Source organism: Leguminivora glycinivorella, chromosome 13, assembly GCF_023078275.1.
Source record: "Leguminivora glycinivorella isolate SPB_JAAS2020 chromosome 13, LegGlyc_1.1, whole genome shotgun sequence".
Taxonomy (NCBI): domain Eukaryota; kingdom Metazoa; phylum Arthropoda; class Insecta; order Lepidoptera; family Tortricidae; genus Leguminivora; species Leguminivora glycinivorella.
The window spans coordinates 18,908,936-19,018,262 of NC_062983.1; the positions used below are offsets into that span (position 1 = coordinate 18,908,936).

The 109,327-nt window shown below is 39.0% G+C and overlaps 5 protein-coding genes across 5 annotated transcripts; 4 read left to right on the forward strand and 1 right to left on the reverse strand.

Moving 5' to 3' along the window:
- The first annotated feature begins 3,036 nt into the window (after window positions 1–3,036).
- On the forward strand, window positions 3,037–36,247 carry LOC125232948 (sodium/potassium-transporting ATPase subunit alpha-like). The gene is given in 18 exon segments (XM_048138799.1): window positions 3,037–3,102; window positions 12,945–13,025; window positions 13,261–13,392; window positions 13,735–13,905; window positions 14,405–14,626; window positions 17,058–17,276; window positions 17,545–17,725; window positions 18,698–18,955; window positions 19,134–19,483; window positions 20,560–20,709; window positions 20,711–20,812; window positions 21,980–22,191; window positions 23,744–23,927; window positions 24,672–24,887; window positions 29,000–29,094; window positions 32,532–32,706; window positions 33,895–34,127; window positions 34,543–36,247. Coding segments are annotated over 18 exon segments (3,147 nt in total). The 5' UTR covers window positions 3,037–3,057; the 3' UTR covers window positions 34,664–36,247.
- A 7,751-nt stretch (window positions 36,248–43,998) lies between these two features.
- LOC125232905 (synaptotagmin-16) lies at window positions 43,999–69,849 on the forward strand. Its single transcript, XM_048138739.1, has 11 exons — window positions 43,999–44,496; window positions 44,569–44,751; window positions 45,560–45,651; window positions 57,747–57,947; window positions 60,524–60,679; window positions 64,842–64,950; window positions 65,254–65,417; window positions 65,787–65,996; window positions 66,206–66,370; window positions 66,619–66,783; window positions 67,347–69,849. The coding sequence occupies exons 1-11, from the start codon at window positions 44,460–44,462 to the stop codon at window positions 67,377–67,379; spliced, it is 1,515 nt and encodes a 504-aa protein (XP_047994696.1). The 5' UTR covers window positions 43,999–44,459; the 3' UTR covers window positions 67,380–69,849.
- A 3,637-nt stretch (window positions 69,850–73,486) lies between these two features.
- On the forward strand, window positions 73,487–74,698 carry LOC125232318. The gene is made up of 3 exons (XM_048137944.1): window positions 73,487–73,662; window positions 74,098–74,226; window positions 74,560–74,698. The coding sequence occupies exons 1-3, from the start codon at window positions 73,487–73,489 to the stop codon at window positions 74,570–74,572; spliced, it is 318 nt and encodes a 105-aa protein (XP_047993901.1). The 3' UTR covers window positions 74,573–74,698.
- LOC125232319 (pickpocket protein 28-like) lies at window positions 74,572–83,163 on the forward strand. The gene is made up of 7 exons (XM_048137946.1): window positions 74,572–74,831; window positions 75,312–75,444; window positions 76,026–76,162; window positions 79,607–79,797; window positions 80,699–80,819; window positions 82,209–82,318; window positions 82,724–83,163. Exons 1-7 carry the CDS (start codon window positions 74,572–74,574, stop codon window positions 82,882–82,884), a joined length of 1,113 nt encoding a protein of 370 aa, XP_047993903.1. The 3' UTR covers window positions 82,885–83,163.
- Window positions 83,164–85,084: 1,921 nt separating this feature from the next.
- Window positions 85,085–93,679, reverse strand: LOC125232951 (transcription factor kayak). The gene is given in 6 exon segments (XM_048138804.1): window positions 85,085–86,189; window positions 89,777–89,865; window positions 89,868–89,896; window positions 90,365–90,911; window positions 91,215–91,389; window positions 93,432–93,679. Coding segments are annotated over 6 exon segments (1,161 nt in total). The 5' UTR covers window positions 93,495–93,679; the 3' UTR covers window positions 85,085–85,931.
- Between the last annotated feature and the right edge of the window lie 15,648 nt (window positions 93,680–109,327).

Consider the following 109,327-nt stretch of genomic DNA (forward strand, 5'->3'; position numbering starts at 1 on the left):
TTCTCAGTTAATGCGATTGATGAATGACATTTATGAAACTTACCTAGGTTTGTAAAAGGAAGTAATTACGAAAAACTTCTTTAACAATCAGTTTCATATAACTTTTTAATTGCTGTCCGAATTCATAAACCGCATCTGCAGAACTTACATTCAAAAGCTTCAATACTCCAGCCACAGAACTTTTCTAGCAGTAGTTCATAATTTTCATAAATCGCAATGGCTGAACACAATAAGTAGGTTTATATTCTATCATTTGAATCATATATTATGAGGAACTTTTTTTTAAAATAACATTATCTTTTTATGAGGAAACCTTCTTTCGATTTGCATTATTCTAGTTATGTAAGTAACTAAAACGTACTTACCTATTGACCTAGGAAATCATCTTGAAAAGTTAAGAGCTTGTATAATTCATTAAAATCTATATTTACTGTTTTAACTATGTGTAAGTATTAGATAGAAACAGTCGTGACAGCAGAAAGATAAGACTTATTCAAGTAACATATTCCTGTAACACCAAACCCACTGGCGGCCTTACCTTACCGAGGATGTAGGTGGCAGGTTGGCCGTAGGTACGCCAGCACTAAGAGCTCCGAAGGTTTATTAGAAAATTGCCTCGTCATTATGTCATTTAAATCGCATAGACTGCCGACGCTCCATTGGAGTATTTCCTTTATCCTCTGACGGAGGCACGCACCAATTAGATGAGACACGGCTCCATAGCTTTACTGAATTTACTGCATAAAGATTTTTATTCTTATCGTGTCAAGGGATAATAACTAAATTAGATAATATTTTGCCAATATCTTCCCACCTCCAACCCTCGATGGCAAAGGATTTTTAAAAATTTGGTAATTTACGGAAGCTCCTAATAGCTGAAGCTACTCGGACATCTTTAACTCTTTAAGCGGCTATAGATTGCCACATTTCGTTTTTTACCTTTTTATGAGTGTAGGATTCGGAGAGTTCCGTTTTAACTTCTGGTTTGTCAAATATTTAGATGCTGTAATTAATTGGATGTAATAATTGGATGTAACATAGAATTATGTAATTAAAATCGCATAGACTGCGGACGCTACATACGAGTATTTCTTCTGTTCTTCGACAGAGGCACTTTATGGATCTAACGGAATTTACTGGATAAAGGATTTTGAAAAAAAAAATTGATGAATTGCGGACTTTGGAAGTCTGTCAGAGCAGAATGCTGTTCATAATTATCATTTTACAGAAAAACTCGAAATAAGAAATTGTCTCCTTGAAAAAAAAAGCTGCTAATACATATTAGGAGAACACGACTTCTATTGCGATTTACAGGATTATCTGGATAATGGCTTTTAAAAAATTTGACAATTCTGGGCTATGCTTTAATTTTGGAATCGCCTCACTTCACCTATAGCTAATTAATTAGATAATCTTGAAAACTGCGATAGTCTTATAAAAAGAGCTTCTATTGATTTAACTTTTACCATTTTATAGCTTGTGGTTTTTCATAAAAAATATTTAATCATAACTATCGATTATCGGAGTGTAGGATTCGGAAAGTTTGTTAACTTTGGATTTTCTAACCAATTCAAGTAAATTTTATATACTCATGGATTCTGAATATCACTATAGCATTTTTTAACCTAGGGGTTGATAGTGCTACGTCATTTAGTAATTGAACACGAGTTCGGTCCTTTTCCCCTGTCATGTTTAATGGAAACAAATTGTTTATTTTTGTTTGTTAGATCCATCGGATGCTTCTGGGCGTATCGTATTTTTTCCATCTTAAAGAAAAAGTAGTTTTACACTTTTTATAGTTTTTTTTTACATAGAATTGCTTTACCCATCGTGAGTGTATAGATAGAGGAAATGCACTGTTGCCGAGGCCTGAGAAGTAATTAGGAATGTTATTTTTAAGAGATTACCAGTATCTTAAATAGGACGCGCAACAAAGAAGTAATAAAGGGGTTCGGTTTTTCACTTAATACCTACTAAGTACTAGCTACTTCACTTAAACCCTCAAATTTGTAGAGTAACACTACATAATATTAGCATAACACCCAGCTCACTCTTTTGTATACTTTTTGATATGGGAGCATTACAATTTATGAGGACCCGTGGCAGGCAGTTTGATAAGTCTGACCTAGCCCTTCATGATATTTCACCTCAGATTAGAAACGGCACAAGAGACACGTGACGTTGTGTGTATAGTATAGTTGTCAGGCAGTAAAAACCTTGCAAATCGATTTCATGGTTTCCTAAATGCGTTCCACATTTGCTATGCGATAAAATTATGAGTACAGCGTTGCCAGATCTAGTGGAAAATCTACAAATCTCAAAATTCGGGATGGCCTAGATAATGTAATTTAAAGATGATATTTTTATGATGTGTTATTAAAATCTATTTCTGCATAAGATTAGACTGCTATCAAATAAAAAAGTAAGTCACTAAAATATTGTACTAAATTAAAATCAGAAATGTTTTGCAGTGAAAGTACTCTTTCGAAATTTTAAATGTCCACAGAAATAGTATGACTATTTTAGATTTTCTTAAGAACATTATCCCTCAATATTTCGAGGGCTCTTTAACGTTCCAGTGTCTATTATCCTGTATATTATATTGTCAATAGAGAGATATATCAGCATGTCGAGCACACACAATAACGCGCAAATTTCTAAAATGTAACCTTCAAAAACATCTTAATGTGTTCCAAAGTATGCGTCTTCCGTCGTGAATTAAACGATAGATCTTTTCCTTTGGTAAGGTGTGTTCACGCGAGATTGTATGTTTCATCGAGAATAGGTCACATAAGTCTTAGATTTCGTAAAAATACACAATTTTTCTGCTTTGCCTAAAGGTTGACTGGTAGAGAATGCTTTATGGAATTAAGTTGTACTTTAAGGTTTTCTTTTGTGCAGTAAAGGTTAAATAAATAAATAAAATACCTTGAATTGAATCGGTTAAAGTTTTTCCAAATGTTCTGGCAACACTGTACGACTATTTTGTAGTGTGCAACAAGTCTCTCAGCAAGCGTACAAGCTAATGATCGTTCCCATAAAACCGTTCTGAACACCATGAGCTCGGAAGTGCGCGAGAGACAGTTCGTTATGTTAGTGGCGGTGAGTCCAAAAGTAAACTAATATGGCAATTAAAAGTACGTTATCGGTTGCTTTAAAAAGGTTACAGTGTGGCAAATGATTTTTATACTGCAACATGAAGTCAAGGTTTTTTCAGTAAGTTAACGTAAATAATGAAGACGAATACGTAGTTGAAAAGGTGAGTGTAGTGCATCTTAGAGCCTGTTCGAAAAGAGACGAGTCGTTCAATGTATTGGATTCTATACATTTCACAATTCTCTAGAACTAGTATGAACTCTATTCGCGTTGAAGTGATACCTAATATACCTATGTCTAACGTGGTCATAATTTGACGTATACTGTCTGGTATTTTGACGTAAATTATCTTATTCAATAACTGCGACTGGTATAGGATTGTAAATATAATTTGGTATTTCGTTAGAGCCGTTTTTAATATCACCACGAACTTGGAAGACCGCGAGAGTAATAACTAATAAAACTATAAAATTCACGTTTCAGAGCATTTAAAAATATTGGACTAAATTATAGACTGTGTGAGACATGATATGGAACTAAAACAAGTTAATGATGAGATGACGAGTGACAGAGATGTATGGAAGAGAAAGACATGCTGCGCCGACCCCAAGTGACTGGGATAAGGGCAGGAGAATGATGATGGACTAAATTATAACTAGATTTACAATATACCGCGTAAACTTTTTATCACGAGTTACTGATATGAGTAAGAAGATTTACAATTGAATTGAGCTCAAATGCTGAAGTAAAATGCCACTAGATTATGTAGTAGTGATACTAGTGATACCTGTGCATTTCTTTATTATTTGACATTTGTTTTAATAGATTTTTGTAGTAACTTACCATATCGAAACTCTTCTCGTATATTAAGTACCTAAATATTATTCTGCATATAGTACTTTGATATGATATTAATAACAAAGTGAAAAGTAAGAATAAACGTATAATTTAGGCATTATTATAACTTCGTTGACAAAATTTAAAAACCCTAAGTACATTGTTTGAAAACCGAAAATTGGGAATAAGTAGGAGTGTTATTTCCGGGTGACATTTCTGTAAGATTTGGTTTCGTTTTAGTTTTATTTACTCCGGTCACGGAACTTAATCCTTGAGAAAACGATAATCTATTCGAGGTCAACGTTTACAACGGCCGCCAAATACTTATATTTACAACTATTCACGCAAGTGTTTTCAGAATTTTCAGATCCATTTACATTTGAGGGAATGAGTAGTTTTTAAATATTTTGTATTCTGCCCCTTAAGTCATATACTTAAATCTATAAGAATTCAAAAGTTGTTAGAGTTGGCGGCAATTTTGATACCATGATGATGGCCTGTGCTAATGTTCTTTTAAATGTCTAAATTCTATAAAATTGTGTCGTTTATTCAAAACTATCACAGCTATTGCCAACTAGGTTCGTCAATTTTTTTTTCATCGCAGACGTTAGAAGGTTTGTGTAGATTTAGGAACTATTAGGGACGTGCCACACACCATTGAAAGACGTTAAGTACTTACCACTTGTAAAAGAGTAGACAAAACAATTAAATTTACTTAACCAATTACGCATACAAATATTAGTTAATACCTATAAACCGGTCAGTAATCTTTTAGCATAAAAGCAGTGCAAACTACATTTTTAAGGTACGCGAGGGCAATGTATTGATAAAATTATCATGCTTTTTTTAGTAAAAATAAATAAGGTTATCATGTTTACTCGTACATGTATTATATTATATGTCAATTCATTTTAAGTCATATAATAAATTTCGTCACAAAAACGTGTATTTATGCTTTGGCTTTTAATATGAGACTTGTGCCGAATATAATTTAAATTGTAATATCTGTGTTAGGTCTGGGAAAGTATTAACATTCGTCATATTATTCGTAATGCCACTTTACATGTCATGATCATAGCATTACAAAAAAATTGTCTAATAAATAATACATTTAAATTTCCTTTATTTATTTTGCTTCTTAGGTTAAGCTTTTTAGGGTTCCGTAGTCAACTAGGAACCCTTATAGTTTCGCCATGTCTGTCTGTCCGTCCGTCCGTCCGTCCGTCCGCGGATAATCTCAGTAACCGTTAGCACTAGAAAGCTGAAATTTGGTACCAATATGTAGATGAATCACGCCGACAAAGTGCAAAAATAAAAAATGGAAAAAAATGTTTTATTAGGGTACCCCCCTTACATGTAAAGTGGGAGATGAATTTTTTTTTCATTCCAACCCTAACGTGTGATATATTGTTGGATAGGTATTTAAAAATGAATAAGGGTTTGCTAAGATAGTTTTTTGATAATATTTATATTTTCGGAAATAATCGCTCCTAAAGGAAAAAAAAGTGCGTCCCCCCCCTCTAACTTTTGAACCATATGTTTAAAAAATATGAAAAAAATCACAAAAGTAGAACTTTATAAAAACTTTCTAGGAAAATTGTTTTGAACTTGATAGGTTCAGTAGTTCGTGAGAAAAATATGGAAAACTACGGAACCCTACACTGAGCGTGGCCCGACACGCTCTTGGCCGGTTTTTATAATATGAATATAAAAGTAAAATACAAAAACACATACAAAACAATATAAAAAACATATAAACACATTATAAAGAACCTAACCTAGGGTGCCGCCAGCAGCGGGGCAGGGCCCAAGCTGCCGGTGGTTAGGGCTGCAGAGAGAGGAACCGTCGGACTATCCGCGCCGTGTCCAAGATCACATTTAAATTATTATTACGGCTATACATTATATTTGTCATTTTTTTATTTCTCTTTATTTCTTTCAAATCTTAATCATTTTTTTATTATTATTATGAATGGGTTTACTCTTGACCACAGACTAGCCAAAGGCAAAGACGTGGCCTACGATGGAGTGAGCTCGCTCAGAAGATACTTGTTGATAGTTCAATATATTGTATAAATTAATAAAATATATTGGTATTATTGTAACTTAAAATAAATATATCTGTAGAACAGTAGGCCTAGCACATGATTGCCGCGAGATAGATGACACGTCTTTGTCTAATTGTATTAATGACATAAGGACGGGTAGTCTATCTCGCGGCGACATACTCTCGCGGCAATCATGTGCTAACACTACTGGCATTACACAGTTCTGATTCGTCAACATTGTCGCCATTTTCCTATCTTTCTCCAGATTCCTAAGTGTTTTTTATTGCTGGCACTGGTGGAAGTTACAATGACAAACTTTTCAAAAAGACTGGACGAAGCAATCCTGAGCCAGTTTATTATTTGTTTTGAGAGAGCAATAATACATAATGAAGATGTACGGCTCAATGCGTCTGTTTAGATTGTTCGACATTTCTCAATTGATACTAGAGACTTCAAAAAAATTCCTAACAAATGTGACTGGTAATGACATAATTTATTGTTGCAAGTGTGAACACGGGGTACCGCCGTTCTTTATGGCTTGTTTCTGTATTTTTTGTGTAAACTTTCGACTTCCAAAAAAGAAAGGCTGTTTCATATTCAAACTGTATTTTGTTGATGTTGCTTGACGCTAAAACGTTATATTTGAAGTTTATTGCTAAAACAATTGCTGATCCATCGTCAACACCGTGAAAAGGCGCAAGTTATTTCTCTTCATTTCCGGGTGGATAAGTAACGACGGTGCCTGGTGTAAATTGCCTTGCCTTTCTGAGCCCGTCGTGTACGGCAAGTTGGCACTGCCTGGCGACAATTTTCACTTCGGTTGAACCTGATCTTACAAAATAAACCTTATTGCAAAGTCGTCCATATATGACAGTTAAAAGCGTTACTGTTACATTTCATGAGTCGAGTGTATAAAGTTTTGCCGTGAATGTACGAAACACACGACACGACCCCCTGGGCCCGAACTGGGTTTTCCCAAGGTGCTGATTAGTATGCAAGGAAAAGGTACAATAAGGTCAGAAGGGTGAATATATACGAGGGGCTTAAACTGGAAAAAACTCACTGTTTTTTTAATCTACGTAATAACTTTTCCGATATGCTACGTTTATGTTTCGCAGTAATAAGGTTTTGTTTTAATACGCACGGAAATATCACACTTGTGATCTTTTATAGGGTATACAATAAATAATCGCGGATAGACGCTGTAAATTAAGGTTTTTTTTAGTGTATTATTACTACAAAATGTAGACCAAAGAACTTCCAGAGAATTCCGCGTTGCAAACCGTACTCCAAAAATAGCTTTAGATAATGTTGCATCGTCGCCACGTAACTGATCACTAAACACATTCTAATTCATAGACAACGATATTAATAGTTCTCTAACGACGCTTTCATAAAAGACATGTGTGTAAAGGAATGTAAAGCGACATAAGTCCTTTTACAGCTAAAGGGCAGTTTTGGCATGTGATGGGCCGGCGCTTCGGGACGCTCATTAAATCAAGTTAAAAATAATTGTCTCATTCATACGTCACTACTACGATAGTAACCACAAATTTTCGGTATGGAGCAGTTTCGTGACCGTGGCAATGAATGGCAAACACGCGGATCGATGAAACACAGTTATGTGGCATTTTCACTAATAAATTTCTGGCGAAGGTTGACTATAAATAAAAGTGAATCTAAAGGGCTGCTTGTGCTTTCTAGGATTGGCTAAATTAACTCTCAGTTAACTGTTTATATAGGACAATTTAAGTCCGTTTTCACATTATCCGATCCGATATCGTATGTCGAAAGGATTTCTATGGAACAAATCCAAGATGGCGCCTGTAATGTATGGGATATCGGTCCTACATCCGATATCGGATCGGATAATATGAAAACGCACTAACCCTGTATAAACTTTTGACTTCGGCTCTGTTAACTTTGGACAAGTGACCCTTAATAGTTATAGTATCAAAGACCAAGTAAATTAAAAATCCAGTCTTCTTCCTCCTACCCTTATCCCACGTTATGTGGGGTCGGTACAACACGTCTTCCTCTTCCATTCTCCTCTATCTTTCGTCATCTCAACACTCACATCTTTCTTAGTGAGTAATAAAAAAATGTAGTAAATTGGCGAACTTGTTTTTTATCACGCAGAAATGTCTGCGAGCGATATTACATATTTTTAAATTAAAGGAAAAATGGAAAAATTCACACCTCCGGCAGGACTCGAACCTGCGACCTCTGGCTTCAGGTTCGAGTCCTGCCGGAGGTGTGAAATTTTCCATTTTTCCTTTAATTTAAAAATATGAAATTGGCGAACGTTAATATAACGGATATAACCTGATATTGTCGGTAAATTATATTTACCAAAACAAGAGTCAAAGTTGGTTTTTCATCATAAAAAGCCCTTTATGCTCATTGAACAATTAGACCCTTTCGACATGAAATGGCACAAATTGTTATGAATGCTATAGTAGCTTTGTACCTTTTCAAGGTTACCCAACCCTGCTGGCGTGTAAAGTTAAACCCGGGGGTAATGACAGGCCATTTGGTTTTTGGGAAATTTCCCCGTGGAGAAGGAAATGACAAGGGAATTGTACGGGGTCAAAGTAAACTGCTAGTATGTTTTAAGGAAGTGTTATAAAAAAGCTAAGCTATGTTTGTGCTGCCTTAAACTTTATAACAAAGTAAGGAAGCGAAGTGTCTACTGCCATATCAGATGATAGAAATTTGTCATTAAAGATAACATATTCACACTTTATCATTTCAAATCAAATGCATAGTAGCTAGCTCTGAATGTGGGAATCCACTCTTGTTCTCTCAAAAGTATTGATAGCTAGTGGGGTTGTGGACTTGATTGAATAACGTAGTATGATGAAAACACGTAATAAAAGCACTTATTTTAATTATTGATATTGGTAAACAAACATAAGCTTATTTATAGTTTCGTGACAGAAGGCAAACTGACTAGTGGATCAATCATATTTCAAAACATGAGAACAGTTTTCGAAAGTGACATAATTTTAAACTACTTACTATAAGAAGGGCGCGCACCAGTCAGTCGCCAACAAGTATTAATTTATTATTGTGTAAAGTAAATAAAATAAATCCTCTCCAAGGACATAAATATGATTGAATTTTCGTTTGAACCGGCACGGCACGCGAGCTTCCATGTCGAAAGCCTGTCATTCTTTTAGGTGCCTTTAATACCGCCTTGAAGATAAAATAGAAGTTTTATTTCAAAAGAATGAAACACCTATTGCAATAACTGAATTTGAAAGTTTTGCCATTGTAGACAATTTCGCAATTCCTACCTAGATTTAGGTATATATCGGGTTGTGAAGGGGTTAAAAAGAGTTATACAAAAGAATCTTTTTGAATAGGTTTCTGCTTGCAGAACTCAGCATCCATTCAGCCAGACCGGTTTCAGCCTAGGGGGCACGTTGAATATAATCCTTTAACCCGTTTATGCTACGACTATGTACGATTTACCACCATATCCCATTGTGTTAAGAGTAAAATTGCTTGAAGTCGCCAGTAGAGGTCGCCTCATTTAGCAGTTTCACACTAGGGCAGCCTAGCGATAACTACTATGAAAATGAAAATGAAATATTTATTTTTCAAGTAGGCATATTACAATGCGCATATGAACGTCAAATAAAGCTACGCCGGCTCTAACCCTACGCCTCAGCCTCGAGAAGATTTCAGTCCCCCCTCAGTTGGGTGGGGGGTATCCACTATGGGACCGGCAAGAAACTCGGCGGGCAACTTCTTTTCAAAACATTACATCTTATAATTAACATGCATTAAATAACAAGATACAATTTAACATGCAAAAGTATTCATCAAAGAATATGAACAGACTAGGTACTCTATGGAAATTAATTTCAATAAATTATATTATTGCTTAATAATACGTCGTTCTTCTTCAGAGAAAACATATCAAATTGTCACAGAAGAAAAAGATAATATGAATCTCAATATCATTAAATATGTAATTTACCTACACAACATAAAATATAAAATATTTGATGTGCTTTCTTATCTGAACTGTGTCCTCTATACATAATACAATTATTTTAATTGCTATTCGTTTTTTGTAGTTTCTGGTTCGGGCCATGCATGTTTGTCTGTCAAATAGTCCTCGACTCTGTAATAAGCCTTTAACATCAATGTTTTTTTTAAGTAGTTCTTAAGAGCTGGGAGGGGTAATCTCAAAGCAGTGTCAGGTAACTTATTATAAAAATGAATGCATTGCCCAACAAATGACTTCTGTACTTTACGGACACGAAACTTCTTTATGGCAAGCTTATTTTTGTTTCTAGTGTTATAATTATGGATATCAGAATTCTTAGTGAAACAGTCTAAATTCTTAACAACATAAATTATACTATCATAAATGTATTGGGAAGCTACAGTTAAGATATTAATTTCTTTGAAGAGTTCTCTTACTGATTCACGTGTTCCTAAGTTGTAAATAGAACGAATGGCTCTCTTTTGTAATACAAAGATAGTCTGTATGTCAGCTGCTTTGCCCCAAACCAGAATACCGTATGACATTACACTGTGAAAATAACTATGATACACTAGGCGAGCTGTCTCAACATTAGTCAGTTGCCTGATTCTCCTAACGGCGTATGCGGCTGAACTTAATTTGCTTGCTAGTTTCTTTATATGAGGACTCCATTGTAGATTTTTGTCCAATGTTAAACCAAGGAACAGTGTTGTATCTACCATCTCTAAGCATTCATCATTCAAAAGTATTTTTGTATCGATTGGTTTAACATTCGGCAGAGAAAATCGAATACATTTGGTTTTCTTAGAATTAAGAAGTAAATTGTTGACAGTAAACCACTGCAGTACATCAGCTAACGTGCTATTAATTACATTGTAATCCGTAGATTTTCGGTCAACATTAAAAAGCAGTGATGTATCATCAGCAAAAAGTACTATTTCACAAAAGTTTTTTACTATATATGGCAAATCATTTATATAAACCAAAAACAGGAATGGACCTAAAATTGAGCCTTGTGGCACTCCTAATTGGACTACAGTCCCGCTAGAGCGAGTTTTGTTAACAACTACTGTTTGTGTTCTATTGCTAAGGTAAGAAGACATAAAGTTTAGGGCATTTATAGACAAACCATAGTGTTCTAATTTCAAAATGAGCCATATGGGCCATTGGCGTGGTAATCTACTGTTAAACTGCCCTGCTACCTAAAACCTTGTTACTTTACACGCACATGAGAAAATAATTATGGAACCAAGTGTAGCAAGAACAATCTTTTAAAAGCGATTAACACAATAGTATGCCAGTTCTTGGTGCTTAGTCAATCGTAGCAAACGATCCTCTATTACACTGACATTAGAATAAAAGAGATATAGGTATATTATCATCTCACAACACACACAAAGGCACAAAGTCAACATCTTGGCTGGGCCCTCCTGGTTCTGAACCACTGTCATATCATATCAATGATGAACAGCTCCTACTTCGGTAAGGTTTTGCCTTTTTCAGACCCTTATATTTCCAGCATGAATATTCTTTACAACTTCCGGTTTCGCATACCTATCATTTTCAATAGAGTATTCTATCCGTTCAAAGATTGGCCGATAAATACTTGCTGAATCCAGTGACTGGCACGAAAATCTGTTTACCTACTTAGAGGCATGCGATGACCATGATATGCCAGCGAAAGCGCTAGCAACTTGCCTTCGATTAAAGCAGCATTGGAAAATACCCTTCAATGAGTGTCCTTAGAGACCCTTTGTCAGATTGAAACATTTCCAGAATCAGAAAAGATGTTGTTTGTTTCGCGAGAGAAGTTCGATTTTCCATTAGATATTTCGGTTTAACCTTTGTAGAGATTATAAATGCGGTCGCCGGGGCCCGGGGTGGCAACCTTGTGTTATCTATTTATGTGGAGGGCGGAGCGGGGTTGGAGGAAGGCCGCAGTGCGCAGGCGCGCCGTTATGTAACCGGTGCGGGCCCCCGCCGCGCCGCCGTCGCCTCGGCGTCGTCTCGAGTCGAGGACGTGCATCGCGCCCCCTACCATACCCTACTCTACCGCCGTATGAATATTTCATCGCACCCGAGGGTGTCCGAGCGGCCATAAGATGCTAATTAAATCACGATTATGTCCCCTTTAAACCTTAAGCCATCTCTCGCGGCTCTTGTTCTAGCTATTTTCATAGCAACCTTCGCGATAATCCAGGGCGCGCTTTAATGAACGCTATGCAAACGTCCATCAATTATCGACGGTGACGTGCCGTGTTTACGGCAACGGGACCGCATTTAGCTTCGATCCCATCTACTTTAACTGCTCTACGTACGTATACAGAGCACTCCATGGCTCCGTCTAATCGTCATGCCAGTTCCCGGTGGTTGGCATAATGATCTCTATTAACATCCCCTTTCGTTCGGCCAACAACTGTTCCGTATTCACTAAGTCTCAGCGATGTAGGTACGCGATGAATATGGGTATGAGTGTTGAATCGGTCATGCATCGAGGTGCGCGCCGGCCTTTCAACCGCTCTCAGGTTCGCATACAACTAGTTCAGATCAATTGAGCGGTCCCCGTACGTTCGGCAAGGTTACCGCGCTCCCTGCGCGTGCTATTCGCTTTATTGATTGCTTTCCAGCCGCGTTGTTAGGCTAGGCTATATGTACTGCGGTCAGTATTTGTACAACTTCAAGGCTTGACCCCATAGTTGCCGAGCATTCATTAGTTACTTTAGTTTTTGTACACATTTTTAATCCTATTACGAAGGAACTGGAACACAAGTAATACTCATTAGCTCGTTCCGATTTCTTGTTTTTTTGTTCTTAAGCATCGATATCGCATGACTCTTCCTTATCAAATGTTTTGAACTGTTCTGGAGTCATCCGAGATCGTAGCTTCACTCATCAGTCACCCATGTGCATGGCCCATAGGGCCCAGCCTGTAGAATGTGTCTAGCCCCTAGTTGTGTTTGCAGCATGGCCGTACCGACTCGTACCGCGTCGCCACCATCGGCCTCATTAAGGACGATAATAGAACTGCCGATGGACAGTACAAGGTTTTTATTTACATTTCATCTTTCATTTTGCTTTATCCTGACGAAGATTGACGGCAAAAGCTCTCAGTCCTCGTTGCTGCATGCGTTTTGATTCACTTTATGATGCATTTTGCTTCATTCCTCCATTACGAATAAGTGCTTGCTTTGAGATTAGATTCGAGCTATCAATTCGTCGAATAATAAACTTGTTGTGCAGGATGAAAGCACGTGTAAACTGTTTGGTGGTGTGTTTCAGACTCGCCGGAAGCCCCCCGCGAAGAAGCGGAAACCAGGAGATTTAGATGACCTGAAACAGGAGTTGGATATTGATTTTCACAAAGTCACTCCCGAGGAACTATACCAAAGATTTCAAACACATCCAGAAAATGTAAGATCACATACCAAAACAAATTATATTTAAATGTCCCTTTTTCTGAAAGTAGCACAGGGTCCTTAAACCCGAAAATTCCTGGGGATTGATATACATACATATTTATACATTTACTTCGGGCTTGTCCTAATCTCATTAATTCCTCTGGCTTCTTCCGTATTGTGTATTGGTTTACAATGACATCGGCTTATGCTCGATACAAGATTAATATTTAATCCTAAGCCATTAAAAATGTTTGTTTTCTTTAACAAGTAATTCTCATATTGTCTAAAAATATTTTTGTTAATTACAATATGATCATAACTCTTGTGTATTAATATATTTTATGTATTTTTCTAGGGCCTTAGTCACGCAAAAGCGAAAGAGAACCTTGAAAGGGATGGTCCAAACGCACTTACGCCACCTAAACAGACGCCCGAATGGGTGAAATTTTGTAAAAATCTGTTCGGTGGTTTTGCGTTATTACTGTGGATTGGTGCTATTCTATGCTTTATAGCCTATGGAATTCAGGTCAGTATAATTTAAACATCAATTATCATTTTAACTGTTGACCACATCAGTTAAAACCAATGTAAACACGATGGAAGGTTAGGCGATAAACACATATCACCTCAAACGCAGCTTGTAAACTATGTCGCGACTTCTTTTCAATGCATCGCACACTTTTGAATTTGTTAATAAGATAAAGTGCGTAGACTTGGTGCAGTATGTTTTTCACCTAGCCTTTGTTACTTTGATGTCTTAAACTCTTAGTAGACAATATTAGGATTTCACATAAATTTCGACGCTTCTAAGAGTAATCTTCCTACAATTAAGAATTGCAAAAATTGTCTGTGTACTTGTAGTTAATGCAGTTATTATCAATTTATCACAGTTAACGCAAAGGGTAAAATTTTAGAGTAATTTTGAGAACGGAACAAACCTTTAATTGTCTTTCTGTGTAATATGCACTGATGATGTTAGTGTTCATTCACATTACCCGACTTTACCAAGTAGTTTTGCGTTCCAGGCGAGTACCGTAGAAGAACCGGCGGACGACAATTTGTACCTGGGCATCGTGTTGGCGGCAGTAGTAATCGTGACTGGCATTTTCTCCTACTACCAAGAGAGCAAGTCGTCCAAGATCATGGAGTCTTTCAAGAACATGGTTCCGCAGTTCGCTACCGTCATCCGTGAGGGCGAGAAGTTGACGCTGCGAGCTGAGGACCTGGTGCTTGGAGACATTGTTGAGGTTAGTACACCTACTAAGAAGGGCTAAGATTTTTAGTTAAATGGTGTCGTAATTTGCCATTTTCACCTGTGAGGTGAGGACTTGAGGAGTTGACGCTGCGATCTGAGGACCTGGTACTTGGAGACATTGTTCAGGTACGTCTACCAAGAAGGACCAAAATTATGACGTCCAAAAAGGTGCCGTAGTGGGCTGCCGTCATCCGTGAGGGCGGGAAGTTGACGCTGCGAGCTGAGGACTTGGTGCTTGGAGACATTGTTGAGGTTAGTACGTCTACCAAGAAGGTCAAAGATTATGAAGTCGTTCAAGAACATGTTTAATCCGTGAGGGCGAGAAACTGACGATGCGAGCTGAGGACTTGGTGCTTGGAGACATTGTTGAGGTATGTATCTAAATCTCCCACGAAGGCAGTTCAAGATAATGCAGTCATTTCAGAACTTGGTAGAACAGTTCATCACCGTCATCTGCAAAGCTCTTAGCTTCTTACACAGACCAACCCCTATAGACATCTATTACAAGACGACTCGCGGTGGCCAGCCTTCCTAGTATTTGCACTGATATAAGCGCGGGCGCTCGCTGTGCCCGATCAGTATCGACCAAGTAACAGACCCGAAAGCAGCGCGTGTTTTTCGCACAAAAAAATTGGAAAAGGGTATTTTGATGCCTTAAAGATGTCCACCTGTAGTGTGAAATGGTGTGGAAAGGTAACAAGAAGCTCAAATTTAAAAACAGACGGCATTACATTCCACAAATAAGTCATATTTATAATTTATTCAGAGCCGGCATAGGTCAACTTACATTGGCCACTTACGCGTCAGTAGAGGGACAGTCATACTTCTGTCCCTTTTCATCTGGCGCGACTGCCCGCCGTCCTTGAAACGGCCAATCACAGCGCGCTTAACACATTCCCCGCCCGCTCCTCGCACCCCAAACACTGGTGACTCGTATCGCGAACCAAATATACAAGACTGCCACTCTATAGGAGGTTCTCTGTGGCTTCTTAAAACTGATGAGTGATGACATTGTTCAGTTTCATAATTTACATGATATAATCACACCTCGGACACTGGCGATCAAATATATTGAAAGAGGCGCATTCCTAGCACACAGTCTTAGCTCGTGTAGGTTGAACGCGTACTATGCTTGTATGAGTGAAATATGACAGGTCGACTTTGTGTTTTTGACCGGCGGTAACTGTGAGGTAACCGAGAGGGGGTGGGCGGCACTTACAGCGGGGAGCGGGAGTGGCCATACTGTACGATAGTACTCTTTATTATACTAGGGTAGGCTCAAAATGGCCGGACTAGTATTGCCGGCTGGCATTTCGGCTCCGTTGACATGTATTTGCGGCCGCGGCTTTTTTTTTATGCCGCCCGTGAGGCTAATAAGGGTTTCTTTGAAGTATGAACCCTGATACATGATTGATCTATAAAATATAGGTGAAGATCATAGGACTTTGTTATTTTATTTACCGTACTAGCGTACAATATAGCTTTGAAGAAATCAAGAGCGGCGCATTTACATATTTTGTGACATTTAATTAATTTTATTCAATATAGCGAAAATAAAAAAATGATTAAAAAAAATTAATAGGATTAAAATGATCAAAAACAGTTCCATTGTCTGAATTATATCAGGCACATGTCCCATTTGTGGTTTGTGGTTGTGGTAATTTAATCCGCTGCCGATTTCATCACTGAGCGAAATTACTGATACAAGGAAATAAATATTTTATTGTTTTTAATGATGATTGAGCTTTAGCAAAGCTTGTAAATTTAATAAAATTCAATAATGTTTCGCCTAAAGATACATGTTGCATGTAGCACGTCCGTATAAAACTAGGTTACTCACAGGCTTATAATATTCATAATAAAGTGAAAATATACTGTGAATTACTGAGAACACGGAGTGTTTACACTCGACTATTTTTACCGTTGATCGATCGAGGTCACGACATAAAGCTATTGCGAGGTGTAAAAGGGTTGAATGCGCGATGGTTCCGGTTGTTTTAAGTGCCCTAAAAAGCCCACTTCACCCTACACGATATGCAATGCAAGGGTTCGAATTTTCTATTTTAGTCCGGTATTATAAAGTTAACATATTATAATTTTATTTACCTAAAAATGTAACCACCCCACCCGGTACTAGTTGGGTTGATAATTACATATTGTTTAATATAATTTATAATAGACCAGCTGTAACTATTTTCATATAAATAGACATCTTAAATGAAAACATGCTATTTTTGTAATATCTTTGTTTTCACAGACGGATATGGAAACTCATTTTATATTCAATATTCATAAAATATAAAATATTCATGTTTCCTGACTCAAATTATATTATAATATCGAATCGAATATTTGTTAATTTTGTACCATACAGTTTGATGACTATTGTATGACATTTATTTTACTATCTGTAACAATTCCAGGTTAAATTCGGCGACCGTATCCCTGCTGACATCCGTATCATCGAGGCGCGCGGCTTCAAAGTGGACAACTCCAGCTTGACCGGCGAGTCCGAGCCCCAGTCCCGCGGCGCCGATTTCACCAACGAGAACCCCCTGGAAACCAAGAACTTGGCCTTCTTCTCCACCAACGCTGTTGAGGGCACCGCTAAGGGAATCGTCATCTGCTGCGGAGATAACACCGTAAGTTGGAACTTGTTACATTTTTCCTTAAATCCCACTTCTGAACTTGATAAGAATCAAAGCGTCAGTTTCCTGGCGTTGAGTTCACCAACGAGAAACACCTGGAAACCAAGAACTTGGCCTTCTTCTCCACCAACGCTGTTGAGGGCACCGCTAAGGGAATCGACATCTAGCGTTAATGCATATGGCCATTCCGATGTTATAGTCATTATTTGCCGTGTCAGATATCTTGTAATATTTCTTCTATCAAGTAATTTTGTTTCATCAGGTGATGGGCCGTATCGCCGGCCTGGCATCTGGCTTGGACACCGGAGAGACGCCCATCGCCAAGGAGATCCACCACTTCATCCACCTCATCACAGGCGTGGCCGTCTTCCTCGGAGTCACCTTCTTCGTCATCGCCTTTATCCTCGGCTACCACTGGCTGGACGCCGTCATCTTCCTTATTGGTAAGGATGGCTTATTCTTGGTAACACTTCAAGTGTTTGACCACCAAAAATGACAACAGACGCGCGCGACTGCTGCCAATATTCAACTTTCGTGCTTGCAAAGTTCAAGAAGCCTTGCGAAGGTAATTTGAAAATTGAAATATATTGGCTCGATCCAAAAGCAGCAACGAAAGAAGCACTTAGACAGCAGCAGTTTGAATACTGAGTACAAGTTTTATTATTGACTAGCTTTCGCTCGCGTTAAATTCGAATGCTGCATACAAACTTCCATCACCCATTCTAGGGAATTGGGGAGTTAGAAAGAGACAAAAAGTAGCCTATGTCACTCTCCATCCCTTCAACTATCTCCACTTAAAAAATCACGTCAATACTTCGCTCCGTTTTGCCGTGAAAGACGGACAAACAAACAGACACCCACACTTTCCCATTTATAATATTGACGACCGGTCTGGCTCAGTCGGTAGTGACCCTGCCTGCTGAGCCGCGATCCTGGGTTCGAATCCCGGTAAGGGCATTTATTTGTGTGATGAACACAGATATTTGTTCCTGAGTCATGGATGTTTTCTATGTATATAAGTATGTATTTATGTATTTATGTATATCGTCGCTTAGCACCCATAGTACAAGCTTTGCTTAGTTTGGGGCTAAGTTGATCTGTGTAAGGTGTCCCCAATATTTATTTTATTATTATTTATTTAATATTAGTATGGATTAGTGTTAGTATTTCCAATCAGAACATTAAATAAGGAAAAATTGTGTCTTGTAAGAAAGCAAAAACCTATTGTCTTGTAAGAAAGCGATTAAAACATTCTTTTTACCTTTTTTCCCAACGTTTCGGCCAGGTTGGGAAAAAAGGTAAAAATTGGATCTTTTACTCACTTAAGTAGGTTACCATTACTGGCGTATTGTTATGAAATAAGGTCTATATTATCCATCAAGATCCTCTTACTGATAAAACATCCATTTGTACAGGTATCATCGTCGCCAACGTACCTGAAGGCCTGCTCGCCACCGTAACCGTCTGCCTGACCCTCACTGCCAAGCGCATGGCGTCCAAGAACTGCCTCGTCAAGAATCTGGAGGCTGTCGAGACCCTCGGCTCCACATCCACCATCTGCTCCGACAAGACCGGCACGCTGACGCAGAACAGGATGACTGTCGCTCACATGTGGTTCGACAACCAGATCATCGAGGCTGACACCACTGAGGACCAGTCTGGAGTACAGTATGGTAAGCTCATTTTGATACTTGTCTCACTGCCTCACTCCTCCTATCACAAACAGTTGATAGTTTGAGATAAGCCATAACGACACGAGTCATCAACAGACAAGAAATCTCTAGAAAATCCATATATCGATCCCCACGATAATTAAAATATTTGATTTTAACCACCTCTTCTCGTCCACAGACCGCACAAGCCCCGGCTTCAAGGCGCTGGCCAAGATTGCAACCCTCTGCAACCGCGCCGAGTTCAAGGGCGGCCAGGACGGAGTCCCCATCCTCAAGAAGGAAGTCGCCGGCGACGCCTCCGAGGCTGCCCTCCTCAAGTGCATGGAGCTGGCCCTCGGAGACGTTCTCTCGATCAGGAAGCGTAACAAGAAAGCCTGCGAGATTCCCTTCAACTCCACCAACAAGTACCAGGTGTCCATCCACGAGAGCGATGACCCCAGCGACCCGCGCCATCTGCTCGTGATGAAGGGAGCCCCGGAGAGGATTTTGGAACGATGCAGCACTATCTTCATTGGTGGAAAGGAAAAGGTAAACTAAACATTTCTATTGTCCTTTATATTAGACTATCTAGTTGCATATTATTAAATTAAAACGGGACTTAATCGCGTAAAACTTACGTTTATATTTAACCCGCCGTTTCGGACGTGACATTACATCCGTGGTCACAGGTAGACTACCCGTAATAAAGCCCCGTTTTAATTTAATAATATGGGTGATGACCGTGTTAGTTTAAATCAATATATCTAGTTGCAATTAAAAGGCTCAGATACCTCTCATTTTAATAAAAATCCTTTTTGACAAATCAAAATTACGTTTGTATTTGGACATTGTGACATCTAGGTCTATTGCATGTTATTTTTTCTATAAATGAAACATCTATCTTAATCTTCATCCCTCAAATAAATTGACCCGAAAGTGTATGTTAAAAAAAATTTTGCACTTCAATTTAGCATAACAAGTTTATATCTCCTGGTTCAAATTAGATTTCTTTATGTCCCAGGCGGGCGGGTAATACCTCCAACGGCCCAAGGCCTAAAGTAATTAACGAACTTAGTTACAAAGGATTTCATAAGCATAAGCCTACCCTCATTTCCTTTGTCACCGAAAAAGTTATTTAGTTACGGCTTACGCAATGCGGTTCATTTGAGAATAACTTGGAATAAAAGTTTGAGGTCTGCGGATAGTTTTTATTCAAATCTGTTTTTGTGAAGTACGGTTGGAAGACGTGATGCGGGTTTTTAGAGGCGAATTTTGGGATTTATTCGTTTTTGTTACCGCTCGCTATAGCTTATTTGGCAGGAGAATGTTGTTTCCGTATATTTAAGTGATGAATATGATAGCGGTATTTCATATTCAAGCATGTTTTTTTTCATTCTTGTACTATGAAAGACCATAAAGATTTAATTATTCCAATTATAAATAACTTAATTGAAATAAAATAAAAAATCTATTATCGTAATATACATAGTTTACATGGTTATAATTACATAAATTCTTGCATCCTAGGTGGAGCTTTTTGGGACCCATTTGAATAATAAGAATAGGAGAATTTATCACTGACGTTATCGCAATAAACGATATTAACCTCCCAATTTTTGTTGTAGGTCCTCGACGAAGAGATGAAGGAGGCGTTCAACAACGCGTACCTCGAGCTCGGCGGCCTCGGCGAGCGCGTGCTCGGCTTCTGCGACCTGCAGCTGCCCTCCGACAAGTACCCCATCGGCTACAAGTTCAACACGGACGACGTCAACTTCCCCTGTCGACAACCTGCGCTTCGTCGGCCTCATGAGCATGATCGACCCCCCCAGAGCGGCTGTACCTGACGCTGTGGCTAAGTGCCGCTCCGCTGGTATCAAGGTAACTGCACCAGTCACACCACTGTCGCGTTATGAGCGTGATCGACCCTCCCCAAGAGCGGCTGTGTACCCGATACTGTGGCTAAGTGCCGCTCTGCTGGTATGAAGGTATCTACACTAGTCTACAAGTTCAGACAAGTTATTCGGTGACAACTTGCGCCTCATGATCACGAGGAATCGAATCGATTGTCTAAAGTTACTTCTTTACCGGCTTTAGTACAGTACAGTCAAGTGTAAAAATATGGGTGCGTACAACTTATCAAAAATATGTCCCATAGCACTTTATGTCGGCGGAATAAGGTCTCGGTACATATTTTTGAGCGGATAAAATCGATACGTATTTTTGCACTTAACTGTACCATAATTATAATGGTATTGATACTTTGAAGTTTCGGAAAATCCTAGTACCCGATTTGTAAATAATTGTGTATTCAGCTATCCACTAAAGTCTCAACATACAACACACGAAAGTAAATCGACAAGTACAAACCAATAAATCTGTATATTTGAAGAACAAAATTGAATCCGCGAATCGGGACATTTGTGTTGACTTTGAGTACAGCAATCATTAGAGGAGATGGAATGAAAACAGATTGCAATTTCCTCCCGTCGGTAAATCAATCTACTCAGGATATTGCGTTTACTGGCATTTCGATCGAAATTCTTGTACATAACGGGGAAAGGTCAAAGGTATCTGGCATTACGAAAAGGTCAGGCTCATTTTAAATTAAGTCATTAAAGTTAGACAAGAGGTTTTAATGACTTACTTCGAAGACTTAATCAAGTATTAGATATTGTGACTGACACCTAACTCCATAGTCCAATTAGATTATGGTTAGGTTAGTATTAATTTGTAGAGCTCTGTTTACGTTTCTCTTGTTTGTAATAAATAACTAATTAATACAATTTTATCATAAAATATTACTACTTCTAATTTACGCATTCACTGTTTGAGACATGATTTTGTATGACGTTGAACGTGTCAACATGAAGCCGTCCGGAATGCACATGAATAATTTTAACCGTCTTACATAGATGACAACGGAGCAGATTTATTTTGCAACTACTATTATAACACAAATGTAACTTTTTATACGCCGTTTTTTATATATAAATCCAACTCTTCTTCTATTCAAACCCATACACTACATAATCCCTACTATTCCAGGTCATCATGGTTACCGGCGACCACCCGATCACTGCCAAGGCCATCGCCAAGTCCGTCGGCATCATCTCCGAAGGCAACGAGACCGTTGAAGACATCGCCGCTCGCCTGAACATCCCTGTGTCTGAAGTTAACCCGCGCGAAGCCAAGGCTGCCGTCGTCCACGGTACAGAGCTGAGGGAACTGAACTCTGATCAGTTGGATGAGATCCTGAAGTAAGTACGACTTGATTTTACTCCAGGGTTAAGTGACAAGTTAGTAAGTGTCTCCAAATTCAACGAAACTGTTGAAGACATCGCCGCTCGCCTGAACATCCCTGTGTCTGAAGTTAACTGAATTCAAGGAACTGAATTCTGATCAGCTGGATGAGATTCTGAGTGAGAACGACTTTATTCTGCTCTGAGTTAGAAGTTAAGTGTGGTTGGTGCGTGTTTCCAAAGGCAACGAAACTGTTGAAGATATTGCTGCTCCTCTGAACATCCCTGTGTCTGAAGTCAGCTAAGGTAGCAGCAGTCTCCGGAATACAGTGGGATCCTCAATTGAGTACAAATATTGTTATACTTGTACAACTGGGATGATTGTTCTTGTGTACATATCTAAAATCAACGAGACTGTTGAAGACAGCTGTAGATCTTGTCAACCCATTATGGTCAAGACTTAAAAAAAAAAAAGACTTATGGACATCAATTTTAAAGGCAACGGGAAATTATCATATTTCTTATTAGAGCGGCATAAGGTCTAATTGACAGGTACATTTGTTATTTGTAAATTGTCCATGATATAAAATTATAGGTGTCGCTAGTTTTAATAAAGATCTTTTAGGTAATCTAAAAATAAATATAACTGATAATATAGGCACCACATTGTAATACTCTCAAAATAGACACACATAACATCGAGTTACGGAAAACCAGCCCATGGCCTATTTAGCCAATATAACGATCCTGATGTTTTATGATCATGAAAATTACTGTATATTACCACACATGGCTGATATACATTTATCTTTGGTCGATAACAATTCTTTATACATACTTTTTTGTCTTTACTATGAGAGTTATGTTATGTTATGTGTCAACTTTTATGTAGAGGCTGCAAGTACTGTGTCTTTATTCACTGTTGAGCATAGGCCTCTCTTCTAGTACAGTGGTGGGCAAAATACGGCCCGCGGGCTATGTCCGGCCTGCGAAACGATTGTTGCCCGGCCCGCCACCGGTTCTTCAAAATAGCGTGTAATTTTTGGTGTGAATCCGGTCCGCCTCTAAAAGTTTCATCATATTTTGGCCCCCAATGAAAAAATGTTTGCCCACCGCTAGTACGTCATTTTGTCCCGGTCCTAAGCTACATAGTTCGTTTTGTATAGGTCCTGAGCTAGTCCCATCCAGTTGTGACTAGTGATTTAATTTTGCCATTCTCGGGAACTTCGATAATTTACCCGATTTGTTTATGGAATATTTCTCGGGAAGTAATTTTCCCCATACCTAAATTATTCTGGCCATACAAGCGGCGGTTATAAATTACGACCGGTTTCCGCCATTTTTTATCAGTTGTGAATGTGTTAATCGTTGCTACTTATCCATACTAATATTATAAATGGGAGTGTGTGTGTCCGTCTTTCACGACAAAACGGAGCGACGAATTGACGTGATTTTTTTAAGTGGAGATAGTTGAAGGGATGGAGAGTGACATAAGCTACTTTTTGTCTCTTTCTAATGCGAGCGAAGCCGCGGGCTAAAGCCAGTTCTGAATAAATTTAATTTTCCTCAGGTACCACACCGAGATCGTGTTCGCCCGTACGTCCCCGCAACAGAAGCTGATCATCGTGGAAGGTTGCCAGCGCCTCGGCGCCATTGTGGCTGTGACTGGCGACGGTGTCAACGACTCTCCCGCTCTGAAGAAGGCCGACATCGGTGTCGCTATGGGTATCGCTGGCTCAGACGTGTCCAAACAGGTATGTACATTAAAGTATAACACACCAGACCTTATGGATAGTTTTGTGTGCTTAGCCAAGATACCAATCGCATATGGTCCGTAGCGAACAAATCGCCAATTGACTTTGGGACTAATGTGTATGGAAGAATGTTCAGAGAAAATAACGTCGGAGCAAACAACCTGTCATAATGATTACGCGCCATGTACATACATATTGCTAGTTCAAAAACATATTTACAAACCAATATGCCAAAAATATATTTCCACGTCTCTAAACCAATGACGATAAGGTGCCCAATTCTCGAAGCTACAAGTTACAAATGGTTGTCAATGTCTAATATGACAAGTTGGAAAGAGACTTCCGCTTGTAACTTTCAGTTTTGAGAAATGGGCCCAAGCTCGTGCATACATTTGTATGTCGGTTTCTAAAGATGTTTGTGAACTCGACTGTATTACGAAACATCCTCACTTACAGAGCTGATACATAATCTTTGGTTCTGATAATGAACAACATTAAATATGCAACCATGACTATGACAAATTTTTACTTTTACTGACAACCCTAAATACCTAATTTAAATTTGTCAGATAAAAATGCAATCTCTTCTGCGTAACTTCACCAGCAAGTAATTATTTACTATCTATATCAGTTTGTCTTTGATTGCAATATTTGCAATTATCTTTTACACAGTTTAAGTATTCTCAGGTAAAAAAAAATAGCTCTAGTTCACTTGTCAAAACTAACCTCTCCGCAACCTTCCAGGCGGCCGACATGATCCTGCTCGACGACAACTTCGCGTCCATCGTGACGGGCGTGGAGGAGGGCCGGCTCATCTTCGATAACCTGAAGAAGTCCATCGCCTACACACTCACCTCCAACATCCCGGAGATCTCCCCCTTCCTCGCCTTCATCCTGTGCGACATCCCGCTGCCGCTCGGCACTGTCACTATCCTTTGCATCGATCTTGGAACCGACATGGTGAGTCCAACTTTTATCTGGTATTCTTGGGATGTGCATTAAAAGAGCTCCAATTCAAAACTTATAGGCATTCTTTGGAAGTTACTTGAGATTATGTAGGTAGTTCAATAAGTTACTACTTCGATATGTCGTAAAGCGATATATACCTAAGTAAGCTTTGAGGTAAACCTAGAAAACGACAATTTGATTTTATAGGGTGCAAGCAAGTGCACACATACTATGCCTGTATTCCCAAAGAATGAGCAAACTTTAAACTGCTCAAGTTTTAGTACCACTCTTAGCAGACAAGTAAATAAATAAAAATGACATAACAAAATGAGTCATACCAAAGTTGACAGAGATTGTGAAGCAACGCCGGTACTAGTGTTATATTAAACGTCAAAGTTCTATATTTATGATTTGCTTAGGCAGGGCTATCAAAATCACTGTGAAATTATGGCATGACTATCAACGATCTTATCTACTTAAAGCTCTTTTAGTGCACACGTATATTTTAATTGTATACAGCTCTAGTAAATACCGAGTATATTAAACATTGAGGTATAATTACAGCTGTAAGATTGTGTACGATAAGATGTTAACTAAACAGTCTGCAACATCTGTCTTCTTTTTTATTTTGACAATTAGACCTTGTTTGTTTTCAAAATGGATTATTAGTCTAAATTAAATTAAACTATATAATTAAGCAATGATTGGCATTATAATATGCAGGAGTTGCAGACTGACAATATTTTCCTTAATATTCTAGAGACGGCTGACCATCTTTGTAGTTGTATATTTACCTAGTTGTTGACATGTAGGTGCCAGCGATTGCGCTCGCATACGAGGAGGCGGAGGCCGACATTATGAAACGTCCGCCTAGGAACCCATTTTGCGACAAACTTGTCAATGAGAGGTCTTTATGATTGTCCATTACTGTTGCCATATAACCTGCCGGTATCCAGCTAATAACAATAACATCGCTATTGTATCGATATCGTGAAGAGTGGGTGTTCTGTCGGTGTTAAAACAGCTTGTCTATGTAATAAGGACTCTATGTTAACTTCATTCATTGTGGATCAATTATAGTGAATAAGTGTTAGCCTGGAATCGTTCTACTAACGTGGAGCCCGCTTGAGAGCTGTCAGCGGGACGCCTGCTAGGATATAACTCATGTGTTTTGCCTATTTTAATACCTAACAGTGTTGGTGTTGCCCCGACGATGGTCCTGATAGTTAAAACAGACACAACACACCCTTCTCAGTCACTCATCTCACTCCATCTCCATTTGAACCCTGGAAACATTGTGATTTAATACCATCCCCATCCATTGAAATTTTGTGTTTTACATAATGGGTTTAAACAGAGTCACATTTGTGTTATAAATATCATTTCTACAATAGTTTTTAAGCATTCAAGCTGTTGCAACCATACGCTAGGTTAGATAACGCAGTTTGCGCGGAACTCGCGATAGATGGCGGCACTGACGTTTGGCTATTGATCGCGGTCGGGCCGAGAGTCCTTGCCTGTATCACAATACAGTACTTGAGCTCTGCTGTCAGTGCAGTTTCAGTAAATGGAAACTAAGAACTTAGGCCAATTAATGTTAACGATCTACTTTTACTAGTACCGTTTGCTCTACTCAGGATTTTCTATGAGTTGTTTTGATGGCCCTTTGTTTTGTTACAATGACAATGCTTACTAATTATTGAATCTTATTGAATCTTCAGAACAAAAGCTCTGAATACAATTGTCGAGTTATGAAAGCACTTGACATGTACATTCTTGTATTTCTAGTTGAAGAAAGTTTTGTCCTGTCAGTTGCCGTTTTCTGATCTCGTTTTTAGAAGATTGCCTAAATAAGAAGCCGTTTTATGAGGTCTTGCAAACGTTATGATCTGATTGCTAAACTTAAAGCTACTTTTCGTTATCAAAAGTTAAACAGCTGATTTGCCGAAGGTGTCGACAGCATGGGCGCATTAACAAATTTGACTTTTGATCTCGAACAGAGAGAGTTCAGTGTATCTAAAATGCTTGCGTTTTACGTGATGTGATAGACTGTTCTTCATTTTTTATCATTGTGATAAAAGACGTTGGAGGTGTATCTGTATTCATTTCATGCTAAACGCAACTATTTTGCCAAGGCGAAGTCAAAATCATCTGTGTAACTGCGTTTGACGCTAAAGCTGGCAGTTCTCGCCATTATATATTTGTTTTATATAAATATTTTATGGTTGACACTACCGTCGTTAGCTTTAAGACAATTTGCTCAGAGTTTTTCATAACTGAGGCTGATACGCTACAGCGATCAAATGATAGCGTTTGTAGTGAATAGCGTCTGGTTGCAAGCAGCTTGCTAAGTGTTGGATGTTGTACACGTGACGATATGCACACGCTTCGCGCGGCGGCCGTCTGGCGTGGTCCTGTGCTCACATGGCTAGTGTTTGTAGGTGCCCGCCATTTCCCTGGCCTACGAGGAGGCCGAATCTGACATTATGAAGCGACAGCCGCGTAATCCTTTCACAGATAAACTAGTTAACGAGAGGTAAAACCCACGCGAGTGCCCACACTCGTTCAAAGATTCTATCTATCCGCTAATTTGCTTGCTACCACGTGTAAGTTAGTCTTCAATATTGAGGTGTGGTTGTTGCCTGTGTGTGGATGCCCTAACACCGTGTATCTCCGTGGATATTGAAGGCGACGAACGCACAGCTCCTAACTTATGCCTTGCGTTGTCTTTGTATTTTACTATCTTAACAACCTTCCTTAGCTTGATGTCCATGGAAGAATGTGTTTTATCCGCGTTACACCTCACGGTCACTTCATAAACACATTGTTTCATTTTGTTTTTGTGATTTTTAACACTTTTTTAATGTACGGTGTTGTGAGCAGGTAAGTTTCGGTGTTTCCCTGTCTGTACCTGTCATCTCTGTCATGCATGGAACATTTGATAAGTGTCCTATAGTACTACTGTTGTCTGTATGGTATTTTGACGTTTTCTCATTTCTTACCGCTCATACTTCACCCGACACAAGTTTTCACGAAGACCTCGCTATCATTCGATACTCACGTTGAGCCGAGCGCTTCATCACACATTCGAGACTTGTTTCATCAAGGCTAATATATATACACTGACACTGATATATATAAGTAATATATTATAATTATAATTACTCTACAACTTAGGGCTTGTTTGTAACTTCTCTCACTAGTGTAGTGTTTCAGATTTTTAAATTTTGTCTTTCAAGGTTGAAAGCTATCGTATGTAATTTATGAACACGCCAGTCTTTTAACTAGCTATAATATCGTAATATTAAGCAGATATATTTAGATATATTTTTCATTAATAATATTTCTAATCGACGTAGTTTAGTATAAGCGGCGTAGAGAGGTGTATGTAGGTATATTTATTATGTATAAGCGTCATATTTATATACAGATAAAATACCCACAAAACGGAGCATATGAAAGACTCGCCTGCAACACGTTTTGGCACTCCCATTTTAATAAAGGATTAAGTTCGTCCGCTAATTTCGCTTGTGTATTATTTTATTAAAATAAGATTAGTAGGGCTAAACAGGGCACCTAGTATGCAACTGAGTGGCGTGGCCTAATACTTTACTAACGTAAGAGCGCTGATACGTGCTGAATGCGAGTTTTATAATTATGGGTGGATTTCAAAATGTGTACACAGTTAAGGCCTCAATTGAGCTTTCCTCTACATGTTAAATTGATTCCTTTGTGTATGGAAACTAGTCATACATAACTAATACGCAATGTAATCAATTATATACAGTAAAATCCAATGTTGACAATCTTGAATAAGTTTTAAAGATGCGATGAAAACTTTTACAGATGTAGTGCACAATAGTTTTCCTTCGTATTTTCATGGAACCGTTCGTATTTGTCATGTTATTTCAGTTTGTATTGAGACTGCTGAAACAGCATGACACGTTCCTCCGATTCCTTGTAAATACGATGAAAAACATTTTGCACTACATTGTGTAGTCCATTTTTAATACTCATCTGAGGTCAACAACAATAGAAGCTTAGCGTGCACTTTTGATAGCCAACCAGCTCCACCTGGGGTGTAGTGAATGTTGGTATGTCCTGACTGCTTGGTGTTTACGAAGGTGCCAGCTATCTCTCTGGCGTACGAGGCGCCCGAGTCAGATATCATGAAGCGGCAGCCGCGGGACCCTTACCGCGACAACCTCGTCAACAGAAGGTTGGCCTGACTGCACCGGCCTGACGCCTATACTACTCTTATGGGTGTTCACACGAGCTGGTTTCATTATTGAGTGGCGTTCTCAGATCGAAAATACCATGTTCGATGTTGTTTAGACTTAACTGACTTACAAAACATGTTATACAGACGTTTTTAGTTATGGATTTATTTCTGTAACTAGTCTAAAAGTATTTTTAGACTAACGTGGTTTAACCGAAGGTCATAACCGTCATAAGATTAGATGAATATTATTGCTTGCCTACCATATTTAATCTAGCTTGATGCCTAAATCATAATTGTACGCTGAAAAGTACGCAGTAGTTCGTATCGGTAACTCGTTCCAAGCGCTTTTGCCGTCGGCTAAAAGACACATTGGTATCTTTACTCTGAGGACTACACAATGACTCGTCCGTCGCACGGCGCCACACAAAACAGGCAACTGAATTAATAGATGACCGAAAGGATTCGCCATGTTGTCGGTGCCTGCATTTGTTTCAACTGGCAACATAGCGTATCCTGTAAAGACTATTACGGATTGATCATAAAACCTAGAGACTGTGCCTATAAGCTACGGTCCCGCCTACCAGTAAGCCGGTCGTACGCTTATTTGGTACTTGTAAGAAAAGTGAGGTCGAAAAATAGTTCGATCCGTCATAATGACCACGTTTTAGCTGTTTTATGACGGCGCGAATTCTTGTTCGACTCATCTCGTCTAATCGTTCAGTTGTCGGCCGCAGCCACGAACGACAATAATGCGGCCACCCGTGTCTCAACAGTACCATTCGAGCTGGATGTGGAAGAGTGATTATAACTACCCCCGACCCTGTATACAGAACTATGTATTCAGAACTCCCAGTAAAAGATGTCTACTTGTATACAATACCTAATAAATATACGAAACCAGTACATAATACCTACATACTGTAACTCGTTTGCTTCTTAAAGCTCTTCATATATTTTCTGACATGTATGAACTAGAGGATTCTAAATAGATTAGAATTTTACACCTATCTCTCTATAATCTTCACTCTTCCATATTTCAAAGTACGCAATAAAAAATGTTGGGCGACACTTGGTCGGCGACGATGCACGATTAGATCTACTTAGATCGTGTAGTGTTCGTTCTAGACGCTAGCAACTTGTGTGATACATGTTGTCATGTCCCGTAGATAACTTAGAAGACTCCATTAAACATTATAAACGTTTGCGTTCAAGGAATGTCGTAGGCGAAAGGGTACATTTATAGATATAGTAATAATTTTATCACTTTACGTATTATTATACTTTACGTATTGTTATATTAGTATTGGTTTATTTATATTCAGTAGAAGAGCACGTTAGTCGCAAATAAACGCTCCAAGCGCTTTCTACGCCACACACACACCACACTTGGTAGGGAACCTTCGCTGATTATATCGCTTATAATGACTTCAACTGCCTGTCTAACTCACTCGCTGCAGCTTACTTACTACCCAATTACAGAAATATAAAAAATAACCTCCGACGTATGTTTTCTTAAACGCTATCCCCCCTATTCATAAACGTTCACTAAAGTCATCAAGCCGATAAAGTTCGTTTATCCCTTTCTATCACACCAACGTCGGAAAGGGACAAACGAACTTTATCGGCTTGATAACTTTAGTGGCCGTTTATGATTAAGGGGATATGTATACAAATATACTAGAACGGTGTCCAAATTATTTGATTAAAATTGTGCATTAGGTTAAAATTTCTGAAATTGGGTATTTTCTCTTTCCTAATTTTATTTTAATTTCTAAATTATTTTTAACATCGTAGTATCGACTAATAGAATGTTGTGCAGTGGACGCATGGATGTTGTTTTATCTCTATCGTACATTTAGTTTACTAACTTGCGGACATCGACAATGCTTACTGTAACTGTACTCTACAGTCTAATATGCTCTAAATCTTAGCATAGTTTAATTAAGAACCTGATATAAATTAACTCATATCATTAAAAAATGTAAAAAAAAATATCCATTCATGTTAATTAATTGAGATGAAAAACATTTTCGATGTACCAAATGAAATGATGATTTCCTATTATTAAAGCAAAAATCATTTCTATACATTAATGATTGCGTCAATTTTAGACTAGTACTTCCAACTTAATGAACAATACAAAGAGGATATGATTTTTGTTTTAGTATAAATCTGCTAACTATAATATATAATCCTAGCCATTTATAAAAGTTTAGAGCATACTCTATATTCTTAAAGTACCTACATAAAAGCTTACTAGCTAGTTGCATACGTGCCGATTGTCCAATAACTTCAAACGAATGCACACATAGAAGGCACTTTACGACACACGATACGAATCAATCCAAATTTTGTGCACATTAGTAAAAAACCTCAACTGGTCTTTACTCCTACCAAGGACGATATATACGGGACTGACAATCTCATACAAAAAAAACCGGCCAAGAGCGTGTCGGGCCACGCTCAGTGTAGGGTTCCGTAGTTTTCCGTATTTTTCTCAAAAACTACTGAACCTATCAAGTTCAAAACAATTTTCCTAGAAAGTCTTTATAAAGTTCTACTTTTGTGATTTTTTTCATATTTTTTAAACAAATGGTTCAAAAGTTAGAGGGGGGGGGACGCATTTTTTTTCCTTTAGGAGCGATTATTTCCGAAAATATGAATATTATCAAAAAACGATCTTAGTAAACCCTTATTCATTTTTAAATACCTATCCAACAATATATCACACGTTGGGGTTTGGAATAAAAAAAAATATCAGCCCCCACTTTACATGTAGGGGGGTACCCTAATAAAACATTTTTTTCCATTTTTTATTTTTGCACTTTGTTGGCGTGATTGATATACATATTGGTACCAAATTTCAGCTTTCTAGTGCTTACGGTTACTGAGATTATCCGCGAACGGACGGACGGACAGACAGACATGGCGAAATTATAAGGGTTCCTAGTTGACTACGGAACCCTAAAAATTACCTCTGAAATAGCTCAGAACTCATGTATAAAACTAGATGGCGCTGTTTCACAGCCTGGAAGTGGCAAAAATGACATTTTCGACAATATTTTTCGTCTTTTTAATTTATTTTAAGAACAAACGACATACTTCATTTTGATATAATGATATTACTGCAATATACATTAAAAAAATATATATATTGTAGGCCTCATCAGTGTAGTTATGATAGTATTTAATAGATGGCGCTTACAAATGGAGGTACGTTGCTTAATATGAAGATTGTCAATCCCTTATACATCATCCTTGCCCCTGAATTTCTATTGCTTATTAAAATAAATATTCAAGAAATTAACTGAAATATTTTTGCTCATTTCAATTGGCTAAGAATTTAAAACATTGTAAACGTGTGTCGATAAAAATCAAGCTTGCGAGACGTTCACTCCCCTCCCGTTTCTGACGTTCCCCTCGGGTGTTGGCAGATTGATCTCCATGGCCTACGGGCAAATCGGGATGATCCAAGCGGCGGCCGGCTTCTTCGTGTACTTCGTGATCATGGCTGAGAACGGATTCCTGCCGCTCAAGCTCTTCGGCATCCGCAAGATGTGGGACTCCAAGGCTATCAACGATTTGACTGACTCTTATGGACAAGAATGGGTAAGTTAGAACATGGTAAATATAGTTTTATAATAATAAATTGTTGCAAAGCAGCTAGATTCTTCTCGTCCATTTATTTATTAGAAACGATATTATTTTATACAAATACGAGTAAATTACCATTAGACTGTTGAAAATGCGGTACTTTTAGCTCAGTAAAGAAATGTTAACACATAACTCGTCAAAGAAAGTAAACTTTATACGTACGTTTGAGTAAAACGACAGATACTTACTTTATTATAAACAACGAATGTTTGTTTTTAAAAACCGGGACTTAATCGCGTATAACTACATATTAAACTGACCTCCAACGTTTCAAGGACGACGTTGTCCCCGTGGTCTCGGAGAAGACTGGCTTGAAATGACATCAACACCTTCTGACAGCCGCGCGAGTTTTTCGAACTACCCGCACTTGGTTTTGATTATCAACTTGAACTGTTTGCGCACTAGGGATGTTACTCTGTCGACATACAACACTGACGATATTCGATTTAACGACTGTCGATATTATTTTCGGCTTACACTTATTAATGACAGGATTCCAACGTTGGAGGTCAGTTTAATATGTAGTTATACGCGATTAAGTCCCGGTTTTTAAAAATAATTATGTGTAATAATCGTGAAAGTTTAAATCAGTGTTTAACGAATGTTTGTGTCTGACGTTTACGTACCACGTCAAGGTCTGCCCAAATATGGCAAATACGCCGGTTACGCTTACGTATTGCATCTCACTTGTAAATGATTTCATAATACACATGGTATGGCGCACCAGAGAGTGGAACAGTTGAACATCGTGAACCAATAATGCTCACTCCAAAGCACACAGTCGCTGTAGCGTAAATTGGGGAGGAGAGAATGAAACATGCAATGCTTTTATCACCGCACCTCCCGCCAAAGAAACAAAGTTCATCCTCACTTTCTCGACACGTGGCAAACCAAGAACAAACGGGCCTCTCGCTCGTTTTTGCCCAGAACGTGCAAGTTGTGGAATGAGGTGTTTCCCTTGCGCTATGATATGAGGTTCCTCAAGAAGCATTTAGGGTTCTCAAAGGTCGGCAACGCATAAGTGGCTCCCCTGATGTTGCATATGTCCATGGGCGGCGATGACTGCTTCCCATCAGGCGGCTCGCCTGCTCGTTTGCTGCCTATTTCACAAAAAAACAAACTGACCTGTTGTTTGTTCTGCAGACGTACCGCGACCGCAAAGCCCTCGAGTTCACCTGCCACACCGCGTTCTTCGTGTCCATCGTGGTGGTGCAGTGGGCCGACCTGATCATCTGCAAGACGCGCCGCAACTCCATCGTGCACCAGGGCATGCGCAACTGGGCGCTCAACTTCGGCATCATCTTCGAGACCGCGCTGGCCGCCTTCCTGTCTTACACGCCCGGCATGGACAAGGGCCTCCGGATGTACCCACTCAAGTGAGTATATACATCCTACCGACTGTGCCAGTTAGACTTGACCCTTGCGTAAATGCATTTACGTCTCTCACTTCCAAGCGGGGTAAGCTCATTGGGGAGTAGTATGTAGCTCCCTCTGCTAAGTAGCCAAAGGGGGCAGGAGACCCGCTTACGTCACCCACTGCCGTTTACGAATGCCGATGCTAATAAGACTCAGTTTGCAAGTCCCCAAATAGCGTGTGTTTAGATACAGCAGTAACTAAGAATCCTGCCCCTTAGTTGTGCTTACAGTGTAACCACGATACACTCAAAGCTGGAAACCTGGAGCCGTCCTTGTCTAACTCACAACTTGTCTGTTCTTACATATAACAAAACCGACTGCGCCAGCTAAGGTCGCTATGTGATGTGAACTAAGAGTGTGTGTGTATGTGTACAGGTTCGTGTGGTGGCTGCCGGCCATCCCGTTCATGCTGTCGATCTTCATCTACGACGAGATCCGGCGCTTCTACCTGCGCCGCAACCCGGGCGGCTGGCTGGAGCAGGAGACGTACTACTAGACGCGTGCCGTCTCGCTCCCGCAGCTGTCGCCGTCTCGCTCCCGCGCCGCGCCCGCGCCGCCGGCAGGACGGACCCCGCCTCCTTATTTATTGTTTCCATGAACTATGTATGTATATATGCACGGTGAACGGTGGTTTGATATTTGTGATGAAAAATATTATACACGATTATTATTATTTTTGATGATTATGAATCGAGTTATTTTTATATTGAAAATTGTTTGACTATGTAATTTGACGATTGAATCTCGAGGACGCGGCTCCGGAAGCGTACTCGGGCCGCCTCGCGACGGCGCCGGCCCGGACCTCGAACACACTAATCGCGTAAGATAGACTTAATGAATTATACTAATGAATTGTTTTTCACATACTTATGTAATAAGTAATAAATGATCGTCTAGCAGTAGTTCATCGTTCGTGAATCATATGGGCGTCGGCATGCCGCCGTGTTCGGCGGCCAACGAAAGCATTTGTTGTAAAATTACAGTTAAGAGCCATTATTATTATAATTTAAGTATAGATTAAGTTGGATTTTTCGAGTGGAAACGTTTAGTTCGCTCAGCGATCGGGTGCATGGTGTGTGCGAGGTCGATGTGGAGTGCCTGAGGATTAGTGTACACTGTACTACCGCTTACTGTTAGGTAGGTAGTTGAAATTTTGAAGCCGTATTTTGAATCGTAACGTAGTTATGAGCATACACCTCCGCCTGCGGGCCGCGCCGGGCCACTGCCGACTCTCGCTCCGTCGCGGCTCCACGCTACAACACCACGCTTTCTTTTGTAACGACATATTCAGATTATTAGTGAATTTCGTCAAATTTATTAAAAATAGGCTGCTCATGGTAATTATGTAAGATTTTATTTCTTAATTAAAGGATAATAACAAAACGTAGGGATGCGTAATTAGAAATTTTTAAAATTATACAGTTATGATAGAGTGAGATTGTTTTAGTGGCCACTCGGGGCTCCGGCCGCGGCCGGAGCGGGCGGCGGCCGCGAGCCGGGCGCGGGCGAGCCTGCGCGGCGAACATGCTCGCCGTGCGAGCCTGCGCGGCGAACATGCTCGCCGTGCGAGCCCGCGCGGCGAACATGCTCGCCGAGCGAGCCCGCGCGGCGAACATGCTCGCCGAGCGAGCCCGCGCGGCGAACATGCTCGTCGAGCGCGCGAGCCCGTAACGCGCCTCTGGCGAACCAGCCGGAGACCCTAGTGGGACGATTCATTTCAATTTTTCGTAACGAATACATATAACATTATAATAATGGTTACAAAAGTAAAATATAACATTATAGCGACTAATAAATCTAAATTATATGAAATGTTTATAGATTTAAACGAAGTTTGTTTCTTTAGAGTGACCTGTGCTTGTTTGAGAAGACGATGTACATCTCGTGACAATAGTGGTTGATCATGATGATATTACTGTAATGATTTGATCTTTGTGAGCCGTTTATTTGACGTACACCGTAGAACTTTGTTTTGCGTTCGACAGTTATTTACACCGATTCATTTTTTAGTATTACTCTGTTGGCTAGGAGCGCTGTAAAAATGTAAGTGTTATTAATAAAAAACATTTTCAAAATATTATTCGGTTGTTTCATTCCATGGAGTACGGTCCTGAGGCGCTTTCACATCCGGCCGCTCGGAATAGTCGCCAAAGCCTTTACATATGCTTCGCCAAATGTTTTGCCAATGTAGTGAAAACGAATCGAAATGCTTCGAATAATGCTAAATAGGATAACGGAAACTGCGAACAAATCAATACATCTTGCATCTCTGACCACAATAAGACTAGACGAATAGAAAATTAAGTTAGTAGCCAGGATAGGGATTTGTATTCTCTTTGCTAGTTGCTAAAATGTCACAAGCAGTAGAACGTCCACAAGCTTGTTCAATAAGTGGCTAAATTGGAAGATTTCTACAATAAATACGTTACTCTTTATAATTGTTTTATTTCAATCCTCGATTAATATTGACTAAGAAAATTTATCTCTTCTCTTTATGAAAATCTGAAGTGGTAAGTGATTCAAACTAGTCAATAAGAAGTCACAGACAGTACACCTTCATTGTCCCTAAACACAAAACAAAGTTTTGGAGGTTTCAAATTCGCAGCAACAAACATATGGAATGATCTGCCGCCATTGAGGAGGTACACCACTGACACATTTTATTTTATCCCGCCAGGCGGCGCCCGTGCAAGTGTCTAAGCATGTCACTGGCAATCATATGTGTGAGAGAAAAAAACATATCATCATCTCACTCTCACGTGTGAAATTCTTTATTTGTGCAATGGACTAATAGGGTGGCGTCATCTGTCATAACCTTCGAGTGTGCCTCCTCATTCTATGTCGTTACCGGAATCCACGAGAGCAGATTTACTTAAATTACAGAGAAATCACTCCCTGAACTAACTAAATAAGTAATATGTACATAAAATACTTGTATGTAAATGTAACTACTATACCTCCACGCGCACAATAAACAGTGAAGATACAGCTAGGGTTCTGTTCATCCCGTTTGCTATTGGACACCATGACCCCATACATTTCACGACTTATCTTTCCGAACAGGCTCCGTAGCCGAATGGCATGTCTGCGAATCGAAACGCCGCAGAAATGTAGTCTGGCTCTGTCGCGCCAATACGCAAGAGCGATAGAGATAGATAGCTACGAAAGAGATATTTTTGTGAGCGTTTGTGCATTCGGCTACGTACACAGACATCTCCTCTTTGAAAGACAGTGACATATTATGACCATAGACTAAGGGATATGACATATTTCTCTTAAGTGGTTGACAAACTTTAAACAAAATAATCATGTATTATTTTATTAAATATGCCAGACCTCCTCAGGAGATAAACAGGTGATCCAGGAATGAGCTAGGCTAGCCAATAGCTGTCAGTGAATGTAAGTGTCGTCTCGTAATTTTCAATAAAAAATATCGTTGATAATTTTACATAGTAAGATAGTAATACAGCGGCTGAGAGACCAAGCCCGCAACCAGGTGCCGTAGCCGAATGGCATTTCTGCGACGCGAAACGAAAACGAAACTCCGCGAAAGGTAGTCTGGCTCTGCCGCGCCAATACGCACGAGCGATAGAGATAGATATCTACGAGCGTTTGTGCCATTCGGCATATTGTACCCATTATACAATACCTAGGGCACTAAAAGCCGCGTATCGACTGCGCGCGGCAAACCATCGAACATTGGCTCGCGCAGCGGCCGCGCAATATGGGGACGGGTCCGCCGCGCGCGGCAGCTTGAACATTGGCGCGCTCGAACGTGCCGCGCGGCGAACCAGTTCGTGTCGGTTTTTGGTGGCGCGGCAAAGGAGCGTCAGTGTGTTGTGTTGTGCGTGCGCAATTGGGACGGACCTAAATGAATGTTTGTTCACGGATCGCCTGCCGCGCGCCGCTGCCGCGCTATATGAAAATGTTGCTTTATAACACTTCGCGCGGCAGGGCCAGTCGAAGGTGGGCCCGAAGGTCATTAAGGCCGACCGTTAGCATAAGGTAGGGCTGCAGGCTGCCCTAGATAAAGGCCGAACCCATATACGGAACGAGAATTCGCATTTGTTTTTCATTACACTGCGGTATTTGGTTATTGGGCAGAATTCTATGTAACATCAACAGCGCAATGTAACTAAAATGTGACTGCGCGTTTTCTAAATGGGTCCTAAGGGTGGGGTGCTGGGGAGCATCTGAGTGATGCTCAGTAAAATCTAAAAATGTTGACTCTAGCTTTCGAACGTTCAATATTTATAGCAGTGTGCACCCAAGAGGGTATTGGGAAAAGCTAGTTATGATAAATGCGTGGCGTGAATGAAATTTTAAAAGTACCTATTTTAAGTACTTTTATTAAAACTAGTGGTGCTCCCACACTGGCTGTTATATAACATTTATAACAGCCCAGTGTGGGAGCACCATTAAGTATGCCTCCAGATACACGGTGTTACATGAGGGAACCGAAACATTTTGACTACTAATTTCGGAGGGCAAAACGAAGGTAAAATTTTATATGAAGTCAAGCAAATTACGCAAAAAAAACTGCATCATCGCCATCAAAATAGCGTTTTGTTCTGAGAAATAATAAGTAATTGTTATTTTTTTAATGCTTATAACTCTGAAAGTAGGCGAAATCCAGAAAAATTTATATGGCATTTTACTATTCTAATATGACGTTGGAATAAGCTGTTAAAATTATTCGGTTTCCTCATGTTACACCTATATGTTAGTACAAACAAAGACGACAGTACAGTGTAAATGTGAAGAAAATAAATATCCCAAAATAACGCATTTTATGTGGATTGTGGAGCACAATGCACAATGCGCTCTTCAGTTGGATTTCCACTATTTCCAGGGTGCGTAGCCGAATGGCACAAACGCTCACGAAACGCTCACGAAACGAAACGCTAATAGATATCTATCCCTATCGCTCTTGCGTATTGGCGCGACAGAGCCGGACTACGTTTCGTTTTCGTTTGGCGTCGGAGAAATGCCATTCGGCTACGGGGCCTGTACAGATACAGTCGGTATATTCCAGTATTCTACAAAAGTCAAAATTTCGTGGTATGTAGAGGCAGGGGATCGATTTTTGAATTTCGAACGCACGAATTCGCCGTTCGAAAGTCTGTGCAAAACGACGTAATGCTAATTTTGAAAAAGGGCGGCTAGTAATTTTAAAACGAGTAGTAATGACCACTCGTTTTCGATTCCGTTAGTAAAATTTAAATCGCTAGTAGTGGAGATATTATTGAACGAATTTCACGAAATCGAATGGCCGAGATTCAAAAATCGGTCCCCTGGTGCTTGAAATAAGATAAGTTTAAAAAGATAAAAAAAGCTAATTTTAGTACTATAAATTTCATAAATCCCTCGGAAAAAAGCTTTTTCCATAACTCTCGTTACGCCTGTGTGTAATTAATTGCACACCTACTGAGCAAGTGTGATGAAAAGCTATTTATGATACCAACTGTACTAAGGACGGAGTTCCATGGAACTGGCACTATTCCAAAGCCCTCAATTTCGGATAAATGTTACATTGAAATAGTATGAGACTGCTTAATTTATACCCTGATTAATGCGAACATTCATTTTATTTATACGGTCAGTTTAAAGCTAGAATACTGGGTGCCTAGCCAACGTCACAGTCGCTTGGTGTCAGGCCCGGCCCCGTAGTCGAATGGCATTTCTGTGACGCGAAACGCCGCAGAAATGTAGTCTGGCCCTGTCGATCTGTGAGATCGATAGCTACGAAAGAGATATTATAGTGAGCGTTTGTGCATTCGGGTACGCCACAGATGTCATCTATACCATAGATCAAGCAAACGTATCTACTTAGCGTGTCAAATGAACTCAGTGAAATCCACTGAGTTGTCCGTCTTTACTCAAGCAGCTTGCAGCTTTCGGGCGTCAACAACGTTAAGTCAACCAAAACATAAAAATACGTTACGTGATATTCAATTGCAACAACACCATGAACAATCAAGAACTGAGACATATTTAAAATTACAGGCAGAATCAACTTCACTTACAAAATTTGACACCCAGGACCGCGGCGCATACAAATATACGAATTTGTTTCTTCTATCTAAATTAAGTTCTGTGGGGTACGCACACTGAGAGTGCACGCTCATATAACGCGTGCGGCGTGCATCTCAAACAATTGAAGCTCATACAAGTGTCCTGAGTCGACGCTGCATAGGGTGTACGCACGCCCGCCCGCCCCTCTGCACGCTCGCCGAACGCTCCGCGCCGAGCGTCCACTCAGGCCTTACGGCCCAGCCACGACATTGGTCTAAGCGCGACAGCGGCGAGCGGCAGCCATACGTGCGAATGAAAAGTCCCATCGCTGTGTCTCGCTCCAATGTATGGCCGCCGCTCACCGCTGCCGCGCTTAGACCAATGTCGTGGCTGAGCCGTTACACTTACGCTTAGTAAGCGTATCGTAGCTATAGCTTTCCCTATCGCTCTTTCGCAGTGGCGCGACAGAGCCAGACTGCGTTTCGTTCGCCACGTAGCGTCAACTATTGTCACTTCGGCTAGGCCGGGTGGTGTGATACATTGTTGAATTGTTGCTTAAAGCAATGTGAAGAAGCTGAGAAATACGTTGCTTGTAATTTATTTTAATTATTACATACATATAGGTAGGTACCTACGACGCCAAGTGTTGCAATCTTGACTCATGATTTAGTTAGTAAAGTGGCTAGTAAGTAAGTTATTATTTATTAAGTCATGTAGGTATGTTAGTTACTGGCTTAGCAGTCAAATTTATTGACTTTTCTTCTGTGAGTCGATCTGTGACTGTGAAATTGGGCAAACCAATAAATGACCTCAAACCTTCAAGTAAAAAGCGTACACCCATCTTCAACCCTTCTGATGTTTCGGGTGTCCAATGGGCGGCGGCGACCGTTTAACGTCAGTCCGTTTTCACATTATCCGATCCGATATCGGATGTCGGAAGGATTTCAATGGAAAAAATCCAAGATGGCGCCTGTAATGTATGGGATATCGGTCCTACATCCTATATCGGATCGGATAATGTGAAAACGCACTCAGGCGACCTGTCTGCTCGTTTGCCTCCTGTCCTATTCTATCGAATAAAAAATAGCTCATATACCTACATAAATTGGAGTGTGTGGCCTTGCTGAGTATGTACACTCTGAGTAAAAAGAGTAGGTATCTAGAAATAAAAAAGTGGCAACACGGTAGTCATCCCTTTCAAATCAATATGTGTGAGAAAACGGGACGACACTACGATGTTGCCACTTTTTAGGGTTCCGTAGTCAACTAGGAACCCTTATAGTTTCGCCATGTCTGTCTGTCCGTCCGTCCGTCCGTCCGTCCGTCCGTCCGTCCGCGGATAATCTCAGTAACCGTAAGCACTAGAAAGCTGAAATTTGGTACCAATATGTATATCAATTACGCCAACAAAGTGAAAAAATAAAAAATGGAAAAAGATGTTTTATTAGGGTACGCCCCCTACATGTAAAGTGGGGGCTGATATTTTTTTTCATTTCAACCCCAACTTGTGATATATTGTTGGATAGGTATTTAAAAATGAATAAGGGTTTACTAAGATCGTTTTTTGATAATATTAATATTTTCCGAAATAATCGCTCCTAAAGGAAAAAAAAGTGCGTCCCCCCCCCTCTAACTTTTGAACCATATGTTTAAAAAATATGAAAAAAATCGCAAAAGTAGAACTTTATAAAGACTTTCTAGGAAAATTGTTTTGAACTTGATAGGTTCAGTACTTTTTGAGAAAAATACGGAAAACTACGGAACCCTACACTGAGCGTGGCCCGACACGCTCTTGGCCGGTTTTTTAAATTCTACTCTTTTTGGTCAGACTGTAGGTATTGTAGGAAGGTATTACATTAATAAAATTAGGTACGCCTAATTATGCACTGTAGTAGAGATGTGCCGAATATTCGGTATTCGGCAAGTTTTTCAATGTTCGTATTCGGCCGAATAATTCGGTTGCATTTCCGAATATTTACCGAATAAACAAAGTAAATAACTAATGAAGATCTTAAGTATTCCATTGAATAATAAGCTCCTATTTGAATAGCTTTCTAAGGAACTATGCGTCAAAATACTAGGTAGGTACAATTGTTTTGTAAAAAAGTTAAAAAACCGTAGTTTAAGAGTTAAAAAGAATTCAGAGTTGTTTTAACTAAGTTTTAGTTATCCATTAAATCATAAGAACATAGTCACAGTATAAACCAGTAATAACTCTTCTTACAAACTTCACGCCGCGCGGTGTGTCCCCCTCCCTCCCCTCGCATGCAGCGAAAACATGCGAAACTGGTAATTATTGGGCTGGACAGTCGGGGCCGCGTTTGCGCGCTGTTTTGATGTGTGTGTGAAAATGACGTCAGTGCCGAGGTCATTTCGTTACTGTAGTGTTTATGGATGTATGGGGAACAGTTCTAAAAATCCGGATATAACATTCTTCACAATTCCTAGACTTCCAGAAAAGTAAGTGGTTTTTATACTTATATTTTTGCAGCGTTAGGTAAAAGTGAGATATAGTGATACATTAAAATCAATAAGGATTTACCTGTAACGACATTAATTACTTTGCAACCAAATACTTGTTTTTTATTTAGGTAGATGATGCGATCTATCTTATCTCGAAAGTTTGGTACCTACTTAAATATTGTGGAACCATCTATTCATCCATCTATACTATTTCGTCAGTATTTAAGAAAAAAACACGTACCTACTTGAATGGTACGTAGTAGAAAGTGCGTTTTTGTTTTAAATAATATCTAAGTATAACATATAAATTACCACATACGTGATGTGAAAAAGCCGTCCCCGTGAATACCTCATTTTGCTCGGGATCGTTACACAATCTAGTATTGCGCTTATGAGACTAATATATGAATAATATTTTTTTGTGTATTCAATATTGACTGGTGTGGTATTGTTATACTAATACTTACAGTTACCTAATAGTACCTATTAGATAACAACAACTTACTTTGTACGAAGTTGATTGATTAACTTTATAGTAATTTTGTTCAACCCTGCGTGACCTTGCGCAGCAGAGACCGCCCGCATGTACCTGCCGGAGATTAACTACTGAATATTCCTTATACTGTGACATAGTTGTAGTAACATATGTAACCATTATCAATCATTTAGGTAATAGTTTTAATGAACATCCGCTTTAAAAATATGTCGTAACCGAATATTCGGCCGAATGTTCGGTTCGGTAAGAGCTGAACCGAATGTTCGGCCGAATATTCGTATTCGGCAAAGTCCATATTCGGCCCATCTCTACACTGTAGTGTAGTTCGCCTAATACAATTAGAGGTAAGTAATACGCGTAGGTACGATAATGGACTCCCTAATGCTCTAAACTTGATTAGATTGCGTCAACCGTAAGCTTATTACTGTAATATTATTTGTACGGACATGAATTCGACAAGCAATTTGAATCATGTATATTGGAAATAGTAATATTGTGTAAAAGTCTAAGCACCCTGTCATTATCATGATATCACTGTAGAAGGTTAGGAAAGGTTAAGACCACCATAAAAAGGAAAATATTAATGTCTGACTGAAATACAGAAATGAGACTATTATTTGCTGAAATCAAAATCGAAGATGAAATTTTACGATATTTGTGACCTAAACCCCTAAGCCCATCTGATAAATATTGTCAACTAGCTCTATATCTTTATTATTGTTTGAATTTATTTTTACAGGATCTTCTATCTTCAGAAATAATAATAAAATAAAAAAAATCCATTTGAAGGAAATCACTTCTCAATATGCATTTTATTTTTATCCACACAGATAACGATTCGTTTATTCCATCCTGTATAATGCGATTGATTGAACGTATTCGGGATGTATACGTACTTATAGCTCTATCCTGAGGGTCGCGGCACGTGCCACTCCGGCCTTGAACGTCCTTTGTTATATCTAAGTACCTATAGCTGTCCCCTAAACATTTGCATTGCTTCCCAAAAACATCTAACTCACCAGTCTAATAAAATCTCTAAAAGCACGTTAGGATTAAAGAATCTCAGTATCAATTTATACCAGTTTGAGGTCACAAGCGAGAACAAAGCTGAGCAGACTAATGTAGTACAGTTGGCGAATAGCCGCGATCCTGCCCTATAGCGCGCAGTCCCGTCCACACGCCCCCGCCGAGCCTCTGCCGCACCGCGCATGCGCGCCTCTGACAGCCAGACCGTGCCAACACGTCCTGATTATTTCCCTGCCTTTTGTCCAACTCGCGTCTCAAACTAAACATGCGACTCAGAACCACATGAGTCACGATGGTGGCCAGCATCGGTGCTATCAACCCGACGAATGGTATGCGTGCTTTGATGTAGTATTATTGAATTGTTTAATGAAGTGTGGTGCAAGTGTTGTTGTCTGTCGTAGTGGAAGCGACGGCGTACATAAGCGCGGTCGCGGCGTTCGCGGCCGTCGTGCTGGTGGTGCTGCTGTTCCTGGGGCGCCGCTGGTGCCACGGCGCCGTCTTCGCGCGCAAGGGCTGCCACGGCGTGCTGGCTGTGAGCGCGGGGCCCGCCTGCCCTGCCCGCCTCACCCGAGACAATGCTCACGGTAAATCTAGAAAACACCGTAAACATAGTTTATCGATCTTGTTATGAATATTTGATTGAGTTTGGGCCCGCGAAGCCGTCATAGCATTAATTTATTTTTTAGTGTAGTGGAGTCAAGGGCGCAGAACGCTAGGTTCCATGTTCCACGCTAAGTAAGGACAGCACAGCAGTAATGTCCGTTATCTGCTATCTTTAGCACTTAATCTTTACTGTAGGGTGCGTTTATAGCGAGGTTAGTATATTTTTACTCGGAGGTTCTATTGTCTTTGTGTACACGCACACTACAGATGTAGTGCGAAAAGGTTTTCCTTCGTATTTTTCCGGAATCGTTCATATTTGTCATGCTAGTTCAGACACTGTCAGTACGTTTTGTACTGACGCTGATTGAAATAGCAAGACACGTTCCGTAAACTGAATTGAGATAGGTACCTACTGTACCTAGTACAGATGTAACTAGGTACAGTAGGTACTTGCCGACTTATAACGTTATTGTTTATAATGCTAAAACCTGCACTTCTGCTCTATGTCCATAACTGATATCTATTAATTAATTGTCAAATACTTACCAACCTAGTAAAAGTAACATCAAGCATTTTTTGTTCTAGAAACATTATTTTCCAAATTTCTTCAAAAAGTACCAAATAGTTATCTAATAAAATTGTTTCCAAAACTTGCTACAAAGGCACCCGAACCGCTAAAATCTTAGTCTTAGTTTATAACTATAGTTATTATAATTATATAGCTAAGTAGACATAGTAACGTAGTATTGCGTATATATTCACGTTGTCCGTACGTCTGTGTTGTTATAGATACTTTGTCGAATCCGATCCGTTATCCCGACCGAATATTCGCGTTCGACGCGTCGGACGACGACGAGGAGCAACGCTTGCGCATTCAGCAGGTGAGATATCAAGGCCAAGGCCAGGGGTGAAGAAAGGCTCGAGCTGTGGAGGTCATGGAAAATTGTCTATTGTAACTTTAAAACGGGACGTAACTGTTTATAAATCAATATCCATACTAATGGGAAAGTGTGTGTCTGTTTGTTTGTCCGTCTTTCACGGCAAAACGGAGCGATGAATTGACGTTATTTTTTAAGTGAAGATAATTGAAGGAATGGAGAGTGACATAGGCTACTTTTTGTCTCTTTCTAACGCGAGCGAAGCCGCAGGTAAAAGCTAGTATTATAAATGCGGGAAAGTGTGTGTGTCTATTTGTTTGTCCGTCTTTCACGACAAAACGGAGCGACGAGTTGATGTGATTTTTTAAGTGGTGATAGTTGAAGGGATGGAGAGTGACATAGGCTACTTTTTGTCTCTGTCTGAAGCAAGCAAAGCCGCGGAAAATAGCTATTAATTATATAATACATACATACAACATACAATCACGCCTGTATCCCATAAAGGGGTAGGCAGAGCACATGAAACCACTAAAGCTTCAGGGCCACTCTTGGCAAATAAGGGTCACTAAAGAAAACGAAACTGTGGCATTGCAGTGAAAGGTTGCCAGCCTCTCACCTACACCACAATTTAACCCATATCCCATAGTCGCCTTCTACGACACCCACGGGAAGAAAGGGGGTGGTGAAATTCTTAACCCGTCACCACACAGGCAATTATATAATACATTTTAAAATCCTTCTGAATGTTACAATTTGTTATAATCAGGAAATAATTATATTATAATTCCTCTTCTTTCCTGTAGAGATTCTCCTGGAATGTGGATACCTAGGTAAAGCAGCGGCGTTGATAACCTGTGCCCTATTTATGGCACTATACCTACAAAAAAGATCCGAGTCTGTTAAACCGTAATTTCTTTAATAATATATACCTCTAGCTACCGGTATTAGTTACATTCGAGAGATAGAACTTTATAGATACCTACAGACAGAAACATTCAGGGCCTTAGTTCTAACTTGTAGTCCCCCAGGAGCCAGAGAAAATATTCCGTGACCATACAAATATCGATGCTTCATTTCAACCCGTTGGTCTTGTGCCTTATTCCTACTTATGTACCTACAAACGGAACAACTTGTACTGAATTTCTTTAGGTGAACTACCTGCAGCTGCAATAATATTATGTGTGATAGGTATCTGGAATTTTTCTGACATTCAGGAATTTTTCCCTCTAAGACCGTTTTCACATTATCCGATCCGATATCGGATGTCGGAAGGATTTCTATAGAAAAAATCCAAGATGGCGCCTGTAATGTATGGGATATCGGTCCGACATCCGATATCGGATCGGATAATGTGAAAACGCACTAACACAACTTGCCTTGTCGCGCGCGAGTCCATACTTGAAGTCGCGCTTGATGTATGGACTCGCGCGCGACAAGGCAAGTTGTGCTAAAGGGTCAGAAATTACAAACAATACAATATATATTTATTTTCCAGATCTACATTACATAAAGCATTAGTAATAATAGAAATATGAACTACAAAAATATACAAGAGCGTCTTAGAACAAACAGTAGGTAGTAGCCCTCACACTGTCTGGCCTGTATCGTGAGGACTGGAGTTTTGATCCTACGATTTACCAACTAGGTGTTGAGAATACAAATCTTAACACACCTGGGTGGCTAGCCGAATGGCACAATCGCTCACGAAACGCTCACGAAACGAAGCGCTAGTAGATATCTATCTCTATCGCGCTTGCGTATTGGCGCGACAGAGCCAGCGGCGTATCGCTTTCGTTTGGCGTCGGAGAAATGCCATTCGGCTACGGGGCCTGTACATGACATATTTTTGGCATCAAAAAATTAAAAAATAAGACCTTTTTAAACAAGCTAGAAAATTTATTATTATTGCTATTATTATTATTATTATTTGTTTGTCTTTTCCAGTTCTCGGGACCATGGGGTCCCGGACTTTTGGGAGGCGTGCGTGGGGCCGAAGCCAACAGCGCAGAGGCCCTTTAAGACAGTTTAATTTAAAGTAATGTGACACTAGCCGGCGATTGTCCCTGTCCGCACTATAGAATGCACCCAAGGACAAGCCCCGGTTAGTGTAAAACTATTGCAATGTAAAGAAACAAATTATACTGGGCTATTGGGTTGAAATGTTAGTGTGCTGGTGACCGGTCTATGGAAAGGTCTATGGCACCTGCCTTGATCATATGTTTTAAAAACACGAAAAAATAGGCAGGCGGTGACTCGCCAACTCACTATATGGGTCCCCGAAAACGGCCGCTCGCACGGAGCGACAAGGGGACAACATAGCGTGAGCGGCTCAGGGTGTGGAGAGGTGTGCGCCGCTTTCTACCCAGTCTGTACGAAACAGCCACTGTGCCAACTCGCGTCTTATGCATATTTCACTTCCACCCTGCGAGCATATAGCTCTGGCACCCCACTCTGGACGGCCGGTTAAGGCAAGCCAGATTTATTATTGCTAGAAAATTTTCTTACTTCTTGCACAACATTCTTTATTGATTCTACAAACACTGGAGTTTATTTTCCCCCGTATTTCACACCCCTGATAAGATAACCTTGATAAGACAAAGGGAGTCCATTTTCGTTTCACCAAGGGCACGACTTGTTAAATATCGTGTTGCTCTCTTTCATATCACAGAGATGTAACGTGATCTTTTTCAAAGGGACCCAGTTGTTAAGAGTATTTTTATTTTTCCTGTTCGTATTTTTCTTTCAAGGAAAATGTGATGTCTATGGGATGAATTATAGATAAATCCTGACCTTCATCGTGCCACTTTAAATCTTTTTTAAATCCTAAAATAAATAAAATAATCAACGACACTGAATTTACTTATGAATATCGCTAGTACTACTCGTAAGGTCGACATGGCGTAAATATCCTTTTATAAATTAACTGAAATTATTTATTTATTAAAAACACTTAAATAAAAATTAAATACAATAAATATCATAAATCATAACCGATTAAAAATAAAAATTAAACTAAAAATCTAAATCTAAGGAGGGCCCCTGAGGCATTGTGTCCAAGATGCTGGCAGCATTTCCTCGCTGAATTGCAATACTTATACGTTGAGCGAGGAAGCTGCCAGCTCTTTTGTCCCCCGTAGTATCTGTTAACCGCTTCGCCAAGTCCAAGTTTAATGAAAACCCTTTTCACATGTGTCAGCCAGAAATAAAGTAAACTATTTTGATGCGGGAGTGTAACGAACACGATTTTACAGATAAAATTGTACACTTCATTTATATGCTTCATATTATATTTAGAAATATATTTCTGTTACAAAAAGTCCTGTATCATTCTTAACATTTTGCCTTTGCATTCGCTTATGATTTTTAACTACTTACACGGTAAGTATTTAAAAAATTTCATACTTTTTTCTACACTTATCATCTACTGTTTGAATTGAAGCAGCCTGCTACGGTTTGTAGCGTGTCTACGGCGTAGCAGCGTAGTCCTCTACAGCCTATACCAGGCTCACATTGACTTATTTCAAACTATTTTTTTACTATTTCAAAAGGAAACCGTCAATTGAACCGACTTTTATTTGGTTACCTATAGTTTTTTGTCAAAATTTGGAATGAACAGCAGCAACCTATTTTTGGTGGAATTTGGGACAAAAAACAAGTGTACCTATTACATATTTGTCCGACGATTTACATACTTACCTAGTAATTTTTTATATCAAAGGAAGAACTTGTAAAACGTACGTGTAAAACAAACATACATAGCGCTTATAGTGTAGGTACAGATTAGGGAACTCCATATTTATTAATGAGCAGGAAAAAACTACTGCGCACAATATAAAATTAAGCTTCTACAAAATCAATAACTTGTTGAAACGTGCACCTAAAATGCTGAGAATAATAACAGTTTCATACTGAAGCTGTGCAAGTATAGTTTCGCAAGTCGCCCCAGTTTCTCCAGACGGTGTCACCATCGCCCATTTATAAATACTGGCGAATCCTGCTGCCGAGCGATTCGCGACTGTTGCAACATTTATCGATTTCAATGTAACTACTCGAAATTATTATGAAAATGTTACAAATGCAGGGCATTTTGATAAGCTTCATTGTTTTAAAAGGATATTTAATACTCTGTTCACTTGGCAAACTAATTGTGGAATCGTTTATTTAGCTTGTATTTGTGTAATTGTGTAAGAAAGTTGTCTTCGACATTTTGCAATTTATTTTTGAACACTTCCAACGTTGGCAATGGCATACCTAGTTATAAATAAAATACCGCTGACACTGCAAATTGTATCATTGATATACATTTTATGATCAAACAACCTAACATCATTGAATTTAGTTTCATTAGAATTGTCTAAATAGTGCGAGTAGTCAATTTTCGTCAGTAACATACCTAGTTATTTAGGTATATTTATCCTCTGACAGAGAATAGAATCATAGAAAGAGCATGCCTAATTAATTACCTACCTTTTTAATGAAGCATGTATTAGAAAATTAGAATTATTAACTCACTAGAGAACATTTTTAAAAACACTTCCTTTTTAGGTATAGGTGCCAGAAGCGGTCACTTTTTGATTTTGATCCCTTTTCACTGATACGTTTTTAACAAATCTTGTTTTATATTTATGTACTAGTATGTGTATTTACAGCTCAACAAGATCGCCTATAAGTACGGTACCACAATATCATAATATACTTGAGTGCTTTATATCCTTATAACGTACGACGTAATAAAAGTGGTTTAGCAGGCAATCATATTTCGAGATGTTTTATAATTTATATACCTACTCATGTTAGTGCGTTTTCACATTATCCGATTCAATGAAATGAAATGAAATGATATCTTTTATTTCAGACAGATGTCCATATTTACACAAAATATTAGTAAAACAATAACACAATAAAATTAAAGAACAATAAAATAAAACATCTTACGCTAGAGTTAGTAGAACACATAATGCTCGTTAGATCTCACATGCATTGACATCCAATGGGTAATAGAGGGCCATCAACCCTTTCTGCAATCACCCTCAGGAGAGTGTTGGTGCTGTCCTTGACGCGCTGCCACAATGTCGGATGCAGAACCGATATCCTATTATAGTAAATGTTCCATCTTTGATTTTTGCCACTGAAATCCTTCCTCCATCCGATATCGGATCGGATAATGTGAAAACTTTCTTATGTTACCCATATCTCTTACATGATGATTAACAGTAAAATAATTAGTATTAATATTTAAAGTGTATCTTTGATATTTTTCTATATGAAAACTCTGGTTCACTACCTTAAAATCTACCACAAACATTCATTTAAGTAGGTACCTTAGTTTATTTTCACTTTTCGGAAGCAAATTAATCATACTTAGTACCGATGAATTGCCTGATAGAAAGCGGTGACCTTTGCCCGGGATTATAAGTTCATTATCGGCCGTAATATTTACATAAATTTTATTATTATTTGGTGGTGCCACTGGTGGGCAAAGGCCTCCCCCCAATCTTTGCACTTAATCTCTGTTCAAAGCCGTGTCTGTCTCATTCCTTGAAAAAAGAGTATAGTTCGTTCCGCCATCGCTGACGGAGCGGGGACGGCCAGGAGGGTACCAATATGTATGTTAATCACGCCGACAACCGATTGGAGTTTTGGGGCTCCCACTCTCAAAACATGTATACATACATAAATAGATACATAGATAGATAAATAACTTTTCACCACACCAACTGATAAAGGTTTACTTTGCTATTCGAAAACAGATAGCAAAATTGCATTTTATCCACAAGAGTGCAAAGTAATTTCATACAAATTTTAAATTGATATCTGGAGCTGGCTGGTAGAAATGACCTATAAATGAAGATTTTTAATCATAAATAGTGAATAAATTGATACATTTGATTTAGGTTAATGTTTTATAATTAGTCAGTCTTTTGTTCGTGTTGGTTTGGTGAAAAATTTTGTGTTTCACTCGGCGGCAAAGTTTGTTTAACCTTCGTGCCTTGAAACACCAACTTTGCCCCCTTGTAAAACAAATAAGTATTATTTGTATCCACAACACAACATATAGGGGGTTACAGGAAAAGGAAATGTGAGTACACCACTTAACTTAACTAAGATGAAATCAAACCAGACATATTACTTATAGCAATATACAGACCGGACAGGGATATTGAAACCTTTTTTGAAGTATTGAATAAGATATTAGACAAAATAAAGGCAAAAAATAAAAAACACATTATAATAGCAGGTGATTTCAACATAAATAAAAATGAAAGTTGTAATAATTATTGCAGATTACAAAATATTATGTTAGAATATAATCTCCATCAGATAGTAGACCAACCCACAAGAGAAACTAACTTAAGTTCTACTTGTATAGATTTAATTTTTACTAACAACAAATTTTTTGACATAACGGTAGAAGATTTAGGTATCTCCGATCACAAAAGCATATCATATTCCTTCAAACAAAGTAGTTCTACAAATACCCCAATTTATAAACAGAAAAGATATTTTGATGAATCCAATATTGTGTCATTCAAATCTGCACTTTCTGAAATAGACTGGAAAAATATCCTTGTTGATACAAATAATGTAAACAGCAACTACAATGTTTTTAATTCAATACTGACCTGGTTATTAGATACGTACATACCACTTAAAAATGTAAAACTCAAAAATAAAGTTTACAAAAGTTGGCTCACAGCTGGAATAAAAATGGCCTGTAAAAATAAAAGATGCTTAAAAGCTCTTGCAAACCAAAGTAACAATAAAACATTAAAAAAACATGTTGCAACATATACTAATATCCTCAAAAAATGCGTTAATAGATCCAAAAAACTTACCTTTGCACACCAAATGTCAAATTCGAAAAATAAAAATAAGACTATGTGGAATATAGTCAAACAAGCTACGAACAAAAATAAAATAGTAAATCACAAAAACATAAAAATTAAAATAGGGAATAACACCATAAAATGCCCAATAAATATTTCAAACACTTTCAATGACTTTTATGCTTCTGTAGGCAAATCTCCGATAGATGGCAGCAGCGGCATCACGCCGCCTCCGGCCAGCCGTCCTATAACGGCTATAACACAAACTTCAGTCAATTCCATGTACCTAAATCCAGTGACAGAAGAGGAAATCCTAAATATTATAAAACACCTACCTAATAAAACAAGCTGCGGAATTGATGAAATACCTTCCACCTTGATTATAGCATGTGCATATGAGCTCACCCCACCCATCACTAAACTAGTAAATCAATCCTTTGACGAATGTAGCTTCCCAGAAAAACTGAAAATAGCAAAAATAAAACCCGTTTTAAAGAAAGGTGGTAAAAAAGACAATCCTGCTCACTACAGACCAATCGCACTCCTCCCCGTTATATCAAAAATCTTCGAAAAGTGCATGACAAACCGCATAAACAGTTTTTTAGAAAAATACAATTTACTAAATGATGACCAATTTGGATTCCGCAAAAAACGCTCTACCACCCTCGCAGCTTACACTTATGTACAAACCATACTAGAATACTTGAAGAATAAACATTATGCAGTGGGACTATTGTTAGACATGTCCAAAGCATATGACAGAGTCTCACACCCTATACTTCTACAAAAATTAAATGCAATAGGGATGCGCGGCAAAGCTCTAAACTGGATGAAGTCATATCTCACGTCACGACAACAGTACGTCGAAATTGAATATTTTGAAAATCAGACTAGAACATTACACAACGTCAAGTCTAATTTGCAGTATATCGAGAACTCAATCCCACAAGGAAGTGTCATAGGATGCATTCTGTTTCTCATTTATATAAATGACCTTCCGAAATCCACCGAGCACAAAGTCGTTATGTTTGCCGATGACTTATCCCTTTTATTTCCATACCCAGAAAGCAATAGCAACAATCCTGATATAGAACAAACCTTTAATTCAATTACACAATGGCTACACAATCACAATCTATTAATAAATAATGACAAATCCAAACTCATCCAGTTCAGACCACGACAAAAACAACATTTAAACCTTAACAATATAAAGAGCAACTTAAATATAGAGGAAGTATCTGACTGTACATTATTAGGCATTACATTGGACAGCCATTTGTCATGGAAGCCACAGGTAGAAAAAATAAAAAATAAACTTTCCCGATTTGTCTACGCACTCAGCGTACTGAAAAGTAGCACTACCCTAGAGTGTGCGCTTGCCGCGTATCACTCGCAGGCAGTCGCCTGGCCTGGCTACGCTATGGACTCCTCCTGTGGGGCCATAGCACTGATATACAAAACGTTTTTATTATGCAAAAAAAATGTATTAGAATCCTAGCAAACATACATCAACCCCAGAGCTGCAGACCCCATTTCAAAAACTTAAACCTGTTGACTCTCCCTTCCCTGTATATTCTGGAAGTTGCATCATTTGTTAGAAAAAACCTGCATTTATTTAAATTTTGTCAAAATCCTCGCCGCCATCAGTATCTAGAACTACCAGAACCTAAATTAGAAATATTTAAAAACGGACCATATTACAGAGCCATCAATATCTATAATAAAATCCCCACACACTTAAAAACTGAAAAACTAGACTCAGTATTTATAAGCCGACTTAAATCTATACTGGTGGATAAATGTTACTACAAAATAGCAGATTTTTTAGATGATGATACAATGTAATTTTATAGTACATCAGGGGCCTGTTGCATAACAATTTACAACTCATATTACAAGCGGTAGTCCCCCTCCAATTCACTTTATAAGAAAGAGAGTTCCGCTTGTAATACAAGTTGTAAATTGTTATGCAATAGGCCCCTGATCATACATATTATAAATAAGCAAACTGTATAATTATTAGTATTAGTTAGTACCTAAGTGACACATCTGTATTTTGCTACACCCTTATCGGGGTCCATGTATGTAATACATATGTATTGTATGTGGTATGCAAATAAATTCTCTATTCTATTCTAAATTCTCTATTCTATTCTCTAAGAAACAAAATTATAAAGAAACATGTGTCGTGGTACGAAAAAGGCGCTGGCTCAGCGTTGTGATGTGGCAAGCCACATCGCTGGTATTCTGCCAGTACCTTAGAAAAAAAAAAGAAAAAAAAGTACCTAATTAAATTAAATACACACTTGTATTCCCAAAAAGAGTACCTAGGCACAAAACATGAAAATGCTCAACTCAAGTTTTAATGCCACTCTTAGCAATTAACGGGTTGAAAGAAACTGAAATTATTTTCTTTTCGCATTAATATAATACACACATACAGAGTGCGCTCTGTCCGCATATCATTCTTACGCACAAGCCTGGTTACGTTATGGTATCATTCTATGGGGCCATGGCAGTGATGCCCACGATCTCCTTGTAGCCCAAAAAAAATGTGTCCGCATCCTAACCAATAAAAAACAAACTGACAGCTGCAAAAAACATTTCACTAACCTTCAAATTTTAACTCTCCCATCTCTCTACATCTTCGAAATTTCAAACTTTGTCAGAACGAACATACATTTATTTGAATTTTGTAAAAGTGCACGTCGTAATGATAAGCTCTCCCCCCCGGAACCAATTTTAGATATCTATAAAAACGGCCCATATTTCAGAGCGATACAGATTTATAATAAACTGCCAAACAATATTAGAAATATAAAAAACCTTAACTCATTCTCATCAAAATTAAAAACACTTTTAATATCAAAAGCATATTATTCCGTCCAAGAGTATATGGAGGACAAATGTTCATAACTAAGTATACTTAAGATACTCTAATAACTATTATTTTCCTAACCTATGTGCTCTCTTGAGTATACCTAAATATTAGTAAGTATTCCTACTTACTGAATACAAAAATAGGCTAGGACAAAATAATTCGCTAATACTTATGTAAACACTACTTCTAAGTATTTGTTTTAAGTGTTTGTTAGTTTTAAGTGCTTTACGATAACTAGATATAAGACTACTTTGCAATGCCCTCTCAGGGCGCCATGTCGTCGCTCTATTTTAATGAAATGTAACAACTCTACGTATACCATGGTTCGCAATAAAGATATTCTATTCTATTCTATTCTAAAACGGGAGTGTGAAATCACGTCACGTAACTCTGCCACATTTGTTTAGGCTTCTGACAGCGACGGCGATTTGTTTACGCGCCGCCTGATTGGATTGCCCTTGGCGGCGTCGTGTAAATAATTAATGACGGCTGACATATTATGACATATTCGACATGTGTCACGGGTGTTGTTCAAATGAACACCTACCCTACGTGGGAGTTGTTAAAAACGTACATTAAACTATAGATGTGGGAGTTGTTAAAAACGTACATTAAACTATTAGAAACAAATTAAATTACATATTGAAAACATAGGTAGTTAACCTACTTTTGTTCATGTAGGTATCATAATTAATTTTTGTGCGGGACTAACCTTAATGAATTTAGGTAGGTAGTTACCGATGGAGGGAACAAATCAAATTATTTTATTACTGTTTTTTTAAATAGTAACACTACTAATATATAAATTATAAACCAGTGGGCTTGATCGGTTTTAGGGTTCCGTAGTCAACTAGGAACCCTTATAATTTCGCCATGTCTGTCTGTCCGTCCGTCCGTCCGTCCGTCCGCGGATAATCTCAGTGACCGTTAGCACTAGAAAGCTGAAATTTGGTACCAATATGTATATCAATCACGCCGACAATGTAGTAAAATAAAAAATGGAAAAAAATGTTTGGTTAGGGTACCCCCCTAGATGTAAAGTGGGGACTGATTTTTTTTTCATTCCAACTCCAACGTGTGATATACTGTTAGATAGGTATTGAAAAATGAATAAGGGTTTACTAAAATAGGTTTTTGATAATATTAATATTTTCGGAAATAATCGTTCCTAAAGGAAAAAAAGTGTGTCCCCCCCCCCTCTAACTTTTGAACCATATGTTTAAAAAATATGAAAAAAATCACAAAAGTAGAACTTTATCTTTATAAAGTTCTACCTATCAAGTTTAATAATTTTCCTAGAGAGTCTTTACTCTCTATGAAAATTATTAAACTTGATAGGTTTAGTAGTTTTTGAGAAAAATACGGAAAACTACGGAACCCTGAGAACCCTACACTGAGCGTGGCCCCGACACGCTCTTGGTCGGTTTTTTTTCTTTAGTGTATGCTATCTATTTCAGTTTAGGTAGTTACTGTTTATTTACTTTGATGAGCACTGCGAGAAGCATGTGTCAAAAATCATATACCTAAATTTCAGCTAAAACTTACTCCTAAATAAATTTGAAAGTTTTCGTCTAAATTAGCCCATTAGGACGTGACACAAATAATTACAACATAATTTTATGCTAAAGAATGGCGGCGACCGTAACCTAGAAATTAATATTCCACCCCGGGGACTATTTTCAGCCCGTCAGACTATTTTTCACCTTTGTTATTTATTATAGCCACATTGGGCTGGGTTATTGTTTTCGGTTACCGCGATTTGCGACGTTTCGAAGCGACGCGAATTGTAAATTCATTACTTATATGCGATATAATCCGTTTCCATAGTTTTATTTCATAAGCGCGATTTTGGTTTAGTTTATATTACTAAGTGTCTAGTGGTTTATTTTTCGAGAATCGGTTGAGAATTGCGACCAATAGAGGAAAACATCCGGGCACAAAAAAATCATAGACCTAAGTCCGTTTTCACATTATCCGATCCGATATCGGATGTCGGAAGGATTTTAATGGAAAAAATCCAAGGTGGCGCTTGCGATATATGTAATATCGGTCCTACATCCGATGTTAGATCGGGTAATGTGAAACCGCACTAAGCTGTCGCCCGGGTCAACTAAAGATAAAGGAATAAGAAACGGAAAATGTAAAGAATTGTAGTCGGAAGTGTGGGCTGAAGTAGATAACTATACCTAGATGCAGTATTTCACATCATGTGAACATTTCTTTAATATAATGACATAAAACTTAGCAGAAAAAGACACGAAATTCAAATATTCTTTAGGGTCATTCATTCAAAAAACATACTTGTTATATGTTTTTTTATTGTAATCATTTGTCTGACGTCTGACCACTGTCAAATACAATTTTTCTAATCAAACTCTCCTAAACAGGATAAAGAAGAAGTGGGATGCCACTACGAAGAGAAGAACGAGAACGTGCCCGTGAAACCAGTGGAGGTCGAGTTGGTCGAGACGGCGCTACGCGAGACCCTGCGCGAGACAAGGATAGACGATGTGGCGCCGCGGCGCGCCGAGTACATACACACGCTGGAGGCGCAGAGCAGCGTGGACAGTGACGTCATCGTGCACAATGTGAGTAGATGAGACGGCACTACGCGAGACGAGGATAGACGATGTGACGCCGCGGCGCGCCGAGTACATACACACGCTGGAGGTGCAGAGCAGCGTGGACAGTGACGTCATCGTGCACAATGTGAGTAGATGAGACGGCACTACTTACGCGAGACAAGGATAGACGATTTGTCATGTCACGGGTATAATGTAAATATGGCTTCCTAATGTATTTGGTCTGTCTTCCGTTGAAAAGTGTCAACTTCCAGCTTGCTTCACTAAGCGAAGATGTCCCTTTCTGGCTTTGTCTCACAGAAAGGCCGCGAAGGGCCAAAGTCAGTACTTAAACACAGAATGATTGCTTGTACAAGTGTCTAAAGGCGAAGACCGCAGGTTGGTTGAGAAATCGCTAAGAGAGACCCTGCGAGAGACAAGGATACTGTCCTAGGTAATACATAAGTAATATTATTATTAAATGTACATAATTCTTATTTATTTTTATAGTTCGTGGGGTTTTAATGTTATGTCCGGTTCGAAGGACCATAAAATACCGGGTTGCTTTGCTAGTTCCAGTGGGCGGTGGGCGTAGCACACTAGCGTGATAAACCCTATCGCCTCGGTGCATCCCTATCGCACTTTATACCTACCTGCCTGATTCGAAAAGGACCGATTGACGTGATAAGCTTTATCATGCGACCGTGCTTGCCTGCCCCAGGTATGATGGATACGGCGAAGTTGAAGTTTTAAGAAGTAATAAAACTAATCTATCTAAGCTTATCCATCTTAGCTGAGCGTTACCTGCAACGATTAAGTATTCAAAGCAATGATTATTCAAAGTTTTACGTCGTTTTATATAATAATAATAATAAAACGGGGGTAAATTTAATTTGCATGCGTTTAATCGCTTCGCGTGGAAAGATAACAAGTCAGGGGTAAAAGGTTCGGTCCAGTTAATAGCCCTATTAAACTATTCCTTGACCTGGTGGTACTTAATGGGTTACATTAAGATATTCAAAACGTAATAATTAATCGTGAAATAAGGTGAATTAATACATAATTATAACTGTATACTCCTATGTTGCATACCTAGCTATGAATAATTGGACGGTGTTATGGAATAGCGAACTAAGCGCCAAAATCCGAAAAAAAAGTTATGAATGCAGTTCGGATATAAATGTGATAATCTATAGTATTGACTATTTCTTTGTTGAAAAATCATGCTTACAGCCTTATTTTAAGGGGTAGAATCAAGCGACACGTTAAAATTTGTATGGCCCTGTGTACTAAGTCGTTACGTAAAAACGAATTGAACGCCAAATTTACTTTTACAAATTATAATAAACGTATATTCTAAATCGCAAAATCGAGTTAAACGCCATAAAAATGTCATTAATTCGTTTTGGTTTAAAGTTTTGATGATTTATAAACGCAATATCGATTTAACCGCCCTAATAGTGTCGTTTAATTCGTTGTTACATATTTGAAATTGCAGGATATTTCGCTTAATGAGAACTAAGTATCAAGAGGTTTTGTTATATCATAATATCTTATGTGTGTAATCCTGGCTAGTACTAATAGTTACAATGCCAATTTTGCCATATATGCTGATTTTTTTGACATTTATTAAAAAAAGTTGATTGGAGAACAAAACTAAATTGTTAGACGGATTAGTCCTAATCATTGTGGAGGAAAACATTGTTGTTGATTTATTTACAATAGAACTATTTACTCAAATATATGGAATTTTATTTTATTCCAGTATTCACTTTACCTCTAACAATTTGCATTAAAGAATCAAGCGACAAAATATGTCTCATAGTACGCTACGGCGAAATAAATTAACCTCATCCCAGTATTAGTTCAATAAAGAATCAAGCGGAAAAACGTTAATAACTTCGAAACTTGAATAGGTATGGTGTTCTTTTTTTTATCTATTTAAATTATGAACACTTTTATAGGTTCAATGTCAAAATTAACTTTTTTACTTTATAAATGAACTTACAACAACTGATTCAAATTTCAAATCTTTCTAGCTCATTTTCTCGATTTCAACTAACTGTCGCTTGATCGCTTATTCCATAACACTGTCCAATTTGTAACCAATCTCGCCGTTTAGAACTCCTTCTTTAACAAGTGACTGAGGAAAAATAACAATGTTGGCCACCTACAAAAACTAATTCACAATACTTAGGTACAAACAAACAAACAAAGCATTTATTGCAAACACATTACAAACATATAACATGTGGGAGTAATATGACCCTATGTACAGTGAGCTGCGACATTGCATGTATGAATGGATTCATTGCAGCTCACTGTACAAATGACCATAAAATTATAGTCTTTATCCAAAATTGCGTTTTCACGGAGAGTCGAGTGAGAAAGATAGCTTTACGGCCCAGCCACGACATTGGTCTAAGCGCGAAAGCGGTGAGCGGCAGCCATACGTGCGAATGAAAAGTCCCATCGCTGTGTCTCGCTCCAATGTATGGCCGCCGCCCACCGCTGTCGCGCTTAGACCAATGTCGTGGCTGGGCCGTTAGGTGACTTATCGCCATCATAATTATTATATACCTGAATCCTCGTAATGTCCTCAGGATACGTCGCTCCTATGCGGAGAAAGCAGCAGCCAGGAGCGCGGCTCCGTGGAACTGACCCTGTTGTACGATGCCCCAGTCCGCAGCATGACGGTTCATGTGCTGCAGGCGCGCTCGTTGCCGCAGCGCACACCGCAGCCGCTGCTGCAGAGCCAGGTCAGTGTCACTAGCGAGGTGTGTGGTGGTTGGAGCAGCAGTTCGTAGCATGACGGTTCATGTGCTGCAAGCGCGCTCGTTGCCGCAGCGCACACCGCAGCCGCTGCTGCAGAGCCAGGTCAGTGTCACTAGCGAGGTGTGTGGTGGTTGGAGCAGCAGTTCGCAGCATGACGGTTCATGTGCTGCAAGCGCGCTCGTTGCCGCAGCGCACACCGCAGCCGCTGCTGCAGAGCCAGGTCAGTGTCACTAGCGAGGTGTGTGGTGGTTGGAGCAGCAGTTCGCAGCATGACGGTTCATGTGCTGCAAGCGCGCTCGTTGCCGCAGCGCACACCGCAGCCGCTGCTGCAGAGCCAGGTCAGTGTCACTAGCGAGGTGTGTGGTGGTTGGAGCAGCAGTTCGCAGCATGACGGTTCATGTGCTGCAAGCGCGCTCGTTGCCGCAGCGCACACCGCAGTCGCTGCTGCAGAGCCAGGTCAGTGTCACTAGCGAGGTGTGTGGTGGTTGGAGCAGCAGTCCGCAGCATGACGGTTCATGTGCTGCAAGCGCGCTCGTTGCCGCAGCGCACACCGCAGTCGCTGCTGCAGAGCCAGGTCAGTGTCACTAGCGAGGTGTGTGGTGGTTGGAGCAGCAGCCAGGAGCGCGGCTCCGTGGAACTACCTTACTGTATGATGCGCCAGTCCGCAGCATGACGGTTCATGTGCTGCAGGCGCGCTCGTTGCCGCAGCGCACACCGCAGCCGCTGCTGCAGAGTGAAATAGGTTAAAAGTTGAAGCACACGATCTCAGCATCACACCAAGGTAGCCCCAATCCATTCAGTTGCCTTCAAGTACCTAATCATCAACGCCTTTGAAATGTACGCTCCGCTAAGGTTGAGTAACTTACAGCTATATGTCATATGCATTACGAAAACGCTTGTAGCGCCCGGTCACGCCCATGGCACAGTATAATAAAAAGTACTAGGAATCTAAAGGAGACTCATGATACTCATGGCGTGACGTAACGCAATGACAACTACCGAATCGCGGTTACTTCAACTTGGCAACACATCGGCCATATCGCTTTAGCTTTTATTCCTATCCTATCCTTGCCACTTCCTAAAGGTACTTATTGGAAATGTGGCTGTAGGTACATGAAACAAAAACATCCGAATGAAATTGACTGTAATAGTACTTTACAGTGTCTTATTTAATTTGGGAATAGTCGAGCAATAAAAAAGTGATTATCAAAAATCCCCTGAATGTTAGGTATTTAATTAAAGGTCCAACGCTCGTGTGAACAATACGAGGGTCATGCCAAAAGAAATTAGATACTCAAAATTTACATACTTTATTCTATATTACAGCTATCTATTTTTTCGAAGTATTCACCGTGAACACGTATACACGTTTTCATCCGTCTAAACCACTTAGAAAATACCGATGACCACTCTTCTTTAGACACCTCAGAAATTTCGTAATTATACGCAGCCAACGCATCTTCTTTGTCCTCAAATCGCCTTTCTTTTAATTTTAGGAAAAAGATAAAAATTACAGGGGGCTAGGTCAGGGGAATATGGGGGGGGTGGGGCAGAATAGTCACGTTTTTTGAGCTGAAATAGTCAAGTGTTCTAGCGGAAGTGTGCGGGGCAGCGTTGTCGTGGTGCCAGAGCAGGTGCCGGGTTCCTGACTTCGGCCGCTTGTCACACTAAGCTGACAGTACTCTTGGGGCACAAACTGTCACATACCATTCTGAATTAACTGTCTTTTGATCTTCTAGCACTATTGTAGCAATATGTCCCGTCTTGCAGAAAAATGAGACAACCATTTGTTTTTGTGTGCTTCGGGTTCGGCGACATTTTGTTGGCGTCGGCTCATCTTCAAAACACCATGCTGTGGACTGTCGCTTTGTTTCGGGATCGTAGTTTATATAGCCATGTTTCGTCACCTGTAAGTATATCATATACGTTTTTGTTCTCGCCTGCGTCGAATTTATCTATCATAAATTTGCACCAATCCACGCGACGGTCTTTCTGTAAATCGGTGAGCTTGTGCGGCACCCATCTTGAACAACGCTTATGAAGAGACAGTTTACTATGAGGGCATTTCTCAGAGCGTTTCAACTTTTTTGATTTCGGTGGCAGCATTATTACCCGAACCCCGTAAGCGTAGCATGAGTTTTCTTTGTTTCTGGTAGAAATCCGCGAAATCTATTTAAATTGACAAAATTTCATGTGACTCTTACAGGATTCACGTAAAAATGTTGCCACCGAAATCAAAAAAATGTAAACGCCCTGAGAAATGCCCATGAATTATAGTTTGCAATGCTGCTGATCCAATGCCCAGTTCACGCTCGAGCTCTACATATGTAATTCGTCGGTTCGCACGAATATTTTTTTCCACAGTCTTTACATTTTCTTCAGTGACTGCGGTTGGCGGCCGTCCGGTCTTCGCCTCATCTTCAAAGCTGTCCCGTCCTCTTTTAAATTTAGCAAACCAATTGAAAACAGTTGCACGTGAACACGCAGACTCTCCAAAAGTCGAGACTAAAAGTTCAAAACACTCTCGAGGTGTTAAACCTTTTTTAAAGTCATAATATATCATAACACGAAAATCACGTCGAGTAAGCTCCATTGTTGCGGAAAATTCCCGCCAAAATTATTTAGAAAAAAAATAATTAAAAAAAACCGGCCAAGTGCGAGTCGGACTCGCCCACCGAGGGTTCCGTACAAACTTTCTTTCAAACTACCTAGTAAAAATAATCTCATATTTTCATATAACTCTAATGACTTGACTAGAAGACAAAAGTATAGGCACTAATGAGTATTATTGTGTATAGCGCCATCTCCCGGTCAATTTGCTAACTAATTTGCGCGACCTGGTTTTTCAGGGATAATTCTTTATAATGTTAACCGATTTAAACAGTTTTTACTTTATTGGACAGAAGATGGTTTACGTAACATCTCGTATTAATTTGAAGTACGATATCCATCCACAAGGGTGGGTAAATTGAAAGTAAAAATCTGAAAAGTTTTTTGTGAATTAAAAAAAAAGTATTCAAAATACAAACACGATTATATTTTTCCTGTAATATTTAGCATAAAACCAATGTTTATTAAAATTTTCATAATTTTTCGTTGGTAAACTTCGGAGATAAGGGGGGGAACGGTATTTTTTTTTACATTTTCCTTCAAAATTCTTTTTTTTTCCACAATTTTTTGTTATTTACGTTCAATTTGAGCTCTTTCCAACGATACCCTACTTGACCTAGTAACTTGAAATTTACAGTTTGCCCCCCTTTCATTTTGGCCATTTTCTACAATTAAAATTAATATATTTAAAAAAATCATACTTTCTATTTGTAGAGGTTTACAATGTTCATAACTATTCCAAATTTCAAGTTGATAGCATTAGTAGTTCTCGAGATATTTAGGAATGTGACAGACGGACAGACAGACGGACAGAGTCGCACCATAAGGGTTCCTGTTGTACCTTTTTGGTACGGAACCCTAAAAAGGAATCCTAAGAATTTCCAAGTGTTCCATTTTTAAATTTATAAGCAGATAACCTACCTTTACATTGGTGTATAACTGGCCAGTATCAATCAAATGACCATGGAGTATCTAACTTCTTTTGGCATGACCCTCGTATACGAAGCTAAGTTTACCAAGGTTAATTTAGAGGTGACATGACACGGGTGACAAAGGGTAAAAGCATTAGGCTAAGTAATAAGGATAATAGTAGCTGTAAAAGCTTTCTATGCCTATTACTATATTTATAGGTTAACCACCATTTGATTATTGTTATTTTGAAGTAATCAGTGACGAAACTTTATAAATTTATTAATTCATTCTTGCCCTAATGACCTCTATGACATTATAATGTCAATGATTTTGGTGTCAACATTTTTTCTATACAATCTGAGTAAAATGCTTTATTATTTACTAGCTTTTACCCGCGGCTTCGCTCGCGTTAGACAGAGACAAAAAGTAGCCTATGTCACTCTCCATCCCTTCAACTATCTCCACTTAAAAAATCACTTCAATTCATCGCTCCGTTTGGCCGTGAAAGACGGACAAACAAACAGACACACACACTTTCCATTTATAATATTAGTATGGATTTAATGATATGTGTACCTACAAGTATAGTAAGGAAGTATGGGCTAAATTTTAAAAATGTTACAGGTTCGAATAGTCCTCCTACCACTGAAGCGGCAAAAGTTCAAATCAAAGATACGAAATGGTGAAAATCCTCAATACATGGAAAGCTTCGTTCTTCACAAAATCAATCCAGGTAAGCAATTCGTCATATACCTTTATTACTTAGTAAAAATATTCAACTAGGCTTTTAAGGGCCGGAACTTGCATTCTAACAAACGTATTAACTATTTGTATTAGTTTTGAAGAGCTAAACGTATTGTTGTGAATTCTTGGGACCTGTGGCCAAGAGTACAGTCGTTGACATTCAGTAGCGTAGTTATCTATATATCGCTATAATTGTTAGTATATTGGTCCGACAGAACCAGTTGCGTATCGTTTATAATATGGAACATTCGTAATGTTCAAAGTTAGACGAATTTTTTTTTAATGTTTGCAGAGGACGTATACGGACTAGGTCTTCGAATTCGCATCTACGGCTGCGAACGCATGCGCCGTCAGCGCCTCCTGGGTGAGGCGGCCGTGTCCTTCGCGACTCTCAACCTGGAGCTGGAGAACAGCCTGTGGCTGCAGCTGGCACCAAGGCAGCAGCCTAGTCTTCAGGTACATATTGTCTTTGAACTTTAAAAAGACACATAGACTGAATGACAAGTATAGTTGAGTACTATCAATCCTTACTTCTTCCTTTTTTGTTAAGCATTTTTCTTAAAACACCTATGTACGTTATTACATACCAGTGGATGTTACATTTGTGTTGTAACATCCACTGGTATTATTTATTTATTTATTTAATCTTTATTGCACAAAAGAAAAATCTTGCACTACAAAAAGGCGAACTTAATGCTAACGTACATTTAAGCAAAGCGCGAAGAAAGTTCATCGATTGCGTAACCCGCGCTTGTGCGGAAGTGTTTACCCTGTTCCAATATATTTGTAACTTCAGACTTTTTCACCTGTCAATATTTTTCATAGCTCCCGAAACTAGAACTGAATCACTCCATGTCCATGTCGGGCGTGCTGGCCTCTCCATCTTCAATAACCACCACCACGCCGACGGGAGGCGGCGAGGCCTGCAGTCTGGCGCGCTCGGATTCAGCTTCTTCTTGCTGTAGCGCTCGCTCCGCTCCGGAACTGCTGCTTGGACTGCAGTACAGTTCCATCACGGGACATCTGTCTGTCGAGGTATGTGACACCAGTTTCCATTAGCTCCTGGAATTTTCACTGAACTACACAATATCGGGCTGTCCTCTCCATCTTCAGTCTTAAGCGGTCTGACACCATAGGTTACGATACCGACCAAAAACTTCAAAATATAATTACAGCAATCGTCAACAACCTAACCTTTCTCTAGTAACAAACTTGCCAATCTGATTGAATTATCCTCTCTGCAGGTGATAAAGGGCACACACTTCCGCAAGTTGTCCCCCAACAAGGCTCCAGACACGTACGTGAAGCTGAGCCTCATCAGCTCACTCGGCATGGAGATGGGTCGTTGCAAGTCTACTACGCGCCGCGCGCAGTCTAACCCACTCTACAAGGAACTCTTCATCTTCCAGGTATATATCCGTTCGAATGAGCATCACTGCTTTCCTATGCATGATTAGGTAAAGGCCAAAACAGATGTAATTTCGAATTAAAACAAACATGGACCAGTTCCGAACTGAAGATTATTATTTAAGTCACATGTTGCCGTCGTAACCGCTTCAACTGCTGCGCTGATGTTTAAGGTTAAATCATATTATACTTGTAATTGTGGAATATATTACAGTTTACAATATAAGTAGCTTTTCTCAATCTATTTAAGGTGGCCCTGTTCCAACTGACCGAGGTGACGCTGATGGTATCCGTGTGGTGGCGTCGCAGCGTGAAACGGAATGAGATGGTCGGCTGGTTCTCTCTGGGACACAGCCCATCGGGTCGTGACGAGGAGAGACACTGGCAAGAGCTCTGCGAAGGACATGGGGAACAGGTAAATAAACTTTGATGATATTTATAGCCTTTTGTAGCGCCCCGTGTATCGCTCTTAAGACAACAACCCAGGAGCGTTACTTAGTGCCGTAGAGTGAATCGGAATGAGATGGTCAGCTGGTTCTCGCTGGGACACAGCCCCTTGGGCCGTGACGAGGAGAGACTGGCAGGAAGCTCTGCGAAAAACACACTGAACAAGTAAATACACCTTGATGATATTTATTCCTCAGATATAACACTTTTGTGTAATGCCAATGCCTTTAAGGTCACAATTAGGGTGATGGAAAGGAGGAGTGAAACGGAACGAGATGGATAGCTGGGTCTCACTTGGGAACCGTCCCTATAAGGTCGTGAAGAGTGGCACTGGCACTTAGGAGTTCTACGAAGGACATGGGGAAAGAGTGTCTCTTGGTGGTGATAGACAATGAAGTTGAATGATGGTTTGCCTACATAAAACGCTGCCTTACAGTCAGCGTTTTATGTTTCGACAGTTTGCCAGTCAATTATAACTCAAGATAATCAACAAGTTTTTAAAAGAGTTATCAGTTATCACCTAATCCGTAGGTCCAACGCTGGCACGTGTTGCTGGAGTCCTGACGCCCGCCGACCTAGCGCGCCGACGCGCCGGCTTGAGAACTGACTTCAGCAGGGCCTCGCCCTCACGCGGCCTCGCCGACCGAGTGGACCACGGCCTCCCGGCCCCCGCTCGCTTCTCTCCAGATCCACGGATCTTTTCGCGAAGCTTTGTATTGACTGCACAGATGCAGGTCACTTTTGCATGTGTGTCGACACCTATGTGTGAACACGCACGTTCTGACTGATTGAATTTGATGTTACAAAGATTTTATGGATTTTGAAAATTCTTATAAGAATTTATGTGTTTTAAATAAACTCAATATATAGTATTGATAGCTTGTAGTTTTAACGCATTGAAAGGGAATTGTTTTATTTTGAGTTCGGCTCTCTTAATAGCTTTTCCAAGTAGGTATAACATAGCGTTTTACACATGAATATCTTTGTCCCATTATATTTATATATAGAATATATATTTATATTTACACATGTTGCTATTTAAAATCTATCATCAAATGGTTGTTCGAATTTGTACGAAAAACTGTGGAAAATCTGTCTTTTATTAGCTTCTGCCTACGAAGCATATTTGCTTATAGATATTATATATAAAATACGAATTACGTTGTCTATTACGTATATATACTTGTATTTTACATTAAATTAATATGTCAACTCCTTAGAAAGGCTTCGTATTGATTTGATTTCGAGTTTGAATGTTGTAATGTAAAACTTAGAGTAAAACATAATGAAACAATTGTTTGTATGAATATTTTACTCGGATTCCAAAAGTTAGAGTAAAAGTAGCATTTTATATGATGGGGAGACTCGCAGCGCACAATACTGGTGAGAGTAGGATACGGTACATAACGAGGTTAATTATATATAGGTATACTTGTAACAATCAATATATACTATTAAGCAACTATTCTCGTAAAAATTATATACTTATTCTTCATTTGAAAACTTTTAGTAAGAATACAAAATAGTGATAGAAAACCGTCGAAATTTTCAATGATAGGTACTTATTTCAAAATACTCCGTGTATCTCGAAACCAAGTAGCTATATAAGTAAATTGGCAATTAATTAAAATACATTATGCAATTTAGTCCCGACCAGTAAATAAGGTAACGTATGCTTTTCAAGATAATTCATAGAATAAGTTTTACAGTATATTGAACTTCTTCTGATTATGTAATATATGTCTCGTAACGTTCAGTCGGCCTCGCCCTGCCTTGGCCCCTCCAACTCGAATGGACCGCGGCCTCGCAATCGGCCCCCTATTTCATAATTCATAACATAATCTCAAGATAATTAATTACAATAACCCAAGGTTGTATAAATATAAGGATGTTATTATCACGAAACTACTCTTTAACCACTCGCAGTATTTACGCAGATAGGTATTTATTACTTTTAAAACGCCATATTCATGATATTATTCTAAGTATCTTTTTTGTAAAATTGTGGATAAATCATTTTACTTTCAATAAGTACTCAACGGTATTAAGTATGTATTTTTAGATTAGATAAAGAGTGTTAGAGTTTGGATTTGGACATTAAATAAATAAATCATATAAATGAGACAAATCTTAAATAAATAATTTAAATGAGAAAAATCGGCTGGTGTTCTCAACTTTGGCACTGTGTCTTTTAAAGACTTAGTCATTCCTACATTACGAGTAAATTATATTTTCTTAATTTTTTTTATAATTAAGACATAAGGAGTTAATAATTGTGTCATCAAATATCTTTCGCGGAGAAAAGCAAGATAAAGATAAATTACTGGATAGGTATGACCGAAAAGAAGAAGCGAATATTTATAAGTGGAAATTATCATATATGACATTATAGTTTATTGCTTAAATAGATTTTTGGTAAATTTGAAGAGGAATGATCATATATATATGCCCGCTACTTTTAGAATGGGCAATATGTGTTAAAGAAAAAGATATTAATATATGTTCACTGTGTTCTAATATAATGTATTTGTGTACGTTTTTGTAGTCGTAGGCAAATATAAACGTTTAGAAATTAATTTAGGACGACGAGTATTTTGTAAACTCGTTAGGCATTCATGTTCTAGACTCAAGTTATTAGATAAACCTAACATATAAAAGAATACCTTTTTGCAGTTTTGGTAAGTATAATTCTTTAATCGAGCAAGCTACGGTTCTATGTAGCCCGTAGCACTGCTTTTTCACATGATGCATCATTATTATCTGACCTTATTGCTAGAGGTTATTTTGCAGAGATGCAGAGAACAAATGCAATCAAACACTTACCTAGACAAATTTAATTTTGTTTATTTAAGTAATTAATAGATATTAAAATTACAATAGAATGAGAAACTCATACGGAACTTTTGATATCAATGTGAGACAGAAGCAATCTCAACATTAATGTAATCCTCATGCCTGTTGGAATGGCTGCAATATCCTGTCTATATTGAGCTGTGTTTACAACAACATGGAACAACTCCTGAATCTCTTTGACGACCGGTCTGGCGCAGTCGGTAGTGACCCTGCCTGCTGCGTCGCGGTCCCGGTCCCGCGGGTTCGAATCCCGGTAAGGGCATTTTGTTTGTGTGATGAGCACAGATATTTGTTCTTGAGTCATGGATGTTTTCTATGTATATAAGTATTTATATATATTGTATTATATATATCATTGTCTGAGTACCCATAACACAAGCCTTCTTGAGCTTACCGTGGGGCTCAGTCAATCTGTGTAAAAATGTCCTATATATTTATTTATTTATTTATTTTAATCTCCTAGCTTCTCTCCTCTCCGCTCCTAGTCTAAAAGTGCTTATTGTTAGCTTATTTTAATAAAGAATATATTGACTTCGTTCGTTCGCGGAATTAGAAGTGCCTAATCAGCCTAGTTTTGATACTCTTGGTAAAATAAATGAGAAGTGTCTTTTCAAAAGGACATTTCTATAAGTCAACAAGGGTTATCTCTCTAGGAAGACATCTTAGATAAAAATAATCTCTGTTGACTTATAGGAGAAATAAGTCCATTTGAAAATACACTCCTCAAATGTGGGTACGATTTGATATACATAAATGTATCAGATTATTAACATGAATTGAATACGCAATTAGGTAGGCATTTTATTTACTGGGGTTCCGTATTGCAAACCGTTTATATTTGCCTACTATTTTCAAGAATATATTCTTGTTTTAAGCTCTCAAACTTTAGAATTTATTAAAAGGATAGGAATAGAAAAAAATGTTACGATAAAACTATTTCTATTTACGTTAGGTACTTGAATTTATCCCAACAAATGCTACTTATATTCATGCATAATATGCGGAATCGTAAATGACCAAATATTATATTAAATAACATAGGTACCATCTTTACTTTATAATTCCAACTGAAGAATACTCTTGAAAGCCAAATATAGTTTGTACCTAAAATCATAATATTGTGTACTACTTTAGAAAACAAAATAATATTTTATTAGATTTATAATTTTTCATACTTAATTACGACATAGGTATTTCACATTTACATATTTCATGATTCATGACTTACCACAAGATTTGTAACAAATAATTACGACTATATTAGTTAAATAAATCAGTAATGATAGTTACGTAATGTAATAATTACTTACATGCCTATGTAATTATTTCAATAAGTAGGTAAAAAATATGTTTTATGTATATTTTTGCCAGAATCATTATAACTTCATTTCAGAAACAATACTGAACTGTAAAAATGTAAAAGGGAAATTGACTAACAACAACTTTACAACAAAAACCAATTTTCATTTTATACAGACATCAGTAATTATTGTTTCACACGCTAGTATTGATTAAATTATATTATAACTATTTTCACATAGCGTGTCTGCTTATCTATTTAATCATTCACTATTCCAATATATTTCAATAAACATACAATATTTATAAGATCACAATAACAAAAGAATGTGCATTAGGGTAATTCCGAATGACAGAAATGCTCGGAAAATTCCGAAAGGGGAATCTTGATATGATGGAAATAATGGTTATTTTTATGCGACGTTCATAATTAGACGACTTTCGGAACTACCCTAATGCACCTTAGTACAGACGTTTTTCAGTACAAATGGTCCTCCGAAGTTTCGACATGGCATATAATAAACCATTTCTCGCACTAGTGCGTATAAAATACACCATCTGTAGGTACTCAAAACTTATTTAAGAAAATACTTCTCACTGGATTTCTATTCAATATTTAAGTACAGCTCTAACAATATTTTCATTGGTATAACTGGCACTTTTGAAATTGTTGAAAACTCATCATGTATTAACGTTTCTCAATAAATAACTTTATACATTTTTCCTAAAAGTTGTTTTACTTATCTTCCATTTCCAAGGTTATTGACGTAGTCAAAATTCCAAAAACGGAATCCTTAGTGCGTTTTCATATTATCCGATCCGTAATCGGATGTCGGTCCGATATTCCATACATTACAGGCCATCTTGGATTTTTTCCATTGAAATCCTTCCGACTACCGATACCGGATCGTATAATGTGAAAAACGGACTTATACTGAATATCCTTACGTGCGACGTTTTTCCGTGTTCCGTATGTCACAGCTTACCTATGTACCTAATTATGGGAAAACTAAAATGAAGTTTCAAAATACCAATCGAACTCTCAGTGACTGTATTTTTATTTGACAATAAAATCACAGGTATAAAAATTAGGAACCAAATGTTTATAACTTCTTACCATTGAAAGTAGCATTTTTTTTGTTTATGTACGGGTTTGATTTCAAATTCGATCATCGACTCTTAGAATTTTTTTATTTTTTTATTATTATAAATGGGCTTACTATAGAATATACTTGTCATTACGCCGACCGAGCCTGACACTGACCTAGCCAAGGCGACAACGCTTGCGCTACGTTCATGAAACGCTGTTGAGTTTTTAAACGATCGGCATGTTAACTACTTATGAGTGCGAATCAATCAATCAATCAATCATTATTTATTTGCAATAGAAAATAACTAAATGTATGCAAATACAATTATAAAATGTTACACAAGAAAATAAACAGAATATAATAAATAAAACAAACACAACCATTATTATAAATGAAATGAAGTGATATAGGTACTTATATAAAAAAGTGACGTTAGCGTATGAGCAGTGTTAAACTCAGGGTAGTCGTACAGTTCCTGTAGTTCATTAATTATGAAACTTGTATGCTCTGGCGTGACTTTAGTCAAATTAATTTATAATTAAAAAATTGGGTGCAATTAAACTTTACTGATATGTCCTGTAAAACTGTGGCTAAACAGTGTACAACTTTGAAAACTACCGGTCTTTACATTGTACCTGACGAAAAAATGTCACGAAAAAAAGAAAGAGTATTTGAGGATGGAAATTTTAAAATGTTATTGAAGCATTTTTGTATGGAAGGGACTGTGCTAGGGCTGAAGTATTTTTATCTGTATCCTGACAGAGTTTCAAGGTAGGCTAACTTTTTTGTAAAGTACAAGTTGAGAGTATTTGAACTAAGCGACGATTTCCAGCAGTGCCTTAATTTGATTAAGCGACGATTTTGAGAGGTGCTTTAATTGATTCTCTACAGTAGTCAGGTTGGTCTGAAAAACAATATTTATAATATATTAAGTAACCACTTTTTGTCTTTTTTTCACCGTAGTGGTCTGAAAATATTCTTTTTTCACCGTAGTCTTTTGAGTCCCTAACGTGTGTTTAAAATACTATTAAATTATCAATAAGTAAGTAATATGCCTGAGAACCTAAATATATCTAGGTTTGAAGATATTTATAGGTATTCTTATAAAAGACGAGTCACTTACACGAGAACAAAGTTTCAAAGTAAAAGCAATCTTATTATTAAACAATTAACCATTTCGTGGTACTTAATGCCTCATACGTTTTTTAATATTAATTGTAAAATTTATGTAATACTTATGTAGATAATTATGTGCATTTACCATGAATGACAGAAATTGAATCTTGAATATTATCTATGAAAAATAATGGTGATTTCTATGGGTGTGTTGGTCATAACGACTTTCGGAAGGAAATACCTTAACAAATTAACAATATTGCTTCAAAACTTAACAGATGCTTCTGGGCGGTAACACTAATTCTCATAGTGATGTTCGCATGCTGCTTGACATGGTTGCTATACGGCCGCTTCAACGAGATGCCGACTCGCATCACGATCGAAAACCAGTACGAGTCTCTCACCACCCTACCTTTCCCGGCCATCGCTATCTGCTCTCCTAATCAGATGACCTTGAGCTCTATGATGCACTTCAACAAGACCTTAATGTGAGTAACAAACGGGGTGCCCATGAGCATCACGATCGAAAACCAGTACGAGTCTCTCACCGCCCTACTTTTCCCGGCCATCACCATCTGTTCCCCTAACCAGATGTCTGGTTCTGACGAAGACTCTCTTCCTACAACTAGAATTGCCATACGAAAAAGAAATGATAGACACCCTAAATATACTGACATTTCCTTGCCCCTCTGGCGCAAGTGACCCTATAACTCTGAAATCAAACCAAACGTGACTAAGTTAAAGCCAGGCCACCTGCGGCAATACTATCATAGTATACTGACGTTAATGTGTCAGCTACTTGCGAGCACATCAGTCATCAGCGTCAGCACCGGAGTTGACAGCAGACGCACTGGGCGAATTCGATCGTGGAGAGTATTATAATTATAAAGATTAATTTGTAAAGATGACAATGTTTTTTCTAGCGATGGTAATGCTACAGTGAACCTGGAAAAAGCTCTTCCCCAACTTTGGGTTTCTACTCGAGTGTCCCGACTATTGATGATGAAGAGTTATCGCGTCTCCAGCGGCTCATCGACGAAAACAGATACACAGTAAGTTATCTTAGTACTCTTCTTAATAAGTTATATCACACAACTTCGCTAAGCAGTCTTTCAGCGTGACGTGCCGTCTATCAGAATTTAAGTGTCGAGGATTTAGTTTCCTGGATTGGCTGCATATTTTCTCATATACAGACGTATTTTCCCTGCCGGCATAGCCGAATGAAAATCGTTGACGCTACGTGGCAATGGCAATCAAAACGCAACTGACTCTGTAAAGGGAAGAGTGATAGAGATAGCAATGATTCACTACGGATCGTAAGCGATTCTGACGTTGGCTAGGTACCCTGACTACAAACCTATGATGCTGTGACCCATATGTTCAAGGTACCTGAGGTGATGGGGCTAATGCCGCAAAGCTGCGACAACTTCCTGAAGCTTTGCATCTTCAAGCGCAAAAGGCGTCCGTGCCGTGAACTGTTCCGCCCCATCCTTACCAAGCAGGGGCTGTGTTGCGGATTCAACAGCGTCTACTCATTCAAAGACAAAAGACGGCATGTATTTTCGCACTGTTTCTTATACTTGTATCATATTTCCAAGGTACCTGCCTACCAGGACTTCCAGAAAGCTCTTCATCTTCTAGTAACTAGAGTTAGACGGTACTCCACTGTTCCACTTCCACCCCATCTTTACCAAGCAGGTTTTATCGTTCAACAGCGTCTAAGTACTCGTTCAAAGACAAAGACGGCAAGTATCTTCGGATTATTTGTGATACACCATGTGTTTAATATGAGCTTAGAACATAGTCCATTTGAGATTCATGTCAAAGTTCCTCTTGCCCCCTGGATTTACTTCTACCACCCCTGTCTTAAGGGCAGTGATGACATTAACACAACCAAGGGTAGACTGTAGGTGCGGCACAAAATATTGCATGGCTCTGAACAGTTAAAACATGGAACAATACTCTGCATAATTTCTTTACCACACTTATACTTGATAGTATGCTAAAATAAGGCATACTATGTGATATATAAGACTATTGATAGTACTTATATGCTAAAAGTAAAATAAAGATCAAAAAGTCCAAAAATAATCAATTAAGTAACTGCTGACATGAATAAGTTGTTAAAATTGTCCAGGAACGAGAGGGATCTACAGTTCAAACCGCACATGGCGACCACACTGGGCATCCACGACGGGCTGAAAGTAGTGGTGGACTACGATCCTGAAGACGCCTTGCCGAGGACCTTGTTCCACGTGGGAGCTATCAGGGTAAAACCATCATCTCAATTTTTTTAAGAGTATTTTTCCGAAATTGGATTGCAGCTTAGCACTGAAAGTTGAAGAACAAAAGGCCTCGCCAGCACATAAGCAAAAGAAGGGACCATATATTTAAACAGAAATTTTGTTTTCGAGACGTGGCAAATGCCGGGATAACGCAAGGAGGATGGTGTTGTTTTCGAGATGTGGGTAACTGTCTCCCCCCTGCCCTCCCCCCTTTTTAGCTAATATCCGTTTCCACTAGGCGACACCCTTATGGTTTTGATAACTTCATTTATCAAGCCCTGCGACTTAAAAGTCACAGTCAGTTTCGCTTTTATGTATAAATTAGGGAAATGTTAAGTATGTGCGCCTGTGTGGTGACGGATTAAGAATTGCACCACCCCCTTTCTTCCCGTGGGTGTCGTAGAAGGTGACTTATGGGATATGGGTTAAATTGTGGCGTTGGCAACCTGTCACTGCAATGTCACAGTTTCGTTTTCTTTCAACCCCTTACTTACCAAGAGTGGCACTGAAACTTTAGTAGTTTCATGTGCTCTATAAGTATGCTTATACAAGCAAATTCTTTTTAGGTAATGTTCACAGACTGGACTGAGTTCCCTGCTGACGATGAGACTAACCTGGTATATCCTCACGTCGAGGCATTCCTTACCATCCATGGCACCTACACCTACTGCTCGGAAGAAGTCGCCAGCCTTGCTTCCTGGAGGTAATTAGCATCGATATTGACTAGACACAGGAGATTTTACTAAGTTTCCCGCTGACGAGACTGAGCTTGATATATGTATACACGCGTTGAGACATTCCTTACCATCCACGGAACCAACTCCTACTGCTCATATGATGTCGCTAGCCTGGCTTCGTGAAGGTAAGCATCGTTATTGACTAGAGACACCTAGAGACTGATGGTTGTAGACTTTTAACTAGAGACAACGAGAGTGCCTGGGCCCCTACCTAAGAGTACAATCGTTGAATCGTTGACGCTCCGTAGTTCCGTACTGAACGATACACACATGTCTGTGTCGCATCAACTACGATACGATTGTTACCTACTCTTAATATAGACCCTGATAAGGTGTAAGGCCGTTTTCACATTATCCGATCCGATATCGGGTGTCGGACCGACATCCTACATCCGATAAACGCTTCCGATAGTGTCGGATGTCGGTCCGATAAAACGCATTGTTCCAAATCAATGAAATATGATTTTGTATCAAAATTATTTTTAAAAAGTTTTATATTTAATAATTATAAGCACTATATTTCAAATATTTTATTGTAAAATTAAAATAACGAGCATAAAAATACTCAAGAGTGGCAGGTAAAAAAAAAATTACATTTAACTTTATCTACTAAAACCTACCGATGAATTACAATCTTTTTTTTTCAACAGAAATGCATCATTAACAGCTGTTTAATAGACGCCATTTTTGTCACGCACACTAGTAACAAACGTATACCTACATTATATACGCACACACACAAATATTATCGGCCGACAGCTGGCGGGGGGTCCGGCATGCCAAAAATGTCGGAAGCGTCCTGCCGATATCGGCAGTTCGATGGTGCCTCGGACAAAAACTGTTGTAGGAGAGTGCCATCGGCATTAAATCCACAACTTTTGCGTTTTATATCGTTTTCTAGTAATACTGATCTATTAAATACATAAATAAAGACCGGGAAGCGCATAAATCTAACATTTTACATCCTTCCTACATCCGATATCGGATCGGATAATGTGAAAACGGCCTAAGGCTTTTTCCGCAATAAAAAGAATATCGGACGTAAAGTCCAAGTACTTAAATTATTTTTCACCACACCAACTGTTAAAGGCTTACTTTGCTATTCAAAAACAGATAGCAAAATTGCATTTTATCCACAAGAGTGCAAAGTAATTTCATACAATCTTAAGCCGACTAGTAAAATTTTCCTATTATTGATAATTTTTAATCATAAATATTGGATAAATTGATGGGATTTGATTTAGTTTCATGTTTTATAGTCAGTATTTTGTTCGTGTTGGTGTGGTAAAAACTTTGTGTTTCACTCGGAGGCAAAGTATGTTTAACCTTCTCTCATCAACATCTCTTCTTTGCCTTCCCCTATCACTGACTCATTCTCTTTCAGCCCTGTCTCCGAATTTGACATTAAGGTCGTAATTAAAGCCATCAAGTCGAAAGCCGTAGGTTGTGATGATGTCAGTCGTCACATGATCGTGTCTGTCCTTGACTGCGTGCTTCCTGTGATAACTGACATTATCAACTCCTCACTGGCCAACGGTGAATTCCCCTCTCTCTGGCGTAAAGCATACGTGATACCGCTGCCCAAAATTAGTAATCCCACTGCTCTCAGTAACTTTAGGCCCATTTCAATTTTCCCTTTTCTTTCGAAAATCGCGGAAGCGGTTGTTCACAAACAACTTTCGGTTTTCGTTTACTCGCATAACCTTTTAAGCCCTTTGCAGTCCGGTTTTCGCCCAAGCCATAGCACCAGCACTGCGCTTCTAAAGGTCACTGAGGATGTCAGGCGGGGGATGGAGAGTCAAATGGTCACGGTTCTTATTCTAATTGATTTCTCTAACGCGTTTAACACCGTTGACCATGACATTCTCCTTGCCTTGCTGAAACATGTTAGTGTTTCTGAGATAGCGCTGAACTGGTTTGCTGCCTACTTGCGGGGCCGTCAACAGGCAGTCCGAGTTGAGCGGTCTTTATCTGATTGGTGTGATCTAGAGACTGGCGTGCCTCAAGGAGGCATATTATCGCCTCTTCTTTTCTCGACTTTTATAAATTTCATCACTCCTGACCTTGGCTGTTCGTACCATCTGTATGCTGATGACCTGCAACTCTACGACCAGTGTCTCGTGTCTGACCTTCCAGCTTGCATTGCTAAACTTAATCTGGACCTTCTACATATCCAGCAGTGGTCTGAGAGGTTTGGCCTCTTTGTGAATCCGTTAAAGTGCCAGGCAATAGTTATAGGTAGTTCCAAACAGCTTGCTAAATTAGACTTGAACACACTTGTTCCTGTAAACTTTAATGGATCCCCTATACCATTTAACGAAAATGTTAAAGACCTTGGTGTTCTTCTAGATAATACCTTGAGTTGGAGGGCACAGGTTACTGAAATCAGCCGTAAGGTCATGGGATCACTCCATTCTCTTAATAAACTGAAGCACTTCCTACCAATCAAAACGAAAATTGCATTAATTAACTCTCTCATACTGCCCATTATTGATTATGGTGATGTGTGTTATCCGGATTTAAATGGGGAACTTCTCGATAAGTTGGATCGCCTGCTTAACAACTGCATCCGCTTCATATTTTGCCTCCGCAAATATGATCACGTTTCCTCTTTTCGTTCTCAGCTTGGCTGGCTTCCCATTCGACAACGACGCAATAGTCGCTTGCTTTCCACTCTTTATTCTGTGCTCAACGACCCACATTCTCCGGTCTACCTCAAATCCTTTTTCCAATATTATGGAGTTTCTCGCGACCGTCAACTTCGCTCTACTGGCAACATGTCTCTGTCCATCCCTCCTCACCGTACTGGGTTCATGTCACATTCGTTCACCGTGCAAGCGGCTCGTCTCTGGAACGTACTTCCTTATAAAATTAAAAGCGCCCCAACTAAGTTCGCTTTCAAAAAATCCTTACGAGCTCTCTTTGCTAGCAGAATGAAAAACTCTTAGTTTCACATGTTTCGTATATATATATATTTATTTGGTATGTATAGTTATATGTATGTATATGTATTTGTAAATTATATGTGTACTTATGTTTAGTTTATTTAGTATGCTTTCTTTTATTTCCTTTGTTTTGATTCTACTGTTGAAATTGTAGCACCGCTCACAGTCTCTCTGCTTAGCCTTGAGGTTGACTGGTAGAGAATGCCTTAAAGCATTAAGTCCGCCTTTTGTACTACAAGATTTTCTTTTGTGCAATAAAGATTAAATAAATAAATAAATAAATAATAAACCTTCGTGCCTTGAAACCCTCGCAGCGCTCAAGATTCCACTTTTTGAACCACTCGCTACGCTCGCGGTTCAATATTGGAATCTTTCGCTTGCTCGGGTATAAATATTGGCCTTGTAAAACAAATAACTATTACCAAGGGTGCAAATTGTCGTTTCATATTAAATTATTTTTTTTAGTCGAGAATGCCTGTTCGACGACGAGCGGCGTCTGCACATGTTCTGGAAGTACCGCAACTCGGACTGCGACCACTTGTGCTACATCCAGGCGATCGAGAAGCACTGCCACTGCCAGCCGGTGTACGTGCCCTACGTGGGCGTGCAGCGGTCCTGCGACGTCACGAAGATACGCTGCATCAGCAAGGTCCCAGGTAAAATATGTGACCTTGATTATGAAACCAACGCACAGTGGGCACTGATTACTTGGCCTACTTGGGTATAGTCCATTTCAAATACGAAGGCCCGATGGCACTTGAGACGGTCAATTAGCGTTAACAATAGGATTAGTGATAACAAAAGATACCTGATTGCACCGACAAAAAGATTGCACCGACGCGTGCCAATTTGAAGTGGGCCTAATTAGATAACAAAAGGCAAACATTATGAGCCCTATTGTTAAGTTTCGAGTGCCATCGGGCCTTCGTATTTGAAATGGACTATAGCATAGAAGAAAAGACGTCAACGCGTTGCTACCTAATAAATGACCAATGCGTTGATGTCTTTTATCTAATAAAATAGAATACTCTTTATTGGCACATCTCAGCATAAGATACAGAATTTGTTTGATACGATCAACTTGACTGTATTCTTGCAAATAAACGATTTGATTGATTGGTTGATTGATTGAAGATACAGTGGAGTGGAAAACCAATGATTATAAATAGAAGCAGACAACAGGCGGTCTTATCGCTAAAGAGCGATCTCTACCAGACAACCTTTGAGTAGCGGAAATAAATAAAAAACAATCAAAAAGAGTAGGTCTTTTCTTTGTATCTACTACTTTACCTTTTATAGCAGAATCGTACCCTAAATAAAGTACAGAAACGTATAGATAGGTGCCTAATTCGCCCTATAGGTTGAAAGGTCAGATAGTAGTTTAGTGTTTACGCCCAATGCTGGGATTAGTTTCCAAAGTGGCTCTCATGAGCTGTAGCAAAATGTCCGTAGAAAGAGTAGACCGCGAAGCTTGTTTTAAGACAGAAAGGCTCCCTGTTATTACCACGATTGTCTATTAAATTAAATTATTAATACCTACTCTATTACCCTTGGCAGACCTATTGAACAACGACAGCATGGATTGCGACTGTCCTCGAGACTGCGTGTCCAGGGTGTACAACGTGGACCTCACTCTTGGCAACCTCAGAGCGCTGCCCCACATGGTTTTTAACCCTTAGTGAGTAATTGAGTATAGTATACCTATATATACATGCTATACATTGTACATATTACCTACCAGACCTACCTATTTCATATTTGTCAATAACTGGGAATCCGATTTATATATCATACAAAGCCTCTTATTTCTAGTAAGAGTGAGATACATAGGTTTAGTGCCAAGATTTAGTCCGTATTCTATTATACTATAGACATGTAAATAATTCTTGGTAACATAGACCAAGAACGGTATAATACGGGACTGATAATTGATAAAGCCCATACAAAAAGCGTACCCCTGAAACGTATGGGACTTTTAGGCTTAAAACTAGATGGCGCTGTTTCGCAGCCTGGAAGTAGCCAAAATCATATTTTCCCCGAATATTTTGCGTGTTTTTTATTTTTTATAAGAACAAATGACATGCTTCTTTATTTTAATATCATGATATCACGTCAATACACATTTTGAAAAAAAAAAAATTGTAGGCATCATCAGTGTAGTTCAGCAGTTCTCAAAAAGTTTGTACAGTATAGCCACATCAGCAAATTTTAATTGATCCTATTTTGTTACCAGCATTTAGTGATATAAGTCGACTTTCGTAAGATATTTACAGGATAATTGTTATGATTAAGAAAATACAGATACTAGAGAACCTTACTACTAGTTTTAAGTTTATTACGAATAAATATTTTTGATTGATTGATTGATTGAATGGCCAAATAAAACTTACTAAAATCTTAATTCATGAAATAAATCTTGGTAACAAAAGAGGAATAAAAATAACAAATTTAACTTTTTTCTTAATTTTTGTACAAACTTTTCAAGAACTGCTGAGTTATGACAGTATTTAATAGGTGGCGCTAAAAAATTGTGGTACGATTCTTAGTGCGTTTTCACATTAAGATCCGATATCGGATGTCGGACCGATATCCCATACATTACAGGCGCCATCTTGGATTTTTTCCATTGAAATCCTTCCGACATCCGATATCGGATCGGATAATGTGAAAACGGACTTAGTATGAAGATTGTAAATCCTATATAAATAATCCTTGGTAAAGACCAAGTATAGACTAGGAAAGAGCGAGCACTTTATCATCGCTGGGCGACGAACTATAACTCGCTCTCGCTATCATCGCGACTCTTTTATTTACACGGCAGCCACTATCTTTGTTCGATTCTATCGCTGATTATACGTAGCTCATCCCTTAGTCACTTTCGGTGGGAGTTTTATACTTAGGGCCGGTTGCATCAAACCATCTGTCACCGTTAAAGCGTTCGTAAAATTTTATTGTATGGGAAGTTCCATAGACGTCTGCTCAGTGACAATCGATGATGTGTCTGTCCAATGTGGTTGATGCAACTGGCCCTTACTTGCGTATTTTTCACATGCAATGAATGTTCCAGTTCCGGTGTCGAGTTCAAGGAAAGCACGACCATCATGCATTTCTTTTTTCCCACCTCCGTGTATGTGAAGAAGAAACAGGAGACTGTTATGTCGCTAATTAGTTTGGTTTGTAAGTATTTTCAAAATAAAATATAGTGCATTACGATAAAAGTACCAAAAATGTATGTATGGAGCTACTTGCAAATGTGTCGGACGACGACCCTAGAAAAAGAAGAGAAGAAGAAGAGAGGCCTATGCTCAGTCGATAAATGGCTGGCATGATGATGATGATGATGACCATTTGGGTTTTCGACATAGTTACGTAATGTGCTAATTATCGCACTAGTGCGGTGAAGTAGCACCGTATGATTGTAAAAGTTAATATTTATCACCACGCGATTGAAAGTATTGAAACAAACGAACGCATAGACGAGTTCCATAGACGTCTGCTGCGTGACGATGATGTGTCTGTCAAATGTGGTTGATGCAACTGGCCCTTAGACTTTATCCGTCTATACGGAGTCTTCGGTTTCAGCGAACCTCGGCGGTATATTCGGCCTCTGCATGGGTGTGAGCGCGGTGAGCGTGATGGAGGTGTTGTTCTACACGCGGAAAGCCGCGGAGAACTGCCTCCGCAAGCGGCTGCGGCGAGCGGTCGAGAATCAGATGCGGCAGTACAGGACCAGGGAGTTTTGAACGTTAACAATACTTAGGAATTTCACTCTGTACTTTACATAGGTACTACTACCATGGTACTACGTTAGAAACCGGTCGTAATTTATAGCCGCCCGCTTGTATGGCGAAGAACCCGCCAAGCGGCATCTGAGCAAAGTTCACGAGTGCCCAACAGGTTGTTGGTAGCTAAAGTGTTAAATATTAAGAATACTTACTTTGAACTTTCGATGCCGTATTTCACATAGGTACAACAGTCTTATTATGTATATCTTTAGTTAGATATTAGGTATTTATTTCGCAATAAACGATGTCAACATCTGTATTATTGATACCACTATTGTTTTTTTTTCAGTGACAATAATTTCATCAGGTGATAACCAAAACTCACTAAACACCACTTCGAGTTAGCCATAATGAACTTCATTAGTAATCAACATAAGGTTGATTTCTGTTTATATTCATGCAGTGAGTTTTAGGTGCCATCTAACGTTTTCCGTTTTCCCTATAGTATAAATAATTGATTGATTATCTAAAGAAGGTAGGCAATCATAAAAGTTGTCTAACTGAACGAAAGGCAGGTATAAATAAATAGGTATTTGTAAATAATTAAAGTCCAATTTCAGGTGTATGTAAACAAATTTATATTTTCTGATTTACATATATATTTCACTACATCTGGCTAGATTTTTCAAATAATTTTATCAAATATATTGCTTTGCTAATTTTCTTGAAAAAATACAAAAGTATTCTATAATTGCGTTTAGAAAATATTTGTAGAAAAAATTACATCTCTCTTATACAACTAGATGTTCATATTATGCGTACTATATGTCGAATGCTATTTTTAAATAGAAATGTCGGCAGATATTCGCTAGCGCTAGTTTCGGGTATACATTCACGATCATTAATATTTATACACGTTTCTAACAAACACGTAAGGTTTAACACGTTCACTGCCAGACACTAAATGCCACACTACTCCAGAAACCTTTCATTATTTAACAGTTATCTTGTATAGCGACTGCAACCACCCGTCTGGCGGGTTGTCCGGCATCTGAGCAAAGTTCACGAGTGCCCACACGGCGGGTTCCTGGCAGTGAATGTGTTAAAATTGTATAAATATTTACATCGTGTCGGAGTAAACTAAATAAATACTCGGCGCGACTCCGTCTCTAATACTTTTACGTAAACAGCGTCTAACCTAACTTATAATAACAATAAAATCAATATTTGGCTTAGATTTTAATTAAAACTACGATAAAGCACGTAAAAGTAATAATTTGGTCTAAGTTATGCATATTATAATAATTGTTAAGTGCCTTTAATCTAATTATTGCCTTAAACTATCATATTTTATTCCAGTGGTCTTTATCGGTACGATATATCGACCCATGCCCAATTCAAACTCCAAAAAAAATGTTGAAGACAAATTTTCAAAAGGCAACCTCAACAAAGGAGTACCTTTTATCTGAAACGTTACATTTCTAACTTTATTTTACAGTAAATAGACACTTAACGCAACAAATCTTTACAAAAACATGTTTATTTCCACAAATAATGTATATCACGACATGAAGGTCGCACAACCAGCGAGTCGATCAGACTAACGACCCCATTACAGCCCAATTCCGACGACAGGTGATAATTTGCTTACATACACTGGGAATTGGACAGTGATGAGGTTCACAAAAAATGATGGCATGAGTCAAATACATTAAAAAAACACAGGCGTTATTGCAAACTCATTAGCATACTAATTGAGCCATGTAGCATAACACCTACGCTACAGAAAACTCAAAGAATATCGTTGATGAATAAGGCCGCACGAACGCGAGTTTGCTATAAGGCCCGCGTGCAAGTCCCCGGGACTATCACTGGACATATCACAAATGCCTTAAAGTACTCTACACTACCAGAACCTAAACAATGGAACGGTAAACGTTACACCAATATTGAGCTAACTTACATACAATATATTAATCTTTAAGTAGTATTGCTGTTATTTTATGGTTAACTAAATATTTCGTAGTATGAGAGTAGAGCGATGGCACGAGGGTTTATTATGACAAGATGCTTCGAGGATTAAAAATACAAGTTTGTGCCGAAATAACCAACGTGTAAAAGAGATCTTTTACGTTAACTTACAATATAAACGCACCGTCTAGCCTCGCTAGATTTAAGCACAACTCGATATCCCTGAAATGCTTCAAATAAAACTCTGTTTTATTTTAAATCACAATTCCTATATTTTGCGGAAATACAAGTCTATTTATAAAAATATTTTCATTTAGAATAACTCGAGAATTGACTCAAGGAGGCCGGGGCCGTACGCTAGGCAACTACGATATAAATACAAAGCACATAGTGAGCAAGTAGATAGTGCTCCTCTTGGAGCGAGCGCCGACTGTGACACCCGAATAATTGTACCTTCTGATGTTTAAACAAAGTAAATCAAGCCTCCATGACTAGGCCATTGATATAAGATTACATTCAGCCAATTTCAATAACAGCTTTATTACCTTTTTTAAACACCATAAAGTACTTATAATAAATAGGACGTTACAAGTGAAAAAATAGATTTATGAGTAGAAAGAGAAGAATTACATAGAATAAATAAGTATTCCGGTCGAAACTCGAACGCGAACTTGGTTCGCGGCGTTTCACGCCAAAGCGCAGTACAATCCTTTCTGCTTCTAAACGTAGTAGCACCGTACCTCGATTTATACACTTTGATTCATACTTCAAATTCATTCCACTAAAAATACGCGAAAAACGAAACACTGTTTCCCGTACAAATGCATTAGATATATTTTGTGGGTTGCGATTTTTTTTCAGCGTTTAAAACAGACGATTATTTTTCTATATATAATTCGTCATATTGCCACAGATAAAGATTGTCTTCCATCAGTAATTTAATTTCCAATTTGCGTTTGTACGGGACAACGGTAAACTAATTCATGGAACTCCCCAATATTATTTTTTCCGCGCATTTATAGTTATCGAACTTCAAGCATCTAATCAATCGCATCGAGTACACAGTCTCGATCGAAGCAGAACAGGTCCATTTCTCAAAGGCTGACGAGACTTCCGTGATCGGGTGAGGTGACGTCGGGTGCGACGCGCTGCTGCTGCGCGCACGGGTGCGACGGGTGCGACGGGTGCGACGGGTGCGACGGGTGCGCCAGGTGGATCGGGTGCGGGTGCACGGGTGTGAGGCCGGTGCCTCCCTCCATGAGGCTGTCGAAGTTGAACGGGATGCCGTTGCTGGGGGTACTGATCTCTATGCCCGCGATCTTGTTGTTCGCGATCGCTTTGTTGTTGTGGATCTGCAAAGACAAAATTGACTGTTAGTTGACTGTGTTGGATTTCTAAGTATTGGAATTGTGTTACACATATCGGAGCAACTAAACGAATCATTTTTGTATCTGAATCGTTATCCATTTTGTAATATCGTAAAGCGAATAAGTCACCTAAAAACAATGTTTCATTGGTGATTTTAAGTTGGTATTTCTGCGAGACTTTCAACTCGACTTGTACTACTCAAATATGTATATACCAGTGGCGGCGCGCTCATACAATCCAATTCCCACCGAGTTGCCCTAGATGTTCCGCAACAAATACCAAAGTTACAAACCACCATTGAAATAAAAAAATATACTAATAATAGTTATAATTAAAACATTACGTATTGCCTCACAAATAATAACACCATTTGCTTAAATTGAAATATGTACCTAAAATTATCGGGCGCGCGAACGCGAAGTGAAGCTACTTATGCCTAAGCTTTCATATTCATTCATGGTCACTCCACACAGATACAAAAATCACGCACACGCTGATAAAAACAGCCCGCTCAACTAAACTCCAAAGCAACTCGGCTTCTTATCGAGTTATTCATTTGAATACAAACCGTAAACAATGCGTTATAAGGTTTATATTTGAAAACACGCACATACACATTCACAAAGTCCGCGCGTGTGAGTGTTTGCCTATCGCGAACTCCTATGTACGTAATTTGGGCGCAACTATCTCTTTTACTCTACTCATAGCAGGATTGAGATGACAGAGAAGGGTGACCGCCATTTGGGAACACATAGACAGCCAAGCGCACAACATTCGATGGCTCGCACTTGTTCATTTGAATTTAAAGCTTCGAGTAAAACAAATAAGATCGATATTACAGTGTAATAATTGCATGCTAAATATTGCCATACTAAAATAATAAATGTATTAATGGGTAAAATTTTATTGTGTTTTGTTATCGCACATATATTTGTTTTAAATAAAAGCCTTTAAATATTGATAGTTTCTATTAAAAAACCGAGAATCTTATTTAATTTAAGTTTACTAATGTGGTAATGAACGTTTCTTCATCAGATATACTTTGTTTGTATGAAAAGGTTTTTAAATTCGTGGGTGAAAATGGAATAATATCACTGCAACACTTGCGTCCCGCGTGTTACCGAGGCTTCGTGTGCTTTCAAATGTTTTGTGTTATTCTCTCAGTTTTTTTATTAACTTGCTCATTACGTGCAATATATCAGTGAAATTTAAATGATTTGGAGTGTTTCGGTGTCGTGTTTTAGTGACAGTGCAAGCCAGAGTTTCAAGGTTAGATACTACCTGTTTTTAAGAGATAGTTAGGACTTTCTTTGGTTTGTTTAGTAATGGCAGCGTTAGCGTTAATTCATTTTGACTGTTGTGTCTGTTGTATAATAGATTACTTACTAAATGAATCAACTCATTTTTCGACGCAAACATTCGAAATAAAGAAATGTCACGCGAGGCCGTGATCGTCCGGAGTTAAATATAATAAGTTATAAGCGGAGAGATGGCTTTTTTAAGCGCTTTCATAGCGGACTGTATGATAAATGCACTTGGATAGGCGCCTAAGGTACCTAATATAGGTACCTAATATAGGTAGGTTGCGTTTTTTAGGGTTCCGTAGTCAACTAGGAACCCTTATAGTTTCGCCATGTCTGTCTGTCTGTCCGTCCGTCCGTCCGCGGATAATCTCAGTAACCGTAGGCACTAGAAAGCTGAAATTTGATACCAATATGTATATCAATCACGCCAACAAAGTGCAAAAATAAAAAATGGAAAAAAAATGTTTTGTTAGGGTACCCCCCCCCCCCTACATGTAAAGTGGGGGCTGATATTTTTTTTTTCATTCCAACCCCAACGTGTGATATATTGTTGGATAGGTATTTAAAAATGAATAAGGGTTTACTAAGATCGTTTTTTGATAATATTAATATTTTCGGAAATAATCGCTCCTAAAGGAAAAAAAAGGTAGTTAGAGGGGGGTCTAACTTTTGAACCATATGTTTAAAAAAATATGAAAAAAATCATAAAAGTAGAACTTTATAAACTTTCTAGGAAGATTGTTTTGAACTTGATAGGTTCAGTAGTTTTTGAGAAAAATACGGAAAACTACGGAACCCTACACTGAGCGTGACCCGACACGCTCTTGGCCGGTTTTTATTTTTTGCTCTGTGTTGCCTTCCAAATATATTTACGCGCCGCCACTGGTATATACACAAGTATGATTTTCTTCCTTCCTTCCCTTTTCTTTAATGGTTTCTTGTAGTTTTAATAACATTATTATTGCTCCGATATGGTCAATATTACAGGATGGTAGTTGATATTTTTGTGTTTAGTGTAAAATTTTAAATAATTTCCAAATTAAAAACCAAAACAGATGTACAGTGTTATACCCAGTTACTAGCGACAGTTAAAACACACATTAAATTCACGTGGCTCAAGCATAGGTAATAATTAAATCATAATTTATTATATCTTTAAACAGAAGGCAGCATTCATGGTGCAATATAATCATAATTTAATTAATAATGCATAAATTATTTAAACATGTGAATATATCGTCTACAATGTGAAAAATATTCATATAAAGATACACATTTCGTCGTTTACAATTTGATATCAGATAATCACATTGGTATTTCGTTCGTTATGCATGAATTGTTCCGAGATAATACGCCATGTGCTTTCTACTAGCATCATGTAAAAGAAAACGACGCCAATATAAAACCAAGGATTATGTACAGGTATTAAAGTATCGATGCCAAGAAAGTGCCAAAAGTATGTATACACAACTTTATATGTTAAGGCACTGGTCCCACCTCGAGCTAGTAAACTATGAGCTATCGGCTAGAAAAACGAACAAAAGATAATCACTCCCGTGTAAATAAAAGAGACACGGCGATGTTTATAGTTACTCGCCCAGCGGTGAGCTATCAATATCGCCGTGTCTCTTTTATTTGCATGGGAGTGCTTATCATTTGTTCGTTTTTATAGCCGATAGCTCATAGCTTACTAGCTGGCGGTGGGACCAGTGCCTAAGGTTCTGGATACATATTACTCGCACTTTCATACCTTGATCATACCAGACTCATTTGTATTAATTTAATTAGCTTTTCAAAGCAGAATTTAGTCTTATTCTCATTACGGAATCTGTAGTCAGAATAAAAGTAAATAAAGGCCTGCGGATAACATCTAAGATTATTATCTACCTCTTTATCGCTCTTGGATATAGGTACGGATGCTGATAAGCAATAATGTGTTAACCCACATTCTTTATATCATAAAATATCAACTTAAAATGAACGCTTAGTGTTGGTACAGATCGTCTCCAATCCGTTAGTATTTGAATGGAAACCGAACGCAGTTTACATACAAATTACAGGCAGGTTGCAGTTCATCTGTATCAGCCCTTTAAGTTGACGATTCATTACAAAACGAATGTGGATTGAATAATATGTTTGCTTAAATTACATGCAATAAAGAGACAGATAATTTTATTTTATTTTTTATAGGCCTTATTTTTCAAGCAGTCACACAAAGCGGTACACTCTAGCCACGATAGATGGCGCTAGTATCTGGGCGTAGTGACCTGCGCGGGAGTGAGAAAGGGCGGCACCTGCAGGAAGTTGGGGCGCGACGGCCGCGCGGGCACCGGCGGCGTGTCGAGTGTGTGGCCGCCGCTGGCATGCTGGCCGCCGACAACATTATTCTGGAAGAAAAGATAATAGGGTTAAAAGTTGTCCAAAAAGTAAAACCAGAGGGCGCTACTGTCCTATGCCGAACGGAATACCTAATGCAAAATTATGAGTACTATCAACTAAAAGCGAGATTTTTTTAGGCGGTTCAAGCTTTTGCTTAGATCTGATGCAATAAGTGAATGGCTGATGGAATAAAGTGGCATGGAAACCACATTTCCATATGATATAACGTTTAGAATACGACTCTTACCGGCTTGCTAAAGCACATCAATTTAGTCTAACCATTATATATTTACGATGATATGTGGCGTTCCACGCCTTAAACATTTTGACATTACTACACATTATTGTTTTGACTGTTAAAACTAATCACGTCTACGAAACGTCGACATCAAGGAATCGACCTAGACTGATAACAATGTTTGACACAACTTGATTGATCGACTTAACACCATTAAGTTTTCAAGTATCGTTCTCACCTTTTGTCCGGTGTCGGCGAGGTGAACATAACGTCATTATCCAGCGCCAGCGTAGGGTCGTGCGCCGGGTCAATCACCTCCTCCTTAACTCGCACCCCCTCCTCGATATACGGGTACTCCTCAAAGGGTTTCACATCGGGCGGACTAGGCGCGCGTCGCGCCAGTTTACACGTCCTCAGATGCGTTTGAAGGATGGTCTGGAGCTGGTCTTTATCTGCGTTTAGCTTTCTGATTTCTTCTTGTAACGCGTGTTTCTTTTCTTCGAGTTTATCAGTTTCATCTTGGAGTTCATTAGTGTGATCGAGTCTGCGTTTTCTACAGCGCGCGGCGGCCATCTTGTTGCGCTCGCGGCGGACCTTTCTCCTTTCCTCTTCCTCCGGGGAGATGTCCTGTGGGGCCTTGGTGGGTCGGCGGCCGCCCATGTTGCGGCGCTTGGGCGCGGGGCCGGGGCTGCAGCTGCTGTCGCCGCTGGCGGAGAGCGGGCCCGGCGACACATGCAGCGCCGTCGTCGGGCCCGCGTCGCAGTAGCCCCCTGGATTCAGGATGCCTGGAATGGACAAAGGAGTTGATTAGATATGTATAAAGAAAACTTTTAAGATGCTGTATGGATGAGGACGTGGTTTATTTACGTGTTTGTAGGTAGCATTAGTGGCAACTTCTTCCTTGCCATGACAAATGTTTTACAGCGCGCTGCAGCGCAATAATATAACAAACCACCAGACGAATCAAAGGCATGTGGTGATACCACATTTTTTTTACGCACTAGCACGCGTAAGTACAAGCACAGTTCCTGAGCTCGATGTAGGTCTGCTCGAGGTACCAGGGAGTCATTAGGAGTAAGGAGACCTACCGTAGCTGTTGGCGTGCGTGACGGACGGAGGCACGAACCCAGCGTGGTTGGCCTGCTCGCTGTGGCAGTTGCTGAGCTCGATGTAGGTCTGCTCGAAGTTGCGCAGCTGCGTGGGCGTTATGGTCGCCGTTGTGCGGGTTGGGACCCCCGATTGGAGGCCTTCGAGATTAGCCAACTGGAAAAGAAAGAGAAGACTAGATAAGCAACGGATTTTGAGCATATTCTAGAAATTACACGGAATAACTTAGGGGTTATGTATCCCGTGAACGTATTAAGACACAGGTAGTAAAAATACCTACAAGACGCGGGCCGCAGAACTAATGACAGTCGATGTCTAGAAATGTAGACTACAGTGTAGAATAGTGACAGTACGCATCACCTGTGCCCTGTCACGTAGGCTTTGCTTATCCATTGGAAAAAGTAGGCAAAATTACGTGTATGACTCGATTACTGCACCTGACATACGTTGCAGTTTCAATATGTATTGTAGTCATTGTAGATTAATAATTTTTACATTTTTATTAATTAAAAGCAACATGTCTTACATGTCAGTAATAGGGGGGAACTATAGAAACACCACATAGACCAATTAATATGTGTTGTTGTACAGGATAACGCTTTCGTTTTCCTGGTCATCTGCAGGAAGTTTGTTTTATTAAACGAACAATATATATCCGTAATAGGTAGTAGTTAATTTATTTTGACTAGCGAGAATGTATCAAAAAACAAGGAATGAGGAAATATTCTCTTCCTAGAGTTTGGTTGGTATGGTTTCCCGTAACATAAATTTAGGTCAATTACAATATAGTTACTCGTACATGTACATCCTTCCCTAAGACTACACGTAGGGTTGCCATTCCGTCCATCCATACATACCTACCTATGAGACTGTCATCGTACATATTCGAGCATCATAATCCCTACCTTTGTTTTTCTAGGCCACAAATCTCTGTTTAATTAGTTTGCACCAAAAGGATTGCAGCAAAACTTACGAACTAGTTATTAGCATCTACTCTCCTGCCCCCCTCCAGCAACGACACTCATTGTCCCATATATCAATGTCGGAAAGTTATGGTATTGGTAACCCTATAGATAACAAGTGCATTAAGTAAAAGTAAAGTACAGACTAGAGAAAGCAAATAATTATAAAATAGGTTTGTTTACTTAGATTGTTATAGTAATAGTGGCCTATATAAAGTGCAATTCGAAACTACTGTCCCCAATAACTGTGTCGTATTGTGAAATTATTATACAATGTTTATTTATTGTTTTACTTGGCTGCAGTTGCTTCCACATTCCGATCTCAACGTGTTATTGTAACAAATAACAATAAACTTAAACAGATTTATATATTATCATTTTAAACTATATGTTATTGTAGGTAGATATGATATACCTACGTATTTTATATCAGGGGCCCGTTTCTCGAAAGGTACAAGCCTTGTATTACAAGTGCGCAAACTGTCAAATCGTATGGGTTGTCATGGAAACACACATGTAATACAAGGCTTGTACCTTTCGAAAAACGGGCCCCAGCTCTTTTAGAACTCTCCTTTTATGATAGCTTCGACTTAACAGTTGTTATTTCGTTCGGTTGTTGTTTATGGTTTGGTAACTAGTGGCATCTTCATTTGTTCATGTTCATGGATTAAGTAATCATACATTGGATTATAATGACTAACAATTATACTGTCCGTGCCCAAATTCACATGTAAACATTTTTTAATGTAATTGTACAAAGATTCTATGATATAAATCGATTTCGTAATATTTTGAAATACACACTTACCTACGTCAAATAAATGAGACATTTCTCTTGTTTACTAAAAAGCTTATTAGCTATATAGCTAACCTAAATCTGTGGATGACAAATGCTTTAACCACATGGTTAAATATACACATGACCTATGCCTCAAAAACCATTACGGGGGCGATATAGAAAACATTCCTTCAATAATAGCGAGCTAAGTACTAGCGTTCATTAACTACGCTGAAAGCTGGCTATAAATCACTCCGCCAGATCTCTAGGTACGATAAACAAAACAATCGTTATACCGCTAAACTGTATAAATGGGCATCTTTTATTACTGGCCGTTAAATGATTAATAAAATTGTACAGTTTTTCAGGAGTGAAATAAAATAACGATCTTGCAGCTGTCACTGAGAACAAGGCACCATTGTTTAATCCAGAGTTTGGAGACAGGGTCGGAGATATACCTGTTGGCACCAGAGCTCGGTGGCCAATATGTTGGCAAACTCCAGTGGATCGATGTTCTGCATTTCGAGCACGTTATAATTAGAAAAGCTGCGCTTGCGTTTAAACTCGCGTTCGAGTCTGTTTCGTGTTCGTTAATCCGTACTCTGTGACTACTGAGCGTGGTTGTACCGTGTAGAGAGTGCGGGTCGTTCGTTCGTTGCGTCGCGCGCGCCGGCGGCCGCGGATTCTCGCGCGCTACTGATCGCGACGCCGACGAAGCCCGAAATCTTCGCCCACGAGCGACGTAGAATCACTTATTTATAGAACACTCCTCTAACTCCGGAAATATTTCGCGTCATTTCGCATTGCATGTGGCGGAGGCTAGTTATCTGAGGTAATGAACGCTGGAGAAGGGACCTGAACTACCAGAAGCTGCGATCTATCGTTCAACAGCTCACTAACCTAATTTAAGAGTTATATCTTATCAATACTACTGATGAAGCATATAGGTCTTGCCAACAGACCTTTTCAAGCAAGAACCTACTTGCTTGTCCGACCTACACAGATTGAATGGCACCTTTTTTTTGTTTAACTTCATCCTTGATCCCATTCCCTAAATTTCACTACAAATTTAGTCCACGTGTTATCAACAAACAAACAAACTATCCTACAATTCGTCACCGTCCTATCAGCGACAAAGTAAAGGCAGGGTACTGAATCACGAAGTCGTGAGTGGGCCGGCCGGAGGCTCGGTCGGACCTTGCGGCAAGGCCGTCCTAACCAGTGGGCGAAGAAGCCACTTCGCCAATACCGCCTTATATGGACTAGCTATTAGACGTGTTAATCGTAGGGAAATTTCTAGAACTAATTAAGAGACCAGTAACTTCTAAAATGTAGAAATAAAAGCGCTGTCAACACTAGCAGCGGGCCTAGCACACTACCTTGATAAACTTTATCACGTCAGGCCGTCCTTTTCGCACTATTTGTAAGTGTGATAGAGAAGAAAGGCACAGTCTAACAAACGAGAAAGAGTCATGACTTACGAGTAGGAATTCACACCATGATGTGAATGTGACCTCCTGTTGTCAAACATCAGTTTTCTGTGACAGTAACAATTCAGTTACCTAGAGTCAGTCCAAGTCACAGAACACCCCACTAGAAGCCTAATGCAAGCGATATTGTTCGAGACGCAAATCACCAATCCTTGCGGGGTGAGGCGGGCGCGCACGGTGCTGCCATTGGTCGTTTCAAATAATGGCGCGCCTTTACGATTAGCAGTAGGGATGGGAATGGGACATGTCTATTATAGACAATGGTACCGGTACCAGTACTGTGGTTTTTTTTTTTGAAACAAATTATAATATTATAATTAAATTATAATAAGGCCTAGTTACCCTTCGGGTTGGAAGGTCAGATGGCAGTCGCTTTCATAAAACTAGTGCCTACGCCTAATCTTGGGATTAGTTTCCAAAGCGGACCCCAGGCTCCCATGAGCCGTGGCGAAAGCCGATGCCGGGATAACGCAAGGAGGATGATGATTGTGATAGCACCTCAATAAAATTCATTCTGGTAACTAATAACCTAACCACAAAATTAAAATTTTGAAAAAACCCCCGACCGCGACATAGTGGACCGATTTTCATGAAACATGGCTAAGAACACTCTCGACTAACTCAGCTTTCAAACAAAAAAAACTAAATCGAAATCGGTTCACCCGTTCGGGAGCTACGGTGCCACAGACAGACACACACACAGACAAACAGCCAGACAGACACGTCAAACTTATAGCACCCCGTCGTTTTTGCGTCGGGGGTTAATAACTAAACTGTTCATTTTTACTTACGTTTACTAAGTTAAATTACCAACTAAATATTCTAAACTAATCAATCAACTAAATAACACTACAGACTCTACAGATTCTAGATAATTATTCACAATTACAAATCTGCTTTCTTTTATATTTCATAAAATGGTAGCACATGGTACGAACGGTAGTACGAAGTTCCCGCAACAGACATAAACTAACATGGCCCCATCCCTAGTCGTTTACGTGAAAGGGATAGCATATCGCATTGTTAACTAGGTAAAAAGGGATGGACGCGCCGCGGCGCCGCTCAGTACAACCATATTGACCAGTATAAATGAACTCCGCGGATAATAAACAATATTCAACAAAATAATTAATTTGACTTAACTGTGGAATGTTATTCCATCTTTTTTATATGTAGAAGTGTTAGAAGACTTGCCACACCACTTTATGCTGCAAGAGACCATTGTTTGCAACCAAATTTGATTATTTAAGATTTTTTCCCGAGCGGACACGAACACTGTTAGCGGGTCGTATACTTGGGCGCTACTGATCGGTGTCGCACGCGTTCAAACTTTTATAAACCTGATTTGTCGTATGCTTGGTGACCGCGAGTCGCCCTGTAAGGGCCGTCTTGTTGTATTGGTCTGTGGTCCAAGTTGACGCCGACTTTGATCAAAGAATATAATACTCACTAGATTTTGGTACTACAGCACAAGACTTTCTTTAAACGTCACTTAACACGTTCAATGTCTGCCTTATCATTATCAAAATCGCAGTCAGTCTTGGTCTGACTATATGTGTTCTACTCGTATGCTGCTATATTCACAAGTACAACATAACACACGCGACTTGACATGTCTTTATTATTACATGTCTCTATCAGCCGGTTAACTTGTTAAAACTTGATTAAAGTTTTATGGAGACAAAGCGGTCCGGAAGGCAGCCGGCGGACAATTACATCAATTGCTCAAATGAAATTCGTCTCAACTCAACTGGCCACCACGTGGTTAATTGGTTACGGTGCATACTTAGCGAATAACTTTATGTAATACAGCGTGCGTAGCCGAATGCACAAACGCTCACGAAACTAAACGCTCGTAGATATCTATCGCTCGCGACAGAGCCAGACTACCTTTCTGCGGCGTTTCGTTTTCGTTTCGCGTCGTAGAAATGCCATTCGGCTACGGGGCCTGGTGCTGTAATAGGCTGGCTAAATGTTACGTGCATTGGATTATCCTTAGTTAGGTAGGTACATATACTTACACGCTTTTCTTGAAGGTCGTGGCAGTTCAGAATCGCGGGCTACAGATTTTTCTACAGTTTACAAGTACAGCAGCAGTTTTCTTTATACAAGTTTATTAGGTTTATTAGATGTTTCTTGCTTTGGACTGGTCAAGTGGTCATACGTTATCCTTTTCAATGGGCGAGGCATGGTAAAAATAGTAGCTCAGTATAACTTTATATCCAAATTGTAAATAATTGCAGGTGAGTTAAAAACTCCCCGAACATCCCGATTCCTTAGATCTTCAATAACAGCTTGATAAAAACAAAATAATATCCTCCCAGCATAAGTCTTGGGAAATAGCCCAGAATAGGATTTGATTTTGATCCAGTGTATTTCAGCTCTACAGAGGTAGATCCTTTTGACGTGTTTCTTTAGCAACTACCTACTTACTAACGAACATCATTTCGTAATCACTAAGTAGAATACACCGCCTAATTGTATAAACTTGTTGGTTTCTTGTTAATTGTAACAAAACATCTGCCAAGTGTTCTGCAAGTACATCGATAACAAAGTGCAATGGTCGGTACGGGGAAACGAAGATAGTTCTATTTATTACATGGTGTTGCTGTTGACATCATATACTACGTTTTTACTGGGCTTTATGTCCGGTTCGTCATCGGAAAAGGTGAAACAACTTATCATCATGTGTCTAGTATGTTATTTAGAACAATTATGTTGTGTTGTGCTAGGCTCTAGCTTTTATATCATTGCTTGTTAATAATTAAAACCTTTTAACATCGTTTCCCTCTTTATTTTCTCAGAAAATCTTTTCTTGGAAGAGATCTTCTTAAAGATAATGTTGTGTATTAATTTTAAGTTCTTACCTTACATAATTCAGGCTGTGAGTTATCTGATAGGTTATTTGATATATTTATTGCATCCACGGTCTTATGAAGGTGGTCTTAAAAAGTACACTCATGGACTCTAGTAGCAGAACCTAGGACGCGCCACGGCCGTACACAGGCAATAACCATAAGATGTCAGCAAGTTCATTATGGTAAGCATGGTAACGTTTCGAGTACGAGTAACCGACCGCTACCCCGCCGTGAGATCACCTCTATAACTAGTAATGACGTCACATCGGTACTCGAACTCGACACTTGCGAAGGGCAATGGTTTCATGTGTTCTTTTTGCTTAGCGAGTCCGCTTAGCTGCTTAGCTACTGCGAAAGTGCGAACCAATTCATTAGTTAGTTCTACTGATTGCTTATCTCGCTCTAATATACGGCGGTAGACAAAGGTAACGACATGTCGACGCTCAAAGTAGGCTCTTAGTAACCTCGACAACCATAATGATTGATGATTGTTATCGATGGCGAGAACTGATTTTTTTTCTTCGGTAAGCGTTTTGAAGAACGTTCTGGCTCGTGATAACTCCCACGGCTGATATGTTTAACACGGAGGAAAACTTTAAATGGTTGGCTAAGTAGTTACAATAGTTAGATAAGATATGAGTGGAATACTTAAGGATGAGGGTCACTGGCGTGGGCTAGGCGATTGATGGTTTAGATTTGTGAAATAAGGCATCTAACATTCAAAGAATGTGACTAAATAAGTAACGGTAGAGTTTTCATTGACCATCTATGGTATTTTGGACAAATTTACCATCCGATTTAATAAGATTTACGATCAAAACATACCATATTTTTTTACTAAAGAAGTGAAGCTTTTTATTACTTGGTCAAATTGATAGAACAAGGCTAATAATCGGACTTTAAGCTTAGAAGTCAACACCATACGCCCACATAATTCAGGATTAATTTAATACCGATTTTTAATGCTTCTTGTACTAAAGGCATGTCTCTGACTTTCCGCACTATGTTATGTAACATTATTGCAGTAAATAGTATAAATAAATTAAAGGCACGTGTTTCAAAAGCGTCACACTGTTGCCAAAACACAAAATACATTTAGCAATTGTAGCCAGAGATAAGGTGCCGTTATCCGCACGTGTGCCCGCCCACGCACACAAAGCCTATGGTTATCTATCCGCTTGTTATACGTAAATACTAGCAACAGACTAGTTTTAATACTAGCATGCAACTTCTATACATTTGTACGCAAAATTAAAATGTATGATTTACATGCATAAACTTCTGATAAAAAGGTACTTACATTATTTTAATTTCACATCGTCCACCAAATCCTTATCGTCCTTCAAATCTGGAGTGAACAGGCAGCCTTTGGCTAGTCTGTGGCCCATTTTTAATTTAAAAAAAAAACACCCGACCACCACTAAGAAATAAGGAAACATAAGTAGCCTGACCGGTGTTACTAAGACACTTAGGCAGAGAAAAGAAAGACATTGGGAGAAAAAGGAAAATCTACTAAAACAGGTTAAGAAAATTGTAGAGTTCGTTAATGTTTCAAGAGCCTCCCTCTCAGGACTCTTGCTCCGGGCTTTAAGCCCTACGCAGAACTCGGCCTTAGGCACGGGCTGTAGACTCATCGCATCATCAAGTGGAGACCAAGTTGAAGTTAACTTTGCTGAAAACTACATAAGTTTAAACAAAAATATTGGACTGCAAAGCGATAACCAGACCAAGTAATCTTAGCAAATCCTTTGTTCAGTGGTGATAAGAGACGAAGGGAATTATTGCAAGTAGGTACTAGGTACTAATGAGTACTGATAAAATATATTTCAATAGGTTATACCTACGCATGCGATACTAAATTAAGTTACCTATGTACTAAATTTCATTTTAAATATTACTTACTAAAACAATAAACTCGATCGAGGAAAGGTAAAATGCATTTTATAGTTCCTTTTTCCTCAAATTATATCAAAAATGTGACCACTTCACCTGTTATTTTCCCGGAAACATTCACTGTGTGAGTGGCTGATAACGAATACCATTTACTAGTATTTCTTCGAAACCACCAATGCCACCATGTTGTTTGATTTCGTCCACAAAGAAAAACAATCAATTAAATAACTTTACGCTATTTACTGCATCTGACATCGATATTCTCGGTATCGATAAAACTATCATTATAAAGTAATGACTTCATAACTATCACAGTCGTTAACGATTGGGCTTCGGCTCTAGCTAGAGGTAGAAAACGAAATCGTTGACACCTGGGTCTTTAACCGACAGGTCAAAAACACATGTCGAATAAGTATGGCAAGCGTTAGAAGCAGAGATAAGTAAACAGTAAAGACTGTTCTATATAGTCGCTTAGTTACTTACTTGACCATTGTTGCAAATATGGTTCAGCTCCATGATTGGCAAATAAGACTTGGCTTCTTTTCCTTTCAGTTAATAAATGTACACTGGGAAGATATGTTCGATCGTGCGTGACATATGTTTGATTAAAATCAAACATGAAAAAGACATTTGTGTCAAGTTTGGATCTATCTTCATGAACGACGATACACTACTTAGACTTAGTACGAAGGTCGGCTGTCTTTCCTCTTCAAACGATCTCTGTCCTACCAAGTTGTTGTTCAAAATAAATTGCGCAGTTTTTAACACGGAACGTGTTGAGAATATGCGCAAGAGTGAGGTGAGACCACCCGGGAGAACAAAACAAACCGTTTACATGGTTCTTATTACGGCGTTATTGGACCCGGAGAAACGCAAGGTTGGTATTATGTACCTACTTGGTGGTGCGAGGACAGACAGATTATCGTAATTTTTGTTGACAGTGCCAAACCCACAACAATTGAGATATTTCATAAGATTTCTAATGAAGATATAATATGTATATATAATAACAATAATATAATGTATATTATACATAGAAATAACTACATAGTAACACGCATTGTAGCAGACATATAAAACACCTAAGGTGAAATACCCCATAATGGACGGTGATGCCATTATGGACAAAAAAACACAAATCCTTAAAAATAAGTATCTAAAATTAGTTTCTAAAAACTGACGGCTATGTACCATAAACTAGAGTTGTAGAGCTGTTTCATTTTGAAGTTTCAATTAATTCGGTTATTTCTGAAGGATTTGGCGACAAGAAAAAAATACATCAGTTTACTGAAAAAAATATCAAGACGAATTCTTAGTAATGTTGCTAAGAGAGTTGAGTTCATGTATAAAATAATAAAAAAATAATACTCGGTGTAAACTTGAATGTTAATAAAACATACTAGTTTGTTGCTCCAAAGATATAAAGAAATGGCGTTATTTTGCGAGTGTCCATTACTGGAACCGAAAAACTGCCTACCTCCTATGATGGACAAGGAACAATTTACAAAATCAAAATTTACAGGAAACAATCCTATGTTAAAATAACCCAAACTAATTTTATTTGTGGTATATAAAATTAACTCTTTGAGTATCAGTTGGCTTTAAAAGTAAAATTTTAAACTTATTTCACTGTCCATAATGGGGGATCCATTACTGGAGAACTGCCGTCCATAATTGGAGAAAAAACACCTAGTTTTAATTTGTTAAGTATGAAGAAACTATTAGGAGTATCCATTCTGCAATACGCTTGAAATGTAAAAGAAGGATAGGACATTCAAGATTTAACACGCTTAGCGGTAGAATTTTTACATTTATGAGTGAAATATCAAAAACAGGCGAAAATTTTCCTTAAACTGTCCATGATTGGGTCCGTTACCTTAGGTTAAGTTTACATATTGTTTAAATCGGAAATTATTAGAATTGTACGTAAACATATTCTTTAAACATTGCGTTCAGCTAGCGAATGGCATGCAGTCATTAATATTCATTACAAAAATAACATAAACAGAAAATGCTGAATGCAGTTAAAAAAGGACATGGTGTAATAAGCACTTATGTGGTAATGACCATAATAAAGATTGATGACATCAAAGGTACATTATAGCTGTCGCACTTCAGAGCACAAAGGCGTCTAAACCAATATGTAAACCAAACATCCCTTAGATCTAAAGTAGGTGTGAATATTCCGACTCGTCAAACATGCGAACGTGGGCGTCTGAGCGTTTAATGGTTACTCGGAACGCAGTAGCGCTAAATTCTTCCCATGCCTTCAACACGTGCGGTGGAAAACTGACCTCAATTCGAAAGGAAATAAAGAACAGCCAAGAGTACTGTGGCGTCGTAAAACCTCCCAGGCGATTATATGGTCGAGTTGAAGTGGTGGGTGATGGTTATAAGAGGGAAAGCGATGAATGACTATCGTATCTGGTCGGTTGCGCATAACTCATTAACGCATCGCTAATTATGCGTACTAAGTTCTAATAGCGCACGGGACGGGAGTCAGGTTAACTTCTGAGAAGCGATTCAGAATGAAATAAAAGATACATAAAATTGATATTGTAGTAAATTACAATTGCCTTGCAAAAAACCCCTTCGCTCGGTCTCGGCGCGAGTAGGTAACGTCAAGGTTTCCGTTCATTAAAGTTATCGTTTGAATTTAAAGAGCGTCTTTGTATATGTTACAAGGACAATGTTTCAATGTTTATCCGTATTTTGTTTCCAATTAGAGCAAAATTCAACAAAGTATTAAAAGGTAACTAAATTGGAAAACAAGTGATGCATCATGCAAAATTGCAAAACCTCATTTCTCTTGGACCGTTTAAAAAGGGATAGTTTGTTTAACAAAAGCAGTGATGTGAGATTCTATTTTGATTTTACAATAAGACAACGGGATGTGGCAACATGTGTGACGGTGGCGACTAGCAGGCGCGACATTGACCGCCACACTGCGAATAATAAAACATATCGCTGGCGCGACGCCAACAGCCCTTCACCTCACCTTTATCGACACTAAATCATGGACCCAAACCATTACTGCACCACCTAACACTAAACAAAGCTGCGTTTACTTCAAAACCGCAATGTACGAAAGTGGAAATCCAACAGTCGTTCCCATTGCAGTCAATGCCCTTGCAAATGCAAACCCTTTCCGCAAGCTCCCCCTTCTTTATTAAAATTTAAACTGAAACTCGATACGGAAAATTAAAACTTCTTTCAAGAGTTTTAGGAAATGATTTCACCGGAATGAGTCATCACCGTCAGAGAAAGAAAATCGGCCGCTGCCAGTTACCGGGTCGACCTTCGTGTTCATGAAAACTGCTCCGCTCGTTTTCTCGGAAAACCCTCTGAGTCACCGCTCGCGGCGCTAGGCGCGGGTCACTACAGTATTTACATTCGGTCGGCTCGATTCAAAAACTCGATTACGTTGAATGATTCATAATGAAGCTATGAATCAGCGCGCGACACAGAAAATTTCACTTTATACGACGCTGAAAGCTAAGTGGCCGACTTGCCAAATTGAATTCTACTGCATGCCTATTAAATTGCGCAAATGGGTTACACACCTGTGTTGTAAAACGATTAGATAAGTTCATACATTCAAGATTGTCAAGAACAAGGAAATAACAAGAAAACTAGAAAAACTAGTACACATCGGAAAACCATCTGCTTTGACGTTTTGATTGCAGAATTTCATTCTCTATCGCTGAAAAAGACATACAATTATGCACACGTAATGTCAACATGTCTAGACGATCCCTAGAGACGAGCACTAGCGTCAGCTTTAATATCTGAGTGACGTCATGTGTCATGTCACACTATCCTTCAGTTACAAGGCCTGAAGGCTCGTGAGATACTTGACATGTCCCACAATTCAGATAGAGTTATCTAAAGCCACCGGCGCCTGCGACGCGGGCCGGAAATCGTCCGGAAATGGCGGGCATTCCGCGAGGCGCCGTCGACCGCAGACTTCACCGAATTAAAAAAAAAACACTTTTTTGTATAGCAACAATAGCAAACATTTTTTGCAACCGTACTCGCAAGTGTTTAGTCAGTTTATGTTTATGTTGGCAGTAGGATGAAGCGATGCGTACTGCATAAATCAGGGCTCTAGCGGATCTCATGCACCTTATAAAATTTATACATTTATGATTGAATGCGTCGGGAGCGTAGGCTAAGGGTTATCTTCCCTGAAGTGTTTTAAATCGGTATTTATTGTTCTCGCGATAAGAAACAATAACAGCTGCACGCGGCAGAACAAAGAGGTACAATGCAGACACGTCCAACGACCATGCAAATTATATCGCCGCGTTACTGCGACTACGCCTCTCCATATGGTCAGGTTACATACATGTGCATTATCTCGAATAAATTAGCTGACTTGTGTCGCAATTACAAAATCGTTGCAATATAAATATTCACATGTTATGTGCGAATGTTTCTTTATTTATATTATCTTCGTGAGAAGCGGAGTTGGGTAGAAAATTAACGAAGTGCATACGGGCAAGGCAAAGTCATCGACCTCCGTATCATTTTCCGTGGCAATTAGAGTCAAGTTAGCACTGATTGGTACAGAGTGGAATTATCCTGAGCCCAGTTCGATGCCCACGCACGTGTTGCTTTGTTTTATTTAACTTTTTAATTGCGTCACCCACATCAGTGGCTCGAGTGTTTTCGGGTCGCGTATTGAGACCATTTAGGGTTACATTTATTGAATTGTGATTGCCTTTTTGAATGCCCTTAGCTAAGCTTCTTTTTGCTATTCATACAGGTAGGTAAATAAAATAATGAATGTCTTTAGGCATGAACCTGAAACATCTGTGAATCCAAACAGCATAGCAACATCGTTGCAAACTCATTGCTTTTTGATAATTTCTAGACACGTTGACCTTTTTTATTACTGGTCATTTTCCGCGAATCAACCATTGTACCTATTTAGGGGGAAACGAGATAGCGCTATTTTAACCACCCCAGTTCCTCTAGTCTACAGGTTGCCAACCCAACTGCCTCCTTTGGACCATTTAGTTTGAGGTGTTGGATTTAGCTTCTGTCACTGACCAAATCGTATTCCCAATTGGCAATGTGTCAATTTATGTAGGTTCATATTTATCCGTTTGCACTTTGTCCGCGCCTACTTAAGCTTACATTGTTAAAGTACAGTTACCAGAGACAGACGGACAGACAAAGCCATTGTCTCGTTGACGGTGGTTATGCTAATTTCTTTTGACGATCCGACCTTAGCGGGGTAGCTTCATTACCTGCTTTATGGGTTCTAAGAAAAAATCACGAAGAATTATGGCAAACATGTTTTTACATGTTGCGATTTTCATATGTACAAACAACCCAAATAAGGCAAATAACCACATTTGTCTGAAGAGTCTGAACATTCATAAGCCGTACAATCACAATAGGTACTGATGATCAGTCAATAGGTAGTAAACTAAATCAGTTAATCACTTTTTGTCAATACTTTAATCTAACTTTGTCGAGCACATCGATTTTATCCAAGCATCACAAAATGCCGGTTTATCTCAAACTCTTGCTTCCGAAACTCGAAGAGACAACAAACTTCAAGAAAAGAAAATGTATTTAAAAGGAATAATTGCTTCTAACTTTAAAAGTACTAAGTCAATGCTGCTCTACAATTACTTAAGTACATATTATTCGTACTCGTAATGTAAGTAAATGTTTTAAGTTTGCCCTTGCGCACGCTGGCACCGCCTAGCACGAGATAAACACCCATGGAGCGGGGAAAACCGCCGCTGCTTTTGGGTGCAGCGAGGCTGTACACAACTAACATGCTGATCAGTTAAAAAGGGTTGCCTAATTACATAGTAACTTTGTGCAATACAGTGGCAAGATTTTTGCTGTAAAACTTGAAGTGATTTCGTAGAGCTTATCATCATTAATTTCGTCTGAGGGTTTGGCAACACGTTCTTTTAATCGTGACAGTTGTAATTAAGTAAACGAGTAAGTTCGTATGGAGGCTTCGTTGTCAGTTTTTTCAATGAAACTGTCAAATGGGCTATGTACCATAAATACCATAATATCCATTTATGACCATAATTAAGAAATTTTAAAATTGTTAATCAATAATTTAACATTAGCGGCAAATTTGGCATGATAACTTTGTGGTAAAACCTAATATATGTTTACAAAATTTTTATTAACATTTTAAACATTATTAAATCCAATTAGATACCTCCACAGCTATAAATTTTAATTTCTAACTCCAACTAACGACCCGTTTATATAACGTTTAATCAGCTACTAGTACTACTTTTTACAGTGCTATTAACATTAACACTCAAGTTTTTAGCGCACTAGAACTCGCTAAAATCGAGTAAAAGTGTGAAACATTGGAAACAGGGCGGCTCCAGCTTATCGGCGATAGATAGCGGCATCCGAATTGTTTGACATCGCACCGGCCCTTATCACTTCCATGAAACGTCCACAAACACTTGGAGTTATCGCGAAACGTTTCACAACCGGAGACTCGGACAGTGGTACTATCACGCACCTGCAGGTGGAAATGGATAGCTTTGGCCAAATGATAAGTAATTTTAACACGGAAAAAGACAAAAAGATTTAACTCTAATATGCGTTCTGGTTACAGGCTTTGGAGGTCCAATATCGATTCTTCTAATCACCAATATAAATAAAATAACAGCACTTCCTAGAACACGGAACAATACTTACGGCACTTTGTGCTTCCTAAAAGTGGTGATTTATATTCTACTAGGGTCGGCTTTTCACTGAACTGAAGCACCAAGAAACAGGTGTAGGATATCAGGTTCTAAGAACTTTGCACCTTTTTGGCAATCAGGGAAGTGCGAATCTCTGGAATTGTTCCAATTTATAGAAAGGCTGCCTGGTCAGTAAAGCCCGAAAATATTTTGTGAACTGTTCAAAAACGTTATTTCACTTAGAATGCTCATGGTTTTACTTTCTCAGACGACTCGTATGGTAAGCATATGATGCCCTTTGACTTGATCAATGCTCCAATATTTAACATGAAATTCCAACATACATCTCTTTATTTTTTAACTCTTGGTCAGATTATTAGTGTTTTTAAAAATTCCTGCGTTACAAATACCAAATACTTATACCATATTTGGACAAAAAAATACAATGTTTTTGTTATAAACATTTAGTGTTTCAGGAGGCCATTTATTTAACTTCCAGGACCAATTCGGCCAATTGGCAATTTCGCAACACTTAACACCAATAACTTTCCTGTAAAACAATTAACTTTGCTGGCGCGTGAAGGTCACATAGGCAAATGAAATGAAACCTCGTTTCCGGCAGCGCGTCTGTCGCCGTTTGGCATTATGCCCAAGGATCTTGGTCTTCGTGTGGTGGCATAGGAATGACTTGTTAATATGCTACTTTTATAACCTGTTGATAAGTAGCTAACCTACAAAGGGCCCGTGGTTGAGCGGATTAGTCAGAGACACGATGAATATGAATTAGGTTGGGTGTAATGATCGGCCTTCATGATTGCCACTACTCTTTAAAACAACGTGCCTCCTATTGCTTTAAGTACAATATAATTATTGATATAGGATAATCAGCATGTTACTACTATTGGCAGCTTTGCAAAAATAAATCTGTTGAGATTTTTTTTCACACAATAATGACAGAAAGGGTACGTACGCCCTGCAGCTTCTCGTGTGGAGGATAAAATAATATTTAAAATAAATCAAATTATCCGAGTACAATACCGAACAGATTACTTTTAAATAATAATAATATTTTTGGTGTATCACTAGGTAAATGAGTCCAACTTCTTTGAAATTATGACACTTGCACACATATGTAACGCCAAAAATCCATAAGTTACGAAAGACTATATTTTATCGTTATAAAATATTGACATGAAAAGTGTTATTAATACATGACTGACCTAAATATAACATTCATTATTATCAATCAGATAATCAGACATGTTATTGTAAGTGCATGTTAAACGGCGCTGCGGCAACCTGCATTCAATGCACTGATGCAGTTTATCGTCGATTTAACGATAACATTTCATGAATATTATTTGGAAAACAAATGGATATGGATATTGTGAAAAATTTTTAATTTTCAGGTAAACTAAATTTGTAAACAGATTTTTTCGACACACAAGGCAACCAAATAAAGACTTAAAAGGTTGAATAAATGTTGTTAAATTCTTGTCCGAGTTCCCATCCAAGACCAATGATAACGATTTCCAAATTTTAAAAAAATTAAGAAAAAAATTAACAATGTCTGTCGTTGAACTTCACTAGAGTAGGTATCCATAATCCATATGTTGTATAAGTTTTAAAACTGATTCATTTATATGTACCAACAGCAGACGATCTGCCCACATGGCGATACTAAGCTGGCTTATCTACGAGTTCATCCATCTAGCAAATGTGACAATTAGAGGCACATTGGAACCCACGGCGGTACAATGGCGATGCAAATATCGCGATTATGGCAAGGTTGACGCGCGGGTTCGTTCAACTGACCGCGAGCGATGACACGCCGCGTCACATGCGTACGCGCTGATCCCACACCAGCGTAACTGTGAGCTTCCTTTAGTAACAACTGCTAAAGATTCTAAGGTCACGCTTATATTAGCCCTGAGGCGCTGTAGTGATCGGAATATCCCAAAACCTCTCAACCGCCCAAAAGGAGAGGACAAAATGTATAACTTCCGTACATTACTAATTATTTTAGAATCTAATTAATTAAAAACGTCAGTATCGTACGATTACATGGCTTATCACGAACATCTACGTTCCATATAAAGATACCTGAAACTGTCAGCCTAAAAATATACGTCATATATCTATAAGACACCGTGACGAAAATAAATTAGCAAATATTTTTACAAGTCAGATGACCGATAAGGACACGTACGTCGAAGCAATCAAAGTTAAAATTCTAAATTTTTTTCTAAGAATGATGCAATTATGTGCCAACTAAAACGACGTAAGGAAGATAACAACTGGGGAAGCCCCACGCAATAATACAAACAAAGAATCAAAGTTGTTATAAAAATAATGTAACTTACCAAATCCCTTTAACTGCAATCCCAAAACACAACACTAATCACAATGTATACGATTTCAGTATAAAAAACTTCACAAAACTTGTCGGAACCTGATACAAACAAACGGTACGCGTGCGCGCAACGAAAACAATCGAGTGACAGATGTGGCTCGCGTCGGAAAACCCCTCGGAAACTACGCGCGGAGTGCAAATATTACGCCTCGACTGGACAAAGGTTTTTGTTAGATAAAGCCGAGCCAGCGAACACAGGCGCGCGGTCAGCGGTAGACCGTGGAGTGAGGCTCGCGCGCCGGCCCCGCCGCCGTCTGATAAGCCCGGCGCGACGCCCCCCGGCGACGCCTACGGCGGTGGGGACCCGGCGCCGCTGCACCGAACACACCCTCGCCACCGCCAGACGGGCCCCCGCGCTATGCACCCACGCAATTTCAAAACTGCACAACAGAAAATCTACTTTCCACTCCTTAAAAAGATGAGGAAACGGCGATTTCGCAACGGCAGCCCAGTTATGAGAGAACAATGAGGCGCGAACAAACGCTGAACCTTTTTAGTGTCCTCCTAATTGGGTTCGCAGCGCGGCCGGCAGAAATTCAATATGCAACGCGATCCGCTCACCACATAAACGGAATAATTGAATTAGTGCGAGCTTGTCGGGCACGAGCAGCCGCCAGGCCTGGCCCGTGCCCACCTATGTGGCAGTGTCGAAATAGGGTAATTGCTTTCGCCCCGCTAAGGTTAATCTAAATACAGTATGACCTCTTGCTTAAAACCGCAAAACGAAAGCGGCAGCTCCATGAAATCAACAGTGTAAAGAGTTATTGCCCATAAACTAGCTGCTTTATGCCGTATAACCATTGCAGCAGTCTTAAGTGGTTCATGGTATACCAAATAGGCAAAACTAACCTTTAACGACTTGGAAACATAAAAGGGGGTGTTTCTTTCATGTGCTATAAGGGCCCGCATTTTTTTATATTAAAATGATCTAGTCATTAAATGTTTTATTAGTCGTTGAAAAGAACTCCTCAATGCCCTCTTTCAATCCCACGATACATTATTTGATTTAATCTAGTT

What these genes read in the sequence shown, in the direction of transcription:
- LOC125232318 (XM_048137944.1), top strand. Translation starts at nt 73,487, where the DNA reads ATGTTCGCATGCTGCTTGACATGGTTGCTATACGGCCGCTTCAACGAG. An exon ending in CACTTCAACAAGACCTTAAT is followed by an intron (nt 73,663 to 74,097) that starts GTGAGTAACAAA and finishes TGTTTTTTCTAG; the next exon opens with CGATGGTAATGCTACAGTGA.
- LOC125232905 (XM_048138739.1), top strand. Translation starts at nt 44,460, where the DNA reads ATGGTGGCCAGCATCGGTGCTATCAACCCGACGAATG. An exon ending in GTGACGTCATCGTGCACAAT is followed by an intron (nt 57,948 to 60,523) that starts GTGAGTAGATGA and finishes TAATGTCCTCAG; the next exon opens with GATACGTCGCTCCTATGCGG. An exon ending in AGGAACTCTTCATCTTCCAG is followed by an intron (nt 66,371 to 66,618) that starts GTATATATCCGT and finishes AATCTATTTAAG; the next exon opens with GTGGCCCTGTTCCAACTGAC.
- LOC125232319 (XM_048137946.1), top strand. Translation starts at nt 74,572, where the DNA reads ATGGGGCTAATGCCGCAAAGCTGCGACAACTTCCTGAAGCTTTGCATC. An exon ending in CTAGTAACTAGAGTTAGACG is followed by an intron (nt 74,832 to 75,311) that starts GTACTCCACTGT and finishes AAAATTGTCCAG; the next exon opens with GAACGAGAGGGATCTACAGT. An exon ending in CTGCATCAGCAAGGTCCCAG is followed by an intron (nt 79,798 to 80,698) that starts GTAAAATATGTG and finishes TACCCTTGGCAG; the next exon opens with ACCTATTGAACAACGACAGC.